This window comes from Caloenas nicobarica, chromosome Z (genome assembly GCF_036013445.1).
Source record: "Caloenas nicobarica isolate bCalNic1 chromosome Z, bCalNic1.hap1, whole genome shotgun sequence".
Classification (NCBI taxonomy): Eukaryota; Metazoa; Chordata; class Aves; order Columbiformes; family Columbidae; genus Caloenas; species Caloenas nicobarica.
In genome coordinates, this window is record NC_088284.1 from 32,753,634 (window position 1) to 32,886,615 (window position 132,982).

The 132,982-nt window shown below is 38.0% G+C and overlaps 1 protein-coding gene across 7 annotated transcripts; it reads right to left on the bottom strand.

Moving 5' to 3' along the window:
• Positions 1–14,361: 14,361 nt before the first annotated feature.
• On the bottom strand, positions 14,362–100,202 carry CSNK1G3 (casein kinase 1 gamma 3). 7 transcript variants are annotated; one of them, XM_065656100.1, is made up of 15 exons: positions 99,901–99,979; positions 80,159–80,230; positions 74,583–75,000; positions 70,695–70,735; positions 63,956–64,025; positions 47,164–47,312; positions 45,690–45,924; positions 38,351–38,436; positions 38,136–38,220; positions 33,698–33,846; positions 32,548–32,643; positions 31,474–31,569; positions 23,321–23,427; positions 22,935–22,958; positions 14,362–16,905 (listed from the first exon to the last, which is right to left on the bottom strand). In XM_065656100.1, the coding sequence occupies exons 3-15, from the start codon at positions 74,758–74,760 to the stop codon at positions 16,851–16,853; spliced, it is 1,371 nt and encodes a 456-aa protein (XP_065512172.1). In that variant the 5' UTR covers positions 74,761–75,000; positions 80,159–80,230; positions 99,901–99,979; the 3' UTR covers positions 14,362–16,850. The 7 variants fall into 7 exon arrangements, with proteins under 7 accessions (XP_065512172.1, XP_065512173.1, XP_065512170.1 ...); XM_065656101.1 differs by lacking the exon at positions 22,935–22,958; XM_065656098.1 differs by lacking the exons at positions 74,583–75,000; positions 80,159–80,230 and having other exon boundaries at positions 99,901–100,202.
• Positions 100,203–132,982: the final 32,780 nt, after the last annotated feature.

Here is a 132,982-nt window from a genome sequence, read left to right on the forward strand (position 1 = left end):
GCATCAAGCAACAGTTTCACAGACAGTGAGAGGCGGAGCCCTCAAATCTCTAAGAACAGCTGACAGCTTGCCCTCATTTGAAGAAGCATTAGCAATGCCTTCCAACAATAGTCCCAAGTCTATTCCACTTCTTTTCCACAGCTGTATAAAGGGCATAGATAGCATGTTCAGCTGCTTGCGCAATCTTCTTAGCACATCTGAGACTGCCAATCAGGACACAAGGCAAAACTCAATAAGGGTACGTTCTGTGTTGACATGTCCCTGCCTTCATATCATTAAATTGTTGTGAAAACCATTCTATAACCATTGAAATTGTACCTACAAAGAAAACTGAAATAGTATCTCTTCTTTGCACTTACTCTGTACTATCAGAATACTTGCTTTAAAATTGTGTCCTTGCAGAAAGGCCTTCCACAAAGCATCTGCTAGAGTTAGAACACACACATATATTAATCCCTAAAATATAATACAATTTGAGAAGAAATTGAAACAAAAAATTCTGTAGTGAAAAATCAGTTAAACAAAATCTAACAAATATAAATACAACCCTGGAGTTACAGATTGAAGTGACTTTTTTGTTGCTATCCTGTCAAATGTTTAACCAATGCCAGATTACTACCTTTGCTTTTTTATTAATCTTATCTGCACTGTTGTGTTCCCAGGCTACTACAAACATTGCATAAAGCCATGTCTATACGGTAAATAAGCTCTATCTGGTTACCTAGGCACAACACAAACCATTTTCTATGAACAGAATAAGAAATTAAATGTCTAAAAATGCAAACCTTAGGGAAAAAAAGACAACTAAGGTGTTCTGCCAGAATGTATTATTTATATTTAACATTCATATTCTCCTGACAATTTTTTAAGCAATGAAAGTGAACAATATTTAGTGTAGTTTAATTTTAAATTTTATGCTAATAGCCAGTGACCTTTGAACCTTGGAAGTTGTGCTACTATCCGCATGGCAAATGTAATTATGGAATTTGATTTCCTATATGTTGTAAACAATGAAACTGCTTTAACTGACACTGATGCATATATTTGTAATAACTTCTGTGTAAATTAAAAATCAATGCCAATTTTGGCTCCCTGGATACTATTTTTATCGAACTGGATATTTCTTTAGAATTGCAGAAATAGGGAAGAAAACATATTGCTGAATGTGCAATATATGTTTTAAATCCCAATGTAGTTTGCATGCGTGCCACTTATGTTTAAAGCTTGTGTATCTCACACTTAAATACACAAACGTAAAGACAAATCCCATCAGATCTACGCTGCTGTCAGGAGATTTTCTTCCAGCTGATATTTGATTGATTGTCAAGCATGCTTCACAATGACTAAGTGGGATATCATTGTATTATCCGGTACCAATGCTTCAGTGCACTGTAGACATTCAAAACAGGGTTACAAAACAAACAAATAAAAAGCTTAAAAGTACAGTTATTAACTTTTTTTTTCCAAATTTTTATGGGGTAATCTAGATTTAGCAAAACTTTCAGCCTTGTTGGGCTTTCAAAGACATACTTAGCAAATATTTCTTATTTCATCATTTTTCTTTGTCCTCATTGATTGAATGTTGGAAAGCAAACTACAAATACAAATATCTAAAATAAAGTTACAACTTCATACCAAGGACAATGTTTTTGTTTGGCTTCAATAAAAACATTTTGTAATCTGGAAAGATGTTTTCTTTATGAATTCAGGTAGATTTCAGTCTAGGCTTTTAAATAGCTGCTGTGGGGAGTGGAAGGCAATCTTTGTGGTTTCAGCCCTCCAAATCAGCATGCTGAATTGCATAAAATATTTTTCTATCGTCATAAAAATCACAATAAATTATATTTTTTCTCTAAAAGTTAAAAGGGTGGAGGTATATTTTGAAATGACCTTTTATGTTTAAACAGTGTTAACCATATAAGCTACATACTAAATAAAGGTAGATCGAGGAACAATGAAGAGAGTAAGAACACTCACAGCTCAAAGGTCTTGCCCTCACACACAGCACTGCGCCACATCTGATCTCACAGTGGTTTATCCTGCTGTGACTGCATAGACTTCATTAAGCTTCATCCTTTATATAAACACGAATGCATACATAAATAGAAAGCAAAGAGTTGCACAGATTTTACACAAGAAAAGGGATGAGGGGGAAGGAACCTTAATCAGGAAGCACCCAGCTACAGTTCCAGTTCTGTTTTCAAAAACTGTTTGTTCACATGGTTCTCCAGGCAAGAGAGCTAATTTACATCATATCTGCAAAGCAGCAAAATCAGTACAATGTTATAAAATATTAGAGAAATTTTGCCTTTCAAAAAAACCAGTATTTCTCACCTGTAATGGTAACTCAACATGACCTAAATTGAGTCTTTAAATTAGAAGCATTAAACCATAACAGCATTTATAATAATTTCTTTTTGCTCCGTGTCAAGTGGAGAATTCCTTTCTTGAATCCTTTCCTAGCATTACTAGTCTGTCATCAGGATATATCCAGGACTTGCACCCCACAGTGAGAATTATTACAAGCCCTCTCACTTCAGGCTCCTTTCAGCAAACTGTGTTTGGGAAGAAGGGGAAAAAACCAAACCAAAACAAACAAACAAAAAACCCCCACCAAACCCACAAACAATAACAACCAACCAAACAAAAAAAACACGGACAACTTCAAACCATAATTAATTTCTGTTAGCTTGCTAAAAGAAGCACATTTTTGTAATCAGTAATTTTATTGTAAGCAGTTTCTCATGAATTAATTCCTTTTATAAATAAAAGAATAAGAAAAAATTTATAAGCTAGATTTTGTAACTGCCACAGAGACTCAGCATAACCCAACATACCTGTGGTTATATTTTATATAACAAACAAATCTTCAGCTTGTAATTTGCTTCTGATGTAGCCTAAAAGCACTTTATTATATTAAAGCTTATTGATGCCTGTAAGGCCATTTTACCTACAGCTATTTCAAATGTAGTGAAATAATGCAACACTAATCTCTAAGACTTTTATTCCATAATAGATGTTTTTCTCACTAAATCAATTCAAAGGCTAATTGGGGTGGAAGGTGACTATCTCTAGTGGTTATAAATACATTTGCATTGCTATCAATCTTTTTACACGACGGATGTTTAACGAGGCTGAACAAGAGCTCAGCCTGGCTTTCGAACGGTAAAACTCGACTCAACACGTAGTCAATGCTGCCATCAAGTGGCACAACTCGCAGTTGCAGCACTCGCCAGTTTCGAGCTCGGAGCTCCTCGCACATACTCAGCTCCCACACACCAACGGGAGGACGGCGAGAAAGAGATGGCAGAGATGATTCTTTTGCTCAGCTCCATTTTGTCCCGTGGGTTCCAGCGTCCGAGCAGCTCTTCCAGCATGCAGATACTGTTGCTCAACCTCCCTCAGCTCTGCTGGGCACCTGAAACTCGACCCGTTTCCATCTGCCTGCAGTCAGGGGTGCAACGAAAAGCAGCAAACACCCCCAGGACAATTTAAACTAGATAAGCCTCAAGGTCTAAACAGACCAGAAAAAGTTATTGATTCCCGAAGTGTATCTCGGACTATAGTCTTTGTCCATACATTCTAAGCGACTCAAAACATCTGTAAGTGCATTTCATCCTCCTGTCCAGCGAAGGCTCCTCTTGTCATCTTCTGAAACAAGCATACTCACATGTACAACCCAGGAAAAAAAAGGCACTTCACAGTTGTATTGGGCACTTAAGATAAGGTGTTATATATACTCCACAAGTTCCAGTTGTCACAGAGAGACAAGGACCAACAATGTCCATCACATGACCATCTCAAGAAAATTTACAGGCAAGGATGTTCAAAATATTCCTGTGAGCTAGACAGAACAGGATATCCAAAATATTTAAGTCCAGTTTACCTTCCCACAAAAAAACTGAATTTGTCTGAGACAGGCGATAAGGTTCTCCTGAGACAATAAACTTTAATAAATATTTTTGGGCTGAAGCATGTTCAAAAACATCTTTACAACTTTCACCTAATGAGAAATATAGAGATACGGGAAGAAACCGTCTGTTTTTCTACCAGGAAAATTATTTGGGGGAAGAGCTATTTTGTTTCCTTGGTTTGCCTGTGAAAGAGTCAGATTGTCTGAGCTCAGTGGCTCTTTCCTCCATACATCATTTCTGCATGGACAGCTTGCAATGAAGTGTATCTGCCTCTCGAAGAAAGAGTGATCTAAATCAATTACTTTGCATACATCTGCAACTTTTACCCATCACCAGCCAGACTGTTAAGCATTATCCCTGGAAGGATCATATATAGTGAATGGCAAATATATAATAAGCAAGCAGCCAATACAACCTTTATGAAGTTACAGTATTACTAGGTGCTCTCTAGAGCTTTACAACCAGAAACTTGAAGTAGTTAATTGCCAATATGATAGAAGACTGACTGGGTTTACTGAAGTCAGCTATTATGATTCCAGAATTTTGCTTTCATGTGCCTAATGTTTCAGTAAACTGTTCATAAACCTCAAGTTGTGATATTAAAGCAGCAGGCAAGAAACTTTTATTCTATTTTCATTTCTGTATTCATTAGTACTGAGCATTTCTGCACATATGCAGGAGACAGTATTTCTTCTGTAAATATTAATGCAGTAGCATGGTACTTCACATTGCAAGTAAACACAAGACTTTGTGTCAATGAATACGTAGGCTAAAAAAAGTATTGGAATAGAAGTGGAAGCCTAAGGGAAAATAACATCATGAAGACAGACAAAATGAACAAAACAAAATTAAAATAAGTTACAGACACATATGTGTAATGGTAGCTGATAACACCTTCTCTAACTACAATGTAAATTTACACTGCTTAAAAAGAATTAGGGGATATACTTGTCAGATGGTCAGGGGAATTAAAAACAAACAAACAAACAAAAACCACAACAACAAACAGGTTTAAAATGCTTTATTGAGACTTAAGCCAAGAATTCACGTTGGGAAAGAAAAAAAAAAGTTCAATTTAGCAGGCCTGTGGCTAAATAAGGAATGAACTTTACAAACAAAAGCAAACTCCCCTCAAATGTAGTACATATGCTGCACCACTAGTATTGCTCATTTCATGTGTTCCGATATCACAACTGGTGTCACGCTGACATTTTTAATTTCTGCCTCAAGTACTTCTAAACAAAGATGTATATAATTAGAAGACAACTGAACAGACTACACCTTCTCATTTATTAGTTGCTCAGAAATCACTATCTTCACTGTTTATTGGACAAATATAATTGGCTTGCACAGTGTAAGCAGACATGAAAAATGAGAAACAAAGTACAGATAAAATATGCAAGTTGTTAAAACAAGCATTCCAAATAGAAAAAGGATAGCAATTGTCCATTCCAGGTTTTCTTTGATATCATGACATATTGCAACACATTATCAACAGCAATTAAACATCAAAACAAAACAAAGCAAAAAAAACCCCACACCCCCTCACCTGTTTTCAGTCTTCATTTGAATTAAGCATATTTGGAAATACTACCTTTGAAAAAAAAGTCATAAAAATTCATTAGAAATGTCCTTGTAATCACCTGTCTAGGCTGAGACCACTTGTAGTTTCTGATAAGCCATCCGAGTTTAAATACATTTCATTAAAAGCTTCACAGTTATTGAGCCAGACAACCTTGTATCTTAACATGAAAGACTGACTAGAAGCCATCTGCTGAGTTTCCATGCGAACTGATTTTGTGCTTTTTGCTCTGCACCTGCTTTAATAGGTTACGACGACTCACTGCTACATTGCTCTTGCATCAGCTTGCTTACTGAAGGTAAGGTACAAACAAGCGCAGCATCAGCTACTTATGCTAATACGGAATATTTGAATTTAAATCACTGAAACACTTCAGCAACCATAAAGTTCAGTGCAACCATAAAGTTCAGCAACCATAAAGTTCTATGTTTTTATTTTGTTTTGATCTAAGAGCAGCATTCAGGTTTAAAAAGATTTTGTTGCATGGTAAGATCATTCACGTGGAAGCGGATGCAGTTTGTCTGCTGAATCAGGCCCTAATTTATATCACATTTCGCCCAGCAGAAATGCCCCAGTTTTGCTGTACCATGTTACCATCTATTAAAACAAAATTGGAATCTTTTCAGTCCAACAGCTTTCCTTAAAAGACTCTTACAGGCAGGTTTGACCTTTACATTAAAAATTTCATTTCATTGTAAGCTCTTACATTTATATTACTGCTTAACATGAAGTCTCACTGAAACATGACCTGACAATTTCTATCTGTATTTATTCATGCTAAGCTTTCTGCTTAACAACCATTGGGCTAGAAGTGTTGTATAGTTACTGTAGAAATAATATTTCCTGCTATTTCAGACAATTAAGGTCATACCAGCTTCACATAAAAGCATATTTTTTTCATGTTTTCCAATTGTGGCATACATTTTAAATTCCTGGTTAAAATCACCTATAAGAGAGTGTTTGCCTAAATGGCTTTTTTCCACAACTCCCTTTTCTATCTTTTAAGTCAGGCATATAGTTTATCATTAGCACTGCCTCATCAACAACATCAGTTGCTTTTTCTTGTAGTGGATAAATACTTTTAGAAATATGTAGATATTTTTGTGCTCTGTGGATATGCTTCCATGCTCATAGAATGTGCTCTATTGTACAACTAAAACCAATATAATTTCAGCAAGTTGTAAAACACAAATATTTAAAAGATAGTTCTTAAAAACAAATATATAGTCTTTTTAATAGACTAGTTACATGAAGGTGTCAACATTTATAGCAGTTCAAAATACTGAATACAAGGATCAGTAGTTGGGTTGGGTTTTTTTTGTTTGTGTGGGTTTGGGGTTTTTTGTTTGTTTGGTGTTTTGGTTTTTGTTTGTTTGTTTTAAGCAATGCATTTTAGCTACAAAACGGAGAATTTTCTGAAGCACTTATTCCATTCCTGGTCACAGTTCTTGATAAAGCATATTTTATTTGGAAATAACTAACGACTTCAGTAACAAAGCACATATAATAAGAACTTTCAAATGTCCACTCTATGTGGCAGTATTGCAGCACAGCTAAAATAAAGTATTTTAACACCCATAGCAGGAATTCTGTTAAAAAAACAAACAAACAAACAAACCCAAACAAAAAAAACCAAATAACAACAAAAAACCAGAACACAACAACAACAACAATCCACCATGTAAAAATTAATTCAGCAGCAATGTTAATTTTGTGTCTGCACAAGTGATATAAAATGTTTTGGTCCAGGGCTCCTTCTCTCCCTCAACCGCTCTATGTCCATGATCCTAGACAGCCCAGCGCCCATCTCACAACAATCCTTATTTCCGTACTCCTCCATTCCCGCAAGTAACTAACTCTCTCAAAAGACTGGAAATCTACGCGACAAGCTGTTAGCCTGGGGAAGAGAGGGAAACATGAACATCTGGTGAGTGTGGTTATACAAATGGTTACTGTCATGGTGTTACATTTGTACAAGGATTGAGATCAGCTGAGGCAAATATTATATTTGTGAAAATACGGAACTTGAGAGAAACAACCTCAATACTCACAGCAACCCAACTGCAGCATGTCAGTTGTATCCAATGAAATCCAGCAGTTGATTTAATACACTGTAGTACACTGGGAAAAAAAAAAAAAAGACACTAGATGGAGATGAGACGGGTCATTACTATTGTTTTCACAGGCGATACACAAACTGCAACTAGTTGCAGAACACTATGGCCCATTATTGTGCTTATGTGCAAGGTCAAAATGTATGGTACATGGTATGGTATGGTATATAGCTCAAACTACTGAATACATAGTACTTGCAGAGAGATGTGTTAGATGCCCCATCCCTGGAGACATTCCAGGCCAGGCTGGACGAGGCTCTGAGCAACCTGATGTAGTTGAATATGTCGCTGCTCATTGCTGGGGGTTGGACTAGATGACCTTCGAAGGTTCCTTCCAACCCAAACTGTCCTATGATTCTATGGTAATCAAGTTTTGACCCGCCAGCTCTATTACTAAGTCCCTCAAAAGCTGCATCGAAAAACCTCATCGCATACTAACTGTGGAATGTCGTACATCTTGAATGTCGTACATCCAAGACAGGAATATTCACTGTCTCATATGTTATTTGTAGACTTCAATATTGAGAATCAGTATTACAGAATGGTTACAGTGTGCTATTATACTAGGCAGGACTAGACAAACAGCCACATGACAGAACAGTTTAGCTGCTACTGACATGGTTCTTGTCAAGGTTAAATTCTGCCTCATGGACCGAATACAACACAGGCATTAGTGTAATAACTCCTCTCTAGAATATATCCCTCCAAAATTATTTGACTCTGGAAGAATGCAGACCACTGAGTTCTATATGTTAGTATTTGAATGGGTGACCTGCTAGATAGCAATTCCAACATGAAATCAAGTATCATTGTGAAGCATCTTTAATCTGCTTTCTGTATTAAAAACAGGAGTTGTGTATGACTTTTAGAACAACTTCCACATCAGCTGTTACAGTTGCATGGATTGTACTTGGTTAGTGTGCCAATAACTCATCCAAGTTCACTTAAGATAGGCATACAAGGAAAATCTTTGCAGCCAAAAGCCTGAATAAAATTACGTTCAGAAGAACATAAAATTATCTATCAATGGAAATCATTCTAAAATGAATGGCCTTTAATACTAGTCCTAAAAATACAGTATTGAATTGGCTTAATTTTCTGAATCATTCAAATGAACACTGGAACATATCACATAGTTTTTGAAAACTACATATATAATGATTGGATTTTTTTTCTTCTTTTAAATATCTCAAACCCTAGTAGGCTTTTAACCTACTGCCTTCTAATTTTTCCCCTCATATTCCTTTACACACAGTACGCCTAACTCAACAAGTTTTATACAACAAACACACTCAAGCTTAGTGAAGGTTTTTTGCCTTTGAAGAACCAATAACTGTTCATGTTATGTGTACACACATGTAGAATTTTAAAATCTGGCTTTGATCACAAACCAAAAAGTGTTTGATGCATAAATCTCTAAAGTGTGACAGCAATGTGAGAGAGGAATGAACTGCCTTCTTATATAAGAGTCCATATTATAAAGTCATGACTTTAAGGTACTGGAATTATGAAATATAATTCAGATCTCAGAACGGACAAGCAGTATGGCTACCAATTCATCTGCTATGCAGACAAAATGCACTTTTTAATTAGATAAATATTTCAGACATAGATTTTGTATGAGACTGTACTTTCAACTGTAATTTTGTGCAGTATATGTGGATGTGTAATGCAATACAGAGCACATGTGGTAAGTTCTAATTCAAGAACATGGCTTCCTTGCAGAGACTCAACTTTTCTTCAGAATGCCATCCTGACTGGGGAACAGTCTTCAGACTAGTGCACGTAGCCTAAATTTGTTTACTGCATTTTGTAAATATTATTCTTCATAAAATATGAGGAACTCATATCTCTGTTAGGAGAAAAAGTACATCAAGCTTTGGAAGAAAAAACATTAATAAGAGTTTCCCTAATAACAGGACAAACAAGTTTAAAAAGTTCCATCTTATTATTCAATTATTTCTTCACTACTGCTTTCTAACAGCTCAAAGATGAAATGGCTCACTTCTGTGTTGATCAAATTAATCCCATCTCAGTAATTGCTAACTGATCAGTGAGGCAAATCAGAGTAACAGTGAAAGAAAGCAGACATTACCGCACACATGTTCTCTAAAAAAGGAAAAATCTATTTTTCTTTAATATGGGCATAAACAACACAAAGTGACACTGAAGTAAAATAACGACACATGTTAATACCAGATTTCTTCAATTATGTAAAAAACTCAGTAAAAACAAAAGTCAAAATTTTAGTGCTGAATTTGCATTTTTGGTATTGTCTTTTATTGGAATTCTTTTAAGTTAAGACTGTTGGTCTCCATTGGATTTTATTTAATTATCCATAGCTATCAAGTAAAATGTACTAATACTACTCAGAAATATTTAAAACATACCTTTTAAAACCATTGCATATACAGGGTGTTTCAAAAAGATGAACCTAATTTCAAAGCATAGTGATTTCAAATTGGGTCCATCTTTATGCAACACCCTACACATGGTTCTCTGAGTAAACTAGACATTCATAGCAGTAGCTGGTACAAACTTGTTCCTAGCTGTGTCCTCTTGGCTTGACCAGCCACATTTTCTTAGTCCAAAGACACAGTCCTTCTTTCCCAGGCTACTGGCTTGAAAAGCACTGCAGGGTAACAGCAAAGGCCTGTTAATTTGCAACTTGTATCTGTCTGGGACAGGTTTTCAGGAATGCCCTGGCACTTGGAGGAGACCCTCGTTACCCTTCCTAAACTCCCATCAGTCAGCTCTACCCAGAGCATCCAAAGGCTTAGTTGTTCTTCTTTAGTATCCATCGAGGAAGAAAACCATTTCCCAGCTTGCACCAATGACCACAGGAGCTGTGCAGTTCATCTCATTTCTTTGGAGGGGAGCTCTGGTGAAGCTGATGACTCTGCATCCCTTGCCTTTCCAAAGAAGTTCTGTAAATTTTTCCAAAGCCACCGGTTTCAGTCCATTCAGTGAGCTGATGATGGCATCTGTTTTGTGATTGATGAAGAAGCCTTCCAAAAAGAAGTGGTGGAGCAGGTCACTAACCATTTCCTCTTGCATTATTTGGGTTTCATTGTGCTCCCCATCCCTGTCTTCTGGCTCAGGGGGCTGGGTACCTAGAGCATAACTGGTCTCACTATTAAAGACTGAGGCAAAGAAGGCATTTAGTACCTCAGCATTTTCCTCATCCTCTGTCACTGTGTTTTCCCCTGCATCCACTAGAGAATGGAGTTTCTCCTCAGCCCTCCTTTTGTTGCTAATGTATTTATAGAAACATTTTTTGTAGTCTTTTATGGCAGTAGCCAGATTCTCCTATAGTTGTGCTTTGGCCCTTCTAATTTTCTCCCTCCATAACTTCACAGTATCCTTCTAATCCTCCTGAATTGCCAGCCTCTTCTTCCAAAGGTTATAAATTATCCTTTTATTCCCACGTTCCAGCCACAGCTCTCTATTCAAGCAGGCTGACCTTCTTCGCTGCTGGCTCGTCTTCAGCACACGGGGACAGCCTGATCCTGCACCTCTAAGATTTCCTTCTTGAAAAGAGACCAGCCTTCCTGGACTCCTTTGCCCTTCAGCACTGCCTCCCAAGGGACTCTGCCAACCAGCCTCCTAAACAGGTCAAAGTCTGCCCTTCCAAAATCAAAGGTAGCAGTTCTGCTGATGACCCTTCCTTACTTCTCCAAGAATAAAAAACTATTATAATTTCATGATTGCTATGTCCAAGACAGGTAATCATCACATCTCCCACAAGTCCTTCTCCTTAGACAAAATGGTTCACTGGGGCATCTGGATTGAAATACTTTCAAAAGCAGATTCCCAGGGGACCTTACTAACTAGTTCCTTGAATAGCCTAAACTCTGCTCTTCTGAAATCCAGGGTAGCACCTCCACTAACAGTTTTTCTTATATTGCCAAAGCTCAAAAATTCCATCATCATTGTGGCCAAGATAGTCACTAATCATCACTTCACCCATGAGACCATCTCTATTTACAAACAACAGATCTAGGAGGACATCTTTCCCACTCAGCTCCCTTAGCACATCCATCAAAAAGTAGGGGGCTCATGCAAACCTCATGAAGTTCAAAAATGACAAGTTCAACATCCTGCACCTGAGTTGGGGAAATCCTTAGTATCAGTACAGACTGAGGGATGAAGAGATTGAGAGCAGAAAAGGAGAACAACTTTGAGATCCTGGTGAATGAAACACTGGACATAAGACAGCAACATGCACTTGCAGCCCAGAAAGCAAACCATATCCTGGCTCCATCAAAAGACACATGGCCAGCAGGCTGAGGGAAGTGATTCTCCTCCTCACTCTAATCTTGTGAGATCCTTGCCCAGAGTACTGTGTCCAGCTCTGGGGTACTCAGTACAGGAAAGACATGGATGTGTTGGAGTGAGTCCAGAAGAGGGCCACAAAAATGACCAGAGGGACAGAACACCTCTGCTATGAAGAAAGGCTGAGAGAGTTGGGGTTATTCAGCCTTGAGAAGTGAATGCTCTGGTGAAACCTTATTGTGGCCTTTCAGTGTATAAAGGGGGCCTATAAGACAGACAGAGAGAGACTTCTTAACCACAGCCTCTAGTGACAGAATAATGGACAACAGTTTTAAACTGAAGGAGGGTAGGTTTAGATTGGATGTACAGAAAACATTTTCTTACGATGAGGATGGTGAGACCCTGAAACAGGTTGCCCAGAGAAGCTGTGGATGCCTCATCCCTGGAAGTGTTAGAAGTCGGATTGGATGGGGCTTTAAGCAACCTGATCTAGTGAAAGATTTCCATGCCCATGTCAGGGGTGTTGAACAAGACGTTATTTAAAGGTCCTTTCCAAACCAAAACATTCTGTGATGCTATGAATTTGCTAGAACTCTTCAGATCTGTTGTATGTCAGTCCCAGTTAACATCTGGGAAGCTGAAGCTGTTGATAAGGACAAGGGCAACCGATGTTGAGCACTGGGTTAATTCCTCATAGACTAATACATCAATGTCATTCCTGCCTGGGTGATTTATAGTAGACTCCCACAGCAACATCTGCTTTGTTAGATTTTCCCCTAATCTTTACCCAGAAGTGCTCAACTATGTCACTGCCACTGCAAGCACTGTACGGTCCAACCCCTCCCTTACACACAGCACTACCCCTCCACCTCACCTGTCCTGCCTCTCTCTCCTGAAGAGCCTGTAACTGTCCATCACAGCTCTCCAGTCACAGGACTCTCCCAACCAAGCTTCACTTAGGCCAAAGCTGCAGTAGCTCTGCAGTTGAGCCAAAGCTTCCAGTTCCTCTTGTCTGCTCCTCAATCTGCAGGCATTCATGTACAAACATTTAAAACGTGCTCCACTGTATTGGGTACATCGTGGAGCAGAGTGAAAGTCTTCACTAGCACACTGTCACTCAAACCTCGTCACGCTGTCCCAGAGCTTATCACCAGTAACCCTGTCCTGCTTCACACCTCTGCAGAGTCACCTTCCTGAGCAGTGGCCACAGCCTGGGCTTCTGCAGATCCAGGCAGCAGTGGTGTCTTCATGCTGCAAGAGCAGCAGGCAGAACCTTAGCAAATATGGCCTAGGGAAGCCCTGCAAAGGGCTCTGCTCAGTGCTGCAGAGGAAGGAAAAAAAAGTCTCACCTTCTGGCACACGGGGACAGCCTGCTCCTTTGCCTCTAAGATTACCTTCTTGACGACAGACCAGCCTTCCTGGACTTCTTTGTCCTTCAGGAATGCCTCCCAAGGGACTCTGCCAACCAGCCTTCTGAACGGGTCAAAGTCTGCCCTTCGGAAGCCCAAAGTGACAGTTCTGCTGACCACCCTTTTAGCTTCTCCAAGGATAGTAAACTTAATCATTTCATGATCGCTATACCCAAGGTGACCTCCAACCAACACGTTGCCCACAAGTCCTTCTCTATTTACAAACAACAGATCCAGTGAGGCTCCTTCCCTGGTAGGCTCACTAACCAGCTGTGTTAGGAAGTTGTCTTCCATGCACTGCAGGAGCCTCCTAGACTGCTGCCTGCAGAATATTTCACCTGCTTCTTCATCCTGGTTGGGTGCTCTGTAACAGCAGAGGGCAGGGAGGTGTTTGGGGTTTTTTGTTTGTTTGGGTTCTCTCTCTTTTTTTTTTTTTTTTTTTTTTTACAGTAGTTTTAGATTTAGTAGCATTTCGTAACAACTTAATTTGATGAGACAATCAATGAAGCTGTACAGTGGCTTAATTCTGACACAATGTATTGTGCCATCTTCATGTTTGAAATATCCTTCAAAAAAGCTACCAAAAGCTCCTAAAAAGCTACTGAAAAATACACAGGGGTGTATTTTCTAGCACTCGGGTGTTAAAATTCCTCTTAAGAAGTTTTGAGGAAAACTTTAGTTTTAATAAAAAGACATGAACTTGAAAAAATTTTTACTTGCAATAGTTCTGTGTAACAGCACATGAATGGCAACATCTGCTTATAAAGCAAAGTGCCAGCATTCTTAACTAGGAGTCTAGCAACCAATTTTGCCTATAAACATTGCTTTCAAATAAATATGCCCTTTTTTATATCATATCAAATGCTTTACAGCTAGGAACAATCATCTCCACTAAATAAAAGGTTGGAACTGAAGAACTAACTACGAGTCTTCCTTTTTTAGATACCTACCTGGCAAAATTAAAGACACATTTATTGCATATGTCACAGTATCTGTAGCAGCTTTTATTCTAGGTAGCACAGATAGCATAGATTTCAATCCACGGAGACCCTGAGTAGACTTCTTAGTTACAAACACATGCATTCAAGTCTCTTCACTCTATTGTTATCATTAGGTATATTAAAGCATATAGCAATAACACCTGTTAACTAAGCAAACATAACTGCAATGTTGAGGTAGCATTTTGAGTAACATGTTTCCAAATTCCTTGCTGTCCAAGAAGATTGAAACTGTTCAGCAATTCTTAAAATGACAGCTCCCATTATTTCATCCAAGACTGTAGCAAAGGTGGAAAAAGGCAAGTTTTAAAAAACTATCTTTATTTTTTTTGTCTTACATTTAAATTAGGATGTACTTCATTTTTTAGACATCCAGCCAATGCTGACTTCATTAGTTTAGTCAGGAAATTAAAAAAATAAATGCAAATCATAATGATACAACCTGAACATAGCCGCATTAGTACTGACCGCTTTGCTAGAAGAAATTTTCTTCAGCATTTAAATCAAGCACTTAAAAATATTGCTGAAAAGCAAGTCCCTAGATACTGGTCATTTCAGCAAACAAACAACTTACATATTCAAATATTTTAAGTCCATAATATACACACTTTCTTGTTATGTGTATAGAGTTCAGATTATACAAACACTGTACAGGTCAAAAACCTCTGAGAATAAAACTAATCAGGTGTGTGAGAAATACACATACCACATGTACTTAAAAATCCTATGAAGCAACTAATTTGGTCAAGTACTACAAGGAAGGACGTGTTTTCATATGAGAATGGTCAAGTAACCTACCTTTTCAGTTCAAATAAAAGCAAAGAGGTAACTTCATGGGTTTAAGATAATCAATAACACAAACTGGTGGAGTGGAAACTTATTACCTGTTATACAGTATGTTTTTGTAGGCCAAGTTCAGGTGTTTTAAAACTAAAACTTAAGGTCATGAACAGTAATCGTGACAAATATCAAAGTATACATATGAGCATATAATCCAAACAATAAAATATACTTTGGGCTGTTAAGGAAAAATAAATTATGAAATACAGTTCAAATCCTTGTAAATGTAGTAATGAATTCAAAGGTGTGCATTTATCTTAACATACATTTTAAATGCTACCACAAAACACATTAAAAATAAATAAGTATGCCAAAAGGCATATGTGGATAGGGAAAAAAAAATGCTAATTACCTCTAGAAGAACTATAAAAAATTGATATAATCTGAGTTTTGGTCAACAAATCTGTCTAGTCACTTCTATTTTTCACAACCCTTCTTCAATAACTGGCAGCTAAACATGAGAAAAGCATACTTCCGTCACTACGGCTTTAAAGAAGCATATATTTTCTGAAGAAAATATGAAGTGGGCTGCCTTGTCTACAGAACTGCTGGTTTGTTCATATTGCAGGCACTTCATTGGACTGTGGGGAAGTACCCGACACTTCCTTCCTAACCTACTATAGTAGTGACGTTACACTGAAAGACAAGAAATTTCCAAGAAAAGAAATTTCAGGAAACTTTAGGTGCTATGGACTAGTATGCAGAGAAGGAAAAAGACTAATTCACTTCCATTGCATTTGCTTTCTAAATTAAAGAGTAAAACAATTACAAATAGATCTTGAACATTACATGGCACATCCATATTTTCAAGTTAAAGATGTCAACCATCAGTTACCTTAGTGAATATATAGGCTTTAATACTGATTCCACTGTAACCAGATTCACATTTATTCCTCCTTTTATAATTCCTCCGTAGATCTCTTTCGAAGGTATTTCTTACTAACATCACTGGAAGCACAACTCAAATTATACGAACTTCTGTATTCTTTGTATAATACAAACAGTCTTGTCATTTCTAGTGTACGGCAATTCCATTGTAGGTGTAATAAAAGCAGGTTTTCAAACCTAGAAGCTACTGGCAATACTTTCTGTTCATTAGTATCACCAACATTTAGACAACTGCCAGTTAAATCAGCATCTGCAGTATCTCTAGACAGTGACTGTACCACAGGATCACAGACAGGGTTTAACGCTGATACAATTTGACTACAGTATCACCAGTAACATGGTGGGGAAAAAAAAGTAAAAAAAAAAAAGCGCGTGTCAGAAAAGAAAACTTAAAGATTATTTTTCTATATGGTTGTACATCTGTATTTTTCTTCTGCATTTCTGAAGAAAAGTGCTTTTGATATGCTGCCATGAACTCAAACAACAGATATATGGTATCTGTCTTCAGCTAAGACACTGCTAGTCCTTCCTAGGACAGAAGAAGTACTTTTCAAGCTTAGTTTTGCTGAAGATACTCTTCATTTGTACTATTTCCTTGGTCCATTGGTTGGTGGTCAAAGAAGTACTCATATTTGACAAAACCTTAAAGCTTTCAGAATAGACGAATAGAAGAAACAAAAGATGGATGAAGGAGGACCAAATCAAAGCACACAGGCATGACATCGTTTCTAAGGGAGTCCTTGGAAAACATATGGAGGTTCTTTTTTTTTAAGGATCAGAAGACAGCAGTTGAACAAATAAGCAATTTCCCATGTTCTGCTTGGTTCTAGTCACTTGTGGCGCTGAATGGTTTTCCTTTTCCTCCGCTTGAAAAAACAGCAGCACCTGCAGGTATGACATCAATTACATATGATATAAAAAGAAAACACAAAACTAAACTCTGTTTACTGTATTTGTTTCACTTGAAGTATGTAGTTCAAGTATATCCAGCACCATAACAAATACATTAAGCTCTATTGCAGTTGATTGATTTATTAGAGAGAGAAACTGAAATAGGTATTTTTGCCACATTTCACTTTAAAAAAAAAAATTACTAAATTGAAAAAGCTACAATAAAAATAGCTATCAAGTAGAGTATTGTGTGAGGGTATTAAAAGCATAGGCATTACAGGCTGACTTAAAAATGTATTTGTAAGAATAAGGAATGTTCCATTACCTGAGTACTCTTTCACATTAACTGGTAATATGCCAAATAGAAGCTTGAGCTTAAGATGGTGTCACCTGAACTGCATACTTAAGACACTACTGTTGCTAACACAAGAAAACAAACCAAGCTTCCTTTGTTAACCAGAACTTGGAAAAACCTTCCCCAATGATATTCCCCAAAAATATTTTAGAAGAATTAATGAACAATATAATGTTCAGGTTCACCACTCTGATGATATTACTACTGGGGGGGGGGGGGGGTGGGGGGGGTGGAAATCACAGTTTTAAGTGTACTGACATCCTCTCTTCTCTTTTATTGCAAAGGAAACTAAAATTGACAAATACTGCAAATATCACCTAGCAAACACAGACAATCCGAAAGTAACTGCAAAAACAATACAAAAGGAAAAAGAACTGGAGGGAGTTAGAGACAGACAATACAGAGAAGGACTGCAGAAGTCCAGGAAGAATTTTTGAAAATAAACTAAAAAGGAAAGCAACAAATACACAAAGAAAAGTTTTTCATTTGCATGTAATGTTAGCCTTATTTGAAGCAACTCCCAGCTCCTGAACAGCAACTTTTAAAATACATCTTGCACTTAAAGTTTTCACAGTTTGCAATCAAAAGTGAACATGCAGGCTGTGTACCTTAACAGAGCTTGCCCCATGGAGTTCTGCAGTCTGGCTACTGAATTCTCACTTGCAATGCTATATACTCAAGAGTCTTTCTTAAATCAATGCAACACAAGTGAAAACCTAAGTGTACTGTATCAATAACCTATCAGTAAGTCCTTAAGTTCACCAAACATCCTGTTGATTTAGTTTGGCATATGGGAAATGAGGAAAGCATTTGAAAAACAGGGAGAATAAGGGTCTAAAAATAAGGTTCTATAGGAGATCAGAACAACATCCAACGTAGGGGGAGACGGAAGTTACCTTATCAAAATATCCAAGGGCACCCTGTTGCTCAGTCACTGAAAAAGTAGCAGTGGGCAGAGGCAGACCAGGGCTGCTCTGAGAGTTACATAACTTTTAGTAGAAAAAAACATTGGTTATTGATAGAGAGAAAGTCCAAAATTAAAATTCAATAGGGGAAACTACATAGATAATTATTTTTACAGATAGCAGAAAGATACTGTATTTATGAACTTCAAAGTACTTCTAAATGAGACATAATTGTTTTTGAAGGCTAGTAGCCATCAACTGCAACCGGAATTCTCCTATAACTACTAACCCTTTTTATTAGCATCTGTCTACAACCACTAACACCCATTATCACTTAAGCTTTGAATTTATATGCAGATGTATGGAGTCCAATTTAGTTTAATCCTTCTTTCACTCCAGTCTTTTCCCAAGGATTTTATATATGTATATACAACAAACATAATATTAAAAAAACCGTTCCCTTTCATTGTGAAATCAGTACAGTATCATATCCTATGATACTGTAAATGACAAAATCCTACCCTAGACTGTGATGGTAAATCGTTTTTGTGCTTGTTTCAGATTAGGAAGCCTAAAAGAAATCTTACAGAAAAATTTTTTCTCAATTGATAATTTCAATATATACAGAACACAAGTTACATAAGTAACTGTAGGAAGATCAAACTCTCTCAGACAATTTATATTCTAGAAAAACAATACAGAATTTTAACTTTTCACTGTTTAACCACATTTTGCTTATATGGAGCACGTCTCAAAGAACAGTAGATCACACTTCTAATTCAAGAACACTCTAGGTTTCCTTGCTTTCCTTTCCAGAAAATGTTAAGCCATCCTTGCTACAAATCTTATATTGTCCTTTATTCCTTCTCCACAGCCTATTAAGTTTGCTACTTCTCTGTCAACCAGATAAGAAGGACATCATGCAATGCAGAATTCAAGAATTCTATTTTTAATCAACATAAAGCACTGCTTTTTTAATGCTCTGGTTTCCTGGAGTTCGCATAATACTCTTACAAAGAATATAATTTCTATTAACAGCTGTTTTTTGCTCCTGTTATTGTTTGTTGTTTGTGGGGTTTTTTTGTTTGGTTTTGGTTTTGCATGTATGTTTGTGAGGGGGGTTTATTATTATAAGAACTAATCAAATGCATTCTAGATCAGAGAATTTCACTAAGTGCTGAAGACTTATTTGGTGTGGGAAAATAAATCCCTTACTAACATAAAATAAATCTAAAAAATGCTAAAGGAATGCAAGTTATGCAGAACATTGTAAAGCACAAAACTGGCTTGGAAACTTACTGAAATGTATATTTATCAGCCTGGGAGTGCTAGACCTGCAAACCTTCCAAGGCCAAATAAATATACGTCATTTTAAAATACATGTACATTTACATGGGAATAAGACAGGTCAGACTACATTGCTGATAATAAGTTTTATGAAAGAAATGTAACTCTGAAATTAGGGATCCATAGTGCATGATCTCTCGGAGAGCATAAAAGAAACGCAGACATGTTCTTAAGAATACTGTCACTAGAGGGTGTCATTATCACTTTTCTATGTATATTACATTGCTTTAAGCCGTATTTAAAGCTACAGATAATGGTATTATTAATGAGTATTAAACCATGAATTTATCATGTTAATCAATACTCACACAAAATGCATATGAATAGATGCACTTTTAAAATTTCCGATTCTAAAAAGAAAAAAGTTCCTTTCCTAAAGAAAGCATTTAATGACTGCTAACCTCTTTCTCTGTAGGTATAAAACATTTCTCTAGCAGGCAGTATAATACCAGTTTTTGAAACTCGAGAAACAACTTACTTTGCCTGTACAATCCAAAGTGACCTTTGAGATATCATCTATGGTAGCAATCTCCATATTATGGTTACGAACACTTCTTGTCCTTCTTAAAACATTATCATATCTTTTTTCTGTTAAATACCCTTCCCTCTAACACTTGAGCAGTCCCTTGGCACAACATGCTAAAGCAACATCAGCTCTCATTTGTGTTTAGATAGCTGTGGTTTTATATTTGCCATCTAGCATGTGGCAGCACTTTAAACACCTGTAATAATCCTGCAGTAAAGAGGCAAAAAGAATGCAAGATGCAAAAAGGAAAGATCATATCTTTTCCTGTTTGTCCTCCTCTGTCATCCCAGGGCAGAGCCTTTTAATTACCCAAATTACACATGCTTCATAGACGCAACTGTTCTGATGGCTAGCAAAGAGTTAACAAAAGAAAGACTAATTGCTCAGTGATAACTCGAAGACCACCCATACAAGATAAGATGTACAAGTTCCAGGGCAGAACAGTGATCAGGCTAGTTTTCTCCCTGTTTTACAACTCCAGTAACAACTGAAATAGGGCTGAAAGCTTTTTTTCTAAAAAAGCAAAAAACAAAACAAACAAACCACATGAACAAACCAAAAAAAAAAACCAACCAAAAAAACCAAACCAACAAAACCCAAACACCCCAAACTCCAAAACCCAAACACCCACTGCTAAGTCGTGCTTGCTGCACAGCAACACCTGAAGAGCATGACAATGGCAAGGCATAAGATTTAAGCATATATATTGCATGTGAGTACATAAACATATAAGAAACAATGGAAATGTTGGATGTATGTCCCAAAATAATGCAATGCTTACTGAAAAAAACCCTTCTACTTTCTGATTTACAGCATCCCACTGAAATGGTAACAGAAGATCTAATATTCAGGTAAACAATATTTGTGTTCATAGTTAAAACCACACATGATAGGGCACCCTCTCTTCAGTCTTTTAAATGAAGATATAGTCATGCTAAGCTGCTAAAACTATGCAAACATCTAGAACAAAGAATGACATGTTTCTAAAAAATATTCCAGTTTGTGTCCTCAGAGTATGAGGAAATGTTACAAACATTAAGATACCAGCAAGAGACACTGAGTTTGTTCATATTGTCAGATGGAAAAAAGATTATGGAAGAGGCATAAAGTGAGAGTCTTTCAGTAAAATGTCGTCTCCTTATAACCAAAAAGGTCTATATCACAGACATGAAAGATACTGATCCTTGCATTTCCTTACACTGTTCAGCAGTATAAAAATCTATAAATGGATGTTTAAGTGTCCCACAATACCTTTGGATTACTTAAAACTTCTAAAGTATTGTTACTGAGAAAAGATGTATACTTATACACTGATGTCTGATAGCAATGTGGGGGAGGGGGTGTGGGTGTGAGGGTGTTGCTTTAATTACTGCCAAAATATAGAACAACTTCCACTCCCCCAAAATAGCAAATGTGGAATCTGCAGTTCAAATAGACACTACTGGAAAACTAATTTGTCTGTTTCATATTGAAAAATAAGGTTAACCTAAAGTGTAGTATATTGAGACTAGATATTTTGTCTGAAACAAAACCAGCAAAGAGAAAGCCAAAAAGGTGACGGATGGCATATTTGTCCATCAATTATTCACACAGAGGAAACAGACGTCTACACTTTTAAAGTAGCTGCAGCATCTTGGCTTCTGAGAATTCTCTTACTTTCTGTAGAGAAGTAACCATCGGTTTAATTGTGCTAAGCACTACTCAAGACTTAAAATATTTAATCTTTTCCTCTGTGTACAGAAACCGGGCACAAGGAAGGTTATGAATGCACATCTCCAAAAGGGAGGGGATAGGGAATTTCTCTATGTGCAGCCTCTCAACATCCTTGCTCTTTGGGGTCTGTTTTTTTTTTGTTTTAAATATATGTTTTAGAAAACAGAATTATAGAAAAACCAGAAAAAAAAAAATAGAGTAATCTGCAAAGATGGCAGATAAAGAACTGGTCTTCTCAGTGCTCACACAAAGCTAACTCACAGGTGTGGCACAACAGACACTTCTATTCACAATTTTTAACTACACATGCACATAAATCTTACACATGAAAACAAGAGTTTGCAGAACAATCACTAAAAATTGTACTTTGAGAAATTGCCCCTTATCTAAAAGTTAGGAAAAAGGGCCCTACAAAACTTACTGCTATTAAAGAATGCTTACTGGATTTTTCTGCTACTTATGTATCCTTCATACTTGCATGCCCCTGTTTGATGATAAATGAGATCCATACCCTTGTAAAATTCTATTCTAAGCAAAACTATAAAAGAAAACATGTCAAAAGTTATACCGCCTTTAGCTATCAAGAATATTTTTCAATACTATTTTGCAAATCTGACTTTACTACTCAAATATATATACAATAGTTGTCCATCACACATTAACAGACCTTAATATTTTCCCCTTTAATTACACTGTAACTTTACAGAACCCTGAAGTCATGTTTTAGTAATTAGTTAGCAGGTTGTCAAAGACTAATCATCTGGGAAATAATGTTTAGAGAGATAACGGGCAAAGTTCAAACATTTGGTAGCATTTATTACTTGTTCATATAAGTTGAGTTACTTTCTAGATGTTAAAACACTAGCTGAATGCTATAACATCTGAAAAGAATGATCCCCCTTCTAAAACAGGATAGCGGATAAGGAAAAATATTCTACTACTCATTTAAAAGGTTTAAATAAAGTACACCACAGACTACACAACTTAAAAGCAAGCAAGAGTGAAGCAGGTAAAATAGCCCCTGAAGGTGGCTGTTTGTAAAAGCAGTTGTTTCACAATATTAAAACATGTTTTGTGATTTCCAAATTGACTTATTGAAGTTCTCTGAAATTAGTTTTAAACTAAATAAGAAGAACAAAACCCCTGGGGCTATTTCTGCCTGTGCTATAGAACTCACCACATGTTCAATACTTTCTGGCAGCTATACAGAAAGAAAGTAAGGGAAAAAAGAGAATCAGAATACAACACAGAGGAAGAATTTTACATTTTTCATATGTAATTTTCGGCAGTCAGAATACAATCTTAAAATAAATATTTCAAAATCAGTTGAAATATCAAAAATGCATCCACTTTTCTAGTGTAGAGAGATACGTTATTGAGGGCCTAGCCTAAAAAGCACAAGCTACAGAAAGTCTATTATTTAAAGCCAAAATTACATATAGCACTATAGTTTTGCCCCTTACCAATGGCTATTCAGTTTAGGCAATGTTTTTTAATAGCTATACAAGAATTTTGAAGTAGCTGAGCACACAAGATCCAAAGAATATAAAAATATGGACATACTTAGTTTCATCCATTACTTCTACTTCTGCAGGAGCTGTGATAGGTGCATTTGAACGGCCTGCAGTTGGGTCATCTGTGTTCAGTTCTCCATTTGTTGAGCTTACTACCTGAAATCACCAGAAATATCTGAAATTATGCTAGTGCCAGACATACATTTGTCAATTCCCAAAGTTATAATACATCTTCAAAAAACAGTACTTTTAGTTAATTCCATAATTCTTTTTATTCCAATAATAGTATATTTCCAGGTTTCATTGCCACACTCCTGCACTCCTGCAACTTTACTTTCATATCTACTAGTGGAACTGACATCTATGTGACAGACTCAAAGTGAGTGGACTAAGCAAAGCAATTCCATCAATCAGGTTTGCTGATCTTCCTCACGGCTCTGAAGAGCCTTAAGCGAAGGCACTAACCACTTTCTCAATATCAATTCCATCAGTCTTACCCTATCTCTACTTCTTTAGTGTATTTAAGCTCCTTAGTGGCCCGATTCAGTTGATCTCAGAGTACTCACCAGAAGAGGGGGAAACCAAAACATTTTCTAAATGTAAGAGTGTAGATGGTGTTTTGTTTTCACTCTTGGAACACAAGAACACTTAGTGCTGTCAAAAAAACCCAAACATTAATCTTCATTCCCATTAACTTACTCTCAAATTCCTTTATAAATTCTCGAGCCACCAGGACAGCTCTGGTTCTCTGGGAATGTTTGTTCTGACCTTAAACCAAATGGAACCCAACATTTTCTCTCTCAGTTCCTGTCAGCTTTCCTGCATGACAAATGGAGCTACTCCAGAGGCCTCTCCCTTATTCACCTCCCAGAATTGGCCAAGAAGATGGTTAACTGGATAAAGACAAGTGCATATCTGGTCAGGGCAGCTGACACTGGTAACCAAACCTTTAAAATATAAAGAGGTCTACTAGCTACAGACTAGCAGCAAATGCTTGGCCAAACAACACTGAACAAAAGTATCGTTCTGCCCAAATAATGTAAGAACCGGCAGAAAACATCTGTAAAACATAATCAGCTACAGGAATGTGGACCAACAGTAGTCCATAGTTCAAGATTCTTACAAGCCTGAAGGTCAGAGAGTAAGGTAGAAGAAAGCAGAGAGAAGGAAATTAATCATCATCATGTTACTATCCCCCTCACCCTTCCAAGCTCTCCTCTTAATGTAGCAGTTATGTCTCATCTGTTTATAACCAGAGCTAATAGCCTTGCCTACTAAGGCTTGCTTGCGGTTCCTATTGTAACTAAGAACATAGCTTCAGAAATCTGGGGAACCTAAGCCATTTTCTGTGCCATATGCCTATTTCAGGCTGAGTTGTCTTCTTTTTTCGAGTTTCACTAAAATAGGAGCCACTGCCAGAAAACTGTGCAGCCCAATAGCAAAAAAAAAGGAAATATCTCTGAGATTACACTAATCAAATTACTTAAATGTTGGTCAATATAACTACAGGAATTTTGGGAAATCGGACTTTATTTCTGTGATGACAGGTAGGTCACTGGAGTTTCACACAGGTGGCTTAAGCTTAGTTTCATATCATTGGAGATGGCAGAAGCACTAAACATTCAGTGACAGAAACAGGTAGGAATTGTACTACAACAGATCATAAGATGGTGGGTCAGGCATCTTAAACTGAACATGCTGGGAGAGCAGATTTTTTTTTACAAGTATCTTAATATTTGTTGACACCATTGTCCATATTTACAAGTAAGGGGAAAGAGTATGATCCCAACCATCTCACCAGGCATCTTACTGTGCAGATAACTTCTTTCTTTTTTGTGAAATATCCAGTTGTAACAGTGATAAGCAGAGCAGAAACATATGGTGTTTGCATGGGAAGTACTTGCTAAATAAGACAGGATCATCCATGAAAATGTAAGGGTAAAAAAATTTGCTCAACTTGTCTACCAAATGCATTTTGGATCCAAAGGATCTGAATCATAACTACAAAACTAATCACAACGACAGCCTGCACTAATACATATACAGCAATGCCATCCAATTAAGATTGTGGTCAACCTTGCGTGCAGTCCTAATCATTCCAGATTTCTGCTCCATTATCTAGACTTAAAATGAACTTCTCCAATGAGATCCTCGGACCTCTTCTCAAATTTTAGTAAGAACAGTTGATAAGAAACAGAAGCCTTGTCTTCAGTCTTCTGAAGGATAGCGTTCATCAAGAAACAACACAACAGGTACACGTCCCCTATTGGATGGGAAGCATCCAGAACCCATATACCTTAGCATTCCTGATTGTTTTAAAGAACAGATGACAATTTGCATAGGTATTTGCAAGAACTCCTTTTCTTCTCTTTTCCTACAAAAAGCAAATTAAAACATCTATGATTTTTACTCAAATATTAAACACATTCCCCAACTCTAGCATCTATGGAGCTTTCACATGGCATTCTCCTTCACACTTCCTTCCCAGAAGTGCCTATTCAATCATTCACCTCTACCTTCTTGGAGAAGATTCAAAAAAAGGGATCAAACTCAAGCATTTACACATTCTTCATTTGAACTGGAAAACATGAAAGCAGGTAACTAACACTCCTTCCTACATTATAAACTAGGTATGAACATTCTTTTTCAACAATTGGTTGAGAAAATCCATCTTTCCTTTCTGATGAATAAGAAGTTCAACAGGAACAAAACTGTATCTAAGCATGTTTTTATAGTCTGTCATTCTATCCTGATTAGAGGAAGTTTATTTTGGAGAGGCAGGCAAAAAAAGGCTTGTTACTCTGGTTCAAGATTCATGGATGGTTCTTATCAGTTTTCGTCAACAACTCTCTTCTGGCCTCTTTGGAACCTCTTCTGGCAATTGTTAAAAGAATATGTGCAACATATAAGCAACTCAAAACCAAAAAACAATGACAGGTTTTGTTTTAAAATCACAGCTAGTTAAAGTCATACTAATCTAAGCTGACCTCAACTTTAAAGGAGCAATAACAGTCTTCTGCTTGGGTCAGTGCACTGCCATATGGTAAGAAAGAGTAAAGCTTATTTCAGTGTTCCCCAATACATTTATATGCTTACAAAAGAGGAAATCTTTCCTTTCAAGACAGCATTTGTCCTAAGGTATTTTTTTATTAATTTAAGAATGCTGTTTTCTCTATGAAACTTTGACACAAACTTTGTGGAAACCTTCACACCAGATAGCAGAAGTCTGTCCTTCCTCACTCCGGTTGATCTCTATCAAAGAGAGACATCAAGGAGAAAGAGACCTCAGTCTTTCCCATACGCATACACCAGGTATACCCAACAAATACACAAACACGACCAAGTACAACTAGCTGTTGCATGGCTTAGTTGAGATGGGAAGAAAACGGCGTTCATCTTTCTGAAAGAGTTGTGATCTCTGAAAGCATAAGTGAACCAAAGGGTATTGGTAGTTAAAAAAACCCAGTTTCAGTCATCCTTGTCTGGAATCACAAACGCCCTGAGTTTCACTCTATTCTACTACTGCTGAAAAGAGCTCTAGGAACAGTCTCAGTAAGATGAAGAACCAAGAATTAATACACCTGCAACAGAGTAAAATATTTACCTTTAAAAAAAAAGAAAAACCTAATAAAGCATCATTCAAAAGCATACAAAAGATAGGCAGGAATGCTTCAGTTCCAGCATCAGTAAGGCTACAACTGTATGTTCTTACAACCATAAATTCTGTACCTTGCTAAAATAACCTACAATGCTGGAAGTTCATTACCTGAACATGAACATTTTTCCATGAATATTCACAGAATTAGCTCTCTGAAAACTACTATTTTAAACTAAGTTTCACATTAGAAGTGTTGCAATGTTGAAGATTAACTTAAGCTACTCACCTATATACAAGTGAGAGATTAACCATTAAACTGAAAATCTAAACCAATTTTAAACATTTTGATAACAGATCTTATCCTCCTTCAAATTTAGTTCCTTTGAATTATTCAGTTCTTTAAAAGTTTATATAAAGAAACATGTGTGTCACATTGGCTGTTTCTTGCTACCCCCTATGCCATAAGGCAAACAAAACACTAGACCCAGCTATCTAACAATCAGATATATTAATTGTGGAACAGATTAGCTTCTTAGATATATGTCCTTATGAAGCTTGATAAGGGTCAGATATAACAAGGCAGAGTTAAGTCAGAATACCAGTTCCCCAAATGGTAAATCTTCAGGCTAGCCCCATGCTTTATTTTGGATTAGTATATGAACTAGTCTTTTACTTGCTATGTTCAAATATCAGTCAGAAAGTCTTTCATAAAACAGATTTTGTTGTTTTTCATGCTTCTAATCACAATAAGGAATTGCAAAACATTTAAAAACACAGAGACAATAATCCTTGATTTCATCACCGATCTCAGTAACTGAATTGTTCACTCTTCAAAAAATAAAGCCAGCTGTCATGCCTAAGCAATTCCTTAGTGATACTACAGAGTGCTATATTTTATCTTCAAAAAGCTCCCAGTTAAGACAAAATAATTAAAAAAAAAAAAAGAGAAAAAAAAGAAAACAGCAAAAAAAACCCCACACCCACTATCTTTTTAATACACAAAAGCTTAGGGAAATTGATTTGTTACATCTAACACATTGCTATCTTGACTTCTTGAAGAAGAGGTGTCTCACAACTCAAAACTACTTCCATCAAATATCCAACCCTTCAAACAGTTCCTAAGCATCTTTCAAGACCTGTGACACTTCACCGGGAACTCTTTAACCTGATGTTTTAATCTAACCTTCTTTTAAAGAATCTCTAAATGGAAAAACAGAAAGAGAAAGGATAAGAGGAAAGAGATCAGCTAGCAAGTGAAGAAAAAAACTAATGAACAGATTAGTACAGTCTTTTTGAGTGCAAAAGCAGTTTGCGGTTCATGCAGAGAAGGAAACAATTCAATGTTGTACAGCTGACTTTTTTGGGAACTGAGGCAAGCTTATAAACTAAAGACACGGGAAGTTGCTGAATGAAATACTGGGAGGTACAAGGTGCTCTCATTAATAAGGCTACACAAACTAGAAAGACTGCCACACTACAGCATTTTTATCTTATTCTAAATAGAGATAAGAGGAAGAAGAGATGTGAGCTATTTCTGTAGGTCTTCCCTTTACAACTCAATTTGCTAACAGTATTTGAACTTTAAACATGAGCTGATGCTACAAAGTAAAATTAGACATTGAGCACATTAATACATATTTAACATAGGTCTATAGAGTCTGGGATAAATTAAAGTAGTACAAAACTAGAATGATCACTGTTAATGAACAAAACATTTAGAACCTGAATGTTTCCCACTTCAACATGGTTAATAAGAGCATAAAAAATATGTACTAACATACATAAACACACATACATTCAGTTCACTTGAATTTAATGTCACAGTGAAGTATCACTAACACAATTTAATAATCTTCTACAAAAGGATCTCAAAGATGACACCAGCAGTAGTATTACAGATGAGTAGCAGCAGTGACCTATGAAACATTCCATTGTCACTTGAAAATAAAATTATCTGCCAGATTTTCATATCTTCCAGAAAAACACATAATTCAGCATAAAACTGATCTCAAAGATGAGCAACGACTCACTAATGTCACACAAAAAAATAAACAGACTTTAATTTCATACCTTAGACTCAATTTTCCTTTGAACAATTATACGTGGCACTCTTAGAACTAGCCTTCTTCAGTGCAATTAGAAATCTAGCTAAACTAGCTAGCTAATCGTCCAGCTCAATAGCATGATTCAGTTAGTGTCACTACAACAAAGGGGTATTTGACAACAGTCAAGGGCATTTAATGAGGAAGCATGATCACATTAAAAACTCAAGCTGGCTTGAAAATACTCTTGTGCACAACACTCGATCTTCAAAGACAAAGACCAAATGGCTATAATTTGCCATGCTGCTCTTTTTACATGGCAACTCCTCAGCCTCAACTGATCTAAGTGATCTGAACTCCGAATACCCACATCCTTCGAGGAAAAAAGAAAGATCGTTAATATTAACAGAAAGCAATACTACCAGTATTTCCTAGAAAATGTTCTCTCCACCCCCAAAGGGCATTGAACATATATTAACATTACAGTGGAATAACATCTCTTGTGATTATTACATTTTACTTGAGAAAGAACAAGAGGTTTCTTAACTGCTACAATTGCCAGAAGAGTGTTCTGATATACAATTTGAAAGTTCTACCAAGTGGAATTTTAAAAGTTAAATACACACTTTTCTAATCTAAAAAAAAGATAAAAATAAAAAACAAATGTAATAATATGGGAAGATACAATTTCAAATCCAATTTTGATTCCACATTACCCCGATGTTCTCAAAAGATGACTACCTTTAAAACTGATGCTACTGAGAGAACTACTGCAATTCGAGTTAAATATACATGTAAAGTTTTTTAAAATTTTATTATTGTGAAGCTCAAAATAATTTTTGTACTTTTGGTACACCCAGAGAATTATCATCTACTAGCTTTTCTTACATGACACTTGACAGTAATTTCTAAAGCAATAAAATTTAGAGGATGTTACATTTGAGTTGTGTTTCAAGGCATTTAAGATACAGAATTTTCACACTGGTGAGGCTACAGCATTGTTTTCTTTACTCTTGACTTCTCATTCTTTCTTCAGACATTGACAAATTTTTTTCAAACCAAAACTTCAGAAGAAATACATGTAACTTAGATTGTCAAAATCAAAAATGCAGCAGACAAAACAAATTTTTTTTCCCCAGATAACCCTTTAGAGATACAAATTATTTTCATTTCAGACCAAAAGCTCAAAATCCCATATCGACTTTGCATCTGGCATTCATGAATCACAGAATGTTAGGCATTGGAAGGGACCTCAAAAGATCATCTAGTCCAATCCCTCTGCCGGAGCAGGAACACTTAGATTAGGTTGCACAGGACTGTGTCCAGGCAGGTTTTGAATGTCTCCAGAGAAGGAGACTCCACAACCTGCCTGGGCAGCCTGTTCCAGTGCTCAGTCACCCGCACTGCGAAGAAGTTTCTTCTCATATTTAAGTGGAACCTCCTCTGTTCCAGTTTGTACCCATTGCCCCTTGTCTTATCATTGGTTGTCACCGAGAAGAGGCTGGCTCCATCGTCGTGACACTCACCCTTTACATATCTATAAACATTAATGAGGTCACACCTCAGTCTCCTCCAAGCTAAAGACACCCAACTCCCTCAGCCTTTTGTCACAAGGGAGATGCTCCGCTCCATCATCTTCATGGCTCTGCGCTGGACTCTCTCCAGCAGTTCCCTGTCCTTCTTGAACTGAGGGGCCCAGAACAGGACACAATATTCCAGATGTGGTCTCACCAGGGCAGAGTAGAAGGGAAGGAGAACCTCTCTCGACCTACTAACCACCCCCCTTCTAATACACCCCAGGATGCCATTGGCCTTCCTGGCCACAAGGGCACAGCGCTGGCTCATGGTCACCCTGCTGTCCACCAGGACCCCCAGGTCCCTTTCCCCTACACTGCTCTTTAACAGGTCATTCCCCAACTTATACTGGAACCTCTCATATATTATTCCAACCATCTCGTTCCTAAATATAGTCAAAGATCAAGACATTAAAAAGCAAAATTAAGAGTAACCCAGTAAAAAAAGCTCTTTGAAGATGAAATAAATCAATAATAAAGGAAAAAATTATTGGTTCCTGCTTGTTTTTCCACTGATAAGTACTGCCCTGGGAAACGTTCTTCCAGTCAACTACTGTTTAAACAAAAGTTGAAAAGTTGCACATTTGAAGTTTGCTTAAGGAATAAAAAACATCACTTGAACAACACTGAATTCAGTCAATTGTGTTTTAGTTGCTAATACAACTAAGTAACACGTCGAAAGTCTAAACTTCAGTTGCTTGCACTGAGGTAAGTGTATATTCCCTCAAAAAGAGATAGTTCCTTTGGTTTAGGCTTCCATTAAGAAACATGTAGCAGAAATTCCAGTACAAAAAGATCCATATGTTTCTGCATCTGTTCTAATTTCAGTTTGGGACTTGTGAAGTAGGGCATAGTTGGAACACTCTGAAAATTATTGGACAGCAAACTTAATATGAAAACAGGAATCACGTCATGCACTACAGGAAACTATAACAGTATTATATAATGCAAAAAGATGGATTAAGTCACGGAAAGAAGCAGAAAATACCTGTACCGAGCCACCATGTCTGTCAGCTGCTAGGTGAGCCCGCAAATGATGTTGATTGGCTTGCTGTGAGTCCCAAGCTGCCCTATGGTCTGCCAACTATCATTTTTAATGCATTAGGAATATAAGAAATAGAAATTCAAAAAATAAAAAATTCATACATTAATTACTATATATTAATTTTAAAAGCACAAAAACACTACAGACTCCATTCCTATACAGATTGTAAATCAACATTTTCTGCATACTGACGTATAACTACACATACATTTTCATAGAGAAGTAGATAAAACTCAAAATTTCTAGCAAAAAATAAAGTCCACCAGCACAACCCTACCGTAGGTAAATGGACACAGATCTAAATTCCTAATGTTTTTACCACCTTGGTCATTATCATAGAATAGTTTGGGTTGGAAGAGACCTCCAAAGGTCCCAGTCTAGTCCAACCCCTCTGCAATGAGCAAGGACATCTTCAACTAGATCAGGTTGCTCAGAGCCCTGCCCATCAATCTTGAATGTCTCCAGGGATGGGGCATCTACCATGTCTCTGGGCAACCTGGGCCAATGTTTCACCATCCCCATTGTAAAAAATTTCTTCTGCATGTCTAGCCTCAATCTACAGTCTTTTAATTTGAAACCATTACCCCTTGTCCTGTTGTGACAGGCCCTGATAAAAAGTCTGTCCCCTTCTTTCTTATCCTGATTTAAAAAAAAAAAAAAAGTGAAAATGATAGAACCCCATACATGCTACAACCCCCAAAGATGACACAGCATCTGGGGAAGAGACAGTGATTAAAAACAGAGAACTAAAAAAAAATTTAAAGAACTATCAGCAGAGAGAAAATCCACTACTGATTTAAGCTATACATTTTATCACAGCATCAAACAAGCAACATTTTAGGACATTTTAAGGTCTACAGATGTAGAAATACATTAACATGGATCTACTTTAATCAAAGAAAAAACGAAGAAATCCTGGAGTCAATTTTATTTTGGAGTTCTAACAAAAGAACAACATAGCACAAATAATTAGATAAAAGACAAAGTAATGATGATAATCTTATATGAGCAGTTTACCTGATTTTTGGATTGTTGCATTTTTTCTCTGTGCTGATAGGCTTCTCTGTTTGAAGACAGTGCAGGGTCTGAATGTATTGAACCCACCGGAGTAGGCTACAAATATAAATAATATGTAGCAACTGGTAAAAAAACAGATTTCTAAGTCTTACCAAAAGTTACTGGTTTGTAACAGAAATTAATCTTTAAATCTGACAGTTTCCCATAACCCAAAATGATCAAATTAAAGCAAAAGCTTCACTACATATTTACTAATACCAAAGAGAAAAAAAGGTAAACCAAGACTTACACCATTTCATGACGTAGCAATTCTGAGTATTATTAGACATTAATTTTCTGAAAGACTTTAGGCTACTATTTTCTGAAGTTAGCAGTTAGGACATTCTGATCAAAGCCTGAAGAAGGGCTTAAGGCATTTTTTAATGCTAAACACCGAAAAAACATTTAGCAATAAAATACTACAATTCTTTCAGAAAGTCACACAGGGAACTTCAGGGTAAAATGTATAATCTGAAATTGTTCAACCTACACACACAGCCCCTCATCTACTTATTAAAAAGATGCAAGCAAAAATTTGAGGTATTTTGAAAAATTCATCTTTTACCCTTTAAGGAATTCAAACGGTATTTTTCTGTAACTTTAGATTCTTCTGTAACTGTGATCAAAACTGATATTCTACATCGTATTTCATTAGAACAATGCATATAAAGCATAGACAGTTTCTTCATAATGAACTGATAAATATCTGGAGCATACCTCAGATGCAGAGAAGTGATTGCTCTACATTTTAAAAACACTAGGAGCAACAAAGTCCTCAAAGCAAGAAAATTCATGCAATAATGACAACCACAAGTTTTAAATTCCTTCAACTCAAAAAACAGTCTGAGCTCCTACAACCTCGTTTCCAATTGAACAGGAGATTTACTTTGATATTAAGAGGACATATTTGGAAGAAGACTTAATATTAAACGCCACAGCCAAAAGAAAATGTTTGAAAATGCATTTGAAAATTGGTTTGTAATAGCAGCTCTTCACAACTCTAATAGCAGCCATGAGATGCACATGCATTCTGAAACTCAAGACTAACGTTGGCTCTAAACTGATCACACAAAAACCCCCAACATATTACTACTACCTTAACTGTACTCACCAACTGTTTGCCAATCCAGTCATATTCATAATCAAACATATAGCCTTTCCGATCAAGTAAGTCTGTGAAGAGCTTTCTTAAGTAGTCATAGTCCGGCTTTTCAAAAAAATCTAGCCTTCTTACGTAACGTAGATATGTAGCCATTTCCTCTATATATATTTAAAAAAAAGTACATAATTGCCATACCTGTTTTCATGGCACTTAAAAACCAATACTTAGTTTTACATTTTGAAGCAACTTCTATCTCTCACCATAAAACCTGAACAGTTGTTCACTGTGAATTTGTGAATTACCAGAAAGAAAAGTTACTTAATAGTAATAATATTCTTCAGGATATACTGCCATATTCTAAACATATCAAGTGACTCCCCACTAATTTTCCCTTGGCATTACCTGTTAAGATCTTCCATACAACCTTCGAATTCTGATGCACAGTGTGTGAAAAAATGGGGAGAAAAATTCTTCTACTTTTCAATTTTTTTTTTCAATTAACCGTAAAAAGAAAGAAAGGTAAAGAAGGGGGGTGTATGAATGTACAGAGTGGACTATGTCTCAAAAAACACCTGTTACTGGAATGTAACCTTCCTTTCTATAAGAGAGAACAAACATGTACATTCTGAAGGGGGCAACTCCAACTGTCCTGGCAAAAAAACACTCGCTATAGGCTCTGTTGAGCTCTAACTGTAGTATGATTACAGAAGGCTGCAACAGCACTGAATGCTTCAGGCATCATGTTATATGAAGGTGGTGAGCAGAAGTGGCAAATATCCTGAACAGAAAACACTGCAGAGAAATACCAAGGTTACCTGAAGTATTGTAGAGTGATTTCTGACCAGTGTCAGTTTAATACCACTGTTTAAATACCATGTCAGCATACAAATGGAGATTTGAGTAGGTATTACATGGAAATGATAAGATTGTCCTAGTAGTAGAGACGAGGGAGATTTCTGAAAGGGCCTGTACCTGTAAAGATAAAAGGAGCTTTCCTAGTCATTAAAGGGTGTGAAGTACAGACTGCACTGCCAGCCAGAACTTTCTAGTTAAGACAAGAGTTCCAGCATAAACCTCGTGGCTGGTGAGTAGAGCATACAGACATCCCATTCTTGATAATGGGTTCAAGCCAGGAAAGGCTTCTGAGACAACAGCTGTAAGGAACAAGCATCATTGTGGACAGAGGACTACCAGAATCTAAAGGATGAAAGGGACCAACAACGAACATCTGAAGCAAAAGTTTCAAAACCCATTGAGAAACTGCTCATACACGGGATTACCTTTGCAATAACTCCTTCAGGAATCAGTGAAATGAGGGCAGGTAGAAATAAAACAGTCTGAGAAAACAGCAGATGGTGGGAAGAGATACACATTAACAAGCGTTCACAAAAGACCAAGTCCTACAGGTCCTTCCAATCCAGTAGGTATTATAAGAAAGAACTAAAGTACTAGAAGAGTAAAGAGTTCAACAACCTAACCATACTGAAATTTTGGTTCACTCAGACTGCATCCATCCATTCCTTACTGTTATAGGAGGAATAGTAAAAGGAAAAAAAATCGTACTACAGTGGCTTGAAACAGAGTACTGCAACAACTTCTCACAATCTGATATGGATCAAGTGAAGCACTTGACCTGAGTCCTGGGACCTGATTTCCTGATGGACACAGCTCTTAAAATCTAACTTGTTTAGGAAACTTTGTAGTTCATGAAAGAGTGGGAAACCTTTCACTCACAAGCCATCCTGAGAAAAGCAATGACTCCTTACTCTCAAGCCAAAAAGGTTGTTCACACGGTCCCAAAGTACAAGCGAAGGCACCTCTATATGATCAGAATTGTCAGAGGATGAATAAGGTTAAAAGTAGGTGACTCCAGCACTCACTGATCCTGTGAAGAGGTATGTAAGTCAGAAGCAGCACAACAGTATAACTGCAGACTCACTCTGACACACCCACGACATTTCAAGAAGTCTGGAGAAGCTGACATTTCATGGTACAAACAGGGTGTTGTAAGAAGCCTGTCTTCTGACAGATGATGGCTGAGAAGTGAAGAGGCAGTGCTAGGACTGAGCTATGCTAAGTTAAAACTCTTTTGGAGACAGCAGGGTAGAAAGAAGAAGTGAAGGTTTGCAACCAGCTTGATAACAAAAAGTTGTGAGGCAGCAACATATTGGTGCTGTCAGGAATTCACCACAGGACAATGGTGCCAAGACACTTGAAATTACTCAGTTCTGGCAAAACCAGAGTATTAAGTACTATGTTTTAGGCATGAGCGGATGGAGTAGTGGATAGGAGGAACTCCTTGTCACCTAATGTCCAGCTCTGCAGATTAGAACTGACTCTTCAGCAATACTAGCCAAGGAGACAGTTTTTGAAGAAGGCTAAGAGAAACGTTGACATATTGCTAGGGATCTCTTTAATCATACTTTCCCAGTGTAAACCAGAACCCAAAGCAGATATGTCTTCAGAGGTATGAAGGCCGGAATTGAGCCATTTAATGCAGATGAATCTGTTACAACTGGCTGACTCAAAAAAAAAAAAAAAAAAAAAAAAAAAAAAAAAATCAAATGCCACCCTTATCATGCATTTGAAGCAGAAACTCCAGAGTTTAAATCCTTGCTCATATTTTGTACAAGGCTTGAAATAGCAGTACTGTTAAACACTCAAAGATAGTACAATTAAATGGAACACGGGATGAAAAAGGTAAGTGCTTCACATGTGACAAAGACTAAAGTATCTTTCACTGATACTACAGTGTTCTCTTGCCTTATGGAACATCAGTTAGTTAGCTCAGTCTGCAGGCTGACTGAAAAAAATTGAAATGATGATGGATGTACTTCTCATTTTATTCTATGTCCTAAGTGACAAGAAGGGCAGGAAAAGGTAGAAAATCCTCAGATATCTGATATACAAAAACTTCCACATACAAGAAAATATTTATTAGGAAAAAGTACATATGTGCTATGAAAGAAGTTTATCTTTTGTGCCCTCCAAGGACAAATTTCTTTTCCTTGTTCCATTTTCAGATCTAAGCCTGTCAACAAGTATGTACTTGATTAAATTTGGTGGAAACAGTCCACTAGATATATGGAGATACTCACGCATAATTATTTCCAAGAATTGCACCATATACACCTTAAGTTAGATATTTAAAGGACTCTAGCAACTATATAACAATCAACATGCAGATAAGCGTGCACTACTGGATACACAAGACTTATATTTCAGAATACTTTTTTTTTTCCTCATATTTAAACTTTTGTCAATTCACCAAACATATGTTCAGACATTTGCTCTAAGTCCTGTGAAAAAAGTCAATTTCACTAGATTATTATTTTTTTAATATACAGAAGAAAGTGAAATAAAAAACATATGAAAAATTGATAATAGACCAATTTTTACCACAGAGTTGGAAAGAACTTCAGAAGGCCATCTAGTATACCACCCTATCCCATAGCAAATCAGTTACAGCCTTGTCTGACTGGTTTGCTTTCACAAAACTCCAGTCAAAGCAGCTCCATACTCTTCCTGGCAATGGCAATCCCCTTCAGGCTCTTCACTTCGCATATAAATTTCAAACCTATCATTTCTAAGTTTAAGAAACATTTTCGGTTATACAAGACACTCAAAAATATGGAACAGATCCAGCACATATCTCCCTGAAATACCATTTCATGTTTTAAATTTGGCAACAATGTACTTAACTACTACGAATTGGTTTACACTCTTCTTCCCATAGTAGGTTCTTCTTGATTATGCTTTTAAGATTACTTGCGAGGATATTTAAAAAGAGTGTCAAAACCTAAAGTACTAAGATTTCATGACATAAAACATCTGCCTACTGTCTGCTGTGGTTACGATTTCTTTTCATAAGAGGAAATCAAAACAGTTTGTCATAAGCTATTCCCAGCAAATCCATTTTGCCTATCAGCAACATTGTGATTATTTTTCAAGGCGTTTACTTTTATTTGGCAGAATTGTGTCCATGTCATGTGTGTGTATTCCCCTGTCCTGAGCTGATTAGCCCAGCTTCTAAAAAATGTCCTATTTGCTTCTCTCCAATTTTCCAATACTTCATTGATTCTCTGTGCACGTAAGGAAGACTAGAAGCGACACCCGAAAGTACTTGCAAGTTATTTTAAATATTATTTCAAGCTGTTCCTAATCTGGTTAGTTTTTAAAAGGGGTATATCAGTTTTGAGTTAAAAGGCTTGCAAAATTTTGTATGACTTTTTTTTTTTAATGTTTCCTTTATAAGAATCTATCTTTGAAGAACACCAGCATTAGCTTACTGCTGCTTCAAAGGATGTTGTACCTATTACAACAGTATATAATACATGTATTTAGAAGCATTATTTTATTTATTTTTAAAACCAGATATTAAATAATTATTTATGTCAGTTTCATTTTCTAAATCAATACACTACATTTTATTAACAGCAGATATTACCTGGGAAGTTTTCGCACAATACTTCTACAGGGGTTGTTCGTTTTGTGTCTCCAATTTTCTGGTAACGTTCTTTTAACGTATCAGCCTACGACACAAAAACCAAACAAGCTTCTGAAGTCATACAGCTTGCAGACAAACTTTCAAAAAGAAAAAGATATGGCAAGAAAAGCTAATGATCTGAAAACAGGATAGAGGAATACATCAAAAACCGCTACCTTTAAACCTTGCCATGGAAGGCTTCCTCTGAGAAAATACATAAACATATGACCTAAAGCTTCCAAATCATCTCTTCTACTTTGCTCTGAAACAAAATTCAAATATTATTAGAACATTCAAATTTCAAAGTTTTCGAAGTACATTCCATATTATTTTTCAATAAAATCCATTATTCTTAGGAAAACTGAATGTAACAGAGAATAGCCTGTCTTTAGGTAACTGATAGAAAACAGATTTTTACATTTTCACCCGACTTCATTCTGTAATGCTGTTGAAACAACGGTTACACAGTGTATTATGGTTTTTAGTAACAGGTAGTATTTACCTCTAACTTTGATTTCCTCTCTGACAAGGAATAAAAGCAAAATATCAACATTTTTTCTACTCAGTATTTTCACTATGCTTTGACAGCAAGAGAAATGGAGCAGAAAAGTAAACAAAAAAGTATTTGCTAGATCTTGAACACAGGACAGTTAATAAAACCAACCTGGCTTTGATCTGATCAACACAAAATATTGACACAAATACACTGCATCTGAAAAGCAATTCTTAATCTTCATATAAAAAGAACAATTTATTAATTACTCTGTCTTCTATTCTTATCTTCTCATTTTAACACTGAGTAAACACAGTATAGCAAATGGACAAGAAAATACCAAATATATGGTAATTCAAAGCATGGGCTACATCTAGGCCCTTACTTCCTCACACATCTGCCAGTGATATGAGGCTCCTTCATAGTCATGTCTCTAACTCATTTTCATGTTTCCAATTCCCTTGCCAACACTCTTCTTGTTTTTGTCCACTCCTCCACTCATTTTCTCAGTTAGAAAGCCCAGACAATCTGGGCTTATTTGAGTTTCTCTGCCAACCCTGCAACATTGCAATTGCTGACCATATGCTATCCTGATGCAACCACGTATGTTAAGAAGAAAGCAGGAATAAGCAGCAGATTTCTATGCCTGACAGTTTTCAGTACACAAGAGAAAATTATTCCAGTTGCCTGCAGAAATCCTGTGCTCTTTATGAGGTAGGGTGGAAATGGAGATAATGAGTACTTCATAAGCACCACTCATGACATTATTTTTCATAGGAAGCAGATAATGTTCTGGATTCAGACAGTACAGAGCTCTCACAGGAAGCTAGGAGGGGACACAGACAGGACAGTTGACCCAAACCACCCAAAGTGGTATTCAACACTGTATGATGTGGTGGGGAAGAGAGGGAAAACGGACCAACAGGTACTGCAGCTACTCCCACCCTCGTGCCAAACACTGCAGCTACTCACGCCCAGGCGACAGGCACTGCGGTTGAACCAGAGAATCAACACATGCTGCCATCAGTTGCCTCTACAGAGAAAAAGAAATACACAAAAAAACCCAGCCTGTGTAGTGAGGGATGATGATGAACCACGGTGATCACAAGATAAAGACAAGAGGCAGAATCAGAGATAATCACCTGCTCCCTATTGCTGAGTGAGCTGTGAGATACACAAAAAGATTTCAGCTGCTGTCCCAGTGAGGACATTGTCATCTGGCTCCTCTGACACTGGCTTAACTGGGCCAGTAGCCTGGAATTAGAGGATAAGGAAGCAAAACACCTGGGATACCTGTCAAGGGAAGGTATCATTAACAAGGTGATTGGGAAAAAGACAGAAGCCCTCAAACTCTGGTGGTGACTTCTGTCAGGTGTGAAGAAAAGTCCTCTCTCCCAGGAAGATGTTCCCTGTCACCCAGGCAAGTGGACCACCATGAAGAGAGGTATCCAGTACCTGAGGGAATTAGTTGTGGTGGAGGTGATTTGCAATTATCCTAATAATGAGCCTTTACCCACAGACACAGATGAAGTTCAATGCACACAAATCATGGCAGAAGTTTCTACGGAGCACACCATCATTGTATGCCAGGTCATTGACAGTAACGTCCTGGAAAGACAGTGGATGAATTGGCTGGCCACCTCCAGCAATATGAAGGAAGGCTTTCTTCCTCCCTACAAGCCTGCATCTTGGCTATGGAGTAACTGCCAGACATTCTAGTTGAGAAACCGTGCTGAGAGCTCCAGCAATTCGAGGATAAGTTCCACTTCCCACCTGTACAGACCAGTATCTCAACTATTAGCAGTAAGCACTCCTTGGCTCAGGAGAGAGCATATAGAGGGTACACACCACAAGACAATCTGTAGTTTTATCTGTGTGACCACAGAGAGAATGAGGAAGAGAGCTAGAAAACTTACCTCTGCCCTAGAGGCAGAAAAGCATGAGTTATAAGGAAAAACAAAGGGGATTATGCTGGGAAAACTGTTGCTCCAGTTCCAGCAGGCTGTTCTTAAGACAGAGTAGAAGGGCTGGTCTTACCTCTGAGTCTCTTAAATGGACTTCTGATTCATTTTTACAAAAAGTGAGTAATGAATACTATGACCAGGACTAGAGGGCCTCCAGCCATGGGGAGGAGAGGGACAACCAGGTTTACAGGACAGTGTGGATTCGATGGCCTGGCATGTCAGACCCCCAGGAGTACAAGGCTCTTGTGGACACTGGTGCAGTATACCCTAATGCCATCCAACTATGAAGGGGCAGAACCCATTATTTCTGGAGTGACAGGGGCATCCCAACAACTGCATTAGACACTGAAGTGAGTCTAACTGGGAAGGACTAGCAAAAGCACCTCAGTATGACTGGCCCAGAGGCTCCACACATCCTTGGCACAGACTACCTCAGGAGAGGGTATTTCAAGGATCCAAAAGGGTACTGGCGGGCTTTAAACAGCTGTCTACCTTGCCCAGTCTCTCAGAGGACTCTTTTCAGTTTATTTTCTTATAGGATATGGAGGGGGTTCTCTTATTTAAGGACTAAAAAAGGTTATTTGATTTTGAAACTAGTTTCATGGCCTTAAACTGACACCGTGCCTGAAAAATAAAGCGAATGCTTCCTTTACTAGAAGAACTTGTGTTCTAAAAGTTATGTTTAGAAAGCTCAGACCATGCTATCAAGTGTTAAATATTCATTATAGGAAATATTAGCATTTACATTATTAGTCGTTAAATGAAAAAATCATTTAATCTAATCTTAAAGCTCTTTGGTTCTAATACGGTTTAACAAAAATGCAGTTTTAGTCTTTACTTGGTGAAGAATATTAAATCCAGCAAACATGACAAGCTTACAGTAGTTCAGTTACTTTTTGCACATCCTTTTACTATGTGAATGCATACAGAATTAAGGTCAGCTTCATATATAACGCATTTTTGGATGGGTAAGTGGTGTGAGAGGTCTTTCGCTATATTTAAATTACCTGAAATATGCTAATATACTGTTATGATTAAGACACTGCTCTTTATCAAGAATTTCAAAACCCACTGACATCAATGATGGCAAGACCTGAAGCCATGAAAAATTTATCATCACTGTGGTTTTAACTAAAAAATATTGTAGCATTCTAGTACATAATGCTGTATTATAAAGAGAGGATTCCATTTCAATCACTAAAAGAACTGCTTAAATAAAGCTGGGACACTTTATTTTCTAACATGGGGGAAAGGCCAAATTGTGTTCCAGTAAGCTAGTTCTCAGATATGGTTTCAGTACCATTGTGGAAATAAATTCATCTGGAAAAGGAAATTGATTCCTATTTTTATACAACTGTAAAACAATAAGAAAAATATATTAGTTTAAGATCATAACCATTACCTCTAACAAATATTAAATAAAAAAATAGTGAATGAAACCTTTTATCCATCTGACAAACTTCCAACTGCAACTGCTAAATCAGTAATAACTTCACGTGGTGAGAAAGCACAGAAAGTTTTCTGCTCTGTATGTACTACAAGAAGATGTATTACTGGCACAGGTTACCTAAAGAGGTTGTGGAGCCTCCCTCCTTGGAGATATCCAAAAGACATCTGGACGAGGTCTGGACAACCAGTTCTAGGTGGCCCTGCTTGAGCAGGGAGGTTAAATAAGATGACCTCCAGAGGTTCCTGCCAACCTCAACCATTCTACAATTACCAGTCCACTACTGGAATCTTTCTTTATTTGCCAAGGGTCACCAGACACTTCTGTAATGAGGAAAGGAACCACAGTGGCCACAATGCTATGGCAAATGGGGATGATGATTTAAACTGTTCACTGCTGAAATATGTAACCAGTACCTTCTAATTTTGAGACATTTTCTGAGACTCAAATCAGCAGCTGAAAACGCACAAAACAGAAACAGGGTAATATTCTGATGCCCAGAAGCATCAGTTGAAATAAGGAGAGATTCCTCCCGCCTTTTTCCCCTGTCCACATGAAAATATGTGGGTACAGTTGAAAACAATGATAGACTGTCAGCTCTGAAGTAGCCAATATTAACAAAACAGACCTTTGGAAGCTATTGGTCACTGGCTGTGGAAGGTGAATATCAGATGGCTGACACTGAGTTTGGCCTTCCCCTTACACTCTGAAATTGCAGCCCTGTGGCATGGATGACTGAAGACTTTGTGAGTCAACCTGTGAAACATTAGTTTTTTAGTGCAGTTCAGAGGTTTGTTAGCTTTAATACTTAATGTTGAAACCTGTAGTTGTTCATAATTTTGATTATCAATTTGGTCTCCTTTCCATGACTACTACCAATCATCGTTCTTTCCTTCTACAAGCAAGCATGACCTTCAGTGGCTCAACTTTTAATCTGCTATCGCACTGCAAGATATGGTAAGCTGCTACACAATTTCTTGTAAAATTTACACAGGCAAGACAGGTACACATTAGACAGCACTTCTTCCGTTTCCCTAACAAAATACATAGTGTAAAAACTTATTTAAATTTAGGTGAACACTACCCAAATGGAACTCCTATCAAATAACTGGGATCACCTTTCAGCAATTGTCCAACTCAGTAATTTTTGACCACATGCTTCTAATAATCTGGAGATCAGTAAGACAAGGGGTAATGGGTTCAAGCTGGAACACAAGAGGTTCCACTTAAATTTGAGAAGAAACTTCTTCTCAGTGAGGGTGACGGAACACTGGAACAGGCTGCCCAGGGAGGTTGTGGATTCTGCTTCTCTGGAGACATTCAAAACCCGCCTGGACACCTTCCTTTGTAACCTCACCTAGGTGTTCCTGCCCTGGCAGGGGGATTGGACTAGATGATCTTTTGAGGTCCCTTTCAATCCCTAACATTCTGTGGTTCTGTGATCTCATATGCACTTACATATGGATACATAACATAGAAGCAGGTGTAACTATGGCTTTTTCCCTACTTACTGGATAAATTTGAGGTTGTTTTAGGAACTTGTGGAAAAAGCAAGATCAACTCATGTCAAAATCTGGAATGAATGGCAGAATTTGCTTGCACATCGTGAAATTAAATTCTTCAGCTCTGACTGTGAAGAAACAAAGAAGCCAGAGGATGCAAAGATGCATGTCAGGTAAAATACAATTCAAAACTAATCTTAAATTATAAAGTAATATTTGGTCATGTGAAATCAAAATCCTTTTGAAACGTCAACATAGAAAAACATATTATTTTCACCGCCAGTTAAATGCACCTGCTTAAGACTTACTCCTATCCGTTTTGTAGATTTGCAGGTTTTGTTTAATTTGAAAAAGCTCCACGTTCTTTAATTTACTTGGAGATGCTGAAAATTTCCCAAGTTTGATGACTTGAAGTGCTGTGGAAGGACGTGTTGTAAACACAGATCTACATTTGCCATGTAAGGCGCTAAACAGTAATTGTTTATATTCTTTCTCTACATTCTCATAGAAAACGCATATCTGAAGTCAGTTTAGTAGTCAAGAAAGTTAGTCAGATCTCTCATCCCAATTAATTTTGAGACTAAAGCAGGCAAGAAGAGAAAGGCTGAAATAGACAGAAGAGCCTCATACTAATTAAGTAAAAAAATTTTTGCCTATACATGAGGTAATTCAATTCTGTATTAAAAAAGGCATAAAGGCTGAATACACATGCCTAATTATTGTTCTGTAAAGGATATCTGTTATTACTTTATTATGAAAAAATGCATTAAATTGAACTACATTTGAGGTGCTGGAGTGTGTCCAAAGAGCTGGTGAAGGGTCTGGAACACAAGTCTTACAAGGAGAGGCTGAAGGAACTGAATTTTTTAGCCTGGAGAAAAGGAGACATTACTGCTCTCTACAACTGCCTGAAAAGAAGTTGTTGGTCTCTTCTACCAAATAACAAGGGATAGGACAAGAGGACACAGCCTTAAGTTGCACCAGGAGAGTTTTAGATTGGATATTAGGAAAAACATCATCACAGAAAAGGTTGTCAGTCATTGGAACAGGCTGCCCAGGGAACTGGTTGAGTCAGCATCCCTGGAGGTGTTTAAACAATGCATAGATGAGGCACCTAGGGACATGGTTTAGTGGTGGACTTCACAATGCTAGGTTAACAGTTGGACTTGATGACGGGTCTTTTCCAACCTAACTGACAATATGAGTCTATATGTTAACATTTCACCAGCTACAGTTGCTAGCCACAAGCTGTTTTAGTCTGATTTTATTGATAAAGCATCTCATTACTATCTGTAAAATGTGAAGGGTTTCTCATCTGCCATGTTATTATAAAAGGCCTTTGAACGATCAGCGTTGTGCAACATATTTTATGACCGAAGAGCAACTTAATTAGTGATTACCATGCAATGATAAGCAACTGGTTTACACAAATTCAAAGGTTCAAACCTGTTTTTGCTAGAAAACCTCTATATAACTGAAAGAAAGACCACTTTGAGTGCTTATGCACCTTCTTCCAGCTAAATTTATGCAACAACAACTTACCTCTCTGCATGTATCCTGCTATTTCTTTAGCTGATCATATTTACAATAATAGGACAACCTTCAGTTACTCTGACAAAGCTTCATTAAAAGTATAAACAGTAAAGAAAAAAAAAAATAAATCAGCAAATATAAGCTACTTTTATTCCACTACATGGTGCATTTCAGCAGGATTAAAAAAAACTGGCAAGGTAGCATTAAAAATCTGTGTTGCAATCTGTTCACTCTGATGTCTTTAATAAGCATATCTACTTTCCACCCACCCCACCATGGTATACTTTTAGTATGGAGATGTTATGATACGAAAAGATACACCTCAGATTTGTGTTATGGATATCTAAGAAAAACAACATAAGTATTTGCTGAGACATGACCATGATGATTAGACACACAGAAAACCTTATTCCCATGAACAGTATTTCCATAAGGACAAAGTACAATTTTGCATAGTACACAAATCTTGCAGTTCTTAATGACTACAGACTTAGAAAAACTACAAATAGAAAACAATATGATTTCAGAGAGATGACAGCTGTTGCATTGTTTTCTGCCATTAAAAAGCACACGTACCTTTTCCTGAATGTGTATTTATACTCATGTATCTAGCTGTTCCTGTAAGGCTCTTGTGTTCTCGATATGGTATGTGCTTCTTTGTTTCTGGATCTATATACTCCTTTGCCAAACCAAAATCTATAATATGAATAATATGCTGGGTTTTGTTTCCAGGTCTTCCTATTAAGAAGTTCTCAGGTTTTACATCTCTGTATATCAAGTTCTTTGAATGGACATATTCCATACGAGAAATCTTTAATAAAAGAAAAAAAAAGTTTAAGCCTCAGGTTGCCACATTGTGGTAGAAGCTGAACACCCTACATTGACTTTATATTTAGAGGAAATCACCCCCCATAACCCCTTAAAACCAAACGGTTATTGCTCATAACAATGTATCTCCCAGTTAAAGTCAACCAAAATTGCACACATCCCCTAAGCAGATACACTACATGGTATACCGGAAACTTCTACACTGGACGTTAGACATGAATCTGTATATAACAGAAGGTATCTTCATAAGGACGGCTGATACCAACTATGTTCTGTGCACATTATAACCAGAAATTATGTCATCAAGCAGTGAGCAAAGTTCCATATATATCTATTACATATTAAAGGTATAAATTAGAGAAGCACTGAAAGTTCACCACTATGCATATAACCTCCGTTCTAGCTGGATTGCTTTCTACCAAAATTTATATAATCAGAAAGGAACAGTAAGTTTTAAACAAAGATGATCTTTGAGACTGTGATGCTTTGAGCATTTTAGAAAATTAACTGCGTTCTCTTGACTGTAAATAAGCTGAATATGTCTATATGTCTATAGTTGCAGGCCTATTATAGAACTACAGTCATGTTTAAAACAGCTATTTTTACACTATACGGTAAAAATGTCACTATCTATTTATGAAAGGGGAGGTTTAGTATCATTAATATTTCATAAGGACTTACTTAAAACATATTGTATCAAAGTAAACACGCAAAGCCTTATTTCTCTTTCTCTCTTTTTCTACTCCCACCATCCTCGGGTGGGAACCAAATCAGGAAATCTTCATTTTGTGCTATTTTAGTATTTCTGGAAGGGTTTGGGGTATTTTTTCTTTTGTTCATTTGCTTGCATTACGAGAATGCCGAGGAAAAACATTTATGCTATTTAGGAGTCTTGTCCGACTGTTTTGTGAACGAAAATTATTTTTGTTTCATTTTCTAATTATGTCAAACTAAAATTCATTATTTCAGATCGTCACTATAAGAACTCAGAAGACACAATGAAACCACACTAATGTAATGATGGTTGAAAACCTAGAACAAAGTAAATGAAAGTAGCATAAAACAGTCTCCCTGCTAAAACTGTATCATAGGCTCTTTAGAAGCCACCAACACCAATTTAAAACATGAAGTGCAAATCTCTTCAGTGAAATAAGCATTTAATCCATTGAAGACTGACTTAATGACTCTAATGAACACTGAAATTAACATCTATTCTACTTACCAACTGTATGGCTATCATAAGAACGGTTTTAAGAGAAAATGTCCTACCACACAAATCAAATAAATCTTCTAGACTAGGTCCAAGTAGTTCTAGCACCATAGCATTATATTTGCCACATGGGCCAAAATAGTAAACCTGAGGTATTCCATCTGTAAAAGGAAGATAAAAAGTAATTAAAAGGGGTTAAATAAGGTGAATGAACATACCAATAAAATTCCTACTCCATTTCACGTTGATCTGAAGTTAAAAATATATTTTTCAAACAAAAGCAACAATAAAAACTCAGAAAAACTGCAGGTAAAAGATACAATGGGTATAATGAAGGTAGCACAGGTTTGTTAAATATTTTATTAATATTATGTGTTTGACTTGTCAAAGATTGAAAGCTTTATATAAAAAAAAAAAATAAAAATCAGAACCTGTCTGTTAGGGTTTTTTTAACAGTAAATTGAAACAGGATTTTAAAAAGGTATAAAGAGCTGTTTAAATAAGCTCCTTTTCATAAAAATAGGTATTTAAATTAAGCTTTTTAAATTAAAGCTATGATAAACCTATATTCAGGAACAAAACCACATTATATACAGAAATCACTTAAAAATCCAAAAGAGATTAATGACTCTTCAAGTTTAATGAGACATTATGTCAAGTTTTACATGAAATAAATATACCATAGGTGACAAATTGTTATAGCCATCACTTGTATTATTTTTTTTCCAAATACAAGCATTTTCTATTTAAATTGCAGTGTAAATCGTCTTCTGTCTTCTCTTACCCTGTTATTTTTGGCTTCTGTTTACATAGCACATAAAAGAAAACATTTTTCTTAAATGCAAGTTAGTCTATTCACAGAATCACAGAATGGTTGGTGTTGCAAAGGACCTCCAGAGATCATCTAGTCCAACCCACCTGCTAAAGCAGGTTCACCTAGACCAGATCGCACAGAAATGCATCCAGGTGGGTTTTGAATGTCTCCAGAGAAGGAGACTCCACAATCTCTCTGGGCAGCCTGTTCCAGCACTTTGCTACTCTCAAAGTAAAGTTTCTCCTCATATTCAGATGGAATCTCCTGTGCTTCAGTCTGTGCCCGTTGCCCCTCATCCTATCATGGGTCACCACTGAAAAGAGTCTGGTCCCATCCTCTTGACACCCACCCTTGAAATACTTATAAACATTGAGATCCCCTCTCAGCCTTCTCTTCTATGGGCTAAACAGACCCAGCTTTCTCAGTCTTTCCTCATAAGAAAGATGTTCCATAACCCTAATCATCTTTGTAGCTCACCACTGTACTCCCTCCAGTAATTCCTTGTCCTTCTTAAACTGGGGAGCCCAGAACTGGACACAGTGCTCCAGATGCAGCCTCACCAGGGCAGAGTAGATGGGGAGGACAACCTCCCTCGACCTGCTGGTCACAGTCTTCCTAATGCACCCCAGGATACCGTTGGCCTTCTTGGCCACAGGGGCACATTGTTGACTCATGGTCAACCTGCTGTCAACCAGAAGTCCCAGGTCCTTCTCTGCAGTGCTGCTTTCCAGCAGGTCCACCCCTAACCTGTACTGGTACCTGGGGTTATTCCCCTCCAGGTGCAGGACCCTACACTTGCCCTTGTTGAACTTCATTAGGTTCTTCTCTGACCAGTCCTCCAGCCTTGTTCAGGTCTCGATGAACGGCAGCACAGCCACTAAAAACCTAAAAACCACAGTATGGAAGTTTGTGGTGTTCTGGGTTTTTTCTGTGGGTTTTTTTGGTTGGTTTTGTTTGTTTGGTTTTGGTTTTCATTCAGGTTTTTGATGGGGGTTTTTTGTGGTGTTTATTTGCTTTGTTTTGGTTTCTTTAATCTAGATTTCTAGTGAAATCTATGGTAGACTGAGACTCATTAATTCACACTGCATGAAGGACAGATTTTTTTAATGTAATCATAAGAAGAAATAATGAAGGGGATTTTTATAAGTCTCAAGGGGAACCTATGATAAATATTCACCCTGTTTTCACTTTTGAAGTATCACACCACAGACGACTCTTAACTTCTTAAATTCTTTCAAAAATTGATGTCCAGTGAGATTCCATTAGATGCTGTTCTTACTGTGAAATCATTAACATGTTTTAGAAGAAAAAGACCTTTGAACAAAAAACAATCTCACATTTAAAGTTTTATACTAATAAACTAAAACTTTTAAATTTTAGGGGGGTTTTGCTTTTGTTTTTGTTGGATTTGTTTTTTTTGTTTTTTCCTTTGGTTTGTTGTTTTTGTTGTTTTACTTAGAAAATTACTAAAATAAAAATTAAGTTCAGAATAAAACATACATAATTTCCAAACACTATATATGGGAGGACCACAAATATCCTACTATATGTTCAGGTAACAATCCCTTAAATACTTTGTAAACAGGTATCAAATACATCTACCTAGGAGGGCAAAAGGCAAATTTCACGTTAAAGCTACACTTGTTTTCAAATCCTGTACAGAGTCTAAAACCTGAGCTGTCACTCTGATACCTTATTTCTAATTCTAACATTTTTCCTGTTGTAAAATAAGTGTTATATTCTACAACACAAAACACTTGGAGGAGATATTAATTTGCTGTTCATAAAAACTACAAAAACCTAAGACTGTACTTTTGTGTTGAAAAATTGATTTTTGTTGAGTTTTCTATGGCAGCATGCCAGAAACCCTGGCAGGAACATATAGTACACATTTCCTCAGACAGATGGTAATACCAAGCCATAAATGTCTTGAAAACTAGGGTAAAAAGTCACATGTGTTACACTGAGAAGATTCCCTTACTATGTCGTCTGTTACCAGAATCATTGAACAAAAGTCTTCTGATGCGTACAGCTTAGAACAGCAAAAGTACATTACCCAAAAAATTACTTCTTTTCGCTGAAGAGAAGCATAATAAGCATGTCCATATAACACTTCTCCTGGCTAGGCAGAAGAATGAGTTAAAAACAAATCAGTTAAACGCATCTAGGTGTTCCTGCTCTGGCAGGGGGACTGGACCAGATGATCTTTTGAGGTCCCTTCCAATCCCTAACATTCTGTGATTCTATATCTAAACCTTTAGCAGAGACATAATCAATTCTAGTTTCGGTTAGCAGTGCACATAAGATCACCTATATCATTAGAAAGTGCTTCCTGAAAAAATATTTGACAAAATAAATGCAGGCATCAAAAGACTGGAAATGTTCTTTAATAATCTCAAGCACTGCATTTACAATTACACTACCGACAATGCCATGTTTTATCTTTATGTTCATATATCTTCATATATAGTCATATACTTTATTGATAAGATGAACAGCACATAGATTCCAAAAATTAATATGAAAATGTTCTGCACTTCTGGACTCCATAGCTTTATATAAATGCCTGCCTTAAAAAGCCAGGAAGTCTCCGAGTTTGAAAATACCAATATTTAAAGCTTTACGATCCAATTTTACTTTAGCTTTTTTGTACATATGCATAGTGTGAATACATAATAAAAAATAACTTGATACCACTGCCCCTATTCACCTTGCACTTCCTCATATGCACAGAATCTCTTCCTCATTCAGCAGAATAAATTTTGTTCACTTAAGGAATCCAGTTATTCTGGGTTTTTTTTGCTCTCCAGTACATATCCTGTCTGTCTCATTTATGCTAAATATTCAATACACTGAAAATATAATTTTCCTTTCATTTGTGCTTTTTCTATGCCATCCTTTGCTACGATACTGTACTAGATAGAACTACAAAATCTGGTTTTGGAATAGCCTAAGGAAACAACTGGATTCTGCCTTCATTGTAATTGTATCCACTATAGCTTTGGGTAAAAAAACCAAAAAACAAACAAAAAAATACAACAAAAACACACCACACACACCTTACTGTTTTAGCAAAACAAAAAGCAAATGAACGCAGCATTTTTAAAAGCATTTTCACTAATCTCTTTTCCTAGAAGTGAGAATAATGAATAATGAAATAATGAATAATGAAAACATAGCCCCTAAAAACCCAGTTTAACTGTTCCATTTTCTCAAGACTAGAGCTTTCATTTACTTTTTAAATATGTATAATCATACCCATATCTATACTAATATACTTAACATACATAATCATACCGATTTCAGGAAGACTTCACAAGAGTAGCTTATTGCTACTAAAGAAGGAGCACATTGCACACACTACATCAGAATATGGTACAAGATAGTGTTTTAATTCTAAAAAGATCATCCCTAATTATCAGACAATGCATCAGAAAATATATTTGTACACATAAGGGGATATCTTAATTCTAGAATTCAAGTTTTCTGCCTCCACTTTCTGGTGTGGTAGAATTACACATGGAGATGTGGATGTATCCCCAGCAGCAAATTCAGTTATCCAGATGTACAGACAACTAAAACAAACAAACAAAAAAACCACAACAAAAAAATCCCACACAAACAAAAACCACAAAGCAACAACCCACAAACACAAAACAAAAAAAATCCACACCACACAACCAAGCAACACCACAACCCAAACCACAAACCACCTAAGCATATAAAGAGAAAGAAAAGAAGCAAAGCACTGGGAATTTGGAACAAAGAGCACCACTTGTAATGGCCTGAGAAGTATTCTGAAAATCTCTGTTCTTATATTTGCATGTTTAAAGACATTAACTCCAAAATACTTTCAAGAGAAGTTAGTCTCCTCTGTTCCACTGCATTTGCTCTGTGTCTCTTTATAACATTTTAAAATATTAAACTCATTTTAAAAATACAGAAGCCAGAAGACTTCTGGGTTTTGTCTGGATTTAGAGATCTCGTTTGCATGACTACATGCTATAGTAAAAGAGGAAATATTTGCAGAAAGGAATTTTTGACATTGTCAGATTTGTAGGCAGAGTTGCTGATTTCAGAAGTGTGTTTACAGGATATGTCAAAAAATATCTTATTCTACCACATCATATCATGAAAGCACACAGCAATTTCTGTTAAGTATACCTCCAGGGCAGGGAGTTAGTGTTTCAGCTGTGATCAATTTAAGTATTATTCCTGTGTTAAATAAAATTATTTTCTCTACAACACTTCATCTTCTGATTAGACAAGAACTCCAGAATATCCCAAAATTTTGTTTCACGTGTTGTTACCAACTGCTGCAAGGTAGATATGTACTATTATGTCTAAAATTCCACATGTTTCACCCTTTTGTTGACAGGTTATTCCAATACTTATTACCAGTTAAGAGCCTGTATTTTATTTCCATTTTGAATTAGTCCAGACTTCCACCATTGAAACCCTTTGGTGTAAGAAAATAAGAAGAAAATACTGGGAACTTGTGAGACACATTCCAGTCTTCTTTCTGTGAAATTAAAGAAGTCAGTGTTCTTAGGTATCTTGCTCAATAACTACTCTGATTACTATGCAACCCTTTCTATTAGGTTGACAGATCTTCTGTCCCATTCCCAAAAATCCTTTTTAAAAATAAGTACACCACTATACCTCTGCCCAAATTACGTGCAGAATTCAACGCTTGTCACACTGATGCCACTATAAAATTATAAATAACTTCCTATTCTTCCATCAATGAAGAAACTTATTTGTGGCCAAAAAATATTACCACATACTCGCAGTAAATTACTTGAACACTATAACAACTAATTCCTTTCTAGGTTTACAAGTCTGAATACAGTATCCTTATTTTCAGATATGAGTCGCATTTGCTTATCTCTTGATATTTTTACTTGCTCACAAGTAAAATGCTTTCATTTGAACAGACTCAATTTACTAAAGCCATCTACAATACTTTATGTGACAGCCCTGTCATAAAACTGTAAATCCATTTTAAACCAATATGACTCTCAACAACATTTTATTCAAGGCAAAAGCAAGAAAGTCTGGACTTGGAAATCCACTACTTGAATACTGCTTGGAACTCAGTTTCTTTTTCTGGAAAAGTTAGTTTTCATTAGCCGCCTAAAAACATGGCTGCTGTACACCAGTGGTTTCCAAAACAGAGTGCAAACACCCAAAAAATGCACAAGACTGGGGTACTGGAAAAAATATGAGAACTTTTTTTTTTAAAATCTAAAAACAAGAAACAAAGCATTGCCAATATCAAACATACAGCTTGACATTGAAGCCCTCACTCGGTCAGATGGTTGTGTCACGTACAGTACACATGGAAGAGATTCTGGCAGAAGAGTGGGAATGGAGAGATGACGACAACATTGTATTCATTTGTTCACTTTTGGCTTATTGCAATTTACATGTGCCCAGTTAAGTGGATTACATTGTCCAGTTTTCATTAAACTATCCCTCACAAAACAAACAAGCAGCTTAAAGCAACTCCTACAAAGAAACCACACATAAAAGATAAAGCTACTAATGCTAGGACAAGCAAACAACAAAACATGACAGCGGACACTTCTACTCCTTGCAAAAGCTTATTTTCAAGAATTCCTTGAAAAAGCTAACTACAGGAGACTATCACCTTGTGTCTATCAGATGAAGATAACTGCATTAAGTACTCCATATAAATTATCACACCATGATAAAAATTGTGCATCAAAATATCAAAAATATTATCAAAATATAATCAAAATATCAAGTAAGGGGCACATATCCTCCAGTTAGTAATTGTTTTTCCATAAATGTATATACTGCAATCCCCCCAGTATTTTACTGTTACTAAGTTGGACTTATACTTCGCTTTATATTCAGAAAGCAGAAAAGGAAAACAAGTGATGTTTTCTCCTTTTCACAGTTTCTTAGCGCTAAAAGTAATGAATTACTGAATAGAATCACCTCTGTCATCTGTCAAGACTGGTTTATCACTCAAGTGCTTTAGTCCACCACGTTTAGGTAGATGATGTCTAGAAAGTTTTTAAAGCTGACAAGTCTGACTTCCTATGAAATGATGACAAGATAAAAACATCAGAAACCTGATTTAAGCCTGAGGCTACATGCTGTTTGCTGCAATTATCGAATGCAATATACATAATAAGTAGCATGAACACAGATCAGTATCTTAAACAAAAATTCCAGCTACTTGCTTTAATGCAGATACTACATAGTAACCTCAATTATTGCATGTGTCTTCATTCAGAGGAAAAAAAAAAAAAAAACCACCACAAAAAACCACACACACCACACACACCAAACTAATAAACAAGCAGTAGAGACTGACTGTCAAAAAATATGTAACACACAGGTCAATGGCAATACCACTTATGCTTAACCTTGTGTTCCCAATTTACCACTGACGTAATTTTGAGCCATATCTTGGCAAAGTATCTCTGTAAAATACAACCTGAATTTGTAAAGCTATTAAGCAAGTAAGCGGCCTTTCAATGCTTTTCAGTTTCTTGTAATATTAGTTTCCTTCTAGAGTTTCCTCTCAGACAGTCAAGTAACACACCTACTGATGTGATCTGCATTATATCTTATTGCTTAGATTGTTTGTTAAATCAGATCCATAAATGTCAGTAAAATACACAAGATCGCACTTGCAGAACAGGCTATTCTGTATCCAGCTTCCTATGCCCCACTGCCTTTTACTTGTAGTTCTGATTTTCATACGTGGCAATTAATTGGACACAAGCAAAATACCCTAAACTGAGTAGATGGAAGATCTGCAGTAACAGTCATCTTCCATGGCACATGTGTACAGGTACTCTGTCACGGACACAATTCAACAACCTGCCACGAATACAAGTCTGCCTTACTAAGCCTACAGAATCTGGCCAGAATCCTCTGGATTCTATCCAGGATAGTGCCATATGTGGTTTTTGACTTGAAGTAAAGCAGCATAGACAGAAGGCAGTATAATTTCTGGAAAGGTAGCACTTTATGGCTACTGAAACCACGCTCATCCATGCACTGTAGAACTCTAAACATGCAACAAGACACTACATAAGAAATATGATTTCAGCACTGCTGAAATGCCATATTGGAGGCACGCACTGCAACACTTGGACTACTTTTTGTATTTACAAACATAAGAAACATAAGATTTTTCTATTAAAATTGATCTAATAACTATTTACATTACTAAAACAGAATTAGATATGTGTTTTTATTGTAAGCCTTATTAAATCAAATATCCATTTATGTAGCATTCACTGTGTTCTGTGAACCTTATCATCAAGCTTTCTTCACAGTCACATGTATTATATTTTATACAAAAACCATTCCTTCACAGTTATATCTATCTATTATATTTTATCCAAAAATCACTGATTAACTCTGAAATCTGTGTTTGAAGTCACATTCCAAAATCAGTGCAATTCCTTTTTATACTTCCAGGCTTCTTATGACCAGTAATTATTGTTTTTCAGAAACATTAGCATGTGCACCTATAAGCTACATTTAAATTTATGCAGCTGCCATTCTTACCAGATCTCTTGCACTTATTCTAGGGAAAAAATTACTTTAAATATAAATTGAGAAAATTTTGTACATTTCCTTAAGCCAGATGCTAGAAAGGACTTGCATAAAACAAGAAAAACTGCCTACAAAATTTCTTATAGCTTAAGCTTGTAGCTTTTGCTGGACTCTACTTAGGTAATAGATTTGTAATTATCATAATTGTTCATTCACTTAAATGTAAACATTAGTATATTCACATTAACAACTGAGCAGCTAAACCTTGCTGTTAATCAGCAGCCACAGAACTCAAAACTGAGTCAGCTTTTTCCCCAAAGAACTGACAACAAAACCACAGTAGTCATCAGTACAGAGACTAACAGTACATATACACAGATAACCCTTCGGTCAAAGAGATTAATCATTTGATTCAGGTTAAGTGCTTTCAACAAATTTTTAAATCGAGCACAGAGCATGACTTTAAGTTCACCTGCCCAGTGTTTTTATTATTTGAAATTAAAAACTGCTTGAATTTGAGATTCAACTATCTGCTTATTGTTTATTTTCCTACGTAATAGCCAAAATCAAAGTATTAGAAAAGTAATAAAGTAGGACAGCATTAATAAAAAAAATTTAAAATAATCAGGTTTAGAACAAATTCCCAATTACCTACCTAAGACTATAGCTCAAAGCAATGTGCATGTGAAGTTACTAAAAAAATTCACTTTGCATTTATAGTGAATAACTTTTAGCAAAATAAATGGACAGGTTATGAAGTGAAACAACTCAGATACACACATAAGAACTCATAAAACATTATTTACATACATAAAACTAAGAGTACCCTGAACTGAGTTACTTGCTATCTCTGTAGCTAACAGCTAGGCATTTTGTCTTCAACTTCCATTGTTACTGATTGTTAGAAACACAATGCACTTGTTTTAGAAATGAAATTATATTTTAAAATCCGAAGCTTCAGTAAATTATTACCATTTTAATTAAATAGTAGAAACATTCAATTAATTAATAGGTTTGCACATATATCACATTACAGTACTCTTGTAAAAATCATCTTTTTAAACTCACTTCAAACCCTGCTAACTTCCATCATTCTTACCCTACTATAACAGCACGTGCAGGATGACAATCCCAAAGTATTTTGAAAAATACAGAATGGGGTAAGTTATTTTATATTGTCTCTATAAGATCCACAAACAAAAATTATCATTTGTCACATTAATCTAGATATAAGTCTAGCACTACAATCAGATTTGCTACTGAGATACTTCCTCATGATGTGGCAGAATATCAATCTACCTATTAAGAAAGGAATTGAGACCATAAGACATGACAAGTACCACATCTAGGTGTCTTTTAAATACCTCCAGGAATGGTGACTCAACCACTTTCCTGAGCAGCCTGTTCCAATGCTTGATAACCCTTTCTGTGCATAAGCTTTTCCCTAATATCCAATCTTGTAAAGATTACACACAGACTTGTTCTTATACTGACAGTGTTTACTAGTTTCTGTACCTTCCAAAAATCACATTATGCCAGCACTGCAACTGTCTTCAACCACTAATCCAACAGTAACTTTTTCATTACCACTGTCCAAGTAGGATGATTCTGCTATGTCTAAGGCTCTCATGACCTCAAAACTGCAAAATACGCTTTTAGATAGCAAAGCAGAGCGCATTTACCACATGACTTCTAGTACCAAGACACAAAAAAGATTGTTATGCACAGAATGCAATACTTAGCATTCATTTCACACTGGCGATAAGTTTTTAAACTACAACACCTTTTTCCATAGTACACAAATATGTATCTTATACATGCACTGGCCAACAGCCACCCTGCAAGTAAAGTGTTTGACTGACAGTTTTAAGAGTAGAAGTGTTAACTAGACTTGAGCTAATTAACAGAAGTGCAGAAGTAAAATGCCATTAGCAATACTGAGCATCTGCCTTCTCTGAAATGTTAGTACAGCGGTTTCTAAGGTAGGGTAATCTACAACTGAAAGGATCTTTGTCTCTTTCAAAACAGAACTCAACTGAAAAACTAATATTAAACAACAGATACCCCTGGTTGCTATGGACAAGTACCATAGTAACAGTATGTTTTTAGTAAAACAGCAGTACTGCAGACACTAGCTCTACTAAGGCAGGTTAAACAGCAGGAGCCATCTGCCATCCTCTGGTTCCACTTGTCAGATGGGTAAGTACAAAAGAGTCCTCTTTCACTTGTAAAGACTCCTAGTCATTATGATTCATGACCCACAGATTTACTAAGAGACATTAGAAAAATCAGACAATAAAAGTTGAATACTTTTAATGCCCTTCAACACATAACAATACAGAACTTATTTTAATATGTACCCTGGACTCCTTATTGCAAAAGGCAACTGTACCATGCTGTAAATACCTGTCAAAGAAATAAAGTACATTAAAAGGTTTCACTAATAAGGTTTTTAAATTGAAAAAATCCCACATTAAAAAAATTCTCAGCTTTACTGCCCAATACTCAAATTCAGCCAGCAGCTAATGCTTGGTCCCTCCTAGTAGGAAAGCACACTGAAATTAAGTGGAGTTGAATTATGGGCATAGCACATGAAATACATCTACAGTTCATCTTCGTAGCCTGAGGAGAAAGATTGACAGTGTAAAAGATGAGTAAAAATTTAAAAAAAATAAATAAATAAAAAACGCAAAACTGTTTTCTACTCATTCCAAAAGTCTTAGTGTAATTTCAGGTAAGAATTCAGCTATAGTTTTACTTGTAGTACTCCATTTATCATAAGGTATCGGTTTTGTTACCACTTATACTTGGATGTTAAGAAAAAATACTTTTAACCAAAATTTTATTAGACAGTTCAAATTCCATCTGTAGGTTGCTCATTCAGTTCACTAGAAATTTCTGCATACTGACTAAATGATCTCTAACTTCACGAGGAGAGTATGCTCACAGCTACTGAATGACAGAATTATGGCAGAAAAGAGACACCAGTTTTCAGGACTCTATTGGTATATACAACTTAAATGAAAGCTAAATAACGATGCAACTAAAGTAAGTCATATCTTTAAACCAATTTTAGAGCTAGTTTTAGTAAATTTTAGACCCGTTCCCCTGAATAATTAAAAATGTTTTAAAAAAATCCCCAAAGACCATAAAATGTTTCCTGTTTAAGAAAGATTCTTCACATTTTTTACCTGGCAAACATCTACATGCTATTGCACACTCACAGGCATGTTCAGTGAAAAGCATATTTGAGAGTAAAATCACAGATAAGACTTATTTATGAGCAGATTCTCTCCAAAGGAATACAGTTTCAATATGTTAACACTTTTTTTACGCAGGTCAAAAGTACTTCTTATTAAAGAATGAATACTCTCAGTTCAACAGTCCTGTGTATAAAAACTGCACATTTATCATATTTAATGTCTATCTTTGCCTTGCTCTTTCAGGGAGGAGACCTATAAAAGACCTCCTGAATTTTCTACAGTCGAGTACATCTTCCATGTCACGGCAATCAAGAAGTAGAATAGGAAGACTCTTATTACAGAAACTAATAATTAGAAAAATGGTCTAAATCACAAGGTCATTAGAAAAGAAAGAAAAAGGGATATTATGTTTCACAGAATCTCAGAATGTTAGGGACTGGAAGGGACCTCGAAAGATCATCTAGTCCATTCCCTCTGCCAGAGCAGGAACACCTAGATGAGGTTACACAGGAATGTGTCCAGGTGGATTTCGAATGTCTCCAGAGAAGGAGACTCCACAACCTGCCTGGGCAGCCTGTTCCAGTGCTCTGTCACCCTCACCATGAAGAAGTGTCTTCTAATATTTAAATGGAACCTCCTCTGTTCCAGTTTGTACCCATTGCCCCTTGTCTTATCAGTGGTTGTCACCGAGAAGAGCCTGGCTCCATCCTCATGACACTCACCCTTTACATATTTATAAACATTAATGAGGTCACCCCTCAGTCTCCTCTTCTCCAAGTGAAAGAGGCACAGCTCCCTCAGCCTTTCCTCATAAGGGAGATGCTCCACTCCCTTAATCATCTTCGTGGCCCTGCGCTGGACTCTCTCCAACACTTCCCTGTCCTTCTTGAACTGAGGGGCCCAGAACTGGACACAATATTCCAGATGTGGTTTCACCAGGGCAGAGTAGAGGGGGAGGAGAACCTCTCAACCTACTAACCACCCCCCTTCTAATACACCCCAGGATGCCATTGGCCTTCCTGGCCGCAAGGGCACAGCGCTGCCTCCTGGTCATCCTGCTGTCCACCAGGAGCCCCAGGTCCCTTTCCCCTACGCTGCTGTCCAACAGGTCGTTCCCCAACTTATCCTGGAACCTGGGGTTGTTCCTGCCCAGAGGCAAGACTCTACACTTGCCCTTGTTATATTTCATTAAATTTCTCCCTGCCCAACTCTCCAGCCTGTCCAGGTCTCACTGGACAGCAGCATAGCCTTCTAGCGTGTCAGCCACTCCTTCCAATTTGGTGTCATCAGCAAACTTGCTGACAGTGCACTCTATTCCCTCATCCAAGTCATTGATGAACAGTACTGGTCCCAGTACTGACCCTTGAGGCACTCCACTAGTTACAGGCCTCCAACTAGACTCTGCCCCATTGACCACGACTCTCTGGCTTCTTTCCTTCAGCCAATTTGCAGTCCACCTCACTACCCGATCGTCCAGACGACACTTCCTCAGTTTAGCTGTGAGGATGCTGTGGGAGACTGTGTCAAATGCTTTACTGAAATCAAGATAGACCACATCTACTGCTTTGCCATCATCAATCCACCTGGTTATGTCCTCATAAAAGGCTATGAGGTTGGTCAAGCACAACTTCCCCTTGGTGAAGTCATGCTGACTGCCTCTGATGACCCTCTTCTCCTTGATATGCCTTGAGATGGTGCCAAGGATAGGGATGGAGGTGAGACTGACTGGTCTATGGTTACTCAGGTCCTCCTTCTTGCCCTTTTTGAAGACTGGAGTGACATTTGCCTTCCTCCAGTTCTCAGGGACCTCTCCTGTTTCCCATGATTTAGCAAAGATGATGGAGAGTGGTCCAGCAATGACTTCAGCCAGCTCTCTCAGCAATCACGGGTGCATCCCATCTGGACCCATGGATTTGTGGATGTCCACACTGCTTAATTGATTCTTAACCCAGTCCTCATCAATGAAGGCAAACTGCTTTCAGGAAAACATTTCAGGAAAACAACCTCATTTTCTTCCAGAGCTCTTCATTCACACGCTAATGCCCCTCACTCCTCCCCATGCCATGCCAAATAAACTGGGACTGCATAAGGGCTACAGGTATTTTATCTCAAACTTCAGGTTATTTCACACTAAGCATGAGTCTGTTTGTAGCATAACCTGTGGAATTAATAGTTCATATTTATGAAAAATGAAGTTCTGTTTACAGGATATAATGGCTCCGCTTACGAAATTGGGAAAGTTTGCTTCTCAAACAATTTTTTAGTAATCAGTTGTTATTAATAAACATGTTTGCACGTACACATGAGGAGAACAAGCAGAAAGTCTATTTAATACAATTAAATGCAAAATAAGCTGTCCAAACTCAGGTATAAAGCTATCAGTGAAATTACAAGAAGTGTTGTGCAAACAAACAAAAACAGCTAAGGGAAAGTCTACTTCATCTTGATTTAGAAAGCCTGCAAATGTGGATTTTTAGAAGCTTAGAAGCCAGAAGGCTCCACACAACTGCAACTGCCAGTACAGTGAGTAATTACTTATCAGAGAAACCGCCAATTGCTCACAGTTACTACAATTTGAATTTCTTCTAGGAATAGCAGCTATTTTTATACCTCCTACAATGGACTCTTCTGCCATATGCACAATGAAGATACACTTCCTTCAATCTAGTCTCTGATACAAGTACAACCACTGCCCATAAAGCAACATTATCTGTATGGATAAATCTGACATAAGGCTTTCAGCATTTCCTGTTCTATGTAGAAAGTATTAGCTGCTACCTGACTTTATTGGTTGGTCCATCAACTTTCCACCAGTACGTTTTCCAGCTGTTCTGGTGACAAAATTTTTTACATCTACTCTTGACAGCAAACACATATGTCCCCAAAAGAAAAAAAAATAAAATTTAAAAATCACTAAAGTAAAACCAATTGTCTTAGATTACTTGAGGACAGAATTTATATAATTCTGCAACTTTTTTTCTAGAAGAACCTTAGCCTGCAGAACTTTCTGGGCTTGAAGGCCCAATTCCTGCAAAGATACAAAAAGGTAGAGTACTGCAGAAAAACTAGGAATCAGTAATTCTTTTTAACTTTTCTCTAAGAAGATGGAAGCATGAATATTACCTTCTTCATATTAAGTCTTTATCACAAAAGCCATTAAAATCAGTGTCATGTGGGGTGCCTGAAAAAGTCAAACAAGACTCAAAAAAGAGCTTATGGGGTTCTATGGCTGCTGAAGGGGGCTTTCACTTTGGAATAAAAGCAGGTTACTTAGAAACCACAGGAGGTCTATAACAAGTTTCTTCATAATGATTGAAGATGGTTAGTAACACATCAGCTTTATCTTCTTGTTTTCATCTCAAAGGTCTCCTTGTCTTCATGTAAAGGATCAGAGGAATCATTCTCCTCTACAGCACTTCAATAAGGCAACAGTGAAAGTGATAAAGTTATTGCAACCAACCGATAGGGTTACAAAGACTGAATGATATCTGAATTAAAGCATATTAACTTTGACTTGCCTACATTCTTACATTAAACACAGTCCCTCAGTCTAACTCAGTAAACAAAAAGGTAAACATAGTTACATTTGCTAAGACATTTTTCCCAGGAAACATGTTCATATGGGTTCCTACCTCTGAGAAGCATTGCTTATTTCCTGCAGTTTAAACTAATTACAGATTTATTCTTGCCTCCACTACACAGCTCCTTTGCAATTTTAGATATCTAAACCTCGGTTTTCACAGTTAGGTACTGTTCCTAACTTGTGGGTTGCTGTGTCTCATTAGTTAAGCGATTAAGATCTCTGCTTTCCACTTATCAGCTATTTAACAATGATAATCTGGTGTATGCTGACAAGTCACAACTGCTTACAAAAAACCAGACATTATGCCCTGATGCCTTTCTCCAATTCACAAGAATATAAGACTCAACACTTTGCACAGACATTCTGCAGCTTAATTTTCCATCTATGAACAGAAATAGCTCTTTGCAAGACATGACATTGTTTATCTCAAAAGATTCCTGGTTGCAGAGCATTCACACTACAGCATCAAAAAAAAGTTCTATATGGATTGAAAGTATTTGAAAGGACATTTCCCTAGAGAGGGTCTTTAAAGAAGAGCACAAAATTTTTGAAAGTTAACTAACTAGAGAAACGCTATCCAGTCTCTGCATCAATGAACATATGATCACAAATCTTTGAAAGTGAAGGCAGTATTTTAAAAGTATTAACATTCATCATAACACACATATTCAAAGCAACAAAATGAAAGTAGTATAGGCATGTTGATTTTATATTCGCTGACTTTCAGAGATGACTTTTCAGCTTAAATAGTATTTTATTCTAGTTTTAGTATAAACATACACAAACAAGTGTCCCTGTATAAAAAAACTATTAGTGGTCGATTTTATACAATAAATATCTGCGTTAGTAAAAAAGAAGAAAAACTAACGAACTACATGACCTATGAAAAACTATTCTAGGAATAAAAGGAACATTTTCTAGGAAAATATATCTTTTTTTTTTTTCTAGGGTATAACTGATTTAGGGAAAATTTGTACTCAATTTTCTAATTTAAGAAGCTTCACATGTTGCTAACTGACTATATACAGTTTTGTAAAAGGCACAAAATTATGTGAGAAGTTTTAGATACTGCTCACCTATAAAAGCAAAACGTGATAATTGTATCATTGAGGGGACCATCATAAGAGTACTTCTGGGTATAAAGGCACCATGGGGAGCAAAAAGAGAAATTCAAATCTTAAACAGCATTTAAAATTAAACTTTTAAAAAAGTATTTAAGAGGCTTAACACTAGTAAGCAGTAATACATATTGTTTCAATGGAGGTAAAACTGAGACTGAAGCTCTTTAAATATCACAGCAACTTTCAATAAAAATATGTGATTAGTAGATTAATGATTTGATAATTTATAGTGTTTATTCAAAGAAAAACAGAATAGTCTAAGACTGCTTAGTTTAAGGTATACCCATATCCACACAAAGTATGTAATATTTAAGACTTTAGTCTTAGGATTTCATATACACCCTTTAAAGAGTAGAACAAAAATATCTCACAATACTAGGAAAATGTATACATTAATCCACTGCCTCATGGTGCTTTTTTCTGTTTAAAGTAGCTAGAGACACTTTAATAAACAGATTTATACTCCTAAATCAGAGAACTTCTGTCAAAAATTGATACTGGATCACATCACAGTAAAATGCATGACACTGCTTTTTACCTCCAGATCCTAGCTGCTTGTAGAATCTGTATTCCAAATGTAGCTGTGGTGCTCTCGACTTCATTGGCTCCTGATTTAAAAACAAAAACAACATTTAAAACAAAGCCTCTCTGCCAAAGCCCAGAAACTAAAACACTAACCTACTACCAGCTAAACTAACCCTACTGTTTCCAAGCCACATGTAAAGTTTTATTGTTTCACCCAAAATAACTAGTAATTAACTAAGAAACCCTAAACCACAGTCAGGTGAGGCTAGGGCATATAGGGACATTTACATCTTGTATTGTTCCAAGGGACTGGGGTCCAACATACACATCTAATCACAGACCCACAACAGAACAGCTAAAAAAATAATCTGTCTCTCTAAAGCGTGTGGGTGATGTGTCTTGCAGCTCTCAAAAGGCAGCACTGATATACAGCTTAACAGATTGAAAAAAGACTCTTCACACACTTTCTACACACTACAAATGTATCTTCATTTAAAAAAGTGGTTTACTAGGATCTTGACAAAAAACTACCAAATCCTTCCACCAAATAGTAACATCTTAGTAGAAATTAAGTGGCAACATCCTAAACTCTAAATTCAAAACAAAAAAAGTACACCAGAATAAATTTGTAGTTCAAATAGCTCTTTTCCCAACATAATGTGCATAAATCAATGAAATTTTAGTTCTGTGGCAAGGTCTCATAGAATAAAATGACATGAGATCAAGCAAAGGAAGACACAAGCTGCCTAAATGAAAGCCCTAACTTGAATATCTTTATCGTAAGATTCTTAAAGTAATTTCATAGAGCATCTTTTAGGGGATATGCCTGGTTTCTTGTGATACATAACATCTTCCAATGCATCAGTGATAATCTGGATATTAACTGTGCATTAGTCTTACATAGACTGCTCCGAATAGAATTGCAGCACGTAATTAGTAAGACTGTAAATACACTTATCAGCAATAACTTACACCACTGGATGTCAGTTTTCAGGAAAAGTTTGGGCAAGGTGCTCATCTCTTTCTTCACATCACCTGCTCCAGAAGCTAGCAGTTTAGTAACCTGTGTTGTTTCCCAGTAGCACATCCAGGACATAGAATCCATGAGCCAATGTGCAATCATGAGAAACCTGTCTTCCTCCTCAACCAGTCTCCCTCCAATAATCAGATATTCAAATTACTGCTAGTGCTACAGCCAAAGTCCCTGTCAGGATACATTTACACATTTGAATTTGCCAGGGTGCCAGAGGTTGAGGCCTGAAGGTAAAGAGGGGCCATTGTAACAGTTTCTACAAACAAACAAACAAACAAACTGATTTAATATATGCTTTTTATGCTCCAGAGCATTCGTCCTAGCTGAACACTGTAGTTCTTTGCAAAGAAGTGAGCAAGAACTTTCTAAAACAAAAAAATATGCTGATCCTTCACAAACTGAATATCTAAGTAAGACTAACTGGGCCACCGAAAGGTCTGTCTTATAGTTAATGAGGAGAACATATGAAATTTATTGTTACGTAGTAAAGACAGATAACCCTTAACATCTTACTGTAAATGTGCGCCTAAGCAAATCCTTGCAACTATCAACCTTCCGTACTAAGCTCTCAGAGGTATAGTAACATCCACTATGAAGCGTATTACTGAAACATTTTAACCTTTACAAAACAGAAAAATTTAGCTACTAGCTTGCCTGCAGCAGCATTATACAAGTCTGTTAGTTACAAAATATACCACTCTCTACATGGTTTCTAAAGCTTGTAATTCTGCCTTGCTAAGAGGAAAATACTTTAGTCTATAAAACTCCACATGTCTGCAGAATATACCAAGACAAGACACTGGCTTATGGGCGGTTCGATTCTATTCAAATATAGTTTTTCCTTAATTGAAAGTACCTTAACAATATAATCACCACTCAATGTTATAAGATGATCCCATAATAAGGATGAAAAATAGCTTGAACATATTCAATTTATGCAACTAGACCAAAAAAAAAAGAATGTCCTAGGGAAAAGAAACAGCGTTTTGGCATACATCTCCACACTTTTTCAAAAGAATGTTGCTTCATTTCACCATCAGCAGGAAACAGTTCTGACAAGCTTCCAGAAGGCAAATGTTCTCAAACAGTCAAACAAGTCTAACTTGACAAGTACACACCAACCAACAACTAAGTTAAACCCTGTCTAGCAAAGGACAATTAAATACTGTTACTCCCTCAAGTAATGGGGAAAAAATGCGGTAATATGTACTTGTAGTCCATTTATTGTCTGACAGTCTTCTGCAATTGCCTTATTTTTGTAAGCTGGCTTAGAAATCTTCCTGAGTGTTCAGTAACTCCAAACACAAAGGAAATACAATATTCTGTTCAAAAAAACTTGTGAGAGGGCAAGCACAATAAGCTCTTCATATTAAATTTGTTTTGTTCCTACACATCCCTCTTTGCAAAATGCAGTGAACTGATAAATGAAAAAAGACAGATAAGTAAGAATAAATCAAGACAAAGGTATGTTAAATGCAATCTTCCAACATAACATAAGAATGAAGAACACACCACTGTAAGTACATTTTTATTAATAAGTCTAAAAAGCGTATTCAAGAATAAAAAAATAAATGGCAAATCACAGTTCTATTTTCATTAGTATTTTAGTACAATTCAGCATCTAAAAATAAGCTTGGGAACACACAACTGTTCAAACATTATGTTAATCCCAGAGGACTTTGAAACCAACCTCTGTTCTTACCAAAAGAAATTAGTGTATTTTGTTTACTTAAAAAAAGCTTAGGTCTTCATTAAAGTATCCTATAAGAACCATTCCAGAATTTCTGCAATGTTCTGTAAACAACCTTCACTACTTTGCTTTTACATTCAAGTCTAATTATTTCAAAGTTTCTATATTAAAACTTAGCTTATTTTCTGTGCAAAAGGGCATTTTTCTCTCTTAATGAGAAGTCAGCATCTTGCTGCCATCAAAGAATTAATGTACAGTTTACCAAGCACCAGTTACCTGAGCATCAGAAACAACAGTTCCTTAGTTCAGAGAGGTTATTTGAACAAATTTTTTTTTTTTTTCCTTTTTTCTTTTGTGGGATGCTTACACATTCAAACAAAAGGATAAAGACACCTGAAATGTGAAATTTATTTCAAGTTCATAATGCATTTTTTTTGTGATGATTGTGCCAAATACATAGCATAAATCACTACACAGCTTTCATGATATGCTATTTCCCTTCCAAAGGGCATTCAGAAAACAGTTTACTGACACTAACCGTAAGGTTAGAAATTTTCAAGAACTCTGATATTAACCGAAAGCACAATAAAAACATTCAACTATTATGTACTTCTCATGTTTTTAATCAGACAGTGATAACTCATACTCAGTATATCTTCAGTCTCTGCTTTGTATTTTCTTAAGCGACAGTAAACAAAAGCTACTTTCAGGGAAAAAAAAATATCTTTAAAATTCTTTAAAAGGTAGGGTTCTTGTCACAGGAAAAGATCAGACTATTGAACAGAGTTGCACTTGATTTGGATTTACTGTGGCTTTTTATAGAGGTTCTGAAATGGTATCATTTTATAACTATCATATTATCATAATACAATCATAATGTCATATTATAAATGGTATCATTTTATAAATGGTATAATTCTAGATTGTAATAATTCTTTAAAAACAAAAAAGGGTGAAAAAACCCCATTCTGGCCTTGGAACCAACCACAATCTTCACATACACCCCACTTATAATTTTAAGGATTAAAATCATAACAGTTGAATGATTAATGAATCAATGAATTAAAGATTACAGATTAAAAGCAGCAGTGACTACTGCACATCCTTTAATTGGTATTTGGTTAGTGGTTAAGCATCCTGCAGAAGAGATAAGTCTGGGAAATAGATAAATTTGTCAAAGGGGAAAAAGAAGAATGAAGGAGACGGAAGAGCTGAATAGCAAATATGAGGGTTAAATGAAGTCCAGGGTCCTGTAATAAAAGTAGTAAATCTAAAAACATATGAAGAGGTGAACAGGAAAGGTACAGTTCATCTATACCAAATGTTTATTGCTGAAGAACTATCTGATCAGATAACAATTTGTACACTCACAGACCAGCAGAAACATAAACATCACTAGACTCTGCACAACTGATAAAGCTCAGTTCTTAAGAGTCTCATTCCAGTTCTTAAAAAAAAAGTCTGTTCAAACCTTTCAAACTTGAGCACCTGCCCAGCCAGAACAGGCCATAATGAAAGAAGCCAGATTAAGAGTGAAATGCTGGAACCACAGTTAATTTTCCCAGAATAAATATATATTTACATATAAACTTTATATATTAAAATGCATACACTGTATGAGCCTCAGCTCTCACACAGAAAAGTTAAGTGTTCACACTATTTCCTTACAGAAGTAAATGCTGAAGTTGCCATAAGCAACATAAACAGGAAAATACTTGTATAATTTTGGCTACAAGGGAAATATTAATTCAACACAATGAAAAGTTTAAGTCAAACAGTAGTTATAAAATGCATTTACTTTTAACATCAGAAGCACTAGTGCAAGGTGCTGTATCATTGTAGTTATTATAACTCATGGTCTCGAGCAAAACCCACACAATCCTCCTGCACTAGAGTATATAGTTACCATTTACACACAAAACATCTCGCATAGGAGATGTCCTGCTGCTCACAAGAAAATATTATGTCAAGAATGGAATGCTATCATGAGGAATAAAAATATGATTTCAGGATACCACAGGAGAGATATCAGCACAACTGTATTTCCAAGGGTAACTGCTCAAACCAGCACACATACATAATTCAAGCAATCCCATTCAGGAGGGCTAAACTTGAAGTACAACAGGTGCAAAACAGAGAAGAAATTAAGAGTGCTTCATTTAGAATAACTAAACAAAGACTGAGCACAGGCCTAATGAGTGCTCTTAAAGCACAAAGGGAATAAGTGCCAAAAACAGACAAAAAACTGTCAGGCTTACATTTTAAAAGGGAAAGAATGGTATACCACAAGCAACTACAACCGACCTAACTGTTAGAAAAAGGTCCTGGCACTGTCTCCAGTAGGAAAAAGAAAAGAGCAAAAAAGCAAAATTCAACTAAATCCTACAATTTGATGCAGCTGCTTTTAACAGACTGAACCTTGCAACTCAAATCCCTTCCCATTTAGAAACAAATACAAAAGAGCTGAATGCTATAAAAAAAGAGAAACATATTAAAAGAACCTATCTGCTAATAAAAGTATTTTTACCTTAGAATGATGATGCAAGCTCCAGTATTGATTTTCGCTATGATTCCTTTCATCTGCTTACTGCAGAGACACTATAGTTTTTCATACCACTAATGGTAAGGAGACAATTCAAAAAGTTCACTACATATTCACAGTTCTTTAGTGACTTTCAAGTCAGTCATTCAGAAATGATACATCAAGCTTTTTATACAGCTGTAAATGAACAGCTGTAAGATTGAATAATTTGGAAACAAGGGTAAAAGTTGTCACTGAGCAGCATCCTTGGAAGTTGAAATGGGCTGATATAGTAGCTGAGTTTATTAATGGTTGCATATATAACACAAATGGTTTTGCCAAAACTCACTGATCAGATCTAAATGTTGCCCTGCTCTACATCAACTAATTAATACTTTAAAAAAAAAAATCACTATCTTGCAAACTATTTCTGAACGTGCTTTATAGTATACAGTCTTTAACTAGAGGGACTCTCAATTTTCAAGTTTTACCAGACATACAGAATTAAGTTCAAGATATTTTAAGACAATGAATTTAAATCTGTTATAAAACACGTTAACCAACAAAACTGCATTCAATGTTGCTCTTTCAAAACATAAGGTGGATTTTTTTTTTTTTAATCTGTAACTGCTGCTGAAATAAGTACTTTTCTTAGCAAGGATAGCGATACAAATATTTTTCAGGAGTTTGTAACATACATGTGCAACACTTTTTAGATCCCCTACCTAAAGCCATATATTTCTATTTCTGTTTCCATAATTCCCTTTTCACTTTATGGAACCAGAATGTCAAACATTCTGCCCTACTGCAGCAAGAAGAAATTAATGGGAGCCCTAAAATTCCTTCAATAACAAAAAGTAAACAACTGAATTTCATCTTGAAGTACTTTGGTTATGAAAACAGTCAGTCACCAAGAAGTTAAAGGTGTCCATAAGCAAAACATGAAGTAAACCAAGTAGTTCTGACAAAAGATTCAGAAAAAGCAGAAGAGTGACATATTAACAAAATATCCGAATCAATCATGTTTGTAGGTGAAGGAAATATTTTACACATAATTGCAAATAAAACGTGTACTACAACAGATGTGTAAATACCAATGATTACAGATGATAAACTGTTTGGGGCACGAGTAAGGGTGTTAAAACATAGGCAGCCTGCAGAATTTCTGGAGCTCCTCTGTAATCCATCAGATTCACACTAAATTTGGTGTTCCACTAACTGTTGCACAAAAAAGGAATCTATTAAGAAGACTGGATATCCTTGAAGCAGCAGTCAATCATCATCGACTTTATAAACACAGTTTTAGCCTTTAGAACAGTGACAGCAATTAACACTGGTTTTATTCAATATGGCCAAAGTATATAATTACATCTATCACCAACTGTCTTCTAGTCAGTTGAAAACATACAAGACTATTAAGGATTTTAATTAAAGTCATCAAACCATTAAATATGAAAGGAAAGTTCTGATCAGTTTCTCATCCCAAATCCTTTAAAAAACAAACTTACCAGCTTAATTGCCACGTATTCATTTGTGTATAAATTTTTTCCTTAAAAAAAGAACAAAGAAAAATAATGTGAGATATTGGGTTTCCTGTTCAAGAAAAATTCCATCTAAACCTCAAGAAAGTCTTTGAAACATTTTTGATCTAAAGTGCTAAGTATTCTGGTATTGACTTAAAAGTGGCTCTATTAGTCTGATACCATACTTTAAAGAGAACTTGCTCTTGAATAGTATAAGAAGTAGCAGTTTCACTGAGCATGAGTTTCAGGTATTTCACTACTTTTGCAAATTTTTTATACACTAGAAAAGCTTGAAAATTATCACATTCCACTATAAGTGGAAGGTGATATTCTATATTTTCATATTTATTTTTGAAAAATATATGATATTTATGTTAAAATTATCACATGGATTTGGAAGACCAGACACTAATTAAAGTTGGAATTAACTAGGAACACTTTTTCTCATCAATTCTCTAATTTACTAAGCTTAAAGTTACAACAAACACGAGAAGAATATTACTGAGTTAAATGCCTACCCCCATTTGGAAAATGAGTGTGCTTCTTGAAAAGTGATTTTAACTGGATAAGCACATTTCAACAAGCATGACTTCAAACTGTATGCAATGACTAAAATATTAAACAAGCTTTACAGGTGTAAAATTTAAAAATAGTGGATAAAGGAAAAAATAAGTTGTCACTTCCAAGACTTCATTTCTCTACAGTCTTCAAATTGGTTTAGTACATGTTCTCTTTAATGGCAATCCTACTTTTCTCTTTGTAGTATTACTCAGGTCTGAATTTCCCATGTTTAGCTCAGTTTTGTTAAAGAAAACAAACAGGGAATAGACATGGACCAAGACAAAGAGGTTCCCTGCGAAGACAGTTACAGTTATAGTCAAACACTATGATCTCAGCTGTAATCCTTACTTTTAAAAATAGAGTACTCTTGCAAAGCTGAAAAAAAAAAAGGTATTAAAATCTTGTGTCTGTTAAGGGATCAACTTTACAAAAACCAAGTTACCTGAACCCTGTAAAATAATAAACACAGAATCAGTATAGGCAGCATACCCTAATCTGACCACCAAAAGAATGGAAAATTCCAAGACCTATTTAGGGACTAGAGTAGAAATCCAGGCATCTTAAATAGTTACTTCTTATCTTATGATCATTTGAGTTATATTTTTGACAACAAGTGTACTTTCTCTGAAGTTGCTTCAGTGTCTTTGCATGCTATTACAAACCAGAAGACACTACAAAAAACTCCTGAAGGGATCCAGATCATTCAGTCTATTAGGTATATTAATCAGCTACTGAAGTAACTATAATAACAAATCCAGTTATAGTTAAGTGACTGCATATCGAGTCCCAGTAGCCAAATGCAGTAATGACAGGCTTATCATTCTGAATAAACATCAGAAGGCATGTTATAGCTTCCCATGCGGGGTTCATGACAATTGTGTCTTTAAAATATGGAAGACAGTAGATTTGACACTAGTATCGATATATCTCTAAACATAGAACAGGTATTGCATAACACATCACATGTAGCAGCAACAAGCCTTCTTTTACTACCCCAACAATTTCCCTTAACTATAACTCAGAAGAGTCTTAAAGATTAACAGCTCAATATTCAAAAAAATGTAGTCATTTGCAAGTTAATAGTTGCACATCTCACACAGTCATTTGCTATATACCACCAACTTACCATTTGATCCACAAGCCATTCAGAATTCTGGCCATTCCTTTCTTCTCAGGTGGAAGAACTACAATGGCTACTAAATTGTAACTGAATTTTTATCTTTTGAAGCACAAATTCACTGCTTTTTAAAACCTCCTTTAAATCTTTAAGATTCAACCCTAAGACACATGCTCAAAATATATTCCAGTTTGCAGAAACACATAAAACAAACTAAATGCTTGTGTACATCTTTGTAGGAAGGATGCCCACTTTACATTACTGCAGTAGCAGGTAATTTAAACGCAAAAATAGCAAACTTAAATCAGAATCTGTAATACTAATCTTAACTCTTGCTTTCAGTAACTTACATATAAAACATCTTACCCAACAAATAACAATAAATAAGTATTTGAAATATCTACTATATATGCAAAAAAAAAAAGTTGACATTAAAAAGGGAAAGCCTGCACTTGTCCTGGTGGCTGTTGCACGACAGTACACTACATTATTCTTCCTATGTCCTTCACTTTTTTGTCCTATTTTATTTCAGTACTATCAGGCTTTACATCTTAACTACTTTAATATTGTATTTAGAATGAAATAGATTATTTCACTCTGTATCTGCTGCAAGCAAATGAGTTAATCTGACATTGATCTGAAGTAGACAATCAGCTCTGTGTGTTGTGACCACTCTAAGATAACAGAGAGGAAGAAATTTAGTAGTTTACAGTTGTCTTCAGTAGTAAATGTGACATTAATTATACTAGTTTGATTTAGTTCACAGAGAGGTTTAAAAGAAAAATTATCATTCAAAGCCAGTTTAGAAAAGTTTAGGAAAAGCTGAAGACCGAGTTTAAGCTTGACTTGTGAACTGCAGAGGCACAAATATAACACTGTAAAGGTCAAAATATATCTATTTTGTTTAACTATTAATAGGAAAAACAAGAGTACCTCTTCTTTAGACAGTGTTAATTTCAGTATCCTCAGTCAGAGCTCTAGGAATATTATGTTTCATCCCCCTACAGTATTAATATGAGAAGCTTTTTCACATTCTAACTTGGACTAGATATAAGGCCCCCAGAAAGCACTTCATTAAAAACATGTTATATTTTATCCATGTTACAAATATGCATAAATAAACACGCTATATTTTATGCAAGCACTACACTAAAAACATTGTCTGAAGGACATTGAGTACTAGTTCTACCAGACACAGATCACCAACAGAAATATGTCACCTACACAGCCCACCCTACTCCCAAATACCCTACTTTTGAACCCATCCTTCTTTACACCTTGAAGCAGTGCATTAACTCAAGCCTTCTAGGAATACAGGAATATATGCTTGCCATAATGGCCAAGTTATCTTTGTTAACACACATAGAATTCCCAAATCTTGAAAACCCCAGCTAATCACGCCGTCATCACAAAACTTTAAGTCCCAAAAACTAAATATATACTCTTCCAAAAGCCCATACCCATAATTTAGCATCTATTTTAATAAATGGTGAAATTTCCAGCTTTGCCGTCCAAATTCTTCAAAATTCCACAGGTGGTCCTCAGCTTGCCCCTTCTTCCCCATTTGATTTTTATCCATTTGTTCAGCAGGAAACTATGTGAATTAATTACCCATCTCTCAGATTCTCTCTACAGATGGATTCTCACTGCCCCAGTCTACCACCAGCTCACTGTTTAGCCTCACTACACTGCTGCAGATGGAAAGGAAATGAAGGAATCAAAGAGCTTGCTGCTGTCAAAAACCCTGTAGTGCCTGCTACATTCTATGATACACTGTCTCCAAAACCACAGAACTATAATTCGGACCTACAGGAGGAAAGTGTATATCACTTACACTTAGCCCCAAATACATCTCAGTAAACTGCCTCGGGAAGCCAGGAAAGGTAGCAAAGTACAATAACCATGAAGTAATTTCCAGCATCTTCGTAAAGACAACCGACTGAATTTAGGATAGCACTGCACACTTATGAAATATTTTTAGTCCCAGACAGTCTCCTGCTACAGAGATTCTTAATGTGTGATAGAGCTTGCACTGGCCAAGGTCAAGCCACAAACGGTGGGCAAGGCAAATTTAACCTAACTGAAGCTAGAAAGTAGTTTGAAGAGCTGTATAGTGTGTTCACGTAGATATTTTCATGCCAAGACTGCATACAATGGTCTTGAATAATGTAAAGTGAAATAAACAAGGATCTTACCTAACCGTAGTTCTCCAAAATTACCGCATCCAATTTTTTTGCCAACTCTGAAGTTAGGGCCAACCATTAAGACTCCTGAATTTGAAGAACCAGTTCCACGTGGATTATGGCCTGACCTCCCACTAGGTCGTGCCATTCTTTCATCTGGCTTGTCCTTGTCTTTCCTTTTATTATCCATGTCAAGTTTACGGTACTCCACTTTGATTTCTTCCTCTTTTTAAAAATCAGTATAAGCAAACCCCAGCAGGACAATGTGAGAATGAAAACATCACCAGTGAAGTGCCCCGCTGGTTACTATCAATAAGCAGTCAACAGCAGCGTGTTCATCCCATTCGCAAAGCCTTGGTAGCATCTGTAGTAAAAATATTATCTCCAGGATGCGCAGCACCAGCAAAACTTACTAGTATTTACAGGAATTCTGTTAAAGAAAAGAAAGTTACTCAATACAGCAAGATTCTTGTACAAAACTACCTCTTCCTTCAACCCGTCATACAATTAAGTTACATTATATTTGCTTTACAGATCCTCTACGGAAAGCACTACTAGAAGGTTAAAGCCTCTTAATTCTAGCACATAAGGGCAAAAGATATTGGTGTGACTGAAGTAAGCTAAAAAAAAAAAAACCTCAAGGCTTAATGCAAGAGATAAGTAAAAAACAAAACCAAACAAACAAAAAAACCACACCACCACCATAAAACTACATCCTGAGTAGGTAAGCACACTTAAAAATTGACATTTAGACACTCATTGAATCTTAAGCTGGCTGTGCAAAAGCAAGCATTTTACTTCTGGGTTTTTTTACAAGTAGTTTCTGTTGATCTAAGGAAATGCTTAAGCTGCATAATTATTGAAGTTATAGAAATTTATTCAAACTTAATATGATGATTCAATTATCTTTTCTAAATCATTTCTGAGATGCACAATCTATGAACTCATGGAAAGGACACTTCAGTTTTTTCAGTAGCTCCCAGATTCTGAAAATAGAATATTTTTACTGATTCTCCCATGCACCTTTTAATTACGTCATCAATTTGCTTCCCTACTCTGCTTGTCCACCATTTAGCATCATTGTCTAGACATAAATTGCAACACAGATTTCAGTAAAAACAAAATGTTAGCTTACTACTACAATAAAGAATCCAAAGAAAGCTTACGTTTTTATCTTGCCCATAAGAACAGTGGATATTGTTTTCTATTTGACAACCGTGGCTTAAAACCCCAAAATTCACAAGATAGTTGGCTACTACAAGGGAAAATTTCAGGGCAAATTAAGTATCTATTCAAAATTACTTTGCTACAATGTTTATAACACACTGCAGTAAAAGAAAATATCCTCTGCAAAAATAATGTATTTCATGTGCTAGAGCCTATTTTAAAGATAGTCATCAGGAGCTTAGTTTAAACACTTTGAACTGAAGACATTTACATTTCTCAAACCCATTTCTCACAAATTATTACTCACATCATAGCTTACTACAACATTTTAAAAATAAAAGAGCCAGTAAAGAAAACAAAGAATATGAAAAACTACTTGAATACTTGCATCTACTGAAGCATGGATATTCATAGCATGGTCATAACTAGATAATATTTAAAAATCTCTAAAGAGCTGACCAACCTATGACCTGAACAAAGAAGCACATGGAAATTCAACAGGCAAAGAAACATGATCACCTTACTACGAAAGATGGAATGAAATACTTGTTCTGAGAACAATAAAAAATGCAAATAGAGGTTCCAGTCTAAGTAGTCTTGCTTAATGCAAGTGAAAAGGACTTCACCAGTAAGTAATGAATGCAGTGGTGTGGTATGGTATAGAAAGACGCATTTCAGATAAAAATACAAATCTATGTGGCTACAACTTTATCTTGTACATTCAAGCACCACCACTAGACACCCTTAAATGACTTTCCAAACCACACATCTCAGAGGAACAAACTCAACAGGAGGAAACAGGTGTTTTTTCCTCACCCACTGTGCTACAAAAGCTAGGGAAGAAATAAGAAAACTAGAAACAGAGTGTCTTGAGGTAGTACTTTAGGGGCACCATTTAGTACTTGGAAAGAAGGTCAGTATATTTGACACAGCAGAATTGCATAAATATTTCATGTAGCAAAGAAAAAATACTTATGTTCCACATCTTACTGGTTCTCCAGTGAGAAATAACAAAATAAACAATCCTAGAATTTTTAGTGCTAATACACTGGCTTCATGGCAAACAGAAGCAATGCACCTAAGCACAGCATTTTACTGCCATCAGCAGAGCAAAAACACCTAGAGAGTTACAAAAACAATGCTTTGGTAATCTCAGCAGCAGTGGCAAGCCAAACTTCCCCACATTATTTTCCACATACCAAAATCTTTATACTACCAAGTGCTGAAAGACTTAACTGAGAACAGTAACAGGATAGAAAGGCACTAATACTTCATACCAATGACACCAACAGGCTCCACAACAGAGCACTAGGACTACAGAAAGGACTGGGTATGCAGGCAAACCTGAAGAAATCCAAATCCGATCTCAGAGTTAATAAGATTGTTAGCTTACAAGTTGTATATCGCCTACTTGTTGACACATATACAATAACTAATCACATGTCAAACGAGTTTAAAGTTGTATTCTTCTAATGCATCACAACTTCATTTTAGAAGGATAAAACAATTCTAGTTTTGTCATTTATTTCAGATTTCCCCATTTTGTCTTCGTATTTAACTGTTACCCGAGCACAGCATGTACCCTTGCTAACCAAGCCAAAAACTTACCTATAACAGGCTGGGTTCTGCAAGCGCTGGAAGTTGTGATGCATCAGGAGAATAAAATCACAAGCAGGCAATACGAGGACAAAGGGCACCAGAAATTCAGTAGCAGCACTAAGGCTATGGTGAACTCTAAGAAGGCAATTGTGAGCCAAAGAAAGTCCATCATCGCTGGAAAAGCTTCCAGTCTCACACTGTTTCAGCTCATGTAGCAATAAACCAGTGCTAGAGAAGCCAAGCTGGGAGCTCAAGGACAGATTTTGTATTTACGCAAAGCATATTAGCTGCTCTGTGTGCATGTTTGTCCAGATGAAGACTAGTAATTAACAAGACACTAAAGCTTTGCCAGTAAGAAATTAGTTTGCATAATACATTTTTAACATCTCTGTAATCATAGGAAGATCTTAAATTTCTAAAGCCGAAATCATAACCAAGCCCACCGCTTAATAGTATTAAGTTACCAAAGATTAAGACTTGCAATACATTCAGAATCGCTTTAAAAATAGCCTGTCTGCACACCTAAATATATTTTTCGACAATTTAGGGGTCTAATATTTTAGATACCAGTTCATTAGGTGCAAATGGCAACAGACTTTCTCAAGTCATTCATACTAATACTACAGTCTTCATCAAGAGATCTTTTTTCTTGATGACTTAATACACACACCCTCAGACACTGAAAATGTATTATATAACACTGTGGACTTAAATATCAAATCACATGCTCTTTTAAGCAATTTATAAGTTAATTAATTGAACCAGCCCATTTGGAACAGAATCCTGTCAAAAAAAACATTGCCAGTATTTTTTTAATTCCAGTATTCACTCTGAAACTGAAGCTACAGTCCCTAAGTTTTAACCAGTTTCAAAAACTGAGCTAATTTATGAGAAATCTTTTTACAAGTTTTCTGTGAGATGCCCACCCAGCTGCTTACTTCCTCTCCTCCAAAGGACAGTGGGAAGAAAACAAGATGAAAAAGCTCAGGGGTCAAGGTAAAGGCAGGGAGATCACTCACCAGTTATGGTCACCAGCAAAACAGACTTGACTTGGGCAAGATTTAAATTAATTTATTGTCAATTAAAATAGGGTAAGATGGTGAGAAATAAACACAAAGCTAACACCTTTCTTCCACCTCCCTTCTTCCCAGCCTCAACTTCACTCCTTCACTTCCCACACCACTACCTCCTCCCCTCCCCTGAGCCAGTGCAGGGGAACAGGAAATGAGGGTTGTGGTCAGTCCATAACAGCTCCTCTCTGCTACTCCTTCCTTCTCATGCTGTTCCACCGCTCCAGCGTGGAGTTGCTCCCACTGGAGACAGTTCTTCACGAACTGCTCCAGCACGGGTCTCTCCTACAGGGTGCAGTCCTTCAGGAACAGACTACTCCAGCATTGGTCCCCCATGGGATACAAGTCCTGCCAGAAAGCCTGCTCCAGCCTGGACTCCTTTCTAGGTACTGCCAGGAGCCTGGGCTCTCCATGGGCTGCAGTGTGGATCTCTGCTCTACTGTGGTTCTCCATGGGCTTCTGGATGATAACTTGCATCACCATGTTCTTCTCCATGGGCTGCAGGGGGACGCCTTGAATCACCATGGTCTTCTCCATTGATTGCAGGAAGACAGCTGCCTCGCCACAGTCTTCACCACAGGCTGCAGGGGAATCTCTGATCCAGCACCTGGAACACCTCCCCCTCCTTGTTCTCTGACCTTGGTGACTGCAGGACTGTTTCTCTCATAACAGCTTTTTTTTTACCCTTTCTTACACATGTTTTCCCATAGGTGCCACCATCTTCACTGCCAAGCTCAGCTGTGCCCTGCAGTGTCTGGCATAGGACAGCCATGGCCTCTCCTCACAGAGGTCCCTGCAGTCCTCCCTGATAGCACCTGGGCAAAGACACACAGTGCATTTACAAAAGCAACACCCCTAGCTTTCAAATTTGTGAAACTCCAAACACTATAGCAGAGTAACTGCCTTTTTAAAGCAGCAAGTGCTTCCAGAAGAAATAGCCTACCACACACTTTCCAGTTTAAGAAACCACTGCTTCCCAAATGTTTGTGTCCACACAGACGCACTACAAGCTGTTTGCCAGATGTAAATTTAAACACTGAGAGTGTAGTAATAGAAAAGACAAGTCACAATGGATTCAGAGGACAATGATAAGCTTAACCAGAAGCTTCAGTATTATCAAGTAAATTAGTTTTGTAAATGGTACTAGCACTTTGAGAGCAAATCACAAAGCAGGGAAAAAAACTAATAAAATCTAAGACACTTTACAATAAATAGTAAAAACTGATTACTGAATTCCTTCCTAAAAAATATTTTGTCTTGTTTAATTAATGTATTATTGAGTGTTTTGCTGAAATTTAAGGTAACAATGCATGAAATACATTAACAACATGAATTTCAGTTTCCAAAAATGTATCCTAGTATATAGATGAAACTATTATATAGTAAATTATGCCATTCCCTCTTCTGCTGTTCAACCAACAGATATTCCAGTTACATTACGGTTATACTTTTTTTATTTAAACTGAAATTAGCACCTTTTATCAGACTCCTGCTGAACAAATATCAGAAGCCCTGTACATTTTTCACACACTATATGTCAGAAGGAAGACACAAAAGCATTTCCGTCACAGTTTTCCAGGACACAAGCATTCTCTTACAACATTTCCTAATAAAACAATCTGCAGCTAATTTGAAATAAGGAGAGCACTTAGATTTTCTTCATATTAAAGTTCCTGTGCAACGCTTTTATGAAGTATTTACCTTAGAAATACAAAAGGCATTCACGGTTCTGTTTATTTACACTGAACTTACCTACAGCATAGTTTTACTGTTGATGGCAATATCTTTTCTTCACCATAGTGCTCACATTCTAGAGGAAAAGCACTAAAAGACAAAGATATATATATGTAATATTTGCAATTACTTGGGCATGTAAAACCTTCTGATAGAGAATGCAAGTACATTACAAGTGATGTGAATCACATTAGTTTTCCTAGACTGTTGTGGAAGATCCAGCAGAGTTTTTTTCAAAACTAAACATAATTTGTAGGGCTCAGAAGTAAGACACTGTTCAAAAGTATGCATCACTTAAGTGAAAAAATAAAACCTACGGTGTAAGCATTCTAAATTCTTCGTATAATCATTTTCTTGCTCTGTGCTAGTTATAGCGACTATATTCTCTTCACATGCAATCCGCATGAAACATGTGCCATACTTGTCCTCATTTCACAGCTTGACTTTCTGTTTAATTTTCATTTTTTATCTCTGCCTGCATAAATGAGCACACTTGACCAATAAGCTTCAGCCAGACATCAGGGAATATTGTTAGTATTTAAATAAGTCTTCTTTCTCAAAAAAAATATGACTAAATGTCAGTATAATGGCAAACACACCACCAAAGCCAAGTTAACAAAGCAATGTCATTGAATTGAAATGGCTATTTATGATGAAGTATTAAGAGGAAGAGAAGGCAAAGAAGATATGAAAAAGAGTCAAAATGGTGTTACATAGCAGGAAAAGTAATTAGCTCCTAATCAGAAATCAGATCTACAATCCATATAGATTGAAGATAAAAGGTGAAACAAGACTGGAAGACTTTTAAGGAAGCTGTCACAGTAACTGAGACGCAAAACTAACAGCAGTTAGAGGTTTTCTTTATTAGATGGAATTTAATAGACATTACTAAGCACTGTAGAGAGACTGCCTGAAGAGCAAGGAGAGGAGCGATAAAGACAAGCAAGAAGAGTGAAGACAATGGCTAGATACATGTTTCAGTTGACTGACAGCAGTCATACACACAACACCTTCAGAAGAGCAAAAGGAATCTCAGTCTCAGTTTCAGAAACATAAATAAAATTGATGGCAAAAGACAGACAGGCTATTTGTCTGTGTCAACACATGGCTTAAATACAGAACCTATAGTCAAATTAACCAAATACATATAAACTTAGCCACAAGATTATAGTAATCTCAAAACAAAATCCCAGTTTGCGATGAAGCAGCACACGGGGACAACTGCATTTGCTGTGTCCATAGAGAATTAACTATCTCTGATAGTACTCGCTTTCCCACACTTGATATAAGAAGTCAAAGGCAAAACTTAGTACCTTGGATTCACCATCACATTGGTGTGGCTAAACTGCTAACTCTGGAAGTACAGTAGTTACTACCAATTCAAAAGGGTTTGTTAACTTCTCTGCTCCATTAAATGAACATACTATAATTCACCTACATGCATTACCACTTCCAAATTTTTGAGCACTTGACTTCACAACTTCAGTCACGTTCTTTCTTACCACAATAGTTGATTAAATACTTCTTCAACATAGCCAAGACAAGGCCTAAAAGGACTCTACTGTTTAAAGGTTAGGTGAGCAATTTTGTGGTATTTGGACTGACAGACAACTATTTCCTTGAAGGGACATTTTTCCTCTACAGAAAATGTTTTACACATGATGATATGCACACAAAGCTTGCTTGCTTACTTAGTAGACAAGGAGATTCCAACTCAGAAAATCCTGCCTGTTTGAAATGTTTGTTTTGCACCTCTCTGCTGCACAAAACTCTGCATAGAGAGCAACTGAAAGTGTGTAAACAGGTGTGTAAACAAAAATGATCCTTCAGTTCACCACTATACTCAAACTATTTTTTATTTAAATCCATGTTGTGTAGTTGTATAAACCTGAATAACTAAGAACACTGAAAACTCCTTAAGAATATATACAGAACCAGACATACAGAAATTAAAATTAAGCAAATATCTTCCTTACAAATGAATTCACTATGGGAAAACATCAGTATTTTTTTCCTCTAACAAATAGATTATGATCTCTGAACGATTTACATTTAAAGAGTACTTGACTAAAAATCTAAAGAAAACTGTTTAAAGGCACTGGGAAAAAAACACTGTAATATTATACACATGGTGAATAAATGGGTGTTAGAAAAACATATTTAGGCTCTATTCTGTCCTCTGTTCCATTACACGATCACTATATCCAATAATTTTGCTGCTATTGTTCCAAATTCGCACAGCACCCAAAAGAACACATTCTATACTAAGCGAACATATGCTGCTACAGAAAACCTATGAAGCTAAATAGTCTTCACCTAAACCTGCACTGGAGAAATTTTCCTTTAAATCCTCTTAATCTTTTCCTTCTTGATTCAGTATTCAGAAACTAATAGAGCAGTGCAACATCAGCTTTAACAAAAAGCAATAATTAGACAAGGCCACAAAAATTTGATCAAATCTTCTAATCATATTAGTGTTAGAGTTCTCCATTTTCAAGTGACACGGAAACAGCTGCCAGTTCTTTAGGTTGCATCACTACCAAAGATCATACACACCCACTGAAACACAATTTCTTTCACATCTACTAGTGAAAAAAATCTCAAAGCCCAAGATAGGCTGGTAATTTTAAAGCATCATTACATTTCATTATCACACAATTATTTCTAATTTCTTGCACAGCCACACTCATGTAAGAACATCCCATTCAAAGTTTGGTTTAGGGTCAAAGGCAAATTATTCCCAGAAAGTGGCAGGCCGCTAAAGTTCAAACTCTAATACAGAGATTGGCACACAGGAGGAAGTGACACCTATAAAACATTGTAGACTTCCCCAGATTATGAAGATACATATCTACACATCTCTAAATCTCAGTTGAAAATGTCCCATTTAACACTACCAAAGACTATACACCACATAACAATAACCCTACTTCAGTGCAATAAAGACTTTCTAGGACCTTATATAAGGCAGGGTAAAAGACTAACTCATTTAAGCACCTCCTTTATTCATACATCTCTCAAATGGCTGTCTGCAGCAACAGTACCACTGTAATTACATGCAAGTTTATATATTCACATATATTTACATATTCAGAGGTGTATGTCATAACAATGTTCACACTTAAACGTGCAAGTCACCTTTAAAATAAAAACTTAGTAGCTACTTCACTCCTTTTCATGTTCCAGATTTACTCTTAAATAAAACTGTTAAAGGAACATTAAAGCTGCTAAATAAAACATTCCACTGTCAGGAAGTGACAAAATTAACGAAAAATGCAACCATAACTGCTCCCTTAAGTATCATATGCATTACCTTTCAGCGTTTAATTATAGAAATCCTACATCACTGCTAGTATCAGTAGACTCTCTAATTATATTTCTCTAATTTTAGAAAAAGCATACAATAGTACAAGTGCTAGGGAGAAAAACAAAATATTGCATTAAACAAAAGACAGCAAATAAACACCTCTGGTTTAAGCACAAGGCATTTAGAAATTCACTCAGTCTCCTACATTTTCATACATCTTCAGTTTTTTTCACCCCTAAAGCTTCTTTGTTCACATACTTCCATTCCCAAGGTCTTACGTTTTTTGGCACTGACATAGATCTAGCAGCAAAGCTTCTCCTTACACCTTCTGAAAATGCAGAGAAAGTTTCTAGTGCCTATGTCACATGTCTCCAAGATCCTTCCTCTAACACTACATATAGTTTCTATGGAATAATTCACCTACTAAGTAGCCTTGTTTCAGATGGAGAACAGTCTCGTTCCGTCTCCAGTATTCATTTGAATGTTACGAATACTTTTGGACCACAGATAGAGTAACACAGAACTTTATTCTCCAAAACTCCTTCAGAAGTATTTAACAGTAGACAAACTGCAATTCGTACTACAAATCTGAAATCAAGCTCAGAATGAGATCTTCATTGGGAGGTAATCAACACACAAGTCAAATATCTAATCAACTATTTCTAGTATTGTTTGTATGCCTCATGGAAAGATTAAGCCCAGCTACGAGATGATTGCATCATTTTCACATACATGTCTCCATGCAACAGAGGACACATGTGAAATTTCAAATCAACAGCAAAAAGGTTCTCAATTGAAGAGTCCTTGAAAGTTTAGGATAGTTTCTAGCCTTGAAAAACTCTTGGGATAGAATTTGAATTAGAAAATATCTCTAAATTTCTATATAATTTAGTAAGATTCATTGTTTACTTAAATGAAAAAATAAATCCACTCTTAATCGTTAAATATTTAATTATTCGCATGATCTTCATGTCACCCAAAAAGTAGAATTGTTATTCCAACATTGTTATTACAAATAAGTTTGTCTATACCTTTATTTTCATACAAATAGATGCTTTTAATATCAGTATCACATTGCTTTGATGGTTGTTTCTTTTTATCACTGAGTCTGAAAAGAAAAACACTTTCACATACAAACTCCAAAATAAGAGATTTTTAAAAGTTTATTGCATAAGTCAATTGAATGTAACCAATCTGATTCTGACTTAATATTATTTCATCATTTTCCAGATTTCAGAAGCAGAAAAAAGGCAAAATCATCAGCATCTCAGTCGAAACTGGGAGTGAGAATGCTAAAATATTCAGCACATAGAACTTCCACAGATGGTACTTACTCATCAGCTTTGAAAACCAAAAAAAATTTCCAAACTAATTTCTTCTGACACAATTTCGCTCTCCAGCTATCAATGACCTGTATCAAAATTGCTCATTACTGTATCACTATAAGCTGTTCTCTAAATGTAAGCTCAACATAATGAAAACTTATTCATTAGTAACTCATTTTGTTCACAACAATGTAATCCACTTGATTTACATAGGGAATTTCAGTCTAACTTTTGCAAGTCTAATGCAGCCTAATTTTCTAGGTTTTTTAATCTTTTAACATTAAATATACATATATACACACACACACACCTTGGCATTACCTGCTCTTTCCTTCCTATCATTTCTAGCACATCTCAAGATTAATCATACTTTGAGATATTAGTTGATTCATCTAAGAAATTTTTCTTCTCCCATTCCTTAAGTACTTATCCTTGTGACTTCAGTCAGGTAAACAACTACCTTGGAAGCACTGCAAAAAGAACACGCAAATCCTCTGAAGCAACACCATTCTGCCCCCCAGAAAACAGCATCATTTTGCAAGAAATAAGGACAAACTTTTTCAGTTTTGCATAAGAGGACTGGTGTCTCTACTTCATTAAGATGAGAAACATGTGGAACACACAAGAAGTGAAGATGCACCTGAATCAGATCTTACACAGCATCCACATTCGGCCATCAAAAAACACTGTTCACATTCTTTCCCAGCAACCTTGTCTTTCAAAATACTGAAGACTAGATCACGTATATGCTACATTTATTCCACAAAAAGTATGCAATACACTAGTGAGTTGGAAATACTTCCAAGAGTTTTAGCAGAAAAGAGGGAAAACAAGCAAAGCAAGTACTACTTCTCAATCACACACAGACCAAACTTCACACTTCAGAAGACGACACGTTTCCTCCCTAAGAAAGGAAACATAATACCCCCGTTTCAAAGGCAAATTAAATCTCCTTATAACAGATCATGCAGGAACTCAGCTGTGCAATTTGTTTTCTCAGTATACATGGCCCCAAAATATACTGGATTTGTGTTCTTCAGCACTCCAAGGCAACTAACAGATCACAACTACACTTAAATTTTGTTTGCATTACCAGCACTTCCAACAATGTGATGCTTGTATCTCAAGTACCTTCTACATTACCACTTCTGTCTTTTTTTACTTAAATCTCAAGTTTTCCACAGATTCTTCTGTACCCTTTCTATGGGAGGATGACAGAGATGCTGCTCACCATTGTAGGGAGAAAATTCGTGCTGCCAAAGCTCAATTAGAATTGAAGCTGGCCAGTACTGTGAAAGACAATAAAAAAGCCTTTTAAAAATATATTAATGGCAAAAGGCAAACTAGAAATAACATTGGCCCATTACTTGATGAGCATGGTCACCTTACTAACAGGGACATAAACAAAGCTGAGACATTTAATGCTTTCTTTGCCTCGGTCTTCAACACCGATGATGGATGTGGGGGCTCCCGTAGCCCTGGGCTAGAAAACCATGGCTGCAAGAATGATAAACTCCCAATCAATCTGGAACTTGTACGGGATCTGCTACTCCAGCTATATCCTTACATGTCAATGTGGCCTGATGGGATTCATCCAAATGTGGGAACAGCAAGACGTACGGCTCCAGCCACCTGTATGATAAAGGAAGATCAATACTAACATGACCATCTGGACGAATAATACTAACATGATTAAATCACAGCAATTAGTCAAACATAAAGGGCCTTGGACATGTTATACAGAAGCATGGTTTTTAGGAGTGTAAGGAGTGATAGCCCAGGCCAGTGAGAATGATATCTCAGGCTGGAAAACTGCCCCTCTGTGTATGACGTGAATGCTGGGCTAAGCATGTGAATGAGTGGGTCAGAACACTGCCCACAAGATATGCATGGGAACATGACTGAAAACAGTCACAAGATGAGCGTGCTGTGTTTGGAATAACGTTTTTTGAAAACACATCCTGTCTAACCTCTTGGTCCAGGCCCGTATCTGTAAACCTATAAATTGAGAACTGTTAATAAAAGAGGGCTCAGATCAGCTCGGCTCAGCTCTGCCTAGCTCTGCTCTGGCTGCTAACAAGAACTCTGTGTCTGTGCACCTCTGTATGCATCGTTCTCATTGCCACATCCAAGGGTGCTTAAAGAGCTGGCTGATGTCATAGCGAGACCTCTCTCCGTGACTTTTCAATGCCCTTGGGAATCTGGAAAGGTCCCAGTTGATTAGAAGCTGGCAAATGTTGTCCCAGTCTACAAGAAGGGCAACAGGGATGACCCTGGCAACTACAGGCCCATCAGCCTCCCTTCTGTAGCTGGCAAAATCATGGAGAAGATTGTTCTGGGAGTTATTGAGAAACATCTGAATGACAACACAGTCCTTGGTCCCAAGCAGCACAGGGTCATGAGGGGAAAGTCTTGCTTGGCAAACAATTTCATTCTACAACAAGGTTACCCACCTAGTTGACAAAGGGACGCCTGTCAATGTGATCTTTTTGGATTTCAGTAGAGTCTTTGATACTGTCTCTCACAGTATTCTCCTGGACAAGATGTCCAGTATACAGGTGGATAAACACACAGTGCAGTGGGTGAGCAATTGGCTGATGGGCTTGGCCCAAAGGGTTCTAGTAAATGGGGTTATGTTGGGCTGGTGACCAGTCACTAGTGGGTTTCCGCAGGGGCCCATCTCAGGGCCAGTGCTCTTCAATGTCTTCATAAATGACTTGGATGCAGGACTTGAGGGATTGCTTAGTAAGTTTGCTGATGACACAAAATTGGGAGGAGCTGTCAATACTCTGGAGGGCAAAGCAGCCTTGCAGAGGGATCTGAACAAATTGGAGAACTGGGTGATCATCAACCACATGAAGTTCAACAATGGCAAGTGCCAGATTTTGCACCTGAAACACAGCAACCCTGGCTGTACATACAGACTGTGGGACGAGAGGCTGAAAAGCAGCTCCACAGAGAAGGACCTGGGAGTTCTGGTCTATGGCAAGTTGAACATGAGCCAACAGTGTCCCTGGCAGCCAAGAGGGCAACCGTGTCCCGGGTGCACCCAGCACAGCATTGCCAGCTGGGCGGGGGAGGCGATTGTCCCGCTCTGCTCTGCACTGGTGCGGCCTCACCTGGAGCACTGCGTGCAGTTCTGGGTGCCGCAGGATAAAAAAAGATATAAAGCTACTGGACAGTGTCCAGAAAAGGGCTACGATGTTGGTGAAGGGTTTGAAGGGGAAACGGTATGAGAAGCGGCTAAAGTAACTTAATTTATTCAGCCTGGAGGAGACATCATCGCAGTCTACAGCTTCCTCACAAGGGGAAGAGGAGGGGTAAGTGCCAAACTCTTCTCTTTAGTGACCAAATGACAGAACCCGAGGGAATGGCAGGAAGATGTGCCAGGGGAGGTTTAGGTTGGACATTAGGAAAAGGTTCTTTACCCAGAGGAGGGTGGAGCACCGGAACAGGCTCCCCAGGGAGGTGGTCATGGCCCCAAGCCTGTCAGTGTCCAAGAAGAGAATGGACAATGTCCTCAGACGCATGGTATGAACTTTGGCCTTGTCTTATTCAGGGACAGGATTTGGATTCAATGATCCTTGTGAGTCCCTTCCAACTCAGGACATGCTATGATTCTATTCTGCTTACTTTTACAGATTTGTAAGATTCTCCCCAAATAACATTAAGTTTTATGTAATTTAATGCAAGTCTACATACACAGTCCACAAACACAGAGATTCACTCAAATAAGCAGCCTAATTGAAAATATCAAGGTAAGTCTGAGTGGATTTCTCATTAATAAAAATGTACACAGCCAACCTTTCCAAAAAGTCAGGTTTTCCTGTTGAGTTATATATATAAAAACATTCTCCTCTTACAGTATCAACTGCCACACATTATTTTCAATAACAATAATTAGTTCAAGATTCTAGAATGAGCTTTTAAATTTGCACATATATAGCTATTTCCCCAGGGAAGGTTCATCAGCAAACCACATATAGCCACATATAATCCTTCTTTAATACATGAGATCTAAAAGAAAATCAGCTTTGTTTATTAATATTTAACTAAATCTTCCTCTATACAAAAGCTAATCAAAAATATCTTTATTGAAGCTAGTTTTAAGAAGTCCATTCTGGTTAAGCTACTGTAATTTTTCTTGCACCAAGGTTTAAAGTAACATGAAGATATCTGAGGGTTACCAACACCCAAACTTTAGTATCTGATCTGTAAGCTGAATTTTGTCACTTGAAAGACTACTATCTAACCAACCTTAATGCAGCCTTCACCATCACCCAACTGCCAGTTCTGGTCAAAATACTGTTACATCAGAAAACGTTTACACTACTCAGGGTCACCCTAACTCAGTACAATTTTTCCCCAAATGATAGACTGGACTAACTACATAACAAGATCCCCTAACAATATCTTCATGTCTGTAAAGTTCAAATGAACATCAACTGAGGACTGCTATTTTCTGTTCAGTGTGCAAACATCTGTTTTCTCACCGACTCTTCCTCTAAGTTTGGACCTAATCCACAAATCACACTTCATTACAGGCTTTCACCACAAAATCCCACTGACTTCACGTTAAGATTTCACAAAACTGAAAGCATTTACTTGGTTTAATTTTTTTGTGCATGCATGCTTCTTGCAGTATCTTATAATCATAGTTTTAGAGTAACAGTTGAAACTCAATTTTCGAGAACAGAGTGGTGTAACACAGGGAATAAATTAAAAAAAAAAATAAAGACAGTATTAAAGCTTATTAACTAAAGAGCAGAGAAAGGATGTAACTGATGGTTATGCAGCATTCCAGTATTTTTTTTTTTTCATTTTTCCAATACTACCTCCACACACACTTAAATGGGCTATATTGTCCACAGCTGACAGAAAGCTAATGCTGAGCTAGCTAATGCTGTACAATGGATTCTTCAATTTTCTACATCAAACATTGTACCATCAGCACTCAACTGTTATAGCGGAACAACTGAAAGGTATAGATTAGCTTAAAGCTAGGCTAAAGAAACAGTGAAGTTGAACACATCTAAAAGCTAGAACAAAAAGCAAGGATAGCATTACATTTCGTCTAACACCAGAACTACGCCTGAAGACAAAATTAAGCACAATGGTGAAGCACTCCAGTGCTATGTGGAAAACAAACAAACAAACACACACACCAAAAAACCCCCCCGCACACACAAAAAATGACAAAAACAAACAAAAAACCAAAATCAAGCAACACAAACAACACCACACACAAAAAACCCCACACATATTTTTCTAAGAGTCCAAAAGACACTAACTCTTTTTCAGTTTAGAATCTGGGTAGAATTAGGTACATAGTGTGTTCTGGCACTCCACAGTGACTGTGAAAAGCAGTTTTGAAAACTAAAAACCTAGTTAATTCACTGAGACCAACTCCTCCTCACCTTTAGCTTTAATTACATGATCATATTCAGCTATAAGAACTTAGAGGGGAGCCAAATTCAAGATAAATGACTTTAACTCTGGATTTTTTCAGCTTGAACTGCAGTCACATCAGACATTAACTACTGTGCTACACTCCTGAATAACAAGCCTAGAAAATAAGACATCACATGCTCATGTCTGAAAGATCATTATTCGGTCCCATAAGACAGTTATCTATTACCAGTAATATGGAACATTATTCCTTTTTATGCGGCCAGACCTTCAAAGGCACATACTTAAGTTTCAAAGGGTCTGACAACATAGAACTAATTAAAGTATGTTTTTGTATCACTGCCTTTCCTTATTTTGACCTTACCAAATTCATTTGCGGTTTCAACTGTTCCTGAATTACTTTTAGTTTTTTCCCCTAAAGCTCTTCTTCTACTTTAGCCCAACTACAACTGCACTGAACTGCAGCTTCAGTTCCATACGTGGCCAGTAAGGATACATGTACTGGCATCTGAGAGGAGGGAAATACTTCTTTGTACCCCAGCTCAGACAGAGCCCAAGTTATAGCCCTAGTCACCCTCTCACTGTTGAGGTTTCCTCCTTTTCCTGGACAGAACCAAAGAAAACACTGAAATCACAAGCTGGAAAGTCACTTGGTGTTAAATTCCAGCACCCAGCACCACAGCAATCTCCCATCAACATGACAGAGCAGGTTCCAGAAAAGTTTTGTTCCATTCATGCATCCCAGGCTTGAATACAGTCAGGACTTATTTTTTGTAGAATTTCTTTTAAACTGTCAGCTCTGTTGGACTGTTCTAAATGGTGTTTCTAAAACTTCCATAAAGTTTTCTTCTTGCTTTATAAGCTTAAAATGGAATTAAATGTTACAGATAAAAAAGCCTCAAGAACCACAAAATTAGAATCATGCCTGCCACCCTTGTATTTATAACAAAAGATACATAGTGACACAAATTTAAAAAAATTTAACCATGGTCAAGATATTAAATTTCATCGCCTCATACAAAACATAATTAAACCAATGACTTCCTATGAAATTCAGTGTAAAAAACAAGTCTCCCAAAGTTTTATACAAAACCAAACAACACTGAATACAAAATAATCTGGCGTAAATGAAAAGTTCAGAGAACAAAATAACCTGTATGCTACCAGCATGAGTTCTGCCAACATCTGATGGCAATTAACTAACTACAACAATTTTAATTTAAAGCAAAATTCTCATGCAGTAAATGAAAAAATGTCAGTATCTTGATGCAGGCACTGTGTAGTAAACTCTCAATTTACTACTTACAGAGACTAAGATCCAGACTAAGCAAATGGTTCCTCAAAAGTAACAACGTTACTTAGCTTAGCTCTCTACAGATTAGTGTTCAACACCCACACAGCCTCATTTGTAGTAACTTCAGCTTGTTGGATATCTTCCGTGTTTTCACTGAATTACCAGGCCTTCCTCTGTTACATATTGACCTCTATTTTACAAAACCCCTAGTTTCTTCTCACAATAAAACTATTACCTTCACATCTCACTCAGCAGAGAGATGTACTGTTGCTTGCCCAGTACCAAAAAATGCAAGCTGAACAGCTCTCAAGCCACACAGAACAGGTAACATCCTTCATTGTGGATAGTTACAAGTATCCATCTGCTTACTGTCACCTGTGAATTCAAGATTCATCACTTGTTTTCTCTCCAGATTTAGAGATTCCTCAGCCTACAGGCAGCAAAGGTTAAATAGAAGTAAAAAACTTTCATAACCTGATACCTTGAGCAATCTCCTCCTGGAATACTGTATGAATGACTAGCAACTGTTTGAGGCAATCTTCCATAGAAAGAGAAAGGAAGAATACTTCATACTGGACTTCCTCAGTTTCAGAAGCCAGTGTTTGCAAGGCACAAGTAAGAAAATTTTAGTGGTTGAGGTTAGAGTGAAACAAGTCTCCCACAAACCCCAGAGTAATCATGTCCCTAACTGCAAACTCTACAATATTACTTCATTTTCCCAATATTACTGCAGAATTTAAAATATCTGCATTTATATGGACTGCCTTTACAAGATTGCTTTATATCATTACATTAAAAAGCTGTTGAAACATTAAAATTATTTCATGTCTTTACACATAGAAATGCAGGCTGCTTCATTTAAGTCAAAATATAAAGATCTAAAATGGAAAATGTTTAGTGCCTTAAATGCAGAAAGGTACTCAAGAGATTTTTCTACACATAATAATACATTTTTTAAATAGTACTTTCTTCTAGGCTGCAAAGGTGTGTCCTATTCTGGACTAAATCACAAGTTCCAGCATGACAAAGGTAATCTGCCAAGAAGCCTGTACTTCTGAAGCACAGCAGTATTTTTTTTACAAAAATACGGCCCTTGCAGCTTGCTGAACATAACAAACTGAACTAAAAAGAACAGTTTTAAGGCAATCTAAGTCTGAAATTTTGTTTAAAAAAATGCGATTAGACAATATAATGAGTCAGCATGTTGACTCTCCTGGTGTATCTTACCACAGGTACTTGCTGTTCCTGTTGCTTATGATAGACCAGCCTCAGCTTTCAAACACTTCTATAAAGCCATTAGACACATTAACCTGATAAAAACTTCACATACTCAACAGTAACTTGCTACTGAACAGAAGCTGAATCAAGTCAGTGGAAGACACAAGAGACAGATGCAGAGCAAGAGTGGAGGTATGAAACCACACAGCCAGGAATGGGGCAGGGGAATCAATACCTGACAGTAGAGATGATCACCCTTCCAACAGCCTGCAACGCAATTTCAGTGATTCCTGTTTCACATAGGTTTGCTGCATCTCTTAAAGTACAACACACTTGTGCTCAGTGACCTCCAAAGGCTGCCACCCAAACATCGCCATTAACTATGCTTCTGTTTGAAACTGTTTCATCTACTTTCTATTATCGTACATGATTTACTGAATAATGAGCATGGCACCTCAAGAATTAATTAATAAATGCAGAGACTACAAGAAAATGTGACAAACCACATACTTTAAACTGGAATCTGGGCCCTGCTTGTCATAAAACATCTCTGTATTTCTGTACTACTGAAGAGGGCATTATCTTCAGGCTTCTTCAGGCTTCACAGGCTCTGGTTGTTATGGGGGATTTTAACTACCCTGATGTTTGCTGGAAGGACTACTCAGCGAGCCAGCCTCAGTCTAGGAGGTTCCTCCAGTGCATTGACGATAACTTTCTGATGCAAATGGTGGAGGAGCCGACTAGGAGACGTGCGCTGCTGGATCTCGTCCTCGCTAACAAGGAGGGTCTGGTTGAAGCAATAAAGGTGGGGGGCTGCCTTGGTTGCAGTGACCATGAGATGGCGGAGTACAGAATCTCCTGTGGTGGGAGCAGAATACCAAGCAGAATTGCAACCCTGGACTTCAGCAGGGCTGACTTTGGCCTTTTCAAACAATTGCTGGAGGAAATCCCGTGGGCAAGGCTGCTTGAAGGTAAAGGGGCCCAAGATAGTTGGTTAACATTCAGGGACTGCTTCTACCAAGCTCAAGATCAGTGCATCCCGACGCGCAGGAAGTCAAGGAGGGGAGCCAGGAGACCTGCGTGGTTAAACAGGGAACTGCTGGGCAAACTCAAGTGGAAGAGGAGGGTTTACAAATCATAGAAGGAGGGGCTGGCCACTTGGGAAGAGTATAAGGCTGTTGTCAGAGGATGTAGGGAGGCAACTAGGAAAGCTAAGGCCTCCTTAGAATTAAACCTGGCGAGAGGGGTCAAGGACAACAGAAAGAGCTTCTTCAAATACATGGCAGATAAAACTAACACCAGAGGCAATGTAGGCCCACTGATGAATGGGGTGGGTGCCCTGGTGACAGAAGATACAGAGAAGGCAGAATTACTGAATGCCTTCTTTGTCTCTGTCTACTCTGCCGGAGGCTGTCCTGAGGAGCCCCGTACCCCTGAGGCCCCAGAGGAAGGCAGGGCAATGGAGGAGTTTGCCTCAGTTGATGAGGACTGGGTTAGGGACCAGTTAAGCAATCTGGACATCCATAAATCCATGGGTCCAGGTGGGATGCACCCGCGGGTGCTGAGGGAGCTGGCTGAAGTCATTGCTGGACCGCTCTCCATCATCTTTGCCAAGTCTTGGGAAACAGGAGAGGTGCCTGAGGACTGGAGGAAAGCAAATGTCACTCCGGTCTTCAAAAAGGGCAAGAAGGAGGACCCGGGCAACTATAGACTGGTCAGCCTCACCTCCATCCCTGGGAAAGTGATGGAACACCTTATCCTTGGTGCCATCTTAAGACATATCAAGGATAAGAGGGTCATCAGGGACAGTCAACATGGCTTCACCAAGGGGAAGTCGTGTTTGATCAACTTCATAGCCTTTTATGAAGACGTAACAAGGTGGATTGACGATGGCAGAGCAGTGGATGTGGTCTACCTTGACTTCAGCAAAGCATTTGACACCGTCTCCCACAGCATCCTCACGGCAAAACTGAGGAAGTGTGGACAGGATGATCGGGTAGTGAGGTGGACTGTGAAATGGCTGAGGGAGAGAAGCCAGAGAGTCGTGGTCAATGGGGCAGAGTCTGGTTGGAGGCCTGTATCTAGTGGAGTGCCTCAAGGGTCAGTTCTGGGACCAATACTATTCAATATATTCATCAATGACTTGGATGAGGGAATTGAGTGTACTATCAGCAAGTTTGCTGATGACACCAAGCTGGGAGGAGTGGCTGACACGCCAGAGGGCTGTGCTGCCATCCAGCGAGATCTGGACAGGCTAGAGAGTTGGGTGGGGAAAAATTTAATGAAATATAACAAGGGAAAATGTAGAGTCTTGCATCTGGGCAGGAACAACCCCAGGTTCCAGTATAGGTTGGGGAATGACCTATTAGAGAGCAGTGTAGGGGAAAGGGACCTGGGGGTCCTGGTGGACAGCAGGATGACCATGAGCCAGCACTGTGCCCTTGTGGCCAGGAAGGCCAATGGCATCCTGGGGTGGATTAGAAGTGGGGTGGTTAGTAGGTCGAGAGAGGTTCTCCTTCCCCTCTACTCTGCCCTGGTGAGACCTCATCTGGAATATTGTGTCCAGTTCAAGAAGGATAGGGAACCGCTGGAGAGAGTCCAGCGCAGGGCCACAAAGATGATAAAGGGAGTGGAGCATCTCCCTTATGAGGAAAGGCTGAGGGAGCTGGGTCTCTTTAGCTTGGAGAAGAGGAGACTGAGGGGTGACCTCATCAATGTTTATAAATATATAAAGGGTGGGTGTCACGAGGATGGAGCCAGGCTCTTCTCGGTGACAACCAACAGTAAGACAAGGGGTAATGGGTTCAAGCTGGAACACAAGAGGTTCCACTTAAATTTGAGAAGAAACTTCTTCTCAGTGAGGGTGACAGAACACTGGAACAGGCTGCCCAGGGAGGTTGTGGATTCTCCTTCTCTGGAGACATTCAAAACCCGCCTGGACACCTTCCTGTGTTACCTCACCTAGGTGTTCCTGCCCTGGCAGGGGGATTGGACTAGATGACCTTTCGAGGTCCCTTCCAATCCCTAACATTCTGTGATTCTCTGTGATCTTCCACTGTTATAGTCCACATCCTGACTTAATCAAAAATAACATAACTTAAACATGTGGTTGGGTATAAATTCCCACACAGCCAATAACATCCATGTAATCTGGAAAAGAAAAAAAAAACCTTTCTAGGAAAATGACATTAAATTACTAACAGATTTTAGTAAAGTAAAATGGTTATTAAAAGTCTTGGTATGCTAAAAATTGAATAGGCTAGTAAGCTTGCAGGCATAATCATAAAGCATGGAAAACACCATTGTAATTCCATTAGTGATGTTCTACACAATGTCAGATTAATTAATAAACCTACTTGAAGTATGCAAATCTTACCTCTGTGTCTCTCATGGACTTCTGTGACCTACAGTTATTTGAGTACAGATTTTTGCAAAGACAGTTCTGACTTGTCATTATTATTTCCTCCCATTCCTAACTCCACTGCACAAGGCAGCAAGAGGATACTAGACACAAAAATAGTAAGAAAAAAAAGTCATCTTTCCATACCTACAGCATACGCTTGTTTTGTATAAAACACCCTTCTTCTAAGAGCCAAAAGTGGATATTATCTATCTTGTATTAAAAAGCTTTCCTAAATTGTATGCTGAGCTTTTACATGTAAATATACTCAAAAACAACAGATAAAGGAATAAACAAGAGAGAGAAAAGTGATTGACAGGTAACTACAGCAAAATGTGTTCAAATACAAATTCTAACAAATGCAGGATAATGTAGTTGAAAAAACATCCTAGGAGAATGCACTGATACACACATTTGTAATATTCTGAAAGTGTTGAATATTTAATATTTAAAAATATTTTCTGTCCTTTTTCTTTGAAAAATATCATCTTAGTCATTCATTCAAGGTACTGAACATATCTATTGAACGCTAGAACTAAACAGAACTAAATCTGATCAAAATAAATTAATCTATATTCTTTAAATATAGCTGAGTACTTTACTACTTACTAAGAGTTTCAGAACTCCCTTTGAAAGTACAGCTTTCAGAAAGCTCTCTAAGTAACCAAAATCCAAACCAATTCTAGAGCGCAGACTGGTGTGTAATGTCTCCTCTTCTACATTCTGCCTATGCCGAAGAGGAGACATTCCACTATAAGTGGCTTACCTAAGGTCACAAGGAAGGACAGATGTTCCAGTCACTGTCTTTTATCTGTGATCATCAATCTAGCTTTTAACGACTTTCTTGCTAGTCTGCTTTTATTTATGCAACTATTTAGCTTAAATACACAGATTTTCCTTCACCGAACTATTTCAGCTGTGGCCCACAAACCTCTAGAACACCAGCGACGATGTCCAGGAAGCTACTCAGAACCACACTCAGAAAAACAAGCTCAGCAGCAGCAGGCTTAATTTCACTGCATTGGTTCTACAGCAGCACTTAGGAAGCATTAAAATGCTTGCATAGAGACAAAAAAAAAAAAAGCATGCCAGAAAGTATATGGCAATTAAAGTTACTTCTTTATTTTTGAATAGATCATGGAAAACAATTATTTAGGAATCTCAAAACACTTCTGAAATAATATTAAAGGGCCAGAAACAAAGCAAACAACATGTTATAATTCTTAAGCTTTTACCTATTCTTCTAGGGTACATTAATTGCTCCCTGAGAATATACCATTCCATTTTCATTGCTAAATAACCCCCAGGTTATCACAATGAGTTTAAGATCATCTAACCACAGTCCGCTCCTGAAAAGCATTGTTCCACTCTTCCACTAAACACCATGTCAGCTCTTTTGCTCATACAACTGCGGGTGGGGTATGCAGGATCAACTGAAAACTCTTGCAGATAGTTTCCAGTTGAATCAGTGAGCTTAAACTGTGAAGAAGCAGCACCCTAAACTCCTCCACAGATTTGTTCTTCCCATGGTTTGTGTATGCCTTTAATTGTGTTATTACTTTTGTGTACACTCACCCAAAACCATCAGTTAAAAGTAAAATTAAAAACCTAAGGAACAAGATGTAGCTATATGCTCATTTACAACAGACTGAAAAAAACTGTTTAACTAGTATGAATTATTAAGAAAAGTTAAGATAGTTAATATGGCTGATCAGTACCCTGTTCTTTAGAAAGTAGTTTCTTGTAATTACAAGATACTGGAGAAAAGTAACCACTGCCACTTCCCTGTTCCTCACATTTGATATATTGTTGCCTTGAAGTCACAACTAAACTAAATTCATCTTAAACACCAGAAGACTTCTTAATATTTTATAAAACACAACTTTAAGACAAAAGCAAAGATGTTACAAATACATGGAACTTGGACACTTCTAATCACAGAACAACTTAGTATAGTCACTACTGAAGCACAAACAATCCAGTTTTCATAGGACACGGTTTGTGGATGCAGCTGGGACACTAAGTATTGATAGACACATTTTTGAAGTTGATGCAGTCTGTCTAGTTAGGAGACTATGAAAAAGTGAAAAGTTGCCAGGGGAAGTAAATTCAGTCTTGTTAATCACACATAAGTGAACTGGATAAGGAAAAACTCTTTTGCAGGCTCAGTGATTTTTTTTTTTTAAAAAAAAAAAAGGAAAAATAACTTCAGAACAGTTAAGACGGGGCCTGTAAGTCTCCCAAATAAACCAGTTGAATCTCCTAACTAAACCTGAATATCTTTGTCTTGAACACAAAGAGAGAGGAAAAAAAAAATCATTATATCAGAACTCGTACTCTAGATTCTGCAACTCATTTACATTTTAGAAGCAAATATATCCATTTGGTTCAAAAGTAAAGTAGCAAGACACAAAGATTAATTTCATTAGTTGAAAGTCATTCTCAGCTGATGAACTAATCTGCTGTTTGCCAGGTAGCTTCTCTGTTTCAGGCCAGCACAATAAAATACCACTTATTTCTATTGTAAACATTGTTTCACTTGTTGAAACTTGTCCACTCCCAAGAAATTGACAGAAGCATGTTGAGGTCAGTTGAAGCGATCTCCTAAAATATAGTTAACAAACCTCTATCTCATCTTTTCCCTCTAAGAGGAAAACTGCATTATTCCCATCTTGGAGTTTAATATCCCAACACAGCTCAGGATAAAATGCATCCACTAGACATTAGTGTTCAGAAAAGGTGTGAGTCTACAGTGCAGATAAGTTGTTTACCCCTACAACCGACTAGTCATAACCCAGGTAGCAACATTTAATACACTTAAGAATGTGCTTATTATGACGCTTGAGAACATGCAAACAAAGAATAATTTTACACAGTCTATATCACTACATATGTACTTATGAAAGATGTTATATACAAAATGCGTAAAGAAAATATCCTCAATTATTTTCCAACTCGTTTACACATAGCATGTCACTTTAACACTCATTAAGGTTTTGACAGCTAAGTCAACAGAGAAGCTTGAAAATAAGCTCTGTGAAAGTTTCACAGCAAATCACCTGAAACATCACCAGTAGAGATTTTAATGAATCCAAGTTAAAGCCATTACATCCAAAGTGTTTATAAATAACTTAAAAAAAAAAAAAAAGGCACTGGCAGGTCAGTTTGCCTGTAATATGCTAACCTGCTAACCGAGCCAGTACAGACGCACGCCAACAACCTGCTTCTACAGAACAGGAAAACGAACTTACTCACATGTTCCTACAAAAACAACTCAGCGCTCTGTCGGACTAACCACGGCTGGCAGCATCGAAATCGGCGATTAGTCAGGAAACCAAGCAAGCCGCGAGCAACACTTCTTCGGGAGAGGGCGGCAGCCGGAGGTCTCACAGCGGCAGCTTCTGTCAGCCAGGCGAGAAGCCACAGGGAAGAGAAGGGCCCTCCCACAGCGGGTCGCGACTCCGCGCTCCGCGCTGCCGGCACCGCCACGGCCCGCACTAGGAGGCGTTAACCCCGCGGAGGGGCGCGCAGCGTCCCGCCGCCCACCTGCAGGAAGCAGCGCGGCGGCTCCGAGACACACAGCGGCTCCGAGACACACGGCGCCTCCCTCCCCCCTCCCCAGGCGACCCCGCCTGACCAACCGCCACCTGCAACCGCCGCGACGCCCGCACGCAGGGGGCTCTGCTGCCCGCCCCGTGGCGACCGGAGGAAGGGGGAGGGAGCCCGCTACAGGCCTCGGCCGGAGCGAGTGCTGCGGCCGCCAACCACCGGCGCGCTAGCGAAAGGCGGGCAGGGACGGCTACCTACCGGCTCCGCTGAGCAGCAGGAGCCGCTGCGGGGCGGGAGCTGCGCCGTGCGACAGTAAAGAGGCTCGGTGTCCGGCCGGCAGAGCCGGCGGCGAGCCCGTCACCTCTGGGCACTGCGCCCTGACCCTGCCGGGCCGCGGCAGCTCTGAGATAGGGCCAGACAAGGAGGGCGCAGCCGGGGAGGGGTTCCGAGTCAAAGGGGAAGCGCCGGCCGTAGCGAGCGAACGCCCGCCCCTTCCCACCGCGGCAGGAGCCCCGGGCGGGCCGCACCTTCGCCCGGATGCGGAGGGGGCGCGCATGGGCAGGGCCTCTCGGAAAGGGAATAGGGGGAGCGTTCGGCCAAGAGCGACCGGCGCCCCTGGCCCCTCGCTCGAGAGATTGACAGGACCAGCCAGCCACTCCGGCGATGAGAAGCAAACGCCAGGCCTCAGGAGGGGGCGGGGCTCGCTGGTGGGCAGAGGAAGTGGCCAATGAGGGAGGGGCTGGGCGTGGCGGCGCGAGGGGGTGTGCCGGCGTGCGCCTGGGCCGCGGTGCGGGCCGTGGGTCCGGTTCCCGCCTGCTCCCGCCTCCTCCCTCCTCGGCGCTGAGGGGCGGGTGGCGGTCACCGCGCGGCGGGCGGCGGCGCCCAGAGGGGTCTGGTTGGGGGCGGCACTTGGGTGTGCTTACGGCACCGGGGGGCGTCTGACTGCTGACCCCTAGCCGCGCTAGCCTCGTTGCTTCGCCTCAAAACTTAGAGATTCGGTTCGAAGGAGGCGGCGGCCGGTCGTTCTCGGCACGCTGTGAGCGCCTGCGTCTCAGCCACCCGCCTCTCTTGCTTTAAGCTTCGGTGAGCTGATGCTCTTTGCTGCACTCACTGGCAGGGGGGCAAAGGTAGCTGCTTACAATGGGAAGGGCTGGGTGCCCGGGCACGGCTCAGTCAGTTGCAGGCCACAGCTGCCCTTGATTCTGTGCTGCGTACCCCAGTCCCCAAAATGCCAATATCCTTCGAGGTCGCACTGCTCCCATTTGCTAGTTGCTCAAAAATGATACTGGGTGGGTGAGGTTACACACCGCTGGCTGCACTCAGGCCTCGTGCATTCCCTGTGTCTCCAAACTGGGGAATCAGAACCCCACTCTCACTTGATGGCTGTGAGAGCTAACATGTAAAAGTTAAAAAATAGAATTATAAGTGCTATATAATAGAGTTCATGCCACCACTGGTGCAAAAGAAAAGATCTTTAGGCCCTTGTTCACCGATCACAGGTGAGTGGCATTTTAGCCTCACTGAAGGTCTAAGGTTTTAAGTAAAAGGATTTTTTTTCATTTGTAAACTTAAAAATAGCTTTCAAAGTTTATTAACAGCTTTTTTTACAGTCATTATAAATATGGAGAAGATGCAAAAGATAAGTGTTGGACCTTCTGGCAGATCTTCAGTATTGCTTGCCCAAATCACTTGTTAGGGAAAGTCTGCATCTTTCCAGAACCTTGTGGAAATCCTTGCAGAACAAAGAATTTAAAACAATATAGCTGCAAGAGACTTTAAGAAGTCATTGGCTTAGCCTTCTTTTCCTCAACTGTACATTTCCAAGCCTCAGCAGATGTTTAATTACTTCTGCCAGAAAGTCTCCATAGGCCATCCATGCTGTTACTCCCATTAAGAAATATTTTGCTGGTGTTCAGCTGTTATTTTGTAACTTAAGCCCATTGATAATTGTCTTGTATTCCTGCTAAGTATTTTGTGGTGTGCTAGTATATAAGGCAGACCGCATTCATTTCCAGAAATGCGTAACTCCTCGCTTACCACGTGGAGCACAGATTCAGCTTCAGAACATCTAACTTTCTTCCAGCTATTCATCTGGTCTTCTCTAGCATCATACAGGACGCAGTCTTGGGGCAATGCAGAGAGGTTTGTGCTGTCTTGCATTGAAAGTTCCCCCTCTGTAAAAGATGGTTTCATCGAATGGGAGTGAACATATACTTAGTTCCAACTAGTACTCCAGGATCCTGTCAAGTATGCATTCCACTCTTACAAGCAACTAAGCAGAGACAAGAACAAGTCTTGCATTACTGTGATTCCAGTTGTTTGGATTTTTGGTTTTTTAGAATATGTCCTCAAATTTTCTATCTAATCCAAAATGGACACATTCTCACTAATACTAGTGTTGCCTTTCCCAGCGTTTTCTAAACAGGCTGTCATAACCTAACAATAAGTGGAGACTTATTTTTTATGAAAAATCTGTAGGGTATTTTTCCAGTAAAGTCATGATTTCTGACATTAAAAAAAAGCAATTCATTGGCCTTTAATTCAACTCAACAGGTTACTTAATCTGTAATTCTAGGGTTTAGGTGAAGAACATAAGGCAAAAGGGAAAATGTCTTCTGCATCTCAGAATTTTAAACAAAACATGCATCTGTTTGGAGTGGTTAGAAATACAGTCAGGCTGCAGTGGTGAAGAAAGTGGATACTTACTACATGTAAAATGTGTTTCTACTCTTAGACATTAAGAAAAACACAGTCTACCATACTGTATGCCAAGTACATAAAATAGGAAAGGAAGGCTGTAGCTTCGATTTTGTAATGTGAGGTACCTTGTAGTGTACATGCACAAATGCTGTTCCAAGTGAAGGAAACACTGAGATAACTGTGCTTGTTCAGCCTTGAGAAAAAAAGGTTTGGTGGAGACCTCAGCACCATGTCCCACTATTTAAAGGGTGGCTACAAAGAATATGGAGACTCCCTTTTTACAAGGAGTCACATAGAAAAGACGAGGAGTAATGGGCACAAGTCACTTCTGGGGAGATTCTATTTGGACACAAGAGGGAAATTGTTTACAATGAGAACAATCAGCCATTGGAACAACTGCCCCAAGAAAGTGGTGGATTCCCCAACACTGGACACTTTTAGTATTCAGTTGGGCAGGGTGCTGGGCCATCTTGCCTAGGCTATGCATTTTGCCAAGAAAGATTGAACCAGATGATCATTGTGGCCCCTTCCAACCTGGTGTTCTGTGATTCTATGATACTTTCAGTGTTTAGTCCCAGAATGAGCATTACTGCCTTCATGGAATCCTTTGAAAATTCCTGCACACACAGAGAAATAACAGAACTTGCCAGATGCCGCTTTTCAAAGCTTTTTATTTTTAAAAAGTACTCTATCATAAAGTTGACAAGATATTTCATTCCCTGTAAAATTTCAACTTTCATTTTAATATCATTTTGCACTAAGATTTCAGCAGCTGTTTGCAGAAGCCTACGCTATTTTGTTTATGCAATATTTTTCTGATGAACTTATTCCTCCATGCCATGTTAAAATATTTTATTATTAGATACTAGTAAATTAAGAACTTGCACTAAAAAAAACCCACAGGCATAACTTCTGGCTTTTAAGTATTACAGTTCAGATTTCCCTTAACAACTTAACAGGTTTTCCAGTTTGTTAAGATCTTTGTTCGTTTCACATGTGTGGAAGAAATAAGCATATGATTTGTTCTTCTAGCCAATGTTTTAAACTCATATTCAGTTCTTAATATTGGTCTTTTTTCCCACTGTCGTATGACTTGAGCCAGTCAAGATAATTAAGAATTGTTGTTCTCACTGTGGTATCTCAATCACAGTCCTTTCAAATTTCTGCCACTCTGTACCCTGTAACTTAATCCATGTACCTAAGAAGATCTCAACACCTAAAAACAGAGCTAAACAAGCAGTAATATAAGCTGCTGCAGTAAATTAATTCTTTCTTGTGGATCATCCAAATTCTGTTTGACTAACCTTTAGCTTAAGTTTTTTGTTCTAGAGTAAGAGTTCCCAGTGTATGATAGAAAAATTACTGCAACATAGTGAACTACATAGTGATGAGCCAGCCCTTAGCCAACTTTTAGCCCTATGTGTAGATGTAGTGGTGGGAATCTTTTACTGCCTGCTGTAAATATGTGCCTACAAACAAAGAAAACAAACAACACTGGCTACTTTTAATCTGTTCTAAAGTTCATGCAGTTTGGCAGCACATACTGTTTGTGAAGGAGAAAGCCTTGTCTGGCTGGACTTAGCAGATTGGGGTTGAGGTACACTTTTAGGTTCCAAAATTTCAGGACCACAAGGAACCTTTTATAGTCCTCCTCTGAATGTAAAGAGCACAGGAAGGAACCTAGATTTGCTAACACCATGTGAGAGAAGGGTGGAGCTTGCTTTCTGCTGTGCATGACTGGAGAGCCCAGAAATTAGAACTCATGCGATTGCTGATGTAGTCCTGTCATTGCTAATGATGGTGGCAAAAAGCATGCCCAGTTTGAGAATCACTGTAATACATCATCCTCATACATCATAAAATATTAAGCAGCTGCCAGAATGTCATTACTTTAAACAAAAAAGCAAAAATAGGCTTTGGCTGTTTATGTCATCTGACCCCCACACAAATGTTGTATTACTTTCTCTCCATAATCCTGAAGTTACTGGTTGAGCTGACTTCTCAGCAGTTTGCTGTTCTCAATTTTTCTTCAGAAGAACTCCCTATAACCTGGAGGGAACACTCTAACATGAGAGACAGATGTGAAAAAGTGCTGTGCTTAGGCTGATCCCTTCCATACTAATGGACAACAATGAGCTTTTAAAAACTGGTGGAAATCTGAGTTGCACAAAAAAAGCAGAAAGAGAACATACAGATTTTCACAGCTGCCATGCCTCAACTGCTTCGAAATCTATTTTAGTACAACTGGAGAATTAGCCTATTAATTGTATAATGAAAACACTATGAGTTATGTCAAGTGAAAGGGCTGAAAAGGCCACATGCATGAGAGCCACATTATGAGGTACAGAAACACAGGCACTTTGGCAAAATGCTGGAATTCTCAAGTTTGAGATGGTGATAAGTGATCTGATTGTTGATCTAGGGCTGCTTCATATACGGATGGGATTTTGTTTTAAGCATGTAATCACAGACCTTCAACCAATGATAATCCCTTTGTCACTTATCCAAGAGTTTGAACAGAAGTTGTGTACATTTTCCTTTAGGTAAATGTGGTAGTCAAAGCTTGAAGTTTAGGGAAAAGAAAAATTGATAGATTTCTCCAAAATTTGTAAGAAGTATTTGAAAATGTTTTCTGCCTCATAAGTACACTGAAAGCTAAGCTTTCCAGTAACTGTTGAAAATAAAGCTAGGCCCTTGTGTTAGAATATTTAGAAATAAATGTATTGACTTTATTATAAAGCTACTTCTTAATTTTCATTCTGTAATTCCAAGTGTAATTAATTTAATTGAAAGCTGATACTGACTTTTAAAATTTAGATTTTTTTTGTTAATATAAAGAGGTGTGTTTTAGAGAAACATTTTTTCAGTAGTATATACTTCCTTATAGTCTCTTTACCTCATTTTCTGTTTTCAATATGTTTTAGAAATGTGTCCATAACTCTGCAAGTTGAATTAAAAAAATAATGAAGAAAATAAAAAGAGGAAATACTGCTATGATGCCTGCTATGATGTAAACATTTTCAATATTTTTCAGGCACTGCATTTTTGTGTTTATTTTCCTCTCTTAATGTAACAATCAGGGAGTAAAAATGAACTATTTATATGTTTCAAGCTATTCCACAATATTTCCACTTCTTTCCATAACAGTGATTAGTTAAGTTCTAGGGGGTTTTAAGTGTTGCATTTGCTAATATATCAGAAATTACACTATAAATTGTACTTGGTTTTTTGTGCCAGCTGCTAAATTTTTCACAATCTGGCTTCAACAGTATTTGTAGTTCTTCCCAACCCCCTCCCTTGAAGAGAAGCAACGATTAGTCTTTTGCCTGAATCTAGATTTTTAGCCTTTTTATCCCCAATACCCCAGCCTCAAATCCTGTTCTCTAGTTTATTAATTGTTTGAATTCTACCTTAAAAAATCAATAGTGAATTATTCACAAAGCACTTATTCTTAGCACACAAAGAGTACTAACAAGGCAACTGTTCTGCAATGCAAAAGTTAGATTTTCCAACCATTGTTCTAGCTGCTGTTTCTCAGTAACTGACTCACCCACACTGCCCCTTAATCATTTCCAGGATAGCTTCTGTGAACAAAAAAAGCAAAAAAAAGGAAGGTTTATTAGAATCAGCTGGTAAGAATGCAGAATAAACATTCTTTTTTTCTGTAGACACTTCAGCCTCCCTCTCATCATCTCTTAGAGCTGTTGCTCTTCCCCACATATCCGATGATGTCCTTCAGTGTTTTCCAAAGGAAATCTCACCACCGTCTCTATTGCCTCTGCTTCCCATGAAACTCTCTCAGTTTGAGAGATGAGGCAAAATGTTTCATAATAACACTGAGTTAATTTGTGTGCTATTGTATTGAGCATGGTGAAAGGTCACGCAATATAGTAGGATATCATTTAAATTGAAAGTATGTGGGGGAGCAGAACTGTACTCAGATGAGGGGACTCATTAATTAGCTTGCTGAATCACTGCCACTCTTTCCCAAAGCCAATTATATTTCTTTCAATGTCATATAACATTATCAAGAATATCCTGTTACTAATTAGGAGATCACATATTCCATAACCTCTGTAAGTCAGATTTCCTGCATACATCAATGGCTTTTTCCATTTCAATACAAAAGCCTCCTATGGGCCACCTTTGCTTAAGAATCTTTTGGAGTCCGTATCTGCCATTAGTTCAGTGTGTACCCTAATTTTGACTTTCCAAAGCCACAAGGGTTTCTTTTGTCCTTTACCCTTACATACCAAAATCTATACTGTTTGTATTCCTTACTTACATTCTAGGAGTCATTTTCCAGCCTTGTTCTGCAGAATGTAAAATATCCATTTTGCCTTTTCTACAAAACTGGTTGGTTGATTAACAGAAAGTGATTAAGGTGCTCAAGTCTGTCACTCTACTAAACAAGCAGAACAGATTCTACAGGTTTTCAGTTTTGCCCTTTTTGGCTTCCTGATTATCCTCCCAATCAATAGCATTCTGCCCATTGACACTAAAAACTTCCCTGAAATTGAGGAACTGATCAGATACAGAGCTACTTGGCAGAATTATGGCTATGCTGCCTAGACCAAGTGGGTTTTGTACAGTAGAAGCTAGAGAATTCACTGGAGATTTGTATCCCATTATACTGGCTCTTACAAAAATAGATGGGAATGCATATTTCTCATTAAAACACTAAAGAGATGCATATCATATCCATCATCACCCAAGTCGTGCTTTCCTGTTGGAAATAACTAGCTTTACAGTAGTAAAATTCATATTCAGATTTGTATTGCTTTTGTTTGGTTTCCTAGATATAAATACTGCACTGGATTGATCACTGTATTTTATGTTTTCTCTGAAAGTTGAAATCAGTGAACTGTATTTCACAGATAGGAAATTGAGGCAGAACCTGGCCCTAAAAAAAAATAACTTTGCTGCTAACTTGCATTCAAAAGGATATTCTTTTGGCTTTATTTATGTTTCTATCTCTGCTATTGATTTCTTAAGGGTTTCTTCCTCTACTTCTGAATTAGAAAGCTTTGAACTTTTATTTGAGCATTAACCCTAAAGAATGCCTGTGTATCTTTTTAAGATATGAGTATTAAATTTCTGAAAATTTGATTCACATGGATTTGGAGGTCAAAATAAGATTTCCTGCTCCATCCAGAAATAGAAACCATTTATACTGTCAACTGGAGCATGAGGAATGAGGTACCAATAGTTTGGCTTCCTTAACATCATTGCCTTTTCATTAATTCAATAAAGGTATGTTTTTAAGGACTCCTTATGTGCTCTGTGTTACTGCTACTATATAACATTCTCCTGAAACTCACTAATGATATGCTGAAAACATGGCTTTTTCCACAGAACTTGTCTTCTTTATTCATGAAAAGTAATAGTATAGTCAGTTAAATACTATGATTACTATTACAAGATCAAGGACATTTCTATGAACTGCTTTTCTGTGAAAATCCTTGCATTTGTAATCTATACATTCTGGCAGCTGCTATATAAAAATTTGATTGTGTGGGAAGGGTAAAGAAATAAATGTGAGCTTTTTTTTACACACAGGTTGCTATACATAAATGATTGGACGGTTTGGTTTTGTTTTGTGCAGGTGTGTCTCAGGAATTTAGGTATTACTTTAATCAGTTACATTGAAGAGAGAATTTTTTGTCGATCCAAAATCACATAGGCAAATTTCTAGTTTTGTGGTTCCATTTTATCCTTAGTTATATTTATTTCCAAAGGTTGCAAAGGTAAAATGATTTATATTCCTGTATGAGCAAATGAGGCATTGGAATGTGACTGGCTTGAAGCAGCTAGTGGATCCCTGAATTGACTAGGTTATGTATCTCCCAATTTTCCCTCCTTCACTTTCTGCAGACAAAGCTATATCACTTCTCAGAGGTACCATTGCATGCTTCCCATTTTCATCTGAAAAAAAAGTGCACAAAATTTCCCTATTCTGCTAGGAAAATTACTTTGATAAGACACATTGCAACTTCTTTGTATTCAGAGCAATACCATCTGAAGAAACACTAACAAGAAGATAACACTGGATTGGCTTAAAATCATACTGAGAGATTTCCACTGGAACCAGCAAGACTGGAAGCCTGCAGCATCTTTGGAAACAGGCCCTAGGCCTCTACATGAGAATCAACGTAAGCAGTGTTCCACAGCTACCTCGTTATTTGTTCAAAGGACCTGAACCACCAATGCACAGGGATTAGTAGGAACATAGCAATCACATATGAGTCTGCCCCACATACTTTCCTAGTCACTGATTACTTTCAGATCAGACAATTGCTTTCCTTTTTCTGTTTAGTAACCTTCAAGAGATTTATCAGTAAGTTTGCTGATGACACCAAGCTGGGAGGAGTGGCTGACACGCCAGAGGGCTGTGCTGCCATCCAGCGAGATCTGGACAGGCTAGAGAGTTGGGTGGGGAAAAATTTAATGAAATATAACAAGGGAAAATGTAGAGTCTTGCATCTGGGCAGGAACAACCCCAGGTTCCAGTACAGGTTGGGGAATGACCTATTAGAGAGCAGTCTAGGGGAAAGGGACCTGGGGGTCCTGGTGGGCAGCAGGATGACCATGAGCCAGCACTGTGCCCTTGTGGCCAAGAAGGCCAATGGCATCCTGGGGTGGATTAGAAGGGGGGTGGTTAGTAGGTTGAGAGAGGTTCTCCGTCCCCTCTACTCTGCCCTGGTGAGACCTCATCTGGAATATTGTGTCCAGTTCTGGGCCCCTCAGTTCAAGAAGGACAGGGAACTGCTGAAGAGAGTCCAGCGCAGGGCCACAAAGATGATGAAGGGAGTGGAGCATCTCCCTTATGAGGAAAGGCTGAGGGAGCTGGGTCTCTTTAGCTTGGAGAAGAGGAGACTGAGGGGTGACCTCATCAATGTTTATAAATATATAAAGGGTGGGTGTCACGAGGATGGAGCCAGGCTCTTCTCGGTGACAACCTGTGGGTTAGCGAGAGCTGTTGCCTGGGCCTGAGGCCTGTATGCTAGCTTGTTGCAAAATCGAGGGTTGCAATAGACAAGGAACGCAGTGTGCCCAGACAAGGCCCAGGAACAAGGAATTTGTGGTTATCAGCAAACGCCTACACCCAAGGACAAGGAATAACCCGTGACCACAGGTGGCCGACTGATAGTTGCGGGAACATCTCCTAATCAACAAACTCTGTTTAAATAGTCTATTGTTTAAGTAGTCTTGCTAGTCTTGCGCATGTGCTAGAATGATTAGCCAGTCACCTTAAGACACGCTTAACTTAGAACATATAAATATATGTGTGTTAGCTCAATAAATTGGACATCTTGCTTGCATCAAGCTGCGTCCCCGTCTCTCAATCGCGACAAATTGGTGACCCCGACGTGATCGCCTATGGTGAGACCGCCGAGGAATGAAGAACCGCCTATCTGGTGGCAGGTCGCGAGTCCCGCAGAACTTTGGATGAGCTGCTGAAAGGAAGCAGGATAAGCCGGCCGGCTACTTAATCCCTCCGTCTGGAACGAGAGGTGAGCTGCGGGAAACTAAAAAATGGGGAATCAAGCGTCTTCCCCTGAGAGAGACGTTTATGAGCTAATGAAAGCGTTGCTTAAAAAGCATGGGAAGAAGACCCTCTCAGGGCAGGATCTTAAGTTAATGCTCAAGTGGGTGCAGGTGAAAATCCCCACAGTAACTGCCTCTTCAATTTTTACATGTGAGCTTTGGGACGATGTAGGGGTTAAATTATGGGATGCGGCTACGGCGGGGGACGAAGAGGCGCAACGTATGCTCCCTAGATGGAGAACTGTTTTTGAGACTGTGAAAGCACAGGAGCAAATGCAACGGGGCTCCTGCGAGGAAGAATCAGCGCCTTCCCAGTTACCCTCTGCCTGTCCCGTAACCTCTCCCGATGCTGCTAATGGGGTGAAGCCTTCTGCGCCACCATTAGCTTGCGCCGCAGGGTATCCCCCTGAAGGTGATCCCTTTGATCCGGGGCCTATCGACCCCGAGAAGGAGCCTGACTTATTTCCCCTTGACCCTCATGATGTTTGGAGAGAAATTAAGCGCCAGGCGTTGAAGGAAGGGGAGCTGGAAGTAGCGAGAACTATAGTCGCTCCTGTAATATATCGGGGGCGGGGGGGGGCCCAATGGGAAGCACTGTCTTTCTCGGTTATCAAAGAGTTACGCCGTACTGTCACCGAGCACGGGCTATCCTCTCCCTATTTTGCGAGTCTTTTGTCTTCGGTATTTGACACATATGTTATGACACCACACGATCTGAAGTCTCTTGCGCAGTTGTTATTGACTCCGACTCAGTATACAATGTGGGAATCTCAATGGAGAACAGGATTGCAAACAATTTTGCTGGGGTATACGGGGCATGCTAATGCTGCTTTAGCTGCGTTGACCATAGAACATCTTACAGGGACGGGACGGTTCTCAGACCCTGTCGCTCAAGCTAGGGATATCCCTCGAGAAGCTTTAGAAGCACTCCGAGAGGAAGCGAAAAGGGCTCTGCTGAAAGTTCCTGATTCAGGCAGACCCCAGAAAGCATTTACTACTATAACCCAAGAACCTCGTGAACCGTATATGCAGTTTATAGATAGATTAAAACAAGCCCTAGAAAGGCAGATTGATAATACGGAAGCCCGAGAAATTCTACTCCTTAAGTTAGCCGTAGAAAATGCTAACGCTGACTGCAAAAAACTCTTAAGGTCTCTCCCGAATCAGAATCCTACCCTAATCGAGATGGTGGAAGCCTGTAACAGGATCGGCACCATGGACCATAAATTTGAGGTTATGGCTGCCGCGTTCGCGGCCATGCGTGGGCAAGTTAACCCCACTCCACCGCCCCGAAACTGTTATGGCTGTGGGAAGCCGGGCCACCTTAAGAAAGATTGCCTTGCTACGAGTGCTTGGAGGCGTCCCCAGATACCCGGGATCTGCCCTAAATGCCAGAAGGGACGGCATTATGCTAATCAATGCAGGTCTAAGCATGACTCTCAGGGACGTCCGATACAGGGAAACCGGTCGCAGAGCGCGGGGCCGCGGCGCGTGCAGACACAAGTTCCGCGGATGGCCCCCCCGCGGGCGCAGGGGGGGGGCGCAGTAGCGTTGCCGACCTCTGCCCAGCAACAGCAGGAAGTGCCGGCTTGGACCTGGCGACCTCCTATGCAGTAACGCTACTTGATTCCTCAGTCCATCTGTTGCCCACGGGTATTGTCGGCCCTTTACCACCCGCAACGCAGGCATTGTTGTTGGGAAGGTCGTCTACGACGCTATCAGGGCTTTTTGTATTACCTGGGGTAATAGATGCTGACAGTTCTCAAGAGATTAAAATCATGGCTTGGACTCCGTTTCCTCCTTGTATTATACCAAAGGGAAGTCGGATTGCACAACTAGTTTTAATGCCCAAAGTTGATAATTCTCTGCCTAGTGACCAGTTAATGCCACAGAGGCAAGGAGCTTTTGGCTCCACAGGAGAACCGCAGATTTTATGGGTCCAATCTATCACGCAGAAACGCCCCACATGTCGATGTACTCTTATTCGTGGGAATCAACGGGTTGTACTGTGCGGAATTATTGACACGGGTGCGGATGTTACTGTCATTTCTCAAGCCAAATGGCCTCCCCAATGGCCCCTAGCAGATGTTTCCCAAGCGTTAGCTGGGATAGGGGGATATGGAGCTAGTCGACAGAGCTTAGAACTAATTCAGATACAGGATGCAAGCGGCCAGACAGCATCTGTCAAACCGTTTGTTTTACCTGTCCCTATGGTTTTGTGGGGGCGTGACGTGCTATCCCAATGGGGTATGTCTCTTCAAACTACCCAGACACATTTTTAGGTGGGGCCATTGAGGGGCGTGAGACCCTAAAATTGATCTGGAAAACTGAAACCCCTGTTTGGGTCGATCAATGGCCCCTACCTACGGAAAAACTTCACGCCCTCCAAGAATTAGTTGCAGAACAACTATCGAAGGGACATATTGTGTCTTCTAACAGCCCCTGGAATTCGCCAGTTTTTGTTATCAAAAAACACACTGGCAAGTGGCGCCTGCTCCATGACCTCCGGAAAATTAATGACGCTATGGAAAGCATGGGAGCCCTACAACCAGGACTTCCATCACCTACTATGATTCCTCGTGATTGGCATTTAACGGTCATTGACCTTAGAGATTGCTTTTTTAATATTCCCTTGCATCCAGATGATGCCCCTAAATTTGCCTTTTCTGTACCAAGCGTCAACATGCAAGCCCCATTACAAAGGTACCACTGGGTTGTGCTGCCACAAGGAATGAAAAACAGTCCCACAATATGTCAGTGGTATGTAGCTAAGATACTTAGTCCAATTAGAACCATGATGCGCCATGCCTTACTGTACCATTATATGGACGACATTCTAGTAGCAGCAGAACACCATGAAGTCATGGAGGAAGCTGTAGCCCTTGTCATGGTTGCCATTAAATCGGCAAACCTCTGTATTGCCCCAGAAAAAGTACAACGGACGCCACCATGGAAGTACTTAGGGTGGCGCATACGAGCTCAAACTGTTGTTCCTCAGCCTTTACAAATAGCCACGGAGGTAAAAAACTTACATGATGTACAAAAACTGTTAGGAACAATCAATTGGGTCAGACCCTTGCTTGGCATTACTAATGCAGACCTAAGCCCATTATTTGAAATGCTCAAAGGAGGCTCAGATCTCTGTGCCCCACGGAATCTTAATCCTGAGGCTGTTAACGCCCTACAGAAAGTTGCCATGGCAATTACCAACAGACAAGCGCATCGATGGGCACCTGAGTTACCTTTTCAACTCATCATTTTGAATCCTGCACAGCAACCTCATGCACTGATCTTTCAGTGGGATAGCCAGAAACCGGACCCTTTGCTGATTATTGAATGGATTTTTTTACCCAACCAAGCCACAAAAACTATTTCGACACAGCATGAAATGTTTGCATCCCTTGTCGTCAAAGCTCGACAAAGACTGTTGACTTTAGCAGGAACAGACTTTACCCTTATCTGTCTACCAGTAACAGCTGTTTATTTGCAATGGCTATTACAACAATCGGACGCATTAGGGACAGCTCTAGTCAATTATACGGGCCAACTTACTTCGCATCCACCTTCTCACAAACTGTTACACGCTGATTTTCACCTTTTGCCAATGCCAAAAAGAAGCGATCAGCCTCTACAGGCCTTTACTGTTTTCACAGATGGATCGGGTAGAACTCACAAGTCCGTTATCCTTTGGTGGGACGATAAGTCTGGACATTGGGACTCTGATGTAGAAACTGTACAGGGCTCTCCTCAAATAGCAGAATTGTCAGCCGTGGTTCGTGCCTTCCGGAAATGGTCTATCCCTCTCAATGTAATTACTGATTCTGCTTATGTTGCAGGAATTGTTCAACGAGCAGAAGCCTCAGTGCTCCGTGATGTTTCTCATGCAGTCTTGTTTACCTTGCTACAGGAGCTTGTCTTTCTCTTAGATTCTCGCCATCATTCCTATTTTATTATGCATATTAGATCCCATACCTCTTTACCTGGGTTTATGGCCGAGGGAAACCGACAGGCTGATATGCTTACGCTACCTGTGCAGGTATTACCCGATCGTGTGGCACAAGCTCGACTTAGCCATTCCTTTTTTCATCAAAATGCTGGAGGTTTAAAACGACAATTTAACCTCACCACGCAGCAGGCAAAAAATATTGTTGCTGTGTGTCCTGATTGCCAAAGACATTCTTTTATATCCGTTGCCGGAGGAGTTAACCCAAGAGGGTTACAGAGTCTGCAGCTTTGGCAAACAGACGTTACGCATTTTTCTGAATTTGGTCGTTTGAAGTATATACATTCTTCTATCGATACCTTTTCGGGTGCATTGTTTGCCTCTTGTCATACAGGAGAAAGAGCGCGAGATGTTCAAAGGCACCTGACGCGAGCCTTTGCCACTTTAGGAATACCCTCACAGATTAAAACTGACAATGGCCCTGCCTATGTCTCTTCATCAATAAATTCCTTCTTAAATTCTTGGGGAATCTCACACACCACCGGCATTCCTCACTCCCCCACAGGCCAATCCCTAATAGAGCGCTCGCACCAATCCCTCAAGTGTTTGTTACAAAAACAAAAAGGGGGAGTAGGGACCGCTACTCCAGAAGAGCGATTACAGAAAGCCTTATATGTCTTTAATTTTTTGAATTGTTCTCTGTTGGACAGTAATCCTCCCATAGTTCGACATTTTAGCACAAACACCCTCTTGGAACCCAGAATCAAGCCACCGGTGCTAATTCGGGACCCTGAAACAGGTAAAGTAATGGGACCCTATCCCCTCGTTACATGGGGTAGAGGCTATGCTTGTGTCTCCACAGAAAGAGGCCCCCGTTGGATCCCAGCGAAAAATGTGAGGCCCTTTCGAGAGGCACTACAGCAGCAGCCCTCTGACGACATCTTGAATCCAGATTCTACGCCCGGTGAAGAGCACACCGCCCTCGAATGAACTCTGTTTTAGAAGCTACGGAGATGGGCAAGGGAATAGTTGTGGTTGCCCTATGGGTATTTACATATGTCAGCATGGGATTTGAATTGCACCAAGTTGACCCCCGTACTAATGTATGGCTTACATGGGCAAATCGCACTGGGGTTACAGACTTTTGTCTGTCCCTGGCGCAAGTTGGCGATTCGTTTATGGAAATGTTAGTTAGAGAAGATGTTCTTGAGTTAGTTGGTCATCGACCTTGGGATAGCCAAAATGTTCAATTAAAACAGAAAGGGGGAGATGTGGGTTAGCGAGAGCTGTTGCCTGGGCCTGAGGCCTGTATGCTAGCTTGTTGCAAAATCGAGGGTTGCAATAGACAAGGAACGCAGTGTGCCCAGACAAGGCCCAGGAACAAGGAATTTGTGGTTATCAGCAAACGCCTACACCCAAGGACAAGGAATAACCCGTGACCACAGGTGGCCGACTGATAGTTGCGGGAACATCTCCTAATCAACAAACTCTGTTTAAATAGTCTATTGTTTAAGTAGTCTTGCTAGTCTTGCGCATGTGCTAGAATGATTAGCCAGTCACCTTAAGACACGCTTAACTTAGAACATATAAATATATGTGTGTTAGCTCAATAAATTGGACATCTTGCTTGCATCAAGCTGCGTCCCCGTCTCTCAATCGCGACAACAACCAACAGTAAGACAAGGGGTAATGGGTTCAAGCTGGAACACAAGAGGTTCCACTTAAATTTGAGAAGAAACTTCTTCTCAGTGAGGGTGACAGAGCACTGGAACAGGCTGCCCAGGGGGGTTGTGGATTCTCCTTCTCTGGAGACATTCAAAACCCGCCTGGACGCCTTCCTGTGTAACCTCACCTAGGTGTTCCTGCTCTGGCAGGGGGATTGGACTAGATGATCTTTTGAGGTCCCTTCCAATCCCTAACATTCTGTGATTCTGTGATTCTGTGATATTAGTCCTGGCTCCACTTGAAATAATGTCAAGTTTTTGCATTGACAACATCCGATAGTGAGGAGATTCACAGAAAACTTAGCTGCTGTATGAAGAATTTTGCTCGTTTTGAACTTGGCTAGTCCTGGCCTTGGTTCTTTTGTTAGAAGCCCTGCTGAATTTATACCATCAGTGATTTTTCATCCTCTGCCATGACCTTTACTAAACTGCCTTTTTTTCAGACTGAAAAGTCCTACCTAACTCAGTTGTTCTTTGTAAAGAAGCTGTTCCATGCTTTGGTGATCCTTCTTACCCTTCTCTGGATCTTTTCTAGTTCCAATATGTCTTTTTCTGAAATAAGGGGATCAGAACGATGCTCATGTCTTATTTTGTATTGCTTTTCAAATAATTCCTAACATCCAATTTTCTTTTGTGGCCTCTGTAGAGCATTAAGCTGAAGTTTTGCGCAGATGTTTCCTAAACTAAGGTCCAGCTCCTGCGTAGTTATGGTCAGTCTATCATTTTATACGTGAAGCTAAGATTGTTTTTTGCGATGTCCATCACTTTACGTTTGTCTATCTTGAAGTTCATCTGGCATTTCAACTGCTATGTGATTTGGTCTTATGAGGAACAGTGTCATCCAGGAAGTTTTATCATGAGATGATCTAAAAAATCAAATTGGTACACATTTCTATGATACAATTCAAATATAGTTCAAGCTTGAGTTTGTAGTTATACTTTGTTTTTAAAAAGTGAAGCGGCATTGTAAGATGAAAAAGTGAATGACAAGGCATTTATCTTAAGAAAACTGGAAATTTCATCACATTAAGTTTGGTACAAGAAGCTGACATACTGCTGAAGATTTATCTCAGTGCATCCAACTCAAATAAAACTTACTCTTTGAAAAGAGTAAGCACTTTATTCTTTCCAAAACACTGCACTGAAGTTTTGGATTTTTCATTCAAATTGGCCATAAATCCGTATCTTCTTTTTTCCATGTGGCAAAAGAATACCTCGCAGTATAGTTTTAGGTAAAATCCACGCTGTCCAGTTCCACTACATACCATAAGTTGTAAACAAGAGTATGAATGTCCACTTCCTGGACAGAAGACTATAGCTAACTATCTAGCAGGATGTGGGTCTCTAAGATTTTTGAAGTTGTTGAACTTGAGGAATAATGGAAATAAGTGTTAGGACAAAGCAAGCATAGGAAATACTTTCTGCTGGGAGGAGAGAGGAGAGGAAGGAAATGCTTTGAAGGGTTTGGATCAACTTACTTTTGTCATGAGAAAAGCGTGGCTCATCTGTTCTTAGTGTAGTTAATAAAAGCACTGGCAGTATTCTTTCCCCAGAATCAGAAATGCCAGAAGGAAAAACAAACAAACAAACAAACAAAAACCCAAACAAACAAAAAAACCCACAACGGGGTGAATCGGGGGATCGACCTTACCAAGTTATCACTGAAGTTCACAAAATCTAAACAAGGAACTATGTGAATAACCACAAAACCTAGACTGAATACTGTACACTCCTGAATTAAGCATAATGAACTATCCTTATGCCCAAACAATCTCTTCAGACTCCAGAAAAAAGGTAATGAACAAAAAGGCTGGGATTCTATCAGGACATATCTGCAGCTAGAAATAGATGTCAAAGGAAGAAGAGTGGAATTACTTTAAAGGACCACCCCAAGGCTTGAAAAGGTGTCAGAGATAACATCCTTCTACTTTCCTGAATCTTTCCAGTATGCATTTGTGTGGTTCTCTCCTGGGGTGTGACACCCTCCAAGCTTTATGATCTGATCCACTTTGCAGCTGCATATTCCTAATATAAATCCCACAGAAATACTTTCACAATTTTCCTTCCAGTTTTAGTTTTAGTAACATTTACAATTATTTCTTAATAATGCTGTATTTTCCAGCAATATCAATCTAAAGGTACTGAGTTATCTTTCGACTGTAATTTCTCTACTGCTATATCTATTACAGTAATTTCATGGGCTAGAACCTTGTAGAGATATAATTTGGAATGTATATAAAATTTATTACATATGTCTATCAAGCCATAGTCTGTAGAAGTGCTTGTGGTGTATGCTATATTGTATATAGATAAATGCCTATTTTACATTTATCCTGATACCTTTATTTCTGCTATTATTATTCAAATCATGTAAGCTTCCATATATTCTACACAAATTCTATTTCCATAGAATGAATTCTCAATTATCTCACTAGTTATATGCCTCTTATTTTTCCTCAGGCAAAGCTAGCATAAGTGGAACCATAAGAAAATGTAGAAATTACAAAGTCTTTTCTAATTCTTGCTATTCAGTTAATGTGCTATCCATTCTTATATAGCCCACTGTAAAAATTTTTATAGCACCTCTTCATACTTTCTCAGTCATTTAGATCATTGTGACAAAAAAACAAACCACCAACCTCCTAAGCAATTACAGCACGCGGAAATATTGCCAAAATTAAATAGTGTTGCTTACCCAGTATATTTTGAACATTCAGCCAGAGGATAAAGGAAATGAACATACTTTGATTTTCCATCTGAACAGTACTACTATTCAAAGGAACCATTTCCCTTCCTCAACTTTCTAGCTTTTTTAGAAAAATATATCAGCATTTTATCCAACTTTGCCTAACAGTGCTTTTTGACTTCTGATAAATTTGTTCCTTATTTTTGTGACCTATAGTCATGTAATATCTTGAAATAATGAGCTAATTAAATCTTGAAATAACAAATTTAAATTGTCAATATATGTATTGTAGGTATCTGACAATTAGACACAAATTTAAAAATAATGCTCTAAGAGGCCCTTAGAGATCATTTCCAACTCCATGTTTCAAGACTATGCCTACATTAATTCAAACAGAAGCTTGTCTAATCTTTTCTTAAAAAATTTCCAATGGCCATGTAATTGAGAATATAGGCCAAAAGTCACTCTTGCCTTTAGTACTATGCCAACCATAAATTCTATACTACTAAGAAATTTGGGACCATCACAAAAAAAGGCTTAATTTTATTTATGTGGATGATACTTATATTACTGTGTTTCTTCTCAGAGAAAGGAAAAAATAGACTTACAATTTAAGTTTAGAAAAGGTATATAATCAATAATTGCAGCTGAACTTCTATAGTAAAAAACAGGGACATACAGCTGAGTAAGTCAATACTGAAGTAGCTTGATCTGAAATAAATTAGTTAATATCCTAATCTAAAACCTTTTAAAAGTCAATGGAAAAACTGTTGAAAGTTGAATGCTGCCAAGCATTGGAGTGTGTGGAAATTTAATTGATTTATTAGAGTAATTCCAAATTTATATGTAAGCACTCAAAATTATGGTTCTAAAGGCCTAATTACAAATGCATATACAATCAAAATGTTCCAAAACAGTGAGTACTAGGAGCACACAGCTAAGTGTAAACTAAGCTATCTAGGAACAAAAGGAAAATACAAGACAAAGTGCTGCCAGTCAACTTTTTTCCCTCTGCACAGTGTTACATTAAAAAAAAAAAAAAAAGTGTGTGTAGGGTTAACCTCCAGGGAAATTATGAAAAAATAATTCTATTCACTCACTTATCGAATAATTCAATCTACCTTTCACTTGAAAATTAGTATTTTCTATTAATGTCAAATTACTTTTCTTTAAGTATGAATGTGATTATTTTGTTTTGTCGTGGAATGAAAATGTGAAATACTCATCAGGTATAATTTCCTCTCTCAGTATATCAGTTTTTGAAATCTAGAGGACATACATTTCTCCACCATGTAGAATGACTGAGAGTCAATTGTAAAGTTATATGCATTCTCGCTCTTGAGAAGTCATGCAAAAAATTCAAGACCTGAACACTCTCAAGCATATTAATAGCTTTTCTTCCACACGAATTAGCCTGTTGACTTCACTAGGACTGTTTACATTTTTCAGGCTTGGCAGGATGAGGATTATGGTTTTTATCATGTTAAAAAAATAATAAGATAAAACCAAGGCAGAAATTTGTTAGAACAAAGAAATCATAAAAACTTGCCAATATTTTCCCAGAATACAATACAGTGAAAACTCACTGCAAATAAACCAGATTTAAATATGCAGGTATCCAGTAAAATGAAAGATTTTAAAATTACTGCTTTTCCACATTTATTATCATCTCCTAAATCAACATTCCCCAGTGTATCTTTTGTTGTTAAATCATGCTTCTTACTGACACATGCTTCAGCCTCTGATTCTGAGGTATTCTTGTGATCTTGCTTAACGCCCTAGGTGGAGTCCACCACCCCATCGGTGACAGTAGGAATTGTGCCCTTGACTTCAGTCCCAGAGACTCCTATTTGTTGTCCTTGTTGCATGCAAGTAAAAGGCAAATTATTTTATTAAAGAGATCCATCCTTAATGTGAGCATGATTCATGTTCTAAAACAGTTAAATCAAAAGTACGTGGTGCTGACACACTATAACGCTGCATGCTTTTCTTGATAATACACAGCACCAATAAGATAGTTTTCATCACATTATTTGGGTGACTAAACTAGGAAAAAAAAACAAATCAATCTACAAAATTCCTGCTTTTTAAAAAAATACTTCTAGTGGATTGCTATAAATCTAAAACTACAGATTAAAAAAAAATCCTGGAAAGAGATCTGCTTCTATGATTTAACATTCATTTCAGCAATACAAGTACAGTTTTCAACTACTTCAGAACATGCTTTTAGATTTTATTTTAATTTACACTGCTATATCATTCACTTAACACTTTACCCTTAAACTCTTATCCAAGAAAGGACAAGCACCAGAACATCCTAGAAATGCTTTCTGAATTAGCAACTAATTAATAGATGCTTCTAGAATTCAAAATAAAGATATTAAATTACTAGATAAAGACTTTTTTTCAGACACTGAGGCTTAATGATCTTCTGCAGAGAGATTTTATATTAACATACAGCAGAAGGTATTAACTTGCAAATTTGTACAGTATATTTATTCATCCTGGAGGTAGAATGATATGGGAGTCATCTTCTCACAACTCTGTATATTACTAAAAATGTATGTCTTGGGAGTAGTGTCCTTTGCAATCTAGTTATTCTGATTGCATTCCAGTATAATCCCAATTGATTCGTTCTCATTTTTTCAAGGTTATTTAGACGATGCAAAAGAAGAAATACAAGCACTGCTAAATTTTACTTATCTGGAACTGTAAGTGAATACTATTGATTTTTACACTTCACATTTAAAATCTAATAGTATTTAGATTGAAGGCAGTGGCAAAACTAAAATCCCTCATGTGAGTACTAAAGAAGTAGGAAAAAAGTTAAAGATTCCAAAATAAATTATATCTTGTTTAGTCTTTGGACACTGCCCAATTTAAGCAAAAGATTTAAGACTTCAAAATGTTTCTTTGATACTGCTATGAAAGCAAGAGTAGAAGGGAAGAATCCAAGCTAGATCACTTTAAAAGTATTCAAATGCACTAGCAAGACAAAGTTCTTAGGTTTTCAACCATAAATTCTTTGGAGTGGGAAAAATATGAGACATGCCAGATATTCAATAATGTAATATTCTATACTAACATAAAATTAAACACTGTCATTGCATGAAGTAGTCTCCAACACTTATCCTAGGCTCCTAGGTGAGGAGTCTTGTCAGAAGAGTGCTATGCTAGACAGACAGTTGATAATTGATTTACCTTGCTGGTGAAGAAGAGAGGAAGAGACAGCTTTTTCCTTTAGTATATGTCACCCATTTGTACAATGGAACCTTGATCCCTCTTTGGAGTATCTAGGAATTAGTACCTGTAAAAAATAACTATGGTTGATTTATGATAGTTCTGCAGTAGCTCTGAGTCTGTGCATTCTCATGCTACATTAGATGCTGTTCAACACAGTAAATATTTGAATAGTTAATATTGATGACCATTTTATAATGGATAATAATTACAATGGCCACATTTCACACTTCCATCTCATGTAGTTCAAATAATGGTATACATTTTCTAACAATGGTGAAAGAAAGAGGCCTCTGACAAAAAGGTAAACAAACCCATAACTCTGTAGTTTGTAGAAGTACATAGAAAGAGAATGCAAACTTTGGATAAATTATAGCTACAGAAACATTCCCTGTTTCTGGCTTTGGCATTTCATCTAAGCAGTTTACCTGAATTTTACCTTTCTCATTAAGAAGCTATTTAGCAGAAGCCATTAGCAGTACTGTTCAACAGTACTGAATGTGTTAGAGAGTGTGTTCCAGAAGAATCTCAGAATGGCTCATATGTAGCGTGAATTTATTTATTAGCATATTTTTAAAAATTATATAGCCTTAAATGGGCCTGGTATTATGAAGTAAGATTAAATGAGTTAATTTAAACCTAATTATACCTAAAATATGTCTTTCTTTTCACCCCACTGAGTGCTACTAGTAGTCTAGAGAACAATAAGTCCAGTTTACTGAAATGTAAGATCAGGTGAAGATTGGCCACTGGATTCAGCAACTGCTGATGGTATTGCAATTCCTGTAAATATGTATTTAGAGAAGAAAATTAGCATTCTGGTGAGTGGAGGAAAGCACTCACCCCATAACAGTTTTAACAATATTGTTCAAACTAAGTGCAGGCCACAATGTGTGTTACAAAAGTTGGTTGTTTTTTTCTGGTACATAGGAGGGGCAATTCTTACTACTTCAATTTTTAAAACTATGCTGAAATATTTGTTTACATTCCCTCTCTCACTCTTCAGCCTGAATGTAAAAACAGATCCAGATCCCTTGCGAAGTTTTAAACTACCAATAGGATTACATAAGCTGAACATACACATTCAGCATCTCTTGTGTGTACACACACTACAGATGTGGTTGACAGGTCCAGAAGTTGATAAAATTGTGTTTGTAAAAACTAATCTTTCACTAAAAGTATTTTTCAGTTTTATATTAATTATATGGGAAGTAACATATTTGACAGACTTTAATAGACATGATACTGTAGATGTACATTGTATAATTGCATGAAGATCACTGAGAATAAAGAGCTATGTGTTTATATTCTTTTGTTTCAGTTTCCTGTAAAATTTCTTGAAGACTGAGTGGATGATAAAATTCTAATAACTAATACCAGAAATAATATTAAGAACAATGTAAAAAAGTAAAGATAAGCTCCTGTGTTTCCCTCTGAGAAGTATTGTAAACCCTTGTTAGAAAACCTAGGGACAGCTGAAAAGCTTTTCACAGAGAACACTACTGAACATAACTGCAGAAAGAATCAAAGCAGGCGGCTATGCATGGCACATTTACCTAAGCAGAATTTGTAGCTGCTAGCTCATGAGGGACAGCTATATTTTTTCCAAAATACTCCACCCTCATGAAAAATCCAAGGGGATCTTTTTTAACAAGACCGGGGAAAAAAAGTCTACATTGTGTCTTGTCTGCCGTTCTTTTTGATAACTACTGTAAATATGGGTAGCATGTCTGACACTGTCAGGCTAGTGAACTTTGCAGTGGCATAAAAGGAACATATGCTTGCATCCAGTATATGAGCTAATTTGCAGCCAGTTTTAGACCACTGTGGTGATACTTGATAGAAAGTTGATAATGTAATGCAGCAAATAGTTTGGCCTTTTCTGCATTTCATTTTTAGATACTGCATAAAATTTCAAAAGTGATTTAGCTTCTCAAAAAGAAGACAATTGCTTCATTGCTGTAAGTTCTGTTGTACTTAACTCTTCTTCTAATCTGTACCAATACAGTAAGGAATCTTCGAGAGTTGTCAAAGTGGGCAACTGAGTCAAGCTTCTGATTTCTCTGTCCTTATAGACTGGCTTCATTGAACACAAATGTGTTGAGCTCCAAAGACAAGGTCAGGAACAAAATACATTTTCATCCTTGAGTATATCATAGGAGATTTTGCTCCATGTCCCTCAGTGGAGTGAAAGCCTTTGATTCTGCCTTACTGGTGAGGGAGGATGTGAAAACTTCTGGAGATGGTGGTGAAATTAATATGGATGTCAGGATTTATATCTTTGGAACACTCCATAAAGGAACATAAGAAAGCTCAATGGATGAGTCAAGCCAGAAAAAAATACCTTTTTCTCCCCAAGTTTGAGTTGTAATGCTGAGAACCCATGTAGCACACAGCCTCCAGTGGCCCACACAGAACTGTTTGCAGCCTCAGGTGGAATTATATTGCCAAATTTTTTTAAACATATCAGAAAAATGTGAATACAAGATGATACCTTAATGGTTATTCATTGTGTGGTATTCTTTCCCCTCGGAATCAGTTACAACTAGTGCTGTAATGCAACACCTAACATGGGTGATAGTATAAAAGTTTCTTGATACTATGTTGTGTTATGTTCTTAGAAGAACATATAAAATCAAATGAAGCCCATTAATAGTCACTCATGGTATTTGGTAAACTTTCATAAAATCTGTAGAGCTAATAGGCAATTTCTAGCAAAATGCTATTTTGCTGAAAATAAAAAGTTATTTTTCAAGCACCTATGAAAAATGTATAAAAATATGAAATATAAAAGTATAGTTATAATATACTACTTATTATGTCATTTTCATTGTAAACTTTATGGCTAACTAAAATTCCCTCTGCAGTGCTAATTAAGAAGGTGTTCATTTCACATATCAAATTGTTTTGTAATGTTCATGCATGTTGTTGAATTGCTTCTGGTTTTCACAATGCATCTAGTAGTATGACAGCACTTGGTGGAGGTTCCTGAATGCAAATTGTGTTACATTGTAGTGTGCTGCCAGATGTGACCTATTGACAACTGACTGACAATGTTTTAACAATTTTCCCCTGAAAACAAAATTGCATTTCCAAAATTATTGGTTCCATTAGTCTGGCCTGTTCTTTTACCATCCAACATCCAGGAAAAGTTAATGACAGATATTAAAAAAACTTAATGCATTCATACCTCACGGATATTTTAAAGCTGTGAAATGGCTTTTAAATGTGTAAAATAATTACAGGACAGTCTTGTTCTGCATATAATACAATTAACCTGGAACAATTCCTGCAAATTTAACTAAATTTGGACCAGAATTTCAGAAACCTTTTAAGATTTACTGGGAAGAGATCCTTCCACCAATATCACAGATGTAGTGTAAGACTGCTTGGTACCTAATATGAAAATGAGAAATCCAAGAGGGCATTAGGAAAAACTACGATATCAAATGAGTGAAAAATAATATCTATAATATTGTCTAGTCAATTTATGCGCAATATCATGTATAAATACAATCTGGGTAATTACCTAATTTTGTTTCCTTTTTAAAGGTGAGGCAATTCAGGCATGTATTTTCAAACATTTCCAGTGTGTGGATAGTTGAACAATTCCAACTGAAATCAATGATAGTTGTAAGTTTGCCATACTACTGAAAAATCATCAGTTATGTGTTTTAAATTAGATATCCAGAAAGCAAGATGAACTAAATATGCCATTTCTGAAAATGTGTCCATATATGATGCAAGCTGTGCTCCAAAGGATTTAACCTTAAAGGTGGACCTAAAATGGAAACAGTTCCAGCTTAAACCACAACAGTCTGTACTGATGGCATTAACAGAAATAAGTACTGAGTTCCTATGGTTTCACCTCACAGACACTGAAATACCAAAGTGAAACTATGGCACAATATACATTTCTTGTATACTAGTTTTCTACACTCTCATTATGCTAAAAATTTGCAAAAAATAAACAGCCATTTCTCCATTACTTAATTCTCAATTGATGAATAAAATCTTTGTTCTTCTGTAAGATGGTACTGTGGTGGGTTAAACTTGGTTGGCTGCCAGATTCCCACCCAGCTGCTCTCTCACTCCCCCTTCTCGCCAGGACATAGGGTAAAAGCTCATGAGTTGAGATAAAGACAGGGAGAACACTTATGAATTGCCATCATAGGCAAAACAGACTTGACTTGGGGAAGGTGGAACAGATCTTCCTGGAAGCTATGTCAAGGCATATGGATGACAAGGAGGTGATCAGAGACACCCAACATAGCTTCACCAAGAGCAAATCATACCTAACTAATCTAGTGGCCTCCCGCAATGGAGTGTCTGCACTGGTGGATAAGGGAAGAGCAACTGATGGCATCTGCCTTGACTTCTGTAAGGCCTTTGACAAGGCCCACAAAACATCATTGTCACTAATTTGGAGAGACAGGTGTTTGATCAATGGACTATTCAACAGATAAAGAATTGTCTGGACAGATGCATCCAAAGGGTTGCAGTCAATGGCGGCATCTCCAAATGGAGGTCACTAACTAGTGGTGTACCTCAGGGTCCATATTAGGATGAGTACTGTTCCATATCTTCATTAATGACATAGACAGTGAGATTGAGTGCACCCTCAGCAAATTTGTGAATGACACTAAGCAGAGTGGTGCAGTTGATTTCCCTGAGGAAAGAGATGACATCCAGAGGACCTCAGCAGACTTGAGGTGTGGGACCATGTGAACCTCAAGATGTTCGAAAAGGCCAAGTGCAAGGTCTTGCATCAGGGTCAGGACAAGCCCTAGCATCAGCACAGGCTGGGGGATGCAGAGATTGAGAGAGCAGCCCTGCGGAGAAGGACTTGGGGCTACTGGTGAATGAAAAGCTAGACATGAGCCGGCAACCTGTGTCTGCAGCCCAGAAAGCCAGCCACATCTTGGGCTGCATCAAGAGAGGTGTGACCAGCAGGTCAAAGGAGGTGATCCTACCCCTCTATTCTGCCCCTGTGATGACAGGAGACTTTGAAAGAGTTTAATAACTGCCTAAGATCTTAACAGAAAAAATAATGTTTCAAGCATGAAAAAATAGTACTACTAAACTGGTTGGGTCACTTCAGGGCAAAATATGCATTTTGTTATTTCATACAAAAAGACCCAGGAACTTATATATATGCATGTGTTAAGGCATAGAAAAAACTTTTAAAATTTTTAATTCTCTTCACAATAATTCAGCTTTATTATCTTTTACTACTTTAGCATTTATCATGAACTCGTCTTGAACTCCTGACACCAAATTCAGCACAACCTTGTCAGAATCAATGGGGCTGCAATACTGTTTTATGGTTTGTTCAATTATTAGCGAACTATGCATTCATTACCTTCATCCCACTCTTCAAAATCATAGACTGAGATGTTACTGTTATATATGGCAAAATCTCATGTTAATTAATAATCTTAATAATCTTCATGCAGCTTTTGGCTAAGGATGCCAAATAGAGTCCAAATTTCAGACAGTTTTTATATTTCTTTAATACCTAAAGTGGTAAATTAAAGATATTTGTGCTGACAAATTTCTCTTAGCTGTCTACTTTTTATACAATAACCTTTATATTTCATTTAAAAATGCCAGTGTTGAGAAAAGAATCTTTCTTGAGTCTGTCCTTTCCTCAGTGATTGTCATTGTATATAATAAACCTGAGAATCAAACTACAAATATTTCCTTGTTAGATGATCTACATGTGAAATGCTTCATTATAGGTCTAATTTGGAGACTATTCAACATGTTAGAGAGAAATCAATTAACATAGTGAAGACTAAGTTGGCTATTAAATCCATAGATTATATAGTAATAATATAGAAACAGGAACAGACTTCTGGGCCACTGTGGCTAAGCATCTCCTCGCTGCTTGTGCAGTACCAAGATCCCACTGGTGCTCTGGGTCTGGGGTCGGGAAGGAATTTTTCCCCTGAGGCAGACGGGCCCTGGTGGGGCAGGACAGGGTGTTCCCCATATTTCCCGGGCCAGCCACTATGCCTTTGGAACAGGACGAGCAGAGCGTGAGATGACTGCAAGGACTTCATGTGACAGCAAGGCTCTGGATGACATCGTCTGTGGACAGGAGCCCTGGGGAGGGAGCATGGCCTGCAGGAGTGCCCAGCGCTGTGCTGAACGGGGTCTCCCTGGGTCCTGGCAGGGAAGGGCTCTGCTGGACTCCTCCAGGCTGAGAGCTACTAAAACTTGATAACTCATTAAACCATTTGTAAATTTTTATATAATTGTAACATATTGGGTCCATCTTTTTGAAACACGGTGTATAATTAGATCAAAAGTAATTTTTCAGATACAATACCATGTTCTGGATAGGGCACCAGATGAAATGTGGAAAAGAGGATTAGATTCATGGCTTTACCATTCGTATGCATCCCTGGGCAATTCATTCAATCCTCCTACTACACAGTCATCCATTTCCATAATGGGATTAAAAATCCTGTCTCTAACTCTCTGTTCATCTGGTCCATTTAAGACCAGATGCTAACATACCCTGGCAGAGTTACCAGTTACAAAGATAGTTTATGTGAGCAAATGCATACAAATGCGAGTATAGATTGCTGCTTGCTAGACTGTACACTCTCTGGGACTTAGCCTGTCTTTTTCTGTGTATCACTTTCTATGATCTATACAGATAACTACAATTAAATCATCCCCACCTTAAGGATCAGCTTTAGCACACTTCCAGTATTCTGGTCTTCAGAGCTAGAATATTCACACCTGTTATTTTTTTGCTAAATAGATGTTATATACATATTGTCCATATACTGCTCTTCAAGCCATATAGCAAAGACTAGTTTCTAACTTAATCCTCTGTAAGGACTTATTATATATATACACAGAAGTTTGAAAGCAGATCCTAGAATGTGACTTGCATCACTTGATTTTAGTGTCACAATCAACGACATGTATTTGACATTCATTTGGATTTTTTCCATGCACCTGAGTGCCCCAGAATATTAGTGAATTTGTCAAGAATATTATGTTGTGCGTCTGCACAGACAGAATCTTAAAAATCACATACTTACGGGAAGGAATATAATACCCGAGTTGGAAAGGTGACTGAGTGTCAGCAGTATTTGATTGATATCATTCCCTCAGGGCAGAACAACAGTAGTGCTTCTTGTCATAAGTAGTTTATTAGGAGTACATAACTACATTTCCCCACCCATTTGTTAATTCCTACTCTGAATCTTCCACTTCCCTCTTTGTAATTAAATTTACATTGCTACTTGTGATAGAAAAATTAAGAAAAAGAGTTGTGGAACATACTTATTTTTCTTTTTATTTTCTTCATTAACATTTAAAGAATATTTACTTTATAAACCTTAGCACAGAAAAGCTGATCCAAACTCCTGTGCAGCGTCCAGGTCATCTTTGAGTCCATGTTCTCTTTTGTTTTTTGCCGGAGGTGCTTCTGCCTACTCTTAACCTATCAAGTCTAAAATTAACCAGATGAGTATGTGCTATTACCAACAGTGGATCTGGTTGCAACCCAAACTAGAATACCAGACCCAAGTAACTTTTTCTTAAAATGCTGTAAAAATGCCGCATTTTAGCATCTTTGCTGTCACTGACCACAGACTGAAGAATTATTTTGATGGTTTTGTCCTTAATTTCTCCTCTCTTTTATCACACAACATGTTCAGCTTCAAAATTGGTCTCTTTGAAAAAGAAAGATGGTATCTTGATTTATATTAAGACCAGCAAAGCCTATAAATGAAAGAACTAAGATTTGGGAGATCAAGGTTCTCAGCTTTTCACTGGCCTGTCAGGTTATGCAAGCCAAAATTATACCATCCTCTTCAGTTAAATGACAAAAATCCACCATGTTTGCTGTTCAAATATGACCTGAAATGACCTTTTTGGTTGCAGAGATGTAGGAGTCTGAGCCTGGTCACTTGGGACAAGATCCTAAATCCACTGAAGTTAACCATTCAAAGAAACCTTCTCACTGACTCACATGGATTCTGAATTAGGCCCTTAGTTTCACTTCATGTTTAAGTCTGATCTTTTAATTCTCTCAAGATGCAAGGATGCAAGGAGTTTCCATGGAGTGAAAGAGTGATGAGGGAAAACTGATGATATAAAAGGTTTCCTTCATCATTAATCATAAGGAAATGCCATTTCCTGAAATTATTTCAGTTTAAATTTCAGTCACAGTGTAACCTTTAAGATGTCTTACCTCTAGACAAGTATGTTAAAACTTTGATAAATGTAAATGTCTCTGAAAATACCAAAGCACTGAAAAATAGAGCACATGAAATATGCTCACTTTTACTGAGGTGGTTTGTGGGGTTTGTTTGGTTTTTTTGGTTTTGTTTTTTTTTTCCTTGAAAAAAATGTTGATTGAAAATTTTCCTTCTTCCAAATAATTAGGGTTTGGCGATTCTTGATTCTTCAGTTTTAGCAATACTTATTAGGTGAAAAGTGAGCAGCCAAATAACAGGAGACTGAAAGAAGACCATCAGGAATGTATCCATTGATGGCATTTTTAGATTTTAAAATTCATTAGCCATCTTCAGTCTTACGGAACTCCTATCACAGAAATTTTCACACAGAATCTCACCTGATACTTTTACCAAAAAGTCTAGAAAGAAACAGAAATAACCTGGTAAGTTACATGAACAGTCCTGGAAGTGTCACAACAGCGCTTCAGGGAGATCCAGAACATATTCCAATATTCTTCAGGATGCTATAATTTTTTTATCATAGAGCTCTAAGTAGTCCTAGATTTGAAAGAGGTACAAAGCCATTGCTTTTGTACCTAATTTGGGAATATCCACTGGATACTTTGCATTCATTATTCACATATGTAACTGTCCTTTTCAGATCCTTGCAGATCCTTTTCAGATCCAACTTCTCTAACAGTTGTGGTGGGTTGACCCTGGCTGGAGGTAAGGTGTCCACAAAGCTGCTCTATCACTCCCCTCCTCAGGTGGACAGTGAAGAGAAAATATAATGAAAGGTTTGTGGGTCAAGATAAGGACAGGGAGAGATCACTCACCAATTACCGGCAATGGCAAAACAGACTCAACTTGGGGAAATTAATTTCATTTATTACCAATCAAATCAGAGTAGGATAACGAGAAATAAAACCAACTCTTAAAACACCTTCCCCCCTTCTCTCCGTTCTTCCTGGGCTCAACTTTCCTCACAATTTTTTCTACCTCCTACCCTCCGAGCAGCACAGGGGGATGGGGAATGGGTGTTGTGGTCAGTTCATCACACGTTGTCTCTGCCACTCTTTCTTCCTAAGTGGAAGGACTCCTCACACTCCTCCCCAGCTACAGTGTGGGGTCCCTCCCACAGGAGACAGTTCTCCGCAAACTTCTCCAGCTTGAGTCCTTCCCATGGGCTGCAGTTCTTCCTGAACTGCCACAGTGTGGGTCCCTTCCATGGAGCAAAGTCCTTCAGGAACAGACTGCTCCATTGTGGGTCCCCCATGGGGTCACAAATCCTGCCAGCAAACTTGTTTCAGCCTGGGCTCCTTTCTCCACGAGGCCACAGGTCCTGCCACGAGCCTGCTCCAGCATGGGGTCTTCACAGGCTCACGGCCTCCTTTGGTCATCCACCTGCTTTAGCGTGGGGTCCTCCCCAGGCTGCAGGTGGGTATTTGCTCCACCTTGAGCCTCCATGTGCTGCAGGGGGACAGCCGGCCTCACCATGGTCTGCAGCACGGACTGCAGGGGAATCTCTGCTCCAGCACCTGGAGCACCTCCTGCCCTCCTCCTTCTCCAACCTGGGTGTCTGCAGGGCTGTTCCTCTCATGCATTCTCACTCCTCTCTCCAGCTGAAGTTGCTGTTGTGCAGCTTTTTTTCTCCTTCTTAAATATGTTATCCCAGACGTGCTGCCACTGTCACTGATGGGCTCTCCCTTGGCCAGCGGCTGGACTATCTTGGAGCCAGCTGGCATTGGCTCTACCAGACACAGGAGAAGCTTCTAGCAGCTCCTCACAGAAGCCACCCCTGGTAGCCCACCCGCTACCAAAACTTTGCCACTCAAACCCAATACAACAGTTTTCTAGTTTTCATTGATAACACTATTCATGACAGTTTATGTGAATTAGGCATTACAATAAACTTTCCACTAACATCTACACCATTTGGTTACATGTACTGCAGCTGCCAGTGGAGAAGAAATAATCTTTTCCTACTTACTCTTAAGAAATATATTTTGGCATTTGGTTCTCCCTTTTCCAGAAGAATAAAGGTTATTTCTCTCTGAATCTAATCTTTAAAAAGAGCTTCCAGCTGTCCCTCTTCTTAAATTTAAATTTTCTCTATTTAAATTACGTTTTTGCTCTTCCTGAACATACCAAGTCATGCACTAAGGCTCAGTGATTCCAATCCTAAATTTTGCCTTAAAGACAATACTTCAAATCCTTTTCTCATATTCAACCTCCATATAAAGTATGCTCTTACTGAAGTTCTGTTATGGTGAAAGAAAAACATTTAAGAATGCTTTCGAAATATTCCAAAGTGTAAACAAATAACCACAAGAAGAGTAATTCAAGTTACCCTTTTAGAACACACATTACGCTTATGTGCCATTTTTTTTCCCCATGCTACAAAGGGATACAGCTATTTACCACAACTTCTGCATGAACAAATCTGCAAACCATAGAATCATTTTGTTTGGAAGAGACACTTAAGATCATCGACTCCAACAATAACCTAACTCTAGCACTAAACCATGTCCCAAAGAACCTCGTCTACACATCTTTTAAACACCTCCAGGGATGGTGACTCCACCACTTCCCTGGGCAGCCTATTCCACTGCTTCACACCCCTTGCCATGAAGAATTTTTTCCTAATATCCAATCTAAACCTCTCCTTGCGCAACTTAAGTCCATTTCTTCTCATCATCATTTCTTCTCACTTGCTATGTGGAAGAAGAGACCAACACCCTCCATGCTACAATCTCCTTTCAGGTAGTTGTAGACAGCGATAAGGCCTCTCCTCAGTCTCCTTTTCTCCAGGCTAAACAGCCCCAGTTCCCTCAGCCACTTCTCACAGGACTTGTTCTCCAGATCCTTCACCAGCTTCACTGCCCTTCTCTGAACTCTCTCTAGTACCTCAACGTCTTTCTTGTAGCGAGTGGCCCAAGACTGAACACAGGATTCAAGGTGGGGCTTCACCAGTGCCAAGTACAGTGGCACAATCACTTCTCTAGTCCTGCTGGCCACACTATTCCTGATACAAGCCAGGATGCTGTTGGCCTTCTTGGCCACCTGAGCACACTGCTGGCTAACGTTCAGCCAGCTGTCAATCAACACCGCACGATCCTTTCCCACCAGACTTTTTTCCAGCCACTCCTCCCCAAGCTTATAGCATTGCACAGGATTGTTGTGACCCAAGTGTAGGACCTGGCACTTGGTCTTGTTGAACCTCATACAACTGGCCTCAGCCCAATGATCCAGCCAGTCCAGATCTATCTTGCAACCCTCCAGCAGATCAACACTC

What these genes read in the sequence shown, in the direction of transcription:
- CSNK1G3 (XM_065656098.1), bottom strand. Translation starts at nt 100,198, where the DNA reads ATGCGCGCCCCCTCCGCATCCGGGCGAAGGTGCGGCCCGCCCGGGGCT. An exon ending in ACTGGATTGGCAAACAGTTG is followed by an intron (nt 32,644 to 33,697) that starts GTGAGTACAGTT and finishes TTATATTTGTAG; the next exon opens with CCTACTCCGGTGGGTTCAAT. An exon ending in CAGAAAGTATTGAACATGTG is followed by an intron (nt 16,906 to 22,934) that starts GTGAGTTCTATA and finishes TCATACCTGCAG; the next exon opens with GTGCTGCTGTTTTTTCAAGC.